This window comes from Elephas maximus, chromosome 27 (assembly GCF_024166365.1).
Source record: "Elephas maximus indicus isolate mEleMax1 chromosome 27, mEleMax1 primary haplotype, whole genome shotgun sequence".
In the NCBI taxonomy this organism is placed as follows: Eukaryota; Metazoa; Chordata; class Mammalia; order Proboscidea; family Elephantidae; genus Elephas; species Elephas maximus.
The window spans coordinates 8896105-9040283 of NC_064845.1; the positions used below are offsets into that span (position 1 = coordinate 8896105).

General features: G+C 41.9%; 1 protein-coding gene across 3 annotated transcripts; it reads right to left on the bottom strand.

Moving 5' to 3' along the window:
- Positions 1-1144: 1144 nt before the first annotated feature.
- On the bottom strand, positions 1145-99425 carry TGFBR2 (transforming growth factor beta receptor 2). Of its 3 annotated transcripts, XM_049870674.1 has the most exons (8): positions 98960-99053; positions 82543-82617; positions 57986-58154; positions 52251-52441; positions 23420-24219; positions 21544-21685; positions 7188-7315; positions 1145-3886 (listed from the first exon to the last, which is right to left on the bottom strand). In XM_049870674.1, the coding sequence occupies exons 1-8, from the start codon at positions 99051-99053 to the stop codon at positions 3707-3709; spliced, it is 1779 nt and encodes a 592-aa protein (XP_049726631.1). In that variant the 3' UTR covers positions 1145-3706. The 3 variants fall into 3 exon arrangements, with proteins under 3 accessions (XP_049726631.1, XP_049726634.1, XP_049726632.1); XM_049870677.1 differs by lacking the exons at positions 82543-82617; positions 98960-99053 and adding an exon at positions 99342-99425; XM_049870675.1 differs by lacking the exon at positions 82543-82617 and having other exon boundaries at positions 1146-3886.
- Between the last annotated feature and the right edge of the window lie 44754 nt (positions 99426-144179).

Below are 144179 nucleotides of genomic sequence, written 5' to 3' on the forward strand. Positions count from 1 at the left end.
GTGGGGTGGGTTCTATTGGTATCTAGAGTAGAGGCCAGGGATGATGCTAAATGTCCTGCGATGCGCAGAGCAGCCTCCCACAAAATTATCTGACCCAAAGTGTCAATAGTGTTGATGTTGAGAATCCCTAATGCAGGCACTTAACTATTCAGAACTCAGTTAAGAACGCAGAAGAAGCCACAGAAGTCTGAGATTCCAAAAGAGTTAGCTCAAGGTTCAGGCAGAAAATATCATAATACACTTTGTCACAAGGAGCCATTTAAGCCATGTTCCGGAGTCAGTGTCCTAAGGCACGTTCATCTGCCAACGGAGATAAGGCGATTTAAAGCACCAAAGGGGATGGTGTGGCTGGGATGGAAAAGAATGGGGAAGAAGTATGACACATGCCATGAGTCAAAAAAACAGCCGATAGCCTTCTAGGGTGAGGAATAGAGAAAATACCAGATGCAGGTAGAAGGCGCAGTGCTGGTTCTGTGGTAGAATTCTTACCATTCATATGGGAGACCTGGGTTTGGTTCCTTGGACAATGTACTTCATGTACAGCCACCATCCCTCTGTTGGAGGTTTGTGTGTTGCTATGATGCTGAACAGGTTTGTGGTGCTTCTAGACTAAGATGGACTACAAAGACAGGCCTGGTGATCTATTTCTGAAAATCAGCCAGCGAAAGCCCTATGGATCACAACGATCCAACACGTAACTGATTAGGTGACGGATTAGGCAGCATTTTGTTCTGTTGTGCATGAGGTCAGAGGCCAACTTGACAATGGCTAACAACAACAACATAAGCTCTTAGCAACAGCCTTGGCTGCGCCAGTTCTTAGAAGAAGCAACCATGGTGATGGAGGCAGCTCCTGTAACCATGGAGAAAGGCTAAGATGGCGACCAGGAGAGGCCACGTGGTCCTGCAGAGAGATTCCATGCCAGGACATGGGAATAAAGAATTGTGCACTAATAACATCTGCTTCATCTCATATTATTTCACTTCAGGGATTGCTTTTCTCTGTTTGTGTTTAAAAGAGACCTGAGACCATCTGTTGAAGAAGAAATAAAATATGGAAAAGTTTGACCGGGTTTGTCTGGTGACCTTTTCTGCATGAACTTCAAAATAACCAAATGAGGCAAATGGGCTTAGCTACCATGAATAGAACAGGAGGCAGGAAGCTGACCTGAGTATTTTGGCTTTATTCAATCTAATAAACATTTTATTCATATAAAAGACAAACACTGTATAGAATGAAAATAAGTGCTTGAGACATTTGATATAAAAAGAGTATATAGCATTCACATTCCTATTTTAATACATGAAGTGTTTCGTAAAAGAATAAAACTTTCCCTTTATGTGTAGTAGTAAAAAAAAAGTATTTTTAGGAACTACAGAATGTTATTCCTTGGTCTTTTATCTTGAATAAGAAAACAACAACAACGTTAACAGAACAGACCACAGTATCATCTGACACTATATTCCAGTTTACGCTGATGACGACTCAAAGTGATAAAGCTCTTTTGGAATCTTGGAAGAGTCCCGTAATGGACCAGTATTCTAGAAATCCACCACTAGAGGTCTACGAGCAACAGCTATTGGGACGGCCTCAGCAAGCCCTAAAATGCACATGGATTTTCCAGGTGCAGCCAACCTGTGCCTTACCTCTCCCAGCCCACTCCCACTGACCAGGGTGCATCAAGTCACATCGGATGCCAAACTTCAGGGTGTCTTCTAAAAACCCCATGAAATGAGGCCTTCCAAAAATCCAAAGAGCTGTGCCGACTTGCTCGTTGCCAGCCCCTCTCTCATTCCTATTTGGCTGAAAATAAGTAGCTTCAAAAAACATTTTTACAAACGAGATTGGTACTTGTAACATTAACACCTGTTTATGGGTTAACAAGTTTCCTATGGAGTATTAAAGCTCATCTTTCTTCTTGTGCACGTGGACAGCGATTCCCTAACCGTAAATGGGACTCTTGTCTTCCACATTCACGCCCTCTATAGCAAATTCCACAAAGGTGGGGAGGGTTTGCATCATGGAGGAATGGAGAATCATGACAACAGCTTCCTGGGAGTAAAGAGTGATGGAAAAAACTCTTAACATATAAACAAAAGAGACTTGGGTTAACCAGGGCCACAAAGAGGAGATCCCCTTTAGTCCAAATAAAAGGCCAACTTCAAGTCTTAAACTCAGGTCAGGTTAGCTGGAGAGAGTCACACATCATCTTATGCAGCCACAGACTGCTCGGATCAACGTTTCTTAGAAGGCACCTTGGTTAGGTCAGGTTTAATTCCCAGACTGGGATGAAGGTGGCCCTTGGCAAATGCTTACAGTGAGAAGTGAAGCTACTTTTTAAAGGTATACATACGTTCGCTTTATGAACAATCGGGACTGGAAAGAACTGGAAACCCTCTGCTTTCCTCACCCAGGATTCCAATTTTTTTTTTTTTTGCAAAAACTCCAAATATTTAAATAGTGGCTCAATTTTTTTTTTTTTTTTTAAGTGCTATGCTGGCCAAACAAAACATATGTTCAGAGTGCAGGAAACAGTCTTGAATGTGGCGGTATTACGTCAGTCAAATCCTTTCCACCTGGCTCAAATGTGCTTGAGTGTTCAGGAGACCAGGAAAGATGGAATCCCCTGGTGTTTGCATAGAAAGATAGAGGCTAAAAGCAAGTGTGCTGAAAAATTAAACGTGATGAACCCCAGGGAGGGAGGGAGGGAGGGAGGGAGGGGATTTGTTCCCTATTAAGGAAGAGTGAAGGGACGGGCTGGAGACTAGTGATACAGGTCCTGGGGGAAACAGAAAAAAGAACGACCTCGCATTAGTAGAAGGTGTGGCAAATAGAAGACAGCTTTCTAATTTCATGGGCTGGGAAATTTATTCTGATTTTTCTACAGCCTATGAAGGTAAAAAGTGGCTCTCAAAACGTTTCAACTGTAGAGACGGGGCCAAGTTTCAGAGCTAGGCTGAGGGGGCTGGCTAGACTGATTCACACACCAGATGTGAGGCTTGAAGCTCAAGGGAAAAGTCCATGAGAAACTGCCGCACACAGGAAGCCCAGGAACGCTGGTCCCCAAACAGTGCAACGGTCTCTCACTTCACGGCCAGAAGAGAACCCACTTGCGGGGAATTACAATTTTGCAAGAGCAAGTGCAACATGGCAATGGTGGGCTCTGAGACGAGGAGTCACTCTCCCCAATGCCAAGTCCCCCCTTGTATCATCAGAGAACCATCGCACGTGTGATTGTCAAGTGCTAATGCTGTCGTGGGTCACTTCCTCCTCTGCTCGGTTTTGGGAGCCCTCCAATAAAACCAACTTCCTGCGAATATTTGATCTTTTTTCCTTGTCTCCTTTCAGAGTATGGCTGTGTATATATAGTCATATAGATATATAATATATATATAAAACATAGCTATTCCGTATTTATGTACAGGCATTAATAAAGTGCAAATGTTATTGGCTATTGTAAAAATCAATCTCATTTCCTGAGGCAGTGCTAACACAGCTTATCCTATGACAACATCAAACGCACAGAACACTTCATGTCACCTGCTCCCTGCTGCAGCGGATTCGGCACATCCCCACAGCCTACGGGGACGGGGGTGACCCCCTTGGTTTTCCAGGAAGTATCAGTGCAGGGGCAGCTTCCTGCTACCTCTGATCTTTGGCGAAAGGGGTGGCCTCTTTGGACTTGATCCAGCCTGCCCTGGGAAAACTATTTGGTAGTGTTCAGCGAGCCATCTTCCGGAATCTTCTCCTCCGAGCAGCTCCTCCCCGAGAGTCTGTCCAGGTGCTCCAGCTCACTGAAGCGCTCCGCCACGCACTGGGCTGTGAGACGGGCCTCAGGGTCGTGGTCCCAGCACTCCGTCAGCGTCTCACACACCATCTGGATGCCCTGCGGTGGGGAAGAAGCCCAAAGGGCAGTGTGAGTTGGTGGGCTCCACGGAGGGCCAGGTGGCCTGCGGGACCTTGTGCCTGCAGCGCAGGCCAGGTGTGAAAGATCCTGTGCATTCAGAGTCTGACTGAGTGCCCACTGGATGGCGAGCTCTAGGCGGGCAGCAGCCCCTTCGATGTGCAGAGAGAGGCTGTGAAGGTGGCAGCTGCCCTGGAGACCTGCTCTACCTGTGTGTCCCAGCACCATTTGATCACAAACAAAACCCAAACCAAACCCACTGCTGTCAAGTCAATTCCGACTCCCAGCGACCCTACAGGACAGAGTAGAGCTGCCCCATAGGGTTTCCAAGGAGCAGCTGGTGGATTCGAACTGCTGACCTTCTGGTTAGCAGTCATAGCTCTTGATCACTGTGCCACCAGGGCTCCATTTGATCACAACAGGTCATAAAATGGAGAGTCAGTACAAGGACCTTTCACTTGGCCTGTTGGGTCCAGCAACATCCCTAATACCTGAAGATTCCTCCTGAGGTGTCCCCTAATACCATTTTCACAACTTTCTACTTTAACAGGGCTGAGTAACCCAGTCAGAGTGGTGTTCGGGCCTTAACCTGGTTTCATTTTGTAAAATCCACACATGCTCTGTGAAGTGATTCCGTAGAAGCTCCCCACAGCTTCCCAGGAAGGACCCCATTTTTCTCCAGCAACGTCAGGACGGGCTACATGAAACGGTTGCCTTTGTAGGTCGGATGTGCTTGCCTCTAGGCAGTTTCACAGGGTTCAGCCTGTCGTGGCCCAGACAGTTTGCCATCAGCTGCTAACCCAAAGGTCTGCGGTGCTTCAGGAGAATGGCCTGGTGATCTGCTTCCATAAAGATTAGGGCCCAGAGAGAAGGCAAAGGGCGGCAGGAGCTGGCTGAGCGGACACGGGAAATGCAGGGTGGGGAGGAGGAGTGTGCTGTCACATTACAGGGAGAGCAACTAGGGCCACATAACAATGTGTGTATAAGTTTTTGTATGAGAAACTGACTTGAATTGTAAATGTTCACTTAAAGCACAACAACAATAAAAGATTATGGCCAAGAAAACCCTATGGAGCAGTTCTACTGGAACACATAGGGTCACCATAAATGCTCCTTCAAAAGCCCAGCCAGGAAATGCAACTCCAGAAGGGGGCAAAGGTCTTCTTTGCTTTCTTAATTTTCATTTTGCATTTTAAGTATTTTTGTGAGCCATTTCCAATCTTTCTGGGGAAACGGGTGAAATAAAGCGTGGCCCAGGTGGGACAGATAAACCCCCACACTATCCCGGAGAACTAGTACTTCCCTACTTGCCTGCTAATACCAAGAAATTTCCCAGCACACCTTAGCCTCTCTCTCCCTCCCCACCCCCTGAGTTCATGATGTTGAATTCATTGTATAATTCACCTAATTGACGGTATTGATTGATGGCCCTGTTAAGAGCAGTGTGTTATTGTTGGTACACAAGTAATATTTATTTTATTCTGTCACTGTAATTACAGGCAGTAAATTAAATTAAATATTAAGCATTAACTTAAAATCAATAGGGCAACAAATCTCATTAGGAGAAAAAAATGTAGTATGTAAATTCTTTCCAGAATTTTATCATCATGAATAATGGCTTCATGACAAGAACTGTGCAGCAGAGAAGGCAACGGAGTCTGAAAGAAACAACACTGACGGCTTCTCATTTCAGAGTTAACGCCACACAGTCTGACCTTTTCGGAGTCAAAGGGTGTCTGCCTGACATCCTAGGGGGAACCCCCTGACCCCCACGGCTTTGTTCACTCCCTTCCCCTGATGCTATTCGGGTCCGCCGGCTGAGGTGGCTCTCAACCAGCGCTGGCAAAGATCTGGCTTCCTGCTCCATCTGTCTTCCCAGCTGCACCTGATCTGTCATTTCTGTTTCTTATCTGAAGTTGCCCTGCCCTTAGAAAAACCTATGACTTAGCCCCAGCCTTCACTGGATGAGGGTATTCATCCAAAAGAATCAATGAAAGGTTTTGTCAGAGAGAAAGGGGTACACTTACTCTCTCTCATTCTTCACTGATAGCTCTTTCCTGTGCGTGACAGGCATACAGGCAGTTCTCTCTGCCTCACGTCCTGGCTATAGTCTTCCTCCTTTTTCTCTGACCATTGCACTCTTCAAAATGCTCCGCAAACAAAGAATCTGGGTAGGGCTCCCTGTAAATCCCGAACCATTGCCCTGCTATGGACTGCCTTAGCTACCATTTCCTGAAAAGAAGAAGCCATTAAGGTGTTCCCCCACCACCCATCTGTCCCTTTGTCATACTGTGGTGGCTTGCAAGTTCCTATGTTGCTGGAAGCGAGGCCACCAGTATTTCAAATGCCGACAGGGCCACCCATGGTGGATAGGTTTCACCAGAACTCCAAGACAAGATAGACTAGGAAGAGTGGGCTTGTGATCTACTTCTGTAAATAAGCCAATGAAAAAAAACTATGGAGCATAAGAGAATATTGTTTGATACAGTGCTGAAAGATGAGGCCTTGGGTTGGAAGGCACTCAAAAATACACCGTGGCTGCAACAATGGACTCAAGCAACAATCGTGATGATGGCACGGAACCTGGCAACATTTCTTTCTGTTGTACGTGAGGTCACCATGAGTCGAGGAGCCGACTCAATAGCAACAAAGGACAACAAGCTGTTTTCAATGGACAGGTCTCCAGTTTGTTCGCTTGCATCTCCCTCTTCTCCTTTACTTTCCCTTATTCCAGAGCAGTGAGCCACCCTCTACTCCTCATGCATGTTCATGCAAGCTTCTCCCCCTCCATGTGCATGGCCTGCCCACGGCTCTACGTGACCTATACACCCTGCAGTCACTCTTCTGTCCAGCTGCCTAACAAACCCTGCTTATTTCCCGATCTGCTAAGTATTTCCTTCCGGAGCTGGAGATTCCCAGAATAAGGCATTTGGAATGCAGAAGGAAATAAAACATAAACTCCCTATGCAAAGTATGGGGCTGAGAGGGAGAGGTTGCAAACAAAACACATTAACCCAGAACCGAGGTGGCTTGGACAATGCAACAAATGCCTTTCAAAAGATTCTCCGTGAGTCCTATTTGAACACTGTACCTATGTGTTGGATGGAACTAAATAACAACAGGGTCATCCCCGTTTAATGACATTTTCTTTATAAGCAAAATGTAATAGGGTCACAAAAGGCACAGGAAGCAGCCCTCCGATGTAAGCCGATGTCCCAGAATCCTCCCTGACCCAAGAGGCTGTTTCAGGTGAATCTTTTCAGTCAAAACAGTCACTCCTTACCTGATGGTTGAGCCAGGAGCTGGGAATTTCTGGTCGTCCTCGATCTCGCAACACATTGTCCTTCATGCTTTCCACACAGGGATGCTCCCGCACCTTGGAACCAAAGGGAGGCTCGTAATCTTTCACTTCTGTTAAGAAAGAAGGCGAATATACGGCCATTGAGAATGGTGTGTGCCATTGGTGGGAAGGATCATGGCGAGATGGCAGGGGGGTACTATGAGAACTGGGAGTCAAAATAAATCTATGATCACTCTTAAGAGCAACTTTTAATAGCCGTCCACTAAAAAGAGAAGGAAGGAATGGTTACAGAAGGAGTCTGGGAAATATTCAATAAATGACGACTGAGTGCTTGCTGTGTGCTAGGTATTGTGCCAACAAGTGAGGACAATAAACAATTAGCATCGCATAGGATAGAATGAAAGATAGAAAACTCTCAAGTACCAAATCACGTATGAGGTGAGAAAGGGGAGAAGGGGTAGGGTCAATAGTTTTCTCCAAAGTAAGTAGGATCTCTGATCATTCTCTTTATAATAACCTTGTTCAATTGAGTAAAACTTTCAATAATCTGCCTTTCGCAGACTAAGAACTGAAGACACCTTCAAAGTAAAATGACATGGTGGAAACGGAGGGCTTATCCCTGTGTGTGTTTGTGTACGTTTTTCCCTTTCCTAGAACCTTATTTGCATAATCTATCTTCAGCCTTGCTCAAATACAAAGACTGCCAGGATAGTTTCTTTCTTTATAGTTTTAAATATAGGAAAATTTGAGATGAAGGCCTTCCACTGCCTTGAGACAAACTCCTTTTTTGTGTTCATTTTCACCTTTAAATGCCCTTGGTATTTAATCCAAGCTCTATGGTAGCATGATCTGAGTTTTGATTTGCATAATACATATGTCTTCTTTCTTCCATTTCCCTATCTTTCACCAGATTGCCAGTTCCTAAAGGCCCAAGGCAGAGGCTGAGTTTTATATCTTTAAATTCCTGTTCAGTGCCTAAAACCGTGCCTTATACGTAGTAGGCATTTAAGAAATACAAGTTGGGTTGAATTCAGGGGAAATCAGAGAACTGGGAATCAGAGCTGGTTCCCAGTAATGGTCCACTCTGACCTATGCTTTCTCTCATTAAATAAAGGAGCTGAATTCAATGATCTCCATTTTCTCTTCCTGGTTTATCTTGTAATCCCATCTGATCAAATAATATTACGCCCTCATTGTGACATGCCTCGAGGTATGTATAATATAAAATAATGGGAGAGGATATATATATGATATAATATAAAGTGCTCCTTAGAGAGAGCACCAGTCCACTGGCCCTCCATTGCCAACCTTTTGGCTGCGGTAGCAGATGGGGTTGATGTCCTGTTAAATCCCCGTTACTGAGCCAGGCACAGCTGCATGTGTTGAGAACTAAGGGCTCACACCTACACTCTTCTCTGGAGGACTGTCATTGGCTGATGGGAGTTGCCTATCCTGGAGATTCCTGGAACATGGCAGCCTCTAGCCAATGAGCAATGACCATGGAGCTTAATTCTCCAGCCCCTTGGCCTCTGGGGTACAATTCACACTCCAGAACTCCTTGTACCAGATTCTGCTTCTAGTGAACCTGGCCTGAGAGGTCAGCCAAAGAAGTGCTTTCTCCTTTCTCTCCAGGTCTATCTCTCAGCTAAATTGCAACATCTGACTGTGATTGCAAAGACACCCTGAGGAGGCCTTGATGTAGCCCCTTCTTGAGAAGCTGAAAGTACTAAACCATCAGCTAGCACAATGCTCAGAATGAGGGAGAAAAATGTTTAAAAAGTATGATCACGATCAGGGGAGGGAAATGCCAGGACTGGAATCAATCCTAGGTATCCATCTCATCGCTGATATTCCTTGAGGTCAAAGAAAAAAATCTCCGTAGTGGAGATTACAACCCAGACCCAATGTATTTCAGTGCAAGTCCTAATCTTCAAAGTCGCATAGAACACGGCATTTACTTTAATTTTATAATTTCCGTGTGGACCAAAGCGGTTTGCATGGGGAAGCAGGCGGGGTGGGGGAGGTGTTAAGGGATGTTTAGGAGAAGATACCAGTAGGCATCAGGAGTGGGATATTTTAAGATTAAAGAGAAAACATCGAAGGTTTATACAGAAAAAAAGACAAAGGCTATCATCCTTTACGAGAGCAAAGAGAACCCCAACTGGGTTACTTCCTGCTTTTACTAAAACCCTGGAAAGTTAGGAGATTCCCAATATTCTCATGGGATATGTGGCCTGCTTCTGACCTTGACTGGTGGGAGATTTCATATGGAAGGAAGGTCAAAGGTAGTCTGAAGGAAGCTGGCAAAGGGGCTGACTCCCTGAGCCACACAGGGAGAATCTATGAGGTCTTCTGCTCCTCCTAGGTTGAAAGTGCACGTGACTGGGATGGCCCTTTTTGGACCTAAACTTGCAAAATCCAATCACTAAACTTTCATGCCTTACTGTTAAAGCAGTTTTTCAGATTAGGGGTGGGGATGGAGATTGGAAGTATATGCATGTTTTTAAACTGACCTTTCCACAACTCCTGGGAAATGTCATGTACATATTGTATATACAAATTATTTACATAATATATATTTTCCAAAACAGCTACACTTTTGTATTTTTTTATTATAGATTTTTGCAATTTCCCCTTCTTTGCTCTTCTCCCTCATTTTGAATATCTTACTCCTACTCATATCCTTTTAAGTCATGCCTTGTATTGCATATAAAGGAGTCCCTGCGAGGTCCAAATGGTTAAGCGCTCAACTACCAACCAAAAGGTTAGAGGTTTGAATCTACCCAGAGGTGCCTTGGAAGATAGGCCCTGCGATCTGCTTCTGAAAGGTCCAAAACCGAAAACCAAACCCGTTGCCATCAAGTCGATTCTGATTGATGGTGACCCCCGTGGAGCAGTTCTCCTCTGCATGCACAGGGTTGCCATGAGTCAGAATCGGCTTGGATGGTAACTAGTTTTCTTGTTTTTAATGTATATAATAAAGGTGAGTTAATGCTTGGAAGTTTGTATCCATTAGCCTCTCAGTCACAGCTGAGTCTTGGCTTTGCTATTTGGTTGTAACAATGATAAAAGGTCAACTACAGGCAGCGTTGCTTTTTATCTTCTTACTGTTCTTGGCCGGTAAGGCAATTCCATCCTCTGGGCCTCCACTGGGACTTGGAGCATGACCATTTATAGACAATATACTGGTGCCATTCCCTCTGGAAGCCATTCCCTAATGGTTCCTCAGTTCTTCTAAGAGACCCTCAGAACATCACGGACATGTGTTTTGACTCGGCAGAAGAAGGTGTCACGTGCATCGGAGGAGCCTGAGCCTGGGAGAGGAGGTAAGAGGCCAAGAAGTACCCCGCGAGGAGGTGGGTATGGGTGGCTCTTCCCAGGACGAGATCTCAGGCACCTAAACCCAAACAGCCCCGTGGAGGTGCACAGAGTTGGTGACTGGCAAAAAGGTGGTGGCTGAGAGCTTTGCACACTTCAACTTTCTCCCCATGGTTGCAAGAGCCTAGAGGCTGAGATGTGTATAACACTTTGACAAAATTGCTCGGTCCAAACAGCATACCTTTATCCTATCTATTTATTTTTCACGGAGGCACTGAAATATTTTTATTTCAGGAAAGGCATGTACTTAAAAATATGAAATTTCCAAGTATATTTACATACAGAAAAGCAAATCACTCCCCCAACTCCAGACCTAAAAATAAAACCCACTACCATCAAGTCGATTCTGACTCATAGCGACCCTATAGGACAGAGCAGAACTGCCCCATAGAGTTTCCAAGGAGCGCCTGGTAGATTTGAACTGCTGACCTTTTGGTTAGCAGCAGTAGCACTTAACCACTAAGTCACCAGGGTTTCCAAACCCAGCCTTACTTTCACAAAAGTGGCTTAGGTGGGATGTAAGGTAATTTAAACTTTTATCACTTATAAACAAGTGCTTCTCAACCTGTTGTGGCATGTCCAGCGGCTATGGAAGTTTCTAAACACCTACTCTCACTTTCTGTGTATCAGCTCACAAATATGGAACAAAGAGTTTAAGGAACGGCATCTACCTGCAGACCACACACTTACAAGCAACGTTGCTCTATATGTTTTGCCAAGGAAGTGAATTGCCTTTTGACAGAGGAAAAGAATACAAGTTATTAAATGTATTTTCAGGGTGTCACATGAGTCAGACAGAGAATGTTGAAGGAGAGTCTTCAGCAAAGTGATCCAACACCCTCGTTTTATAGTCGAGAAAGCTGAGGCCCAGGGAGTGCACTGGATTCCCGAAAGAGCAGTCAAAACCGCTCATCGTGTCACACTCTTACTCTGAGGAAACTGTTTTGCCTTTTTAGACACTTTCAGGTCTTCCCTTCTCCACCAAGCATTTCTGTGAGCTTATTCTCCCCCACCCAAAGTTAGCACAACTGGGACAGTCCCCGGTGCAAACATGGCTGTCACGGGCCCCATGCAACCAGACGTATCCGTCCCTGCCCTGGCTAGACCCCCCCATACCTTAAGATCCAAGGAAGAGAGAGCCTGTGGGGGGGGGGGTGGATGTTATGGTTTGTAATTTCTCAACAAACTATTCCAAAAACCTCTCCTTTGTTACAAAGAGCAGTTACAATCATCTCTTCTTAAATGCTCTTATTTCCCAACATGAAACGCAAATATTCCTTCGTTCTGGAGTTTGGAAAAGTAGGTGGGAATAGTGGTGAAGGTGGGGAAGGAATAAGACTCCGTCAGACTCAGCCAAGGTTGCCAGGAAAGGTAAGGCAGTCTAGAGTTCTTCCTTTGAGCATCTGATCAAATGACAATTAGCCTCAGGCCCCCTTCTGTGAAATACAGAAAAAGGAAGTTAAGGGGTGAGTGGGATTAGTTAGTCTAGGCAGAGTCCAGAAAGAATGCTACACCTGGCTAACCTATAATAAGAACCTTTTTTAAAAAATGGGAATTGCTGCTTAGAAAAAAAGCAGAGTCAGACTATGTTTAAACCAAAAAAAAAAAACAAAAAACAAAAAAAACTGTGGCCGTCAAGTCGATTCAGACTCACAGCGACCCTATGTTTAAAAACTTAAAAAAAAAAAAAGTACTAAAAATATGCATCAGAAGTGGGGGAATGATTAGCTTTTTTCTTTTCCCCGCCAGCTCCATCATAATTAGATACGAATATTAGGAAAAGAGACTTCAATGTTTTGTGGCTCAGTTCCCACATCCTCGAAATGAGAAGATCCACGTCTGCCCGTCTTCGGCATTACTTAGATTAATACTGTACTAAAAAAAGACCCAGGGCCGTCAAGTCGATTCCGACTCACAGCGACCCTATAGGACGAGTAGAACTGCCCCATAGAGTTTCCAAGGAGCACCTGGCGGATTCGAACTGCCGACCCTTTTGTTAGCAGCCGTAGCACTTACTATACTACAGTTTACAAATTCCTCTGTATTTACCCTTTCCATGCCTGCTGGCCCGCCTCCAAGTGCTGCAGGCTGGGAGTGCTGGGAACGGACCCTCCCAGCCTGCCCCTCTCAGGGACTCTGGTAAAACACAGGGGAAGTCTCACTATTTGAAGAAGAACATGGCATTGAGGTTGGAGGCAGAATCGTTAGCAGCCTGTGTTATGCAGATGACACAACCTTGCTTGTTGAAAAGTGAAGAGGACTTGAATGAAGCGCTTACTTACTTATGCAGATCAAAGACTCCAGCCTTCAGTGTGGATTATGCCTCAACGTAAAGAAAACAGAAATCCTCACAACTGGACCAATAAGCAACATCATGATAAATGGAGAAACTATTGAAGTTGTCAAGAATTTCATTTTACTCGGGTCCACAATCAACACTCATGAAAGCAGCAGTCAAGAAATCAAACGACACGCTGCACTAGGCAAATCTGCTGCAAAAGACCTCTTTCAAGTGTTAAAAAGGTGCGCCTGACCCAAGCCATGGTATTTTCAATCACTTCATGTGCACAGGAAAGCTGGACAATGAAAAAGGAAGACCAAGGAGGAATTGATGCCTTTGTTAGTGTAGTGAAGAATTTTGAATATACCATGGACTGCCAGAAGAACAAACAAATGTGTCTTGGAAGTACAGCCAGAATGCTCATTTGAAGTGAGGATGGTGACATTGTGTCTTACATACTTTGGACATGTTATCAGGAGGGATCAGTCCCTGGAGGAGGACATCATGTTTGGTAGAGTGGAGGGTCAACCAAAAGAGGAAGGCCTTCAAGGAGATGGACTGACACAGTGGCTGCAACAACGGGCTCAAGCATAGCAAGGATTGTGAAGATGACGCAGGACTGGGCAGTGTTTCATCCTGTTGTACGCAGGGTCTCCATGAGTTGAAACGGACTCGACAGCACCAAACAACAACACCACCACCAACTTGCCCCCAGAAGCAGCCCTCAACCAAAGACTGATGGGAGTTGGAAGATAAACTCCCCAGTTTCCCTGAGAGTCAGGTGGTGTGACGCTGAGGTGCGTGCTCTGTAAGAGGTGTTTGTAGATGCTGCACCCAGAGTTCCCCAGCAGGATTATACCCCTGTTGCCCACACTGGTAACTTGTTTGATAACACACGATTTATTGGCTTACTTCCATTTCCTGTTTGGAAACCCTGGTGGCGTAGTGGTGAAGTGCTATGGCTGCTAACCAACAGGTTGGCAGCTCGAATCCACCAGGTGCATCTTGGAAACTCCATGGGGCAGTTCTACTCTGTCCTATACGGTAGCTATGAGTTGGAATCAACTCGAAGGCAGTGGGTTTGGGTTTTTTTTGGGGGGGGTCCATTTCCTGCCTCACTTCCCCACTCTCTTAGTGGCATTTCCTGGGATCTCTTCCCAAATAAACTACTTACACTCAAATTCTTGTTCCAGGGTCTGGGGCACCCAACCTAAGGCACGTGGCCACACAGCAGTTAATTAAACCAAGCCTCTGTCTTGCCCTCCCAGACTGCTTCCCAACCAGGGCATACTGAGGCCGAACACCTCAGTATTTCCTTGACTGCCTCAAACAACATCTTTTCGCAGAAACGTCTTGATTTCACTGCTTGAGAACAACTGTCTCTTCCTCTCAACTCCCCTCCCCCTCCCTGCACTACAGTCTTTTCAGCGAAGGAAGCCAAGCCACAGACAGCTTCAGGGCCCTTGCAGCTTCTTTTAATGTCTCTCAGGAGGCTCTTCAGAGAAATGACGCTTGCCTCTCTCTTCCCAGTGTGCCACACTCAGAGAACAAGTCTCTGGGACAGTGAACGCTCTTGCTCTGGAAGGCGGCATCTGGTACACAGCTGCTGTTTTGATTATAGCTCCAACTTAACAGCGCAGCAACGTTGTTGACAGTTTTCCCCAAAGCAGTACCCCTGAGTTTTTAAATCAGCCTTCCAAATTAGACTCCCCTGAAATCTAGGAAAACATAGCGCTTCGTTCCTGGTTTCTCCTCAGGCCTCTCTTTCCCACCCCTACATTTTTTGTTTGTTTGTTTCTCTCCTTCTTTTCTTTCTGGTTCAGTTGCACTTTCTGTCCATCTCCCAAGAATGCAGCAACCTGACAACACACTAAGGAGCCATTCTTGAGGTTCTCTTACTCCTCCTGCTAAGTACTTGCCCAGCTGGCTGCTCGGTGTCAGCCTCTATTCAAAGGCCTGAATGGCTAGGGATTTGGATGCCGGTTTGCTTGTAGGCCAGTGTTGGCTGGGGATGACGCAAATATTGTGCCTGCTATGTTCGCTTGAAGGGGGCCCTGAAAGGGACCCCGCCTTCATCCGCCTCCCACACACACAGAAACACTTGCAGGAACAGCAAACAGACCGAATGCCTGGGGACAGAGATTTCTTTGTAAAAGAGAACCAGTCTCTGGGCCTGTCCTTGCTGAATGGTCATTTCACTATTTTCCCCTTTTTTATAAAACAGTAACACACCAATCGTGTCCTTCTAGTTTGTTCCCTCTTCAAACCACTCTGAAAAGCCTGTTTTCTTGGCTCTTCAGATGATCGAAGGGTCTGAAATAACATTCTCTTGTCATTATCTATCCCCTAGCCCTGTTTTGGAGTCCCTGGGTGGTACAAACGGTTACCATGATTGGCTGCTAAGCAAAAGGTTAGAGGTTCAAGTCCACCCAGAGGCACCTTGCATGAAAGACCTGGTGATGTAGTCCTGAAAATTCAACCATTGAAAACTCCACAGAGCACAGTTCTACTCTGACACTCATGGGGTCACTGCCACACGACAGGTACTCAATAAATATTTGTTGAGTGAAGGACTGACTGAATGAATTTATGTATCTTTGGTGAAATAAGAAAGTTATTTCAGACTTTAAGGCACTGATGCTGTGACTGAGTCCGTTAGCAGGGATTCACCCAGAGGAGACAGGGAAGTCAATAAAGGAAGATGTTTCAAAGTGAGGCCATCACTGAATGGTGCTCAAGTGTGTGTGACCATCTTAGCAGATACTTTTAGAATGGCTTTGATTTGGGTCAACACCCAGGATGCACACAGTAGAGCTTACTACCCCATCCATAATAATAATGGTAGTCCTAGCTGCTATTTATTAAACATGTTCTCCATTGGTCAGCCAACACTGGACAAGGATGGTTAGGAGCCATGGGCTATGGAGTCAGACTATGGCTTTTATTCCTGGCTCTACAACTTTCCCATTAACCTAAGCCTCAGTTTTCTTATCTGTAAAATGAAGCTAATAACAATACATACTTCAAAGAGTTCTCAGTAGATTAAATGAGGTTATCCACGAAGCAAGTGCTCAGGCAGTGGCAGCTACTATTATTCCTCGGAACTTCCTTCATCTGGATTAAACCCACTTCCACCAAACAGCCTTTCTCTTTTTGACTACTCTGATTATTGGAGCCCTGGTGGCACAGTGGTTAAGAGCTATGGCTGCTAACTAAAAGGTTGGCAGTTTGAATCCACCAGCCGCTCCTTAGAGGCCCTAAGGGGCAGTTCTACTCTGTCCTATAGGGTCGCTATGATCAGAATCGACTCAGTGAAAACAGACTTGGCTCTTTGGTTTATAAAGTAGAATGAGAGCACCATGTAAAGACAAGCCTAGATGTGCAAGCAGGGGTTGGCCTTACCATCCATTCAAAGCGTCTGGGCTTAGCCACAAATAAGGAATAAAGTCACTTACAGGCAGGGAAACTGGAATTTCACATTTTCCCGGGAGACTGCCTTCTAATGCTTAGTATCCTACTTCATTCAGCTAGATGTTCTGTTCCTCCCAATAAATTGGATGGAAAATGAGTTGACTGTTGTAAAATAAAATATTGATCTATCATTCATCATGAAAAGACAAGCATATTCCAGATTCCCTGTTTTGAAACGAGACCATCATTAAGAGTAATTAGATATGTTGTATTTTAAGTCAGAAAAAACCTTAAGGAAAGTCCCTTTACATTCCACTCTTTCTTTAAAAAACAACAAAAACAAAAAACATTGCCGTCGAGTCGATTCCAACTAATACCAACCCTATAGGACAAAGTAGAACTGCTCCATGGGGTTTCTAAGGAGCAGCTGGTGGATTTGAACTGTCAACCTTTTGGTTAGCAGCCAAGCTCTTAACCACTACGCCACCAGGGCCCCAAAATGTTTTCCAAATTCACGTCTAACATCAACTGGAGGGAATTACTACCTATGTTATTTGCAAGGTAAGAAATGTATCTGCATGTATAAATTTTTTGAAAAATAAAAGTCTGCTTTGTCAACAGACAACAAGCTTCTTGAGGGGAAGGCTGTGTCTTTCCATCTGTGTATCCACAACAGTAAGCATAATGATGACAAAAAAAAAAAACAAAAAAAACACATGCTTCGAGGGGCCACGTTAACCTCCAGGCTTTATGTAGCTCCCAAGGGGTTCTTTAAAAATGAAAAGTCTCTGAAATTAAGACTAGGCTAAAAATTTCTTTCTTAAGGTTTCTATGATTTACCGAAAAGAAGGAAATCTAATACTTTTAGTAAAGAGTGTCTGCTGTGAACATGGCGCTCTTTTAAGAACTATCTATATGGGCTCAAATTGGCGACAGCAACTCAAAAGTTTAGATAGGAGTCTTAGGGGGGCAGTGAGTTTATGTTAATGGGGGAGGAACAACTCAGAAAAGGAGGGTGAGGATGGTTGAGCAACTTGAATGTAACTGATGTCACTGAATTGTACAGGCAGAAACTGACGAACTGGTGTATGTTCTGCTTGTGTATATGCTCAAAAGCAAAAAATAATAAATTATTACCAAAAAAAAAAAAGAAGAAGAGGCCAAAGGTTAAAGCAGAGGCTTACTATATGAGTTCACACAATCAAGCAAAGGACTTTCTGTTAGAACCAAACTGAGGACAGATACATAACATTGGTGTTTGCAGCCAGAACGGAGATGGGAGAAACAGGACAGTGGGCTTAAGATCAATCAAAATGAGAATCAGGATGGCCTCTTTCCTGTTCCCCAAATGCTTTCATTTCTCATCCTAAAGGTTATGAAAGGTTTTTTGAGTCTAGCTGAACAAACGAGATCCTGTTCCTTCCTTGGGAAAACTTGTTTATACTGCTTCTGTTTTTAGACCTCGTAAAAGTTGGTGAACTCAGTTCTTCCCCCTTAGCTCAAATTCTTCCATACTCAGCAAATATCAACAGGAAACGGCTTTAGTCATTGATAACAATGGAAGCAGAGAGCTCGCATAGGGCTTAATAAGCTGCAGTGACAGGAAAAGACAGAGACACAATCTCTAGCTCATGTTTATAGAATAACGAGTTTGAAAGGACAGGAAAAGATTCTGGAATCTAGGTAAATTTATTCCGACAATGACAACAGCCATCGTCTCTGACACAGCTCATACTGGTCTACGGATTCATTTTGGAACTGTCAAAGCTTTCATGCAGAAAAATATTCTCAGTGGCTGAAACTTGGTTAAACAAATTTCACTGTGCAAGGAAAATTCAAGTTACTTTCAGAACTTCTGAGGGGGAAGAAATCTCATGCAGGAAACAGAAAATACCAGTGTCAGCCAGAACAGAAGTGCCATCCCCATCCAGGGCCCCACGAAGTAGGCGATGGTTCAGCAAGGTACACAGTGGGAGGGAGTGACCTGGGCTCACCCCAGAGAGTTGGCTAAACATGCTCTGTGTCATGGACTGAATTATGTCCCCCCAAAATATGCGTATCATTTGGGCTGAGCCATGATTCCCAGCATTATGTGATTTTCCTATATGTTAAATCCTGCCTCTATGATGTTAACGAGGGAGGACGGGCAGCAGTTGTGTTAGTGAGGCAGGACTCAGTCTATATTGGATTGTGTCTTGAGGCAATATCTTGAGATAAAAAAGAAAGAAGCGAGCAGAGAGACGGGGGACCTCATACCATCAAGAAAGCAGTGCCAGCAGCAGAGCACGTCCTTTGGACCCGGGGTCCCTGTGCAGAGGAGCTCCTAGTCTGGGGGAAGGCTGATGGGAAGGCAGATGGGGAGGGAAAGCCTTCCCCTGGAGCTGATATCTTGAATTTGGACTTTTAGCCTACTTCACTGTGAGAAAATAAACTTCTCCTTGTTAATGCCATCCACTTGTGGTATTTCTGTTACAGCAGCACTAGGTGACACTCTCTGAAAGAAATGAAGCATCAGAGCCAGTAACAGTGCCAACCAAATCCTTCCTGGGCAACCTTTGGGGTCGTTTGGCCCAGTGACCATAAGTAACCAGTTGCTGTGCTGACTCGTGGTGACCCCATGTGCTCCACAGAGTTTTCAATGGCTGATTTTTCAGAAACAGATCGCCAGGTCTTTCTTCCAAGGTGCCTCTGGGTAGACTCGAACCTTCAACTTTTCAGTTAGCCGCTGAGCGTGTTAACCATTTATACCACACAGGGACTTGCCAGCAACCACAGCTATAGACTCCTGGATATTTATTTTATTTTAAAGGTTCTAATCCAATACTAACTCTATGGGGCAGTTCTACTCTGTCCTATAGGGTTGCTATGAGTTCAAATAGACTCATTAGAGAAAGGTTTCGTTTTTTTTTGGTTTAATCCAGTACTATCATTTTGTTTATTGATTTGCCCCAGTGACCACAGCTGGGCAATTTGAGCAACAAAATAAATAATGATAGTATTGAATTAAAAACCCTCATTGTCGTCAAGTTGATTCCGACTCATGGTGGCCCTACAGGATAAAGAACTGCCCCATAGAGTTTCCAAGAAGCGGCTGGTGGATTTGAACTGCCAGCCTTTTGGTTAGCAGCTGGAGCTCTTAACCACTGTGCCACCAGGGCTCCAGTATGGGATTAGAACGCTTAACATAAATATCCAGGAATCCATGCTGACATAAATACATAATTAAAGGAATAAATTATGAGGATGGTGGGAAAGAAGGGGCAGCTTCCTATTAATTGGCAGAATACCAATTAGTAAATGTAGAAGGAATAAGAAAAATAGAAAATCACCATTAGGTAAACATTACAGTAATAATTGTTGCAGTCAAGAAATAATGATGGAGCCCAAAATTAGTGGGTGAAATTATGATAAGAAACACATCTAGTATCATTACTGTGCAGGTGTTTAGCACCTTTAGAAAGAGGTCAGAGTACCTTCCCAGAAGATATGTATTAATTACAAAGGGAAAACTAGTATCTCCACAGTGTTACAACCTGGCAGATACCACCTTTAACCAAGTGATCAAATTTAAAATCACCAATAATAAGGCACATCGACTTCGAGTGACCCTGATATGAGGCACTGGGAGGAGCGCAACATCAGTTCTGTACTCTTCTGGCCCAAAATGGAAATTTCAATCTGATCATGAGAAAACAGCAGAGACAAAGTGAGGGACGATCTACAAAATAACTGGTCTAAACTCTTCCAAAAGTCAAAGACTCGCTAAGGAACTGTCACAAATTAAAGGCGACTAAGGGAACATGAAGGGAGCCCTGGTGGCACAGTGGTTAAGCACTCGGCTGCTAACCTAAAGGTCAGTGGTTCAAACTCACCAGACACTCCTCGGGAGAAAGATGTGGCAGTTCTACTCTGTCCTATAGTGTCGCTATGAATAGGAACTGACTCGAGGGCAACAGGTTTGATAAGGAAGCGTAAACATCAAATGCAATGTGGAAACTTGAATTGGATTCTGTTACAGAAAAGGACATTACTGAGGACTTGGAAATTCAAATAAGTATATAGGTTAGTTAAGAGTATTATACCAATGTTAATCTCCTGCTTTTGATGGTTGTACTATGGTTAGGTGAGATGTTAAGATTAGGGGAAGCTAGGTGAAGGGTATGCAGGAACTCCCTCTACTATTCTTGTGACAATTCTGTAAATCTAAAGTTATTGCAAAACAAAAAGTTAAAATAAAATTGGGGTTAGCTTGACTTGACTCAGCATCCAGCCAGGACCAGGTTGGGATGTATACACTTCCAGGGTAATAACGAAGACTCTGACAGAAAATTCTAAGAAGAGTCAGAGAAGAATAAAATACTGTTGACCTCAGCCGTTGGGAAAATCAAGGGACAATACTCCCTAAAACAACGACATTTCCCTCTTCACTTCTGCCCATCCTTCTCTATATCTTCACAGTCGCTAGCAAGAATAACTTCTAACAATGGAAAGGAGATAATGTGCTCCTTGTAGAGAAGACATCAACGAGGCAATCTGGAGAAGCCATGTTCTATTCTGTAGTGTATTTAGAGAGAGCTGATCCCAAATAAAAAAAGGAAAGTAGGGGGCTTCACTTGGGGGAAAAAAAAAAAAAGCCAGAAAGACCACCTTGGGTTTGCAGAGGAAAAGCAGGAGAGAAGTAGGTCTCTGAATCAGTCCCAGAGGCTTAACCAGTGAAATGATGGCGTTCCTCAATAAACTCTCTTCACTCAGTTTTTCAAAACCTAAACAAATGTACCCAAACCATTCTGCTCGTTTTGCCCCCCAATAGAAAACCATGTCCATAAGAGTAACTTTTTTCTCATTTCTAATTGTAAGTCTGAAAAGCCATAAAATACAAAAAAGAAACAAAGATCAAACACTTATTTGAATAATATTCTCCATTTGACAAATAGAAATCATTCTAAATAGCATTAGTGTTAATCTCTGGCCAGATATTTAAATATCTGTGGAGGGATGTGTCCTAAAAAAAAAAAAAAAAAAGTAATTACACTTCAAGAATGGAGATACAAAGCTCTGTGTTCCAAGCATGGGTTTCAGATTAAAAACCTAGGCTTTTTAGCATAATTACAAATAGTTTTGGAATGTCTGTCTACAAGCAGATCTCACCTAGCTTTTCATTGTGGAGTTAACTGTTTTGGGACGCCCTGGAACTAGGCTTGAAGAAAGAACATGATATTATTTTGATGGGGCGTCCATGACTGCATGATGATGGTGGTCCATACGTACCTCCCACCGCATTACAGCGAGATGTCATTTCCCAGAGGACCAGAGCCATCGAGTAGACATCGGTCTGCTTGAAGGACTCAACATTCTCCAAATTCATCCTGGATTCAAGGACTTCCGGGGCCATGTATCTTGCAGTTCCCACCTAAAGCAAAAACAGACACTGAGGCCCATCGCTTAATTCCAACTGAAGTTGTACTTTCAAAATACGGCTGATGTGTGTACCCTGTATATGTAGATGATCTTAAAAAAGTCACAGTGCTGCTGTAAATAATGAGACCTACACAGAAGGGGTACACCTACAGCATATGGGGTTATCTTTAAAAATAGGTATTCTTTCCCTGAAAGCCCTTGAAGGGCTATAAACAAAAAAATGTCCAAATCAGGAAATGGTAAGCTCCAGAGCTGGCTTATCTAGCCCCATGATATATGTCATCACATTCTTCAATAACATCCTGACAGATAACCTGGAAGACAATATCGGTGACATTTTAGATCTTTATGTTTGCTTTTGAAAAATAAATATTGTTTCATTCTTGAAACTCCAAGAAGATTTATGGTAAAAATAACAACAATAAGGACCACCATTTTTGATCACTTAAGGACCACGTCTTAATGTTCTTTGTTTGCCTCACAGCACATTCCAGCATGCTGAGGATGTCGTATGATTTCATGAGCTCTCTAGTGAATTATATGAACGTATTTCCACCGTAAGAGGCCAATTTTGGATCACTCTGTAATTTTAGTGGGCCTGCTGTATAGCATTACCTTGCCTATTAGCCCTGTGCTAATCTCTATGACTGCTCATATACAAACCTGGGATCCATTGTTTCTAGGGAATTGACCACTTAAATGTTTCATATTGCAACATCAAACATGTACAGCTTGATATTGCAACACACACAGCTTGACTAAATAGCAATGAAGCCCCACCTTCCCTGAGGAAAGCCAAGTTAGTCGATTTTACCATTCCAGAGAACATTTCTTATTGACATGTATCAGATCTTTTTCCTTCTCAACAAGTCATTCGATGACTCATGGCTCTGGCACATTAATCTGTCCGTATTTCAATGTGTTTACCTCAACACTGCATGTGTTGCCATGGACACAGAGGGATTGCTGCACAGTGACTGAGTGCTTCCAGAGCATGTCCTCCCCCCTGCTTAGAGAAAATGATGGCACTCTGCTGACTCCACTCTACTCTGCAGCCAAGCTTTCAATGTGCAAAAACTCAGGGCCTCGTCATTCATAAAGGCATATATGAATTTTGGAAATTTCTAATCACTTTTCAATAGCTCCTTAGCCAAAAAAGGTTTGCATCATAATTCATGAAAGTGCTTCAAGAATGGAATTGTTCATTCACTCATTCTATCATTCACTCAACAAAGACTTATTGGCCACTTTTGCTGATCAACACGTTGTGCAACATGGCTAATCAAATGGATTTAGGCTTAGACTTCAAGGAGATTACCTTCTAGAAGGGTAAAAAGGAATTTATATAAGTATCAACAGTGCAGAGTAGAAAGAGCCAAGTATACCATAAGAGAGGAAAATCATAGAAATAATATACTGACTGTGTTTGAACACAAAGAAAAATCATTTGCCAATGAGAAAGAAATGAGGGTTGACTCAGGGACAAACATATTTTCTCCGGGTGGGAAAGGACTTGAAGAAATGGGGGGAATGCTGTCCATTAGCAAAGGTACCCTGGTGGAAGAATGGGGACATGCCCGGGGTAGATTCTGTATTTTGGCTAGACTCCCTAGACAACTGTCGAGGGTGCAGGGCTGCCTGAGATGACAGGCACGAAATACAGATGAAAAGGTATGGTAGGGCCAGCAACAAGGTAAGGAGGATCCAGGCACCTGTTCTAACTTACCTGCCCACTGTTGGCCAGGTCATCCACAGATAGAGTGGGGTCCAAGTGCAGGGAAAGCCCGAAGTCACACAGACAGCAGGTCAGGTCGTTCTTCACGAGGATATTGGAGCTCTTGAGGTCCCTGTGCACAATGGGCATTTTGGGCCTCCCGCAAGGGGTATGATCACTGTGCAGGTGAGCAATGCCTCGAGCAAGGGAGCTGCCCAGCTTGCGCAGGTCCTCCCAGCTGATGACATGCCTCGTGAGGTACTCCTGTAGGTTGCCCTTGGCATGGAAGGCGGTGATCAGCCAATACTGCTTCCCCAGCTCTGTCTTCCGCTCTTCAGCCGTCAAGAACTGGAGTATGTTCTCATGCTTCAGGTTGATGTCTGAGAAGATGTCCTTCTCTGTCTTCCAGGAGGCATACTCCTCATAGGGGAAGATCTTGACTGCCACGGTCTCGAACTGCTCTGAGGTGTTCTGTTTCAGCTTGGCTTTGTAGACCTCAGCGAAGCGGCCCTTTCCCACCAGGGTATCCAGCTCAATGGGCAGCAGCTCCGTGTTGTGGTTGATATTGTTGGCGCAGGTAGAGCTGATGTCTGAACGGTCATCTTCCAGAATAATGGCACAGTGCTCACTGAACTCCATGAGCTTCCTTGGCTTGCTGGTCTCCCAGGATGGACTCAGCTTCTGCTGTCGGTGAACGCGGTAGCAGTAGAAGGTGATGATCACAGCTATGGCGATTCCCAGTGGCGGCAGGAGGCTGACGCCTGTCACTTGGATGATGACTAACAACAAGTCAGGGCTGCTGGTGTTATATTCTGATGTGGAAACAAAACAAAGGAGAGAGGAGTTGGGTTCTGTATGTATATTTTGTATAGAAATGGGTCCACACCTCTGGCATCTATAGCATTTAGCATCTGCATAGTTTTTGTAGACGATATATTGTGAATTTTTATTCCAGGGATGCTAATGTGTACTAGTCTGGTGCTCCTGTCTCTGGCTATCCATTCAATGTCTTATACTCTTCCCTCAAACGTCACCTTAAATGCCACTCCCTAAGGGAAGCGTTGGAAACCCTGGTGGCATAGTGGCTAAGTGCTATAGCTGCTAACCAAGAGGTCGGCAGTTTGAATCCACCAGGCGCTCCTTGGAAACTCTATGGGGCAGTTCTGCTCTGTCCTATAGGGTCGCTATGAGTCAGAGTCAACTCGACGGCAGTGGGTTTGGTTTTTTTTTTTTGGTTAAGGGAAGTGTAGGTAGAATTAGAAAAATGTCTTATTTTATATATTCTTATAGCACCCTATACTTTTTCTATGTAACAATTTAGCACAATTCCAATTAAATAACTATGATTCCACTTGCGGGTTTTCATATCTGTTTCTCCCTACTCTTCTTACTCCCAACAGACTGAGGCCTCCATGCTGGCAGGGACAGCATCTTTCTTCTTCACTATTCTAAACAGCACATGGCACACAGGAAGTCCTCAGTAAATGTGTTGAATAAATGGGTAAAGCATTTGCTGAGTGTTAACTAAGCTCAAAGCATTGTGGGAGCTTTGGGAATACAGCAAGAATGATATGGCTCCCGCCTTTTCAGAACAGTAGCTTATGAAAGTGCAGAGACTGCCATGGTTTTGCCATAGGCTGTTCTTTTCCTGGAGCCCTGGTAGCCCAGTGGTTAAAAGCTCGGTTGCTAACCAAAAGGTTAGCAGTTCATATCCACCATTAACTCCTTGGAAACCCTATGGGACATTGTACTCTGTTCACAGGGTTCCTAAGAGTCGAAATAGACTTGATAGCAAAGGGTTTGGCTCTTTTCTCGAATCCAACTTTCTCTGTTCTGATCAACATCCAGGCTTCCTTTAGACATCAGCTCTGGGCCTGCTGGTGGTGGGGAAAGAAGTCTGTGGGAAGAGTCTCTTTAGAAGTCAGTTTCCCTTATAAAAAAGAAAAAAAAAATTTTTTTTTTTTCTTTTCAATGTGAATGCAACTTACAGTTTCTTAGAATAGAAATATTTAGTTGCAACAATGGAAACACTTCTGCAAAGCTGAGTAAAGCGTTAAACAAGGAAATGCAGCTCAGTTCCTGACCCCTGTGGGTAGATGAAGAGAGTCCTTAGCACTAGAAACCAAACTACATTATCTTGTACACCAAGCTTTGATTCATGTGGTTGCCTTGGTTGGCAGCGATTAAGTAGTTTTCTTCTTGGGAAAAAGGACGTGGATGGAAATGTTTAGTGGGCAGGAGACAAGTGAAAGGTAGTTATAGCCCAGCGAGAGCCACATGCTACGCTACCTCCATTAGGCAAGAATGCCGGAATTCCATTGTTTTGTATGCCCTTCACCCTTCCTCAAAGGTACCCATTAACAAGCAGGCTTTATGGTCAAATGCTAGATCTGTTCATTAAACACATCATTATTGAGTGTCTACTATGGGCATGACACCGTCCTCAAAGAGGTTCTAATCCAGTAGAGGTGTTAAGGCATGTACGGAAATGCCTAGCAGTATAGGGCAGTCTGGGATGGGAGCTAACTGGGTGCAATCTATGCGTTGGTGGAGTGGGGAAAGCTTAGAGGAACGTGAAACACGCAGTGGCAAGGATTGCCTTTGAGGTGGTCTCTGAAGGAAGAGAAAAAGCCAGTGAGTGGAAGGAATGTCATGAATGAAGATGCAGAAGTAAGAAAGTACGATCTATCTGTAGAAGGGCAGTTCTCCCAAATGGACTGCTCTGCACAGTAGGATGGAAAAGAAAGAGATTGAGTAAGTAGCATAGAACCAGACTGAATGTCACAGAAGGGATATGCAGTTATCCAGTTGGCAGCTGGCACCTACTGTAGATCTTTTAGCAGGAAAAGGATGAGAATACAGACCAGGTGGAATGGGGATACCATAATCCCTGAAAGGGAATCACTTACTTCAATCGTATGTGATACCATAACTTAAGGAACATAATGAGAAAGGAAGCTAGTACCATGTCGACTGGGAGTGTTTAGGCTTAACGATTCACTACCTGTTCTTAAAGTAAGTTCTAAGAAGGAAACAGCAGCTCCCATTGACTATATATTCTAGATGAAAACTTTAGGTCTTAGTCTACATGATGCCACTAAAAACCGTAAAAGTAAAGCCAACACATCAGAATTTCAGCAACCAACAGGAAAACATCACCATTTAGGGGAAGCTAGAGCAATGCATCAAAAAGAATTTTAAAAAGGGATAAAATTTGGTGCCTGGCTCATGAAAACCCAAATTCTTACACAAGCTGGGAGACGTGACTGGGGATAAAGAAGAGGTGGGACTAGGGGTGGAAGTGGAGGTGAAACAACGCAATCACAGAAAGGATTGGAACTGAAAAAGGAAAGAAAAAAAAGCTTTTACAGAGAAGTATGGACTATTTCTGTAGTTCAGCAAAGTGTGAACCTGGAGAGTAAAATTAAGAGGACCGATGAAATGATATTCAGGTACGACCTCAGATCATAGGGCCCTCTCTGAAACTTCCTCTCTGTTACCTGAAGTATTTCAATCAGTATGTTTGCTTGAAGTTCCCACTGGTTTCAATCCACCATGTCCCTAACTCCATGAGCTGTGTTATAATCATAGATCTCTTTGGTTATCTGATTGTTTCTCTCAAGAGAAGGTAAGCTCTGTGCAGGTAAAGGCCAGGCCCCTTTTGATAGACCCAGCACCTGGGACAGGATGGAGCACTTTATGACACTCAAGACCTGTTGGATGTAGAAGCTGAATGAATGACTGACTTTTGTGGGAGAATATTCCTCCCATTTTTATGTTCTATAGCAGGGACTCAAAAAGTATGACCCAAGCTTCCATGGCTTGCTTTTGTATAGCCCTGAGAGGTAGGAATGGTTTTCACATTAAAAAAAAAAAATTGTTAAAGAAAAAAAAAAGGAGAACATGCAACAGGGATCATATCTGGCCCCCAGAGTTTAAAATATTTCCTCTCTGCCCCTTTATAGAAAGTTTGATGACTTCTGTTCCATAGGTATTATTTTAAAAATCTGTAATAGATTGGCAACATTTTGAAAGACTTCATTTTGGTTCAATGTGAATTTCCTTTTCACACATGGATGCAACATGATTATAACACTTACAATATTAACTGCATAATTACTTAGCTGTGTCTCCAATTCATCAAAGAGCGCAAACACCCAATAAACTTCCTTTATCACTGATAATTTTATTTTATAATTCCTGGTTATATATTAAAAAGCCTCCCGTGCTAATTTCTACTCCTTTTCAAAAACCAAAAACCAAACCCGCTGCTGTCCAGTCAATTCCGACTCATACTGACCCTATAGGACAGACTAGAACTGCCCCATAGAGTTTCCAAGGAGTGCCTTGGATTCAAACTGCCGACCTTTTGGTTAGCAGCCATAGCTCTTAACCACTATGCCACCAGGGTTTCCATTCCAGGATAAGGGAAATACAAAAAGAGAAATACCCTGAAGTTTATGTTTATGCATGGATAGAAGAAGACTCTAGAAATCCCCGGTTAAATGTCAGAAACCAAAGTTTTACTTTCCCCTCAAATTTCCTGTGATTTCTCTTTGATAACCTACATGTAAAAATTTTGAGGGGAAATTATTGAATAGCATCAGTCAATCTTGAAACTTCAAAGAGGTGATGAAAAAAACTAACAATAGCAAGCTGGCTGAAAGGAAGCTTTGGGATGTGGCTTTATCTAAACACAAGTCACCCACACCCTCCCACAGTATTAACCCTTGGGCTGCCACTCAAAAACCCAACAGTTACAGGTGCAAGCTGGGGTAGCTCCCAGCATCTCCTCTACTCAGACACCAGGACGACATGTTGCTTTTCATCAACCTCCAACTGTATGGAAACTCATAGACCAAACACTTAGTATGGACCTGGCTGTATGCTAAGTATTTTATGTAATATTTATATTTAATTGACATAAAAATACTATGAGGTAGGTACTGCTATTATTATAAACCCCATTTTATAGATAAGGAGGCTAAAGATCAGATGGTTTAAGTAACTTCCCAAGATCAAAACCTTAAACCAAAGCCAAACCAAACCCATTGCCGTGGAGTCGATTCTGACTCATATCGACCCCAGGCAATAGCAAAACTGATATTCAGTGCAAGCACTGTCTGACTGGAGAGACCCAGCTCTTACCCCTAGGCCAAAATGTGCCTAAAGTTCACATTCGTGAGAGCCAATTGAAGATGACTTTATACAATTTCTCAGTTTGATAAAGTGGTTTCTCCCTGGGGGGTAATGATTTTACAACCATCCTTGTAGAAATATTGGTATTTCTTGGATACTGAGTCAAAGGCTACCAAGGGTATGACACACGGTCTCAGGAGCCATATTGAAGAGACTCTCACTGGCCAAGATATGAAAATTTGAGCTTTAGTAAAGTTAAAAAAAAAAAAAAGCCATGAATGGAATTCAATATTTATGAAAAAAATTCAGTTTCATAATAGTAATAAATAAATAAACAAATTTATCCACTTCTCGGCATAACAGGATGTCAATTCATTATATTGAAAACTAGTATATAAGTGGAAATATCGAGCTTAGGCAAAAGGTAACTTATCTTGCCTTTTCCATAAAAACCATACTGCTGAGTAACCAAAGTATTAAAGGAAGTATCTCTTTATTCAATTAATCTAGCTAATAAATGAAAACAAATTGATAGAAATAGAGTAATGCTTTTTTACAACTCCTAATGAATTAAACAGAGCCCTGCTGGCAGAGTGGTTACGAGCTCGGCTGCTAACCAAAAGGTGGGCAGTTTGAATCCACCAGCCGCTCCTATGGGGCAGTTCTACTCTGTCCTATAGGGTTGCTATGAATGGACTTAACGGCAGTCATTTTTGTTTTGTGTTTTTTAAATGAATTAAATGGATACAGGCAATGGGCATCGATGTCGATAATATTACAAAGCAAGAGACAATCAGACACTATTACCTCCTGATGAAGGAACATAACCCTGGCTATAGATGTGCCAAAGGGATAGAACCTGAGTCTGCTGAAGCCTCTGAATCCAGCTGCCAACTTGCAGAAAGGACAGAGGACAGAGGACAGAACTGACCTGCACCATAAGCAAGCAGTCAGCAAAATCCAGACTACAGAACAATTCAGGCCAAAGGTTCTTTAACAGATGCACTGTAAGGACAACAAAGAAATGGGCTGGCACAGTAGATTAAAAGAGGCCAATAGTATATCAGTTGACTTACAGGTTTTTTTTTCTTTAATGGTATATCAAAGGAGCCCTGGCGGTGCAATGGTTAAGCACTCTGCTGCTAACTGAAGGGTCAGAGGTTTGAACCTACCAGCTGCTCCATGGTAAAAATGACTTGGCGATCGATTCCAACTCATAGTGACCCTATAGGGCAGAGTAGAACTGCCCCCATACAGTTTCCAAGGCTGTAAACCTTTATGGAAGCAGACTGCCACATTTTTCTTCCACAGAGTGGCTGGTGGGTTTGAACCACCAACTTTTTGGTTAGCAACAGAATGCTTTAACCACTGTGCCACCAGGGCTCCTCTGTAAAGACTATAGCCTAGGAAAACCTATGAGGAAGTTTTATTTTGTCATAGAGGGTCACTCTGAGTTGAAACTGACTCGACAGCACATAACAACAATAACATAGTACATCAATTTACAATATTAAGAAGACAGATAGGCAAGGCCTGGTGGTATAGTGGTTAAAACCTTGGCTGCTAACCAAAAGGTCAGTACTTCAAATCTACCAGCTGCTCACTGGAAACCCTACGGGGCAGTTCTACTCTGTCCTATAGGGTCGCTATGAGTCGGAACTGACTCGACGGCACCTAACGACAACAACCAAAGCTAAACTATGGTGTCTACAGATGCACACTTAGGTGATAAAACCATTTTAAAAACCTGAAGGAAGTGATAACTATAAAAGCTGGGAATAGTGGTCACTTTCGGAGGGAGGAATGGGGGCCGTGATGCGGTTGGGGAACATGCCAGTGCTCCTAGGGTGGCTGGCAAAGCTCTATTTTCTGCCCTGGACAGTGGTTACAAGCCCTTTATTTATGATTTTCTGTACCTGTTTTAGTTTGGAATAAAAAAAAATTTTTTTAAAGAAAAGAGAAAGATCAGAATAATAATTTAGGAGACCATGCCTTGCTCCTGGGCTAAGTATATCATTTCAGATACCCTTGGGGAAAAAGGAAAAGATGACAAGAAATGAATATTTTTTTTTTTTTCTGAGCACACGCTATATGCTAGAAACTTCAAACATTTAATCTCGTTTGATACTCCAAATTCCCCTTCCAAGTATTAATCCCATTTTTGAGGTTAAGAAATTCAGAGTTACGGGTGACCCACTCAAGAACAGCCAGCTGGCTAAGCAGCGGAGCCCGTGTTTTACCAGGTCTGAGGGGTTCCAAAGCCTGTGTCCTAGGCATTCTACCAAGCTGTCTCCCTAGCAATGAAGCCAGAGGTTTATTTAATAATTCTGAAGTTTTCCTGTGTTTCACACAGAGAGACCAGGCTTAGTCGTACATAACGAGCCATTTGCAAAGGTTAGTGTTTTTATAAATATTGTTTTAAAGACAAATGTCAAATTCTTTTTTTTTTTTTTGTCTCCCAAACATAAATGTTAGTATGCCATGAAAAAAATTCAAACTGGCAGAAAAACTCCAGGGGAAAGCCCATGGCATAACTTTGTTTGGTGTGACTGAAAAGTAAACAAGTTGTTTTATAACACACACACACCACACATACACAAAATACTAAAATCATTGTTGTTCCCAGCAGCTTTCAGATCCTTTGCTATTCCCCAATCCAACACTGGTTTCAAAAAAGAACTTAAAACTAGATTTCTGTAATTCACAACTCTAAATGAAGGTAATACTGTGAAAAACACAGTAAAGTACAGCCCACATACTAAAAAGTATGTAAGTTGACTGCGTACAGCGTCTTGATAAAAACTGTATCAGCACAGATGCATTTGATCTTGGGCTCCTGCCTTAATAATTGAAGTAGCTTGGCAATGCCTCCACTCAATAAAGCAGTTTTGTGTAAAAAATTTACCAAGGCATTAATTTACCTGGACAACAGAAATGGGTAGAATTGATCGTTTTCCTCCTACCTTGGTGTATTAGTATACTAACAAACATCACATAACAGCTAGATAGATTCTTGTGAAGCTGACAGCAACACTCTAACCACAAAGATTTTCTCACGCAACATGTTCATCTAAGGTAACAGGATATATATGCAACTGGTCAAGATCCAAAGAAGGAGCCTGTGCTAAAGGGAGATATGCTGGGGGCAGGGGGAGAACTTCCTGATTTAAGTCAATATGTTAATTACAATATTGAAAATAGCATTCATTTATTGAGCACCTACTAAATGCCAAGCAATGCATTTTACACAAGGTTATTTTGAATCCTTGCAGCCACACTACCGGCTATGTATTATTTTTCCCATTTCACAGAAATGGAAACTGGGAAAAAATAAACATAAAGCTAGCAGGGGTCAAAGCAGACAGCCTTATGTGGAAGTGAGTGGTGGGCAGAGAGTCACTGAAGAGGGCTGCTTATGGTAGCTAGCAGGAGCTCAAGGCAACATAGGGCTCAACAGGAAAATTCAGAGAAAGGAAAAGATTATAGAGCCAAAGAAAGCAGAGAGAAGGAGACAGTAGAGATAAAGCAGAAATGAGTGAGATAGAATACAAAGATACATGAGGGAGAGTTGGTACTCTACAAAGACTAACAACACACAGGCTTTTAGTGAGACTGTTAATGGGGCAAAAAGAAAAGGCCCAGAGGAGACACAATTACAGTGGTGGCAAAGACTTAAAAGATAAGAAAAATCTCATGAAATTTTTTGGTAATAAAGTTGAAAACGGAGACAACTGTGGACAAAATTCTAAAATCATATTAACTTACCAAAATCAATCCAAGAAGAACCATGAAACCTAAATAATCTTACAAGTATTAAGGAAGTTGAACGAGTAGCTTAAAATAAGGGGCCTGGTCTGTTCAAAGTCAAGGTCACGGAAAAAAATAAAACAACAAGAACAACATTAAACAACATACACACTAAAGAGGCAAAACAACCAAATACAATTTGTGGTCCTTGACTGGATCTGGAATTTATGCAACAACAACATCAACAATAAACACCTGGCTTTGAATATGGACAGACAGATAGAAAGAATGAACAAGAATGTGGTGAAGTGTTAACACATCATGAGTCAAGACAATGGATGTACAGGCGCTCATTGCATTCTTTCAGCTTTTCCAAAGGTTTAATATTTTTTCAAGGAATTTTTTTTTTGGAGGACTATTTGAAGGAATTTCATATATACTCTTCCAGACAACAGGACAAGTGTACTATGTCCCAATTCATTCTTTGAAGATAGGGCAAGCAAAACCAGACAAGAAGTTTGCGAAAAATCTCATCTGTGTACAATGATTCAAAAAACAAATCTAAATAAAATCGTAGCAAGGCAAATCCAGCAGAGGATTAAAAAATAAAAAAGAAAGCAAGACCAGATTACCAGGAAAATATGGTTTAGCAAAAACAACAACAGCAAAACTGCCAATGTCATTCCCCACATTAGTTTAAAGAAGAAAAACTGTATAATCAATCCAACAGACACAGAAAATCTACATGATAAAACTAAACATCCCAATAAGAAATATACATTAGTAATCTTCAGCAAACATTATTCCAATGGGGGAATGTTCAATGCAGTCCTCTGAAAAACAAGAAAAGGATGCCTTTGCCAACTGTAACTATTTCTATTCAATATGAATTAGATAGGGGTCCTAACCAGCACAGAAAGACAAAGTGAAGAGATCTGCCTTACAAGATAAGAAGTTTTATAAATCTATGGTAATTAAGACAATGTGGTATTGGTACAAGGATAAACACATTAGAACTGGAATCCCTACCTCACATTATACACTCAATGAATTACTTCCAGATGAATTAAGGATTTAAATATGAAAGGTGAAAACTTTAAAATCTCTAGAAGAAAGTCTAGCAGAGTATCATTTTGACTCTTTTTTAGGGAGGCTCATAAAGAAGATAAGAAAGGTATTAACCATAACAGAAGAAATAGATAAATTTGATTACAAAACTTAAGAATTTGTCAAAGACACAAGAAAGTGAAAACACAAGCTACAAAACAGGAGGTGATATTTACCATATATACAACAGACAGGAGTAAGTACCTAAATACATAAAGAACTTTAACAGATCAATAAGAAAAAAGCAAATAACCCAAAAGATAAACTGGGCAAAAACACAGTTCAAAACAGAATCCACGCAACGTGAAAGAGAGATGAAAAAGATGCTCGGTCTCACTAGTAATCGGGAAAATACAAATCAAGACCACAAGGAAATAATATCTTACACCCACATATACGTTACATACATGCTTTTGTATATTTGGAACATACACTACACATATTCTTTAGCATATTTCTAACATAATATTAAAAACAGAAAATAAAGGAAAAGTTAGCCCATGCATTAAGTTACATTTTTACCAAGGTCAGGTATATGCACACTGGGAGAAAAAAATAACAAAAGGAATTGTACAGTCAGTTTAAGCCTAATTTCACTTATAAAAAATTAAAGTATGTCCCATCCTTTAAAGTTTTAAACAATAGCCATAGAAGAAACGTACATTCAACTCGAAGTGTTTGAAACTGATTCTCTTTTATGTACTCAAACTCACTGTATTCCCTAAAGGGTCTTATTGGTTATTGGTTCTTCCTTTGCCTTAACAAGGTGATAAACAGAATCTACTTCTGTCTCATCTTGCCTGCTTCTTGGACACTTGTTCTCAATGATTCCTGGACTCCAGGTGTCACTGTGCTAGCTCAGCCATTGTATCAACAGATTCACTCACATAAGGCATATTTTCTGATGATATAATTTATATTTAAGGGATGACTTAGATATTGGGATGAAAGAGAGGTTCTCGATACTCGAAGTACTTTTGTTTTCAGTCAGCAACTACTATTTCCAAAAAGACTAACACAATGAGCGTTGTGTTAAAACAACTGACTTTGAGAGTTTTTAACCTCATTTTCCTAGACATGCTGGAATCATTTCTCTTTGCCGTGCTGGGTTTGATGACTGAGATTTTTTTTTTAATTGTACTTTAGATGAAGGTTTACAGAACAAACTAGCTTCTCATTAAACAGCTAGTACACATATTGTTTTATGACATTGGTTACCAACCCCAGGACATGTCAACACTCTCCCTTCTCAACCTTGGGTTCCCTATTACCAGCTGTCCTGTCCCCTCCTGCCTTCTAGTCCTTGCCCCAGGGCTGGTGTGCCCCTTTAGTCTCGTTTTGTTTTATGGGCCTGCCCAGCCATTGGCTGAAGGGTGAACCTCAGGAGCGACTTCACTACTGAGCTGAAAGGGTGTCCATGGGCCATGCTCTCAGGGTTTCTCCAGTCTCTGTCACGATGCCTGAGATCTAACGTCACTTTATCTCCCTTCAGTGATGTAACAGGGCATTCTGCTAAGGCAACCACAGTCACAATTCTGAAGTCCCTCCTGGTTTTGAAAGAAGACTTCTCTTTAGCATTCTGAGACAGTATTACTCAAAGCGATATGCTGTCACTCATGTGACTTCACCTCCAAACCACTCTATCTCCAGTCATGACAGTGAGCTGAGATCCAATTTTATGATTGCCTCAATGCACACACTTTCAAATGTCTTTTCCTGAAAAACTGAAAAAAAATGAAATAAAATAAAAAGCTCTAGACTTAAACCAGTAGTATTTTGCCAGACAATAGAAAGCTCAAGGAATAATCAAAATAGACCCTGAAATGTAAAATTTTACAGATGTCATTCTGTATATTTAGGGGCAATACAACTTTTTTTTTTTTTTTTGATAACTTGGGGCTCTGATTTTAGGAATGGCTTTGCTATTTCCTGACCACGTGATTTTGGGTTTCAGTTTCTTCATCTGTATAATGAAGACAACCCAGAACCAACCCTATTGGGCTGTTGTAAGGATTATAAAAATAATGTTAGACAAGCTATCAAGTATTGCACCTAGAAGACAGAAAATGTTCAATACATTTAAGTTATTATCTCATGATAAATGAAGTATCTTAACAAAAGATATTTTCATTAATAACATTTCACAAATTTCCAGACATATCCTTGACCTTGTAAAGAATCATTAAAATAAGTAAATGACCTAACCGTATGTACTCAAGCTGTTTTGTTTTTGCCTCTTTTTGCAGTGTGTCACATGATAATGCTGTTTTCTCTTTTTATCTCAGGGTAATACCTTTGGGGGTTCATCCAGCCTCAATGGCTCCAGAAAGTTTGTATTCCTTTGAGAATCTGAAATTCTGTTCCTCATTTTTCCCCCTTTCAATCAGGATTCTTTGATTACAACATTTCATAGTGGTAGCTGGGCACCATTCAGTTCTTCTGGTCTCATGGCAAAGGAGGAAGTTGTTCATGGAGGCAACCAGACAGGCAGGTAATACTGTTTTTAAAGAAACCATTTTCCCCCTTGACTACTTGAGCTGCAGGATTCTCTTTCTTGCAAAAGTGAAACAATACAACCTTATCAGATGTTAAGTTTAAGACAACATATATTGAAGGGTTTGAAGTGAAAAGCAATACGTTAGGAGGCTATGTTGTTGTTGTTAGGTGCCGTCGAGTCAGTTCTGACTCATGGCAACCCTAGGCATGATAGAACGAAACACTGCCCAGCTCTGCACCATCCTTGCAATCATTGTTATACTTGAGCTCATTGTTGCAGCCACTGTGTCAATCCATCTCGTTGAGGGTCTTCCTCTTTTCCACTGAGCCTGTACTTTGCCAAGCATGATGTCCTTCTCCAGGGACTAATCCCTCCTAATAACATGGCCAAAGGATGTAAGACGCAGTCTCACCATCCTTACTTCTAAGGAGGCTGTGGAGGCATTCAATCTGGCTGTGCTGACTAAAGGAGGTGTGTGCTTTTTTGGTTGTCTGGTTTAGTTTTGTTCATTGTTTTTCCAGAGACATAACTCAATTCAGCCATATATCGAGGAAAGTTGGAACCAGTTATTTAAAAAAAAGATTAAAAAAAGAAAAGGTACTCTTGTCTTCTAAACATTCGCTGGATATATTCCAAGTGTTGATTCAACAGGCAAAGAAAGAGTTACTGAGTGCCAGCACCGTGCCAGGCACAGTCAGACACAGTGGGATCCTTAGAGAGGAAGTCAAAGACTTCATTCGGAACAAAACAAACTGCCTCAAGAAGCCCTGGTGACATAACGGTTAGGTGGTCTGCTGCTAACCAAAAGGTTGGCAGTTCAAACCCACCCAGTGGCTCTGTGGGAGAAAGATCTAGCAATCAGTTCCCATAAAGCTTACAGCCTAGAAAAACCTTACAGGGCAGTTCTACTCTGTCACATGGGGTCACTGTAAGTCAGAATCAACTCAAAGGCACCTAACAACAGGAACAACAACAAAACAAATGGTCTCTTTATTCTATTGCCTTCCATATCCTTAACCAGCCTTCCTTCTATTCTCCCCCCACATCATACACAAAAAAGTCCCATCATAATGCATTTTATGTATTTATAAAATCTGCTTTTTCTCTGGGGATTTGAGAGTTATTGCTGATACTTTCTGCATCTTCAAAAATGTCAGTGGCATGATGAACAAAGGATGTCCTGGCACCTTGCTATTCATCCTTCAAAGCCTGTTCCCAGATCAGCATTACCGGCATCACCTGGGAACTGACGGGAAACACAGACCCTCAGCCCCGACCTAAACTTGTGGGATCAGAACCTGCATTTTTAGAAGTTCCCCAGGTGATTCTTTCACACATTAAAGTTTGAGAAGCACTGCTTTGGCAAAAACTAGAATATGTTCTTGGTACCCTGCCAAAGACAGGCTTCACTCTAACAAAGACAATTCTTGGTGGAATTGTTTGCAAAGCCCAACACAATTGTGTTTAGCACTAGCGAATGAGAAACTGGTCCATGAGAATTTTCCAGTCAATTAACTAGGAGAGGAGTGTAGAAGGAGATAGAATTCCCCATCCATCATCTCAATAGAAAGCAAACAATTAAGTGCCAGCAAACAATAACAAATCATTTTAATAAAATAACAGAGGGACAGTGAGCCAACCGGGCATGCAGGATTGAATTTGTCTTCCAGCATACTGGCGATATAGTTTGACATTCTGGGCAGATGCAAGAATTTTTTTTTCCCCCAAAATGATGCAAGAAATGTCTTCACTCTAATCCATGTAATTGTTTTATTCTAGTTGCACATATTCAAAGCTAAGCTATTCCCCCACCTCTTCCATCACATTCCACAATCCCCTTTGCATTATTTCCTTCTCGCTTCTCGTCCCAAAAGAAGGGCCGTACATATAATCGAATCTGGTGCGGCAACCTCTTAGGGAATATTCCTGTGATAAAACCTCTGGCTGAAAGTTTACAATGCAGGGATGTCACTCTATAAATCAGTCCATTCCATAATCTAATTCCAATCCGTCTATGAGGATATTATATATTAAAAAAAAAAAAAATCCTCACAACTGGACCAATGAGCAACATCATGATAAACAGAGAAAAGATTGAAGCTGTTAAGGATTTCATTTTACTTGGATCCACAATCAACAGCTGTGGAAGCAGCAGTCAAGAAATCAAAAGATGCATTGCATTGGGTAAATCTGCTGCAAAGGACCTCTTTAATGTGCTGAAGAGCAAAGATGTCACCTTGAAGACTAAGGTGCGCCTGACCCAAGCCATGGTATTTTCAACAACATCATACGCATGTAAAAGCTGGACAATGAATAAGGAAGACCGAAGAAGAATTGACGCCTTTGAATTGTGGTGTTGGCGAAGAATATTGAATATACCATGGACTGCCAAAAGAACGAACAAATCTGTCTTAGAAGAAGTACAACTAGAATGCTCCTTAGAAGCAAGGATGGCAAGACTGCGTCTTACATATTTTGGAGATGTTGTAAGGAGGGATCAGCCCCTGGAGAAGGACATCATGCTTGGCAGAGTACAGGGTCAGCAGAAAAGAAGAAGACCCTCAACGAGGTGGATTGACACAGTGGTTGCAACAATGAGCTCAAGCATAGCAACGATTGTAAGGATGGTTCAGGACCGGCCAGTGTTTCGTTCTGTTGTGCATATATATATATATTCTTTGTACTAAGTCAAATGGTCTCTCTGTCATTTCCACTTTTTGGCCCTCAAGCTACTCTCTAGGGCAAAAGACACGAAAATGATTTCTTCTTGTATAGGGTAGAAGATCTCCAACTCTTGTTAGACCCTTCACCTGTCCTCCTAAATCATTTCTTTTCCAGGATGAACATCTCTAGTTCCTTCAATCACCCTTCAAAAGACGTATTTATCAGACCCTAAAACCTGATATATTTATCAAAACCTAAAATCTACCTGCTCAGCATATAGCAGGAACCAAAAAAAAAATGCCAGGTCCTCTTTCCTAAGTAGAAATTGATCTGCTTTCTGAAACCACTCTTGCTATTCCACAGGCTTCAGTACTTGGAGAGCAGCCTGTGTGGCCACAATGTTGGCACGATTCTCACCTTCTCTTCCTACGAGTGCAGGTTAAGACCATTGCTTGTTTGTTGTGTTGTAGTTCTGCTTTGACTCTCTCGGATCACACTGGTTTCAGCATGACCTTAACTCTAAACGCCTAGGTCCTAATCACGTAAACAGGTGCCAAGCCAGCTTTGTGATAAGCTGTTCCTCTGCCATCCATCTTTGCACCTACATGCCTGACTTCATATTTATCCATTAAGTTTCATATTGCTGGCCATTTCAGGCAATTAAAACCCTCTTTCTGCTTTTAATGTGTGAGGCATCCTTCACGTTCCTCTTTGGGACATAGATTATTGCTGCTTCTGTTACTGTGACTTTAGAAGGAAGGCAACCAACAGATGCCAAGAGCCTCCATGGACAGAGCCTCAGGCCTGATACGCAGTCTTTGGAGCAGAGTTTTATTGTTTTCTACTCTGGTATGGTGCTCAGACCACTAACCATTGGTTTTGTTAGGATCCCCCATCTACCCTGATCCTTCTTCTCTTCATCTGGCTGCCTGTCTAGATTATATTTTCTACTCTGTCTAAACAAAAAAACCAAACCCACTGCTGTCTAATTGATTACACTTCATAGCTACCCTACAGGATAGGGTAGAACTGCCCCATGGGGTTTCCAAGGCCGTAATCTTTATGGAAGCAGACTGCCATATCTTTCTCCCGAGGGTTCGAACCATCAACCCTTCTGTTAGCAGCTGAGTGTTTAACCATTGTGCTACCAGGGCTCCTTCTACTCTATCTAGGGACACTTTATGTTCTCAAGAGAGTGGAAAGCATAAACACATTTCTTGAGTTATTGCAGTGTCTTCTCCAACAGGGAGACTGCTTTGGAAAAGCACATTAATTAGTCACGCTATCAATACATATCAGGTCACTGAAACACATCCTCATGTCTCTTCTGACTTTCACCGTGAACCACAGTCTTCTGAAGTTCCATGCCAGCTGGTATCTCCACCTCCTTCAAGTACGCACTGCCGGCCTCATGCTCCCTCCCTCCCTCCCTTGTCTTTGCTAAGGCAGCGCCATTCCTTAGGTCTGCACCTAAACCGTGCCACCCAGCTCTTCATTCACACTTTAAGGTTTAAAATATATTTTCCTTTAATGTGTAATTTCATCAGTCCTAAAACCTAAGACGCCTATTCCCAACGAAGGCCTCGGGTTTCATTCAGAAGTAATTGCTTGTAAATTGTAGAAAGCACACGAATGCCTCATATTAAAAAAAAAAAAAAAGATCCCCTTATTCCCCAGGGCTAGGGTAATACGGTGCTTTTCTTCTCTAACCCCAGAAGGCTGAATTACAGCTACTTCCTGTGGTTGTTGCTATTCTCTAGTTGTCACCGTCCCTTCTCAGGTTATACCAGAGACCCGATGAAAGATATAAAAATATTTGGCAGAACAAACAGTCTTGAATCAAGTGGTTCCCAGCATCGGTTGCATATTGGCATATCTTGAAGATTTAAAAAAAAAAAAAAAATCCTGATAACCAGGCTCCAGACCAATTAAATTGGAAACTGCAGGGATAAGACCCAGTTATGAGTTATTTTTAAAGCTCCTCAGGTATTTTCAATGTGCAGCCATGGTTGAGAACCAGCACTTCAGCCTGATGAAAGAAATAGGTACAGTATGTTGAACAGGACAGGGCCTGGTGAACAAAAGGAATTTTAACGACTAAAATTAGGATCAATTGTTTCTTGACATCAAAAAATAAAAACGCCTGTTGCCATTGAGTCGATTCGACTCATGGCGACCCTATATATGATATTATTGGCATTAGAACCAGCTATATCGTAATGAGACAACATGAGGTATGCCAAAATGAGAATAATAATAAAGAAAAAATGAAGGGTTTCTTTAAAGTTAATGTTAGTTTTTTTTTTTTTTTTAAATAGGGAGAAATAGCTGCTGGCAAAGTTGAAACTTTACACTATGAGCAACAGGCTGGAGTAATTTGAGGATCAGAGAAGTTTTCCAAAACCAAGCCAGCCAGATGTTCAGCTGGTGGTAAACACAGATTCCAGAGCTTGGGATGGTCAGAAATGAAAGTCATTTCATGGTGGTCAGCTAGGTCCCTGTGTGTCTTTCCACTAGAGGGACCTAGGATACTTGCAAAGTAGCAAAAAGAGTCTCTGTTGACCCTTTTCACCATCACCTACCCATGCGGGTATATGGAAGAGACTGGAGTGCGCAGGAGGAAGAAGGCAGTTCATGGATCCACCTGGGGCTCCCTAAAAGCCATCCTCAGTGGTCGCCTTGTTCTGTTGGCAACGCACACCCAGTGGGTAGAATCTGAGACAGTCTGTGTCCATACGGGATTCAACTCTGCCATGATTCACAAGAGAATGTGGTCCCAGGGTATAAACATATGCAACCAGCAACATCTGGCCTCAGTGCGTCTTTGTTTACTTTGCTGCTTAGAGGGAAAAAAAAATCTACAAAAGAGGGTTGCTTTGCTTTAAACACCTCACATACATTCTAAGCTTCGCTTGACTGAGTCACAGTGCCCTCTGGCACGCACAATCTTTATTATTTCCTTGGCCAGACACGGGCCGGATGCATGGATTGAAAGTATGCTTTCTCACCTAAACTGCTCACAGCTAAAGGCTGCTTTGGCTCTGAGTCATCACCTCAAATAACCGATCTCTTTTCCCAGGAATGAGACCAATGACTTCCATCCATAATTGTCTTCCTCTTCTAACAGCCCTGCTCAACCCTAGTTCCACACTTTCTGCCCCCTGCATTTAGACCAGAAAGTCAATCTGGTTTGTTTCTCTAAAAATGCACAGCTGGCAAGATGGCTATTTTGAGGATCAAGTGCCCAGGGCAAAGGCAGCACACCCAGGATGCCCTGGGGCTGCCAGAGCCCCATGTATTCTTCTTCAGTGAGAAATGCTAGCACTGTTCCCCAGGAAACCAGCTACCTGATGTTGGAGCAACAAACACAAAAGGAGATTCGAGAGAAAGGTGGCCAAATTTCTAAGTCTGGCCTGACTCAGAAACTAACACATGTCAACGAAGTGTGTAAGGCATGCGGTCAATACCCAGAGTGGGTCTGCTGGATGGCGGGCAGCAATGTCATGGAGGTCACTGTAGGTTCTGGGGGGAACTGCTGGCTGAGATGCTCTACTAGCAAGCTAAACACAGACAGGAAACCGAGTGTCTGATACTGTAAAAAAATAATTTGTCTTCCTGCCAGAGCTAGGCATGCAAACTAAAGAGGCTGTTTTCATTTAAAAGATAGTCCACAACAATGAAACAAGAAGGAATGAAACTTTGCGGCTAGGAGTCCTCTTCTCCCTTCTCTCTTCTCAGCTTAGAGAGTGCCTGTCACCATGCTACCTGCGTAAGCCTGCACACAGCTTGCGGCTCAGCCAGGAACACAGCGCCGGGTACAGCCCGCATCTGATGGCTGGCTTCCCTATTTAACCACCTATGTTGAACTTTGAGTCAGAAGTGGTTTCTAGAGTCGAGGTTTCTAAGCTACATGGCAATTAGATATAACAGATGCATTTACTTATTAGTTCTTGCTCCATCCCTCCCTTTCCACCCCAAAAAAGATCTGATGCAAACCTACAGATAACCCACTGCCATCGAGTCGATTCTGACTCATAGCAACCCTATAGGACAGAGTAGAACTGCCCCCATAGAGTTTCCAAGGAGTGCCTGGTTGATTTGAACTGCCGACCTCTTGGTTAGCAGCCGTAGCACTTAACCACTATGCCACCAGGGTTTCCAACCTATAGATACATAGAGTGAATAAGATAAAAACAGGAGCTGGAATCAAAATAAATGGAATGTGAATGTGGGAAAACAAGGCAAACCAGGGGTAGTATTAGTACCCAAAATGTATGCCTGTATATTTGTTCGAAGTATGACTCAGATTTGACTCTAAGCTTTTGTAACATATAATGTCGAATGGAAGAAACATAAAAAACACTAAAAACTCTATCAGGGGTCAGCATGAGGAATTGGAATACAGCCATGTTTCACCACTTACCTAGTGTCCATTGCTGTTTGGGTGCTACCATACAAGGCTGAGTAAGAAAAAAAAAACAAAAAACAAAACCAAAAACCAAACCTGTTGCCATTGAGTCAATTTTGACTCTTAGCAACCCTATAGGACAGAGTAGAACTGCCCCACAGTGTTTCCAAGGGTCAGCTAGTGGATCCCAACTGCCGACCTTTTGGTTAGCAGCTGTAGCTCTTAACCACTGCATCACCAGGGCTCCACAGAGTTGAGTAGTTAGCTGCAACAAGGACCACATGGCCTGCAAAGCCAAAAATATTTTTTATCAGGTCATTTCTCAAAAATGGATCCCTGGTGGCACAGGGGTTAAGAGCTACAGCTGCTAAGCAAAAGGTGAGCAGCTCAAATCCACCAGCTGCTTTTTGGAAACCCTATGGGGCAATTCTACTATAGGGTTGCTACGACTCAGAATCGACTCAGTGGCCATGGTTTGTTTGTTTTTTTATCAAAAATGTTTGCTGAGCCCTGCTCTGTATGCTTTTCAGGTCCACAAGGTCAGGAACAAAGAGAGCTTCACAAGGAGAACAATCCTTTTAAGAACAAGAGCTGTGAGAAATTTCTCCAGGCTTCCTGATGAAGATAACGATACAATGCACTGAACAACATCCTCAACAATGTTCTTTATGGTGAACATATCACTTTGATTCCCAGGGCTGTTGCTTATGATGGATAGTATCTCATCATAATTGGGTTGTAGGAATCTGCTGAAAGGAGGAGGATGCAGCAGGATGCTGGAACAAAGCTCCTAGTCATCTGGCTACATTCAAGACAGGCATTTGAATCTAGGAGGATGATAACAACTATTTACAGCCAAAATTTATCCAATACTTGTGCCATGCCAGGTACTGTTCTAAGTTCTCTACATGAATAAACTCATTTATCCTGATAGAATCCTATTTCAAACAGCACTATCTCCATCCCCATTTTTCAAAGGGGAAAAATGAGGTGAAGTAGTTCATCCAAGTACAAACAGCTTATGCATGGCTGAGTTCGGATTTGAACCCCGGTCACATCACTGAGGAGACCATGTTCTGAACCCCTACCATATGTTGTGTCTCAAAAGATGAATATCTTGTGGCCATCAGTACAAATATCATTCCTCTCATACACATTTCAGATAGGCCAGGAACAATGTAAGCCTGAGGTTGTACTTCTTGCCAAGGACATGCTGAGTGGTAAGTCTGGGCTGAAATTTAGGGCACGGTCATGTGGTCACAGGACTGGCCCCCTCTTATGTAATGGGAGTGTTTCCTGTAGGTGTGGACTGATAAGACACCCTCCCCCACGTCCCATACTCCTAAACACGGAAGGGAGAGGGTGTTCTGGAGAAAGACCCAAGATTCTCCCCTTCTCCTGTGACCAAAAGGTGGGGTACCAACTGTGGGATCTTGGGAAACTCATGCCACTCTCTCAGCCCAATTTCTCTGTCTGTAAAATGAAAAGTTTGGATGAGCTAATTTCATGGGTTTCATTCTTGGCATAAAGATTTTATGACTCTCTGAAGTAAGAAACATCTGAAAATGGTTAGCATAGCTAGTGCATCCACAGTAGAGTCTCAATACAGGGCAGCAATCATCATTGCTATGGTTCTAGAAGGTCCCACAGTCTGCTCATCCATTAAGGAAGAATATGGGCCCCTGGCCTTGCAACCAAATGTTTCAAAGTCTGAGACTTGAGTACAACGCTATTTCTCTTTCCTGCATGGCCATGATGCCTCTCAATTTCAAGAATAAGCAGTTCAGTCTAAGTAAGGAGGCAAGGTGGGATGGCCAGGCATCTTGTCGTCTGTGAGCCAACCTCTCTTGCTCTCTCATGGGTCATCTTCTTGCTTTCCACACACTCAACTCAGCAGATAACCATAACAAACAATTGAGGAGCAAACTGATTCAGGACAAGTCTTCTTTAATGCCATACCACTACTCCTCCAGGGCTTCCTGGGGCTACCAAACAGCTCCTTATAGATTCAGTTCAGAACAACTTTAAAATGCATTTTGAAAACATTCCAAAATGTCTTTGTGCTTTGGGAAATGTTAGCGGACAATCCCTCAGAAAATTTCCAAAACATTATGGTGGAAAACAAAGATGTTTACTGAAAACATGCCCGATCTTCTCTACATCCTGATCCACACTAGGACTAACTTTGGGGAATACATTAAAAATGCTGAAAAATACCCACATTTCACCGAGAAGTTCTAGTATATGAATGAACAAAAGAAGTATATCGAACTAAATAAATATATCAAACTATGAGTTGGACTTGCTGTTCAGTCAATTCCGACTTAGAGCAACCCATAGGAGAGAGCAGAACTGGCCCCTAGGGTTTCCAAGGCTGTAAATCTTTCAGAAGCAGACTGCCATATCTTACTCCTGCGGAGTGGCTGATGGGTTTGAACCACTGACCTTTCATCAGCAGCCAAGCACTTAACCACTGCGCCACCAGGGCTCCTTTAAATAAGTATCTCATTTTATGACCAGGCTTAAGACCCAATTTATTCGATTAGCTCAGCCAGTCAGTAGCATGAAGTTAACAAGGCCCACATCTCTGGTTCTATCCCAGCCTGGGCTAGTTTACACCGGTGTTTCTCACACTTCAATGTGCAAACAAATCACTGTGGACTGTGTTACTGCTCTGTGAACACTCTGAGCAGGAAGGGCCTCATTCACAAGGGGCATATTCCTGGGCATAGAGCATTCTCTTTACTCATACACAAAAAAATTCACTTCCATTGAGTCAATTCCGACTCATAGAGACCCTACCGGACAGAGTAGATCTACCCCACAGGGTTTCCAAAGAGCAGCTGGTGGATTCAAACTGTCGACCTTTTGGTTAGCAGCCATGCTCTTAACCCCTGAGCTACCAGCACTTCTCTTTACCCAAGGGGAGAATAAATAAGAAAGGAGACAGGTACTTCGTGCCAGCTGCTGTGCTGGGGTCTCCCAAGCATTATGTCTTTTAATACCAACAACGACCCTAAGTGAGAGGTACCACTGTCATCATTAGTTGGTCAACAGTGGCTGGGCCATTCAAAGAGGCGGCCACCTGACCACAAACAAGCCTTCCTCTGGAAAAAAGAGCGGAAACGAATCCCTTTGGCCAGAACAGAGCTGCGATTATCCTAATTACTGATCTGAAAGGCACTTTCGAGTCGTGCTAGTTTTATTTAGCTGCCTCCTGCTGTGATTCTGAGTCAAAACAGGAACAACGTGCCTAATTTGTAATATTATCCAATGATATCAGGGATGTGGTTAGCTTTGATTAGCAACCCTAGACACAGCATGCTCCCCTTTCCGCTGTGAAGGCATGTGGAGAAAAAGAGACGCTGGGTGAGGCAGAGATTAAAGCAAAACAACCCTCTCCAAACACCTTGTGATTCTGAGAGGCGTGTGAATACTCTGTTCAGATGCCATGGTCAAAACTGAGCTACCCTCACTGACAGCTCTGACAAGGATCACAGCAGATCAGGAGAAAAACATAGACTAAAATGCAAATTCACAAAAAAAAGACCAGACTTACTGGTCTGACAGAGACTGGAGGAACCCCAGAGACTATGGCCCCCAGACACCCTGCTAACTCAGAACTGAAGCCACTCCCAAAGCCCACCTTTCAGCCAAAGATTAGACAGGCCTATAAAACAAACAATAACACATGTGAGGAACACCCTTCTTAGTTCAATCAAGTATGAGAGACCAAATGGGTAACACCCATCCAAAAGCAAAGACAAGAAGGCAGGAAAGGACAAGAAAACTGGATAAAATGGACATGGAGAACCTGGGGTGGAAAGCAAAAGAGAAAGAGTGGCGACATTGCAGGAATTGCAACTAATGTCACAAAACAATTTGTGTATAAATTTTTTGAATAAAAAAATAATAACAACAAACCATTGCCATTGAGTCAATTCCGACTCATAGCAACCTGATAATACTTGACTAGAACTCCTCAAAACTTTCAAGCTCATGGAAAATATGGAAAACACGGAGAGACTGAGAAAATGTCACAGAGCAAGGGAACCTAAGAATGCACGATGAGTAAATGCAATGTGGTATCATTGACTGCATCCTGGGACACAGAAAGAACAGTACTGGAAACGTGGGCAAAATCCATGTCAATTCTGGGATTTAGTTAACAGCAACGTACCAACATTGGTTTCCTAGTTTGGGCAAATGTACCGCAGTAATGTAAAATGCTAATGTTAATGTAGACTGAAGCTGGGCAAGGGTTATATGGGAACTGTCTGCAAATTTTCTTTGCAAATTTTCCATAAATTTTAAAGTATTCTAAAATAAAAAGTTTATTAAAAAAAAAAAATTGAACTATCCTCAATTCTAGAAGAGACCCAAGGGCTAAATAAAGGCTTTCTGCCTTCATTGCTGTTGTTAGCTATTGTTGAGTTGGTTCTGACTCATTGTGACCCCATGTGTGCAGAGTAGAACTACTCCACATGGTTTACTAGGCTGTGACCTTTGGGTAGCAGATCATCAGGCCTGTCTTCCAAGGTGCCTCTGGGTGGGTTTGAACCGGCAACCTTTTGGCCAGCAGTCAAATGCTTAACCATTTGTGCCACCCAAGGACTCCCCTGCCAGCCTTCAGACAAGCGAAAGTTCCAAATCTTCTACAAAAGGCCCTAATAATACTAAAAACTAATTTTTTTTTTTTAAACTAATAGTGACTTCTTATTCTGTGCCAAGCACTCTTGTATGCACTTTACATGTATCAACGTATCTAATCATCACAACCCCTACTTTTTATGTCCATTTCACAGATTAGGAAACTGGAGCAAATAGGTGTCAGGTCAAAGTGGCAAAGCTAATAAGTGGTAGATTCAACTTAAAGTCCAGGAAACCCAGCTCTACCACCCCCCTTAATCATTACACTGGATTTTTTCTATCTTGCCTAAAGCAAGAGACATCCCCCGCATGTCGGTGCTCTGCAATGAAAATGAAGTATATTTACTGCACTTGGAAACCATTTATGGAATGAACAAAACTGTGAGTGGTTGAGTTTGATTCTTAGAGGTTCAGTCAGAGATCATTAACCACATATTATATTTGCAGTATTCTGCCCTGAAGGTGACAATGGGTATGACATTTGCAAGTAAACAGGACAGTTGTTAATTCTGGATTCTCTCCCCTCCTGTCTCATGCTCCTTTCAGTCCTGAAGCCTGACAGGTCTTCTCTGATGGACAGCTGTCACCAGACCATCAGTAATGGCCAGTACAAATTCCCTCCTTCTAATGGACTCAATGTTTTGGTGAATACAGGGGTGGCACGTGAACTTTTTAAACGTGTACATATATCTTCTACTTAGAAAGACAGAGAGAGAAAGATGGATAGATAGAGAATAAGAGAGGAAGAAGGAAATAAAAAGAGAGGAAGGAAGGGAGAGAGGGAGGGAAGAAGAAAAGATGGAAGACTCTCACAGGTTTTAGTGCCATACATGTCATCGTTGTTGTTGTTGCTGTTGTTAGGGGTCATTAAGTCTATATGGACTCACAGTGACCCCATGTGACAGAACTGAGCTTTCCCATAGGGTTTCCACAGTGCTTCCGAGGCTGTAATCTTTACAGAAGCAGACTGCCAGGTCTCTCTCCTACAGCCCATTATAAAGCCTTGCCCAGCCATCCACTAGCTGTTTCATCCTGGAAATATCATTGAAATTCTCTAAGCTTGGTTTTCTCATGCATAAAATGAGGATACTGACAGGGCCTCCCTCGGGGTGTGGCTGTAAGGACGAAATGAGGCCATGCCATGGAAAGCAAGGGCTTAGCACCCTGCATAGCAATAGCACCTTCTCTCTGACTATTAGCTGTCATCCATATCAGCACTGAAAATAAAGATCTACATCAATAAAGAAGAGAAATCTTGAGGCTTAACTTCTTTCTCCTCACCTATTTAGGAAAAGCGGACGATGTAAGTAATTCTTATCCATGTGTGTTTGCAGATCAGGTATCTGGCAAGGAGAACAGAGTACTGTAATGATCATAAAATGGCGTAAAGCACTCCAGAGCTTCTGCATTTGCCATTTTGGCTGACTTGAGGTGAAAAAATAAAAATTGCTTTAAGATTTTTCATTTCTCTGGTATAAAAGAGGTGGCAATAAGAGGAGAAATGGATCCCCCAAAATGTTGTTTCTAATATCTACACTGTTTCAGGTGGGGGTGAAAGATGTTTAAAAAGCAAAGCCAACACCTTTCACCCTCTGCACCCCGCCTGGAACATTTTAGAAGACTCTACAAAGCATTCAGACATCTGAGTCATCAACTGTACAAGGTTTCCTAAGTTGTACAATGAGAAATTGCCTTTAAGCGGATTATCTTACCTTTCAAGGAACAAAAAATTAGTCTGATGATGAATAAGAAGGAAAATATGAATGGAGACCTATAATTATCACCTAAGTCAAAATACACTGAAAACTAAAGGCATTAATATCTTAAGGGTATACAGTCATATATATAATCCAACTTGCAGTTCATTAGTCAACTTTTGTCATTTCAGATGAAATAAACTATTCCATGTGGACAAACCAGTATGCCAAGTACAGACAAGTTTCAGAGATGGCAGTAAACATGCCTGGGCATTCTACCATTAGAGATTAATTCCTTTGGCTTAGCCTAGGCCTTCTTTGAAGATATCAGGTGTTACCATGCCATCAAGTCGATTCTGACTCATAGCAACCCTATAGGTTAGAGTAGAACTGCCCCGTAGAGTTTCCAAGGAGCGGCTGGTGGATTGGAACTGCTGACCTTTTGGTTAGCAGCCTGAGCTCTTAACCACTGTGCTACCAGGGGTCCTACTATGCATCAGTGTGATTTGATCTATTTATGTCTTCTCTCCTAACTGAAATCCTATGAAGAAATTGAGAGAAATGGAGTAATTATAGGATGGGAAAACAGGGAGGGTGATTTGGGAAGTGGTGTACCAACAAAATGTGCATACCAGTTGTAAGTGTACCGAGAAGCTGGCATAGGTGGAGAGTTGGGCATGAAAGGAGGGAAACTGAAGTGGGGGTGGGTGAAGGGCACAGAGAAAGAGAGGCGGGTCTGTAGCGCTGCCGAGCACCAGGCACAGAACGTGTGGGAACACATCGCTTCCACAGCGGGGCATATGCAGTAGCAGGGATAACATGTAGACCCAGCACTTGTGTTTCAAAAGGATGTTTTATTGAATCAGACCCATTTGGGGGCCAAGAAATTGAGGACTAAAATAATCTTTTCCCACTCTGAATTTACATTCATAGAACCAAGACAGGATTATTTTCCCTGTCTTACTGGCAAAACTAAAAGACTGATAATCAGTGTTAGAGAAGGTAACATGAAAATCTACACACTTGGACATCATTTTTTGGGGGGACAGCAATTTAATAGTTATCCAAATTCCAAATGTGCATAACTTCTGATTCAGAAATTTCACGTCTAGGAGCCCATCTTGCAGAAATATTAGCACGAATGTACAAGATACATGTGCAAAGATATTCAATTTGGCATTAAGTGGAGGACTGGAGACATCTAAATAATTTATCAATAGGAAGATGGTTAAATCAATCATGGAAGATACACAAGTATTATGGAATTCTAGAAAACAATGAAAAGGTATGCAGTGTATCTATATATGCTGACTTGCTTAGAAGGTGTGAAAGTGATTGATTTAAAAAAATTGCAAAATAATGTTTACCGTATGATCAAATGTTTGCACTAAAAGATGGATGGATGAGAGGAGGGAGGGAGGGAAGGAAAGGGGGAGAGGAGGAGAGGAGGGGGGGAGACAGAAAAACTATGAATTAATGAGAGACACATGTACATTCAACAAACCATCAGTATTGGTTATCTACAGGGTTGGGAGTGAGGAGAGGTGGGAAAAGTACTTTTATTTTAAAATTTGTACACACTTGGATTATGTGAATTTTTATAACGATAACTACTTTATGATTCAAAATCATTGTAATTTTTTTTTAAATTGAGAGTAGAGTGTGTATCTGCCTTTTAAGCCAAGTATGATGGTTAAAGTTGTGTGTCAACTTGGCTGGGCCATGACCCTCAGTCGTTTGGCAGTTATGATATAATCTGGCAGCTTTTTAATGATGTAATCACCTCCTTAGTCGCTTGGCAGTTACGACATAATCTGGCAGCTTTTTAATGATGTAATCACCTCCATAATAAGATCTGAAATAATGTGATCACCTCCATCCATGATGAGCAGCCAATCAGTTGAAAGGGGGTTTCCTTGGGGGTGTGGCCTGCATCCACTATAGGTGAACTTTCTGTCAAGGCTTATGGGCTTTTGGTTGCTCCACATCCTGCAGCTGGCTCCTGCTCATCTGACCTCCGGTTTTGGGGACTTGAGCTGGCAGCTTACCTGCCATCTTACCTGATCTTGGCACTCGTCAGCCTCCACAGCCTATGAGCCAGAGGCCTGCTATCTGACCTTCCGATCTTGGATTCGGGTGCACCTCGGCTACCTGAGCCAGGAGAAGCCTCTAGCCTGACCCACAAACTTGGGACTTTCCAGCCTCTAGGCTATGTGAGCCATTTCCTTTATATAAATCTCTATATATGTACATATTTATACACTGCACTGGCCTTGCTTCTCTAGAGAAGCCAGCCTAAGACACCAAATGAATGCTGAACTTCAAAGATGATGGTGAGTTTCTAAGTTAGTCTTTCCCCGGCTTGATGGGTAAACCTTGGCTCATCACTTTCCCTCTGCACTTCAGTTCTTCTCTCAAACGGGGCTGTGATCAGCCTTCTAGGAATATATGTAAGAAATCAATTGAGTTCACTCAAAGAGGACTCTTCTCCTGGATCAAAGAGCTCCCTTTAAGTCTCTAGATTAGTGGTTCTCAAACATTAGCTGCATCAGAATATCCTGGGGGTCTTGTTAAAACACAGAGGAATGGGAGCTAGCTCAGAATTTCTGATTCAGGAGATCTGGGGTGGGGCCTGAAAATCTGCATTTCTAACAAGTTCCCAGGGGGTCACGATGGTTCTGGTCCAGGGACTTTGAGAACCACTGCTCTAGGGGACAAAACCATTTGCAAAAGAGAAATAATAACGTGGGCCCCAATGAGCCAGATTTAATAAGGACCAGAACCAACTGTGGTTACTTCCTGTTACCACCAGGTGAATACGTTCCCAAGCCACAGAACCTAAGCTCTCTTCAGAATCAGCTAAAGGAGGATGCAGTCATAAGACTGCAGACACCGAGAAAGACAGGCCTGGGATCCCGGGAGAAGAAAACTCACCTTCAGAGAAGATGATGTGGTCATTGCACTCCTCAGCGCTACAGGAGCACATAAAGAAGGTCTCGCCAGGTGTTTTTTTCTCCTTCATAATACACTTTGAAGAAGTAGCATCATCCAGGACAAACCCATGATAGGCGATGGTGGGGTCATGGCAAACTGTCTCTAGTGTTATGTTCTCATCATTCTTTCTCCTAGGGTGCAAAGGGTCATGGGGGAGGGGAAGAGAGAGAGAGAGAGAAAATGAATGAATACAATTTCAATCTGGACCATATTGAGTGTAAGTTGTTTGCAACAATGGCAGCTGGTTCCAGTGGTCTCACATGAGCAGGCTGCTCTGTGGTCTCTTGTGCTTCTTTGACTCGTTTCTGTTTTTCCTTTGCTTATGCTCAGAACTCACTTATGATTATAAATGGGAGGGCTTTCCTTGGGGACTGTCCTTCTGGAGAATTGCACGTATTAAGTCTTAATTCATTAAAGGAAGGGGGCATGGGAGAACAGAAGACTCCCAGGTACTCAGGGTTACTTTAAGCCTTCTGTCCTGAATGTACTGTAGGGCTGAGATGGCATCCCCAGTTTATCTGGCAGAATCTGGCTCATATCTGGCTAAACTCTTCTCAAAGAGCACGCGTGGGAAAGCAATCACAGTCCCTCTGCTTTTGTTTGCCGGGCCCCTGGGCATTGTGTGAGGGCATATGCCATGTCAGCAGCTGGCTGTCTGAAAAAAAGGGAAGAATCCTTCCAAATAAAGAATTAGGTTCCCGAATTCTCGATGGGAACAATTGAGGAAAAAAAATATTAAAACACATGGGAAGGCATTGCAGGGTGTTCAGTGAAATACTTGACACTGACTAGCCCTTCGCATCCTATATTTGGAGCCTAACCCAGCTAAGGGCTCAGAGAATCTTTCAAGTGGCACTTTACTTGGGTCCTGGGAAATGCTCGAATGGATCTAATAGTAATCACATTTTAAAAATGACATGATTAATGCCCAATAATATAATTGAAAAAGCCCAAATAAAAATCTGGCATCCTGGGAGAGGTGTATTACTTCTCTGCATACTTCCCTCTGCTTTCCTCATAAACATGCCATCCTGGATAACTCTCCCCAACAAAGGTGGCCTGATATCCTCCCTCTCATCTCTGTCCTTTGCAGATGCAACGTACCTGTTGTCTTGAATGGTATGCTCTATACTTAGAGGTGGAGCCTAGGGAAGGGCTAATTCAGCCTTAAATGATGTGATAGGTTCCATCAGCTTTAATAGTTGAAACTTCTTACAGGAAGGATTCTGAGGGCATGCATATAAATGCACACGGGAGTCAACACACACCAGCCTGCACCTTCGATTCCCCACACAAACCCACTGCTCACAGCAAGGAAAAGCAAAGACAAACTTGGGTCATACTCAGGTGAGAAAGAGAAACAACTTCAACTAGTCCCAGGTTCTTAGTGCCTAATTGCATTACTTCTATGCATACATCAGAGGACACTAAAGGCCAATATGTAAAACAAGGGGATAAGAAGAGTGGGGTGGGTGTGGGGTGAGGATGGAACAGCCCAACAGGAATGGAGGCGGTGTTTATGACATCCATGTAGCCCAGAAGCTTGTGTGTCCCTTTGTGAAAGAGCTCAAGGTCAAGGGCTGAAATGGATACTCCACCCAGCTCAGGTGGTGAAAACCCTTGCTGAGGAGCCTGCTGTTAAAGGAAGAGTGGCAGGCTAGCAGACTCCTTACTGTAGGGCAGGTACTAGGGAACTAAAAACTAGTTGACATCATCATACAACAAAGGAGGTATAGTTTTAAATCTACCCTTTTTTTTTTTTTTAAATTGTGCTTTAGATGAAGGTTTACAGAGTAAATTAGTTTCTCGTTAAACAATTAATACACATATTGTTTTGTGACATTGGTTGCCGACCCCGCGATGCGTCAACATGCTCCCCTTCTCGACTTTGGGTACTCCATTTCCATTCATCCAGCTTTCCTATCCCCTCCTGCCTTCTTGTCCTTGTCCCTGGGTCGGTGTGCCCTTTTAGTCTCGTACACATGGTTGAACTATGTGAATTACTGTTTGTTTTTTGGGCCTGTCTAATCTTTGGCTGAAGGGTGTACCTCAGGAGTGACTTCAGTACTGAGTTAAAAGGGTGTCCGGGGGCCATACTCCAGAGGCTTCTCTAGTCTCTGTCAGATCAGTATGTCTGGTCTTCTTTTGTGAGTTTGAATTTTGTTCTAAATTTTTTCCAGCTCTGTCTGGGACCCTTTATCGTGATCCCTGTTGGAGCAGTCAGTAGTGGTAGCTGGGCACCATCTAGTTATGCTGGACTCAGTCTGATGGAGGCTGTGGTCATTGTGGTCCCTTAGTCCTTTGAACTAATCTTTCCCTTCTGTCTTTGGTTTTCTTCATTCTCTCTTGCTCCAGACAGGGTATGACCAGTGGAGTATCATAGATGGCCACCCACAAGCTTTTTAAGACCCCAGATGCTGCTCACCAAAGTAGGATGTAGAACATTTTCTTTATAAACTATGTGATGCCAATTGAGCTTGATATCCCCTGAGACCATGGTCCCCAGCCCTCAGCCCAGTAATTCGGTCCCTCAGGGAGTTTGGATGTGTCTATGAAGCTTCTGTGACTTTGCCTTGGTCAGGTTGTTCTCCAGTATTATATACCGTCTTACCCTTCACCAAAGTTATCACTTATCTATTGTCTAGTTAGTGTTAAATCTATCCATTTTAACCTCAAAGCTATAGGGCCGTCTTTGCAAAAGCTGTGGTCACGGTGCATGAATGCTCTCCTTCCCATGGTATTGTGCATGTGTGCATTGGGGGATGGTTGTTTTTTGTTTTAAGTAATAAAATGAAGTAATGCTGAATCCTCTATGCTCCCAGGGAAAAAATATGGTGCTTCCTCCATGTGAAGAAGCTTCTAGAGGCCAAGGAATGAGACGTGCTGACAAGACACTCAATAATTCCTGGAACTCCGTGACTTCCTTAATTAACTGCTTTCTCCACTCACTCCTTTAATAGAGCCCCCTGCCAGGCAGAGATAGCTTTGCAAAACATCTCTGGATACAATTGAGCACAGAAAGGGAAAACACAATGAAATAAATACAGACTTCTTTTTTCGTCCTGCAACATTTATTATGAGCCATTGCAGAGGTCATTAATAACCACTGGAGAAAGAACCAGAGTAATGAAACTAATTTTGGTTCCAAAATATTTCCATCCTTGGAAAGAAGATAAGCTTTTCCATGGAATGGGTACAATATAGGTATTAGTTAAATGAATAAATGAATGAATCAGTGAATGAACAAAAACAAACACTAAAGCTGTAAAGGCATGGGAATTATTACCATGGTAGAGCCTTCCAATTTCTACATTTGGCTATTTTTTAAATAGCCTCCTTTCTTAGTTTGGGTTCTTAGTTGGAGGTTCTATGATTTCTATGAAATCATAGAAGGGTTTGAAGGAAGCAGCATTGTGCAGAGGGAGAAGTGGAACCACAGTGCAGGTTGCAAAAGAGGGCTCAGCTGATCTTACAGAAGCACTGAAGCTGGGATGGCCCTTCAGAGTCGTCCCAAATGGTGGCAAAATGGTCAGGTGTTTGTACTCCTGCATCAACCCGTCATGGGATAGTGGCCACTGCTGAGGAGTGGGCAAACTTGAATGAAGCAGCTCCCTTCATTAGAAGTGAATTCCCTGTAGGGACTCAGGGGTGGGTCCCCAGAAGTCAACATTCTAAGAGCTTGGGGGAGTGAGTACCTTGGAAAGGGAATCTTCCAAGGTTCACCGCAGCATCCACTATACCTTGCCTTCTCATTATCTACACTCCAACCTCAAAGGAATATATGCCTTTGCCAAAAGAAGTCAAAATAACATCCTTTATAGGTAGAACATACGAAAGACAGGGAGGTTTCTTCTCTCCCACCCACTCACATTTTTCTGAGACTAGCAGAGACTCCATTCACATTTAATAATTTGGACTTGTATTATGGGTCAGGGAAATATATCTTAATTAAAAGAACTTCTTCTCTGCAGCAGAAGCAAGCTCTCAGACCACGCTGGGGTATTTAAGTGAAGAGGATCATTAGATAACAGAACCATAAGAAGAAGCACCGAGGTCACCTTGTCTTGCATCTCAATCTTTCCGGCACTGTATTTGACAGAAGGTCATCCAGTCTCTACTGAACTTTACTTGACTTTTCCAGAGAAGAAGGTCTACCCCACTATTGGGCAACTATGATAGTGAAAATGTTCAGACATACTGAACACAAGCCTATCATCTTGTAAATTTTATGGATTCTCCTTCTGCCTTTTGGAGTCATGTAGCGCAAGTTTATCATATTTTCCACCTGAAGCCTTTCAAGTATCTCTTAACACAACTCATGTCCTCTCTTTACTAGGATGACCACGTCTAATTGCCTCAGCCATTCCTCAGATGCCATGTTTTCTAAACCTCTAATCACACTGGTCTCTTTCCTCTGAACACACTCTGTGTCAAAATCCTTTCTGCAAAAGCATCGCCCAGATCTGGACATAAATGAAGTTTGCAGGGACAGCAAGCTGACGTGACAGGTTTTTGCTGTTAACTTTCCTTTTAGTTTTTAAGAAACCAGCTCATCCCCTGGTATGTTGGGAAATCTGCAAGGTTCTCAGATCTAGCATCAAGGCTAACTATATGTGGTCTGAAGAAAGTCCCGAAAGACTCATTCCCCCAAAAGGTAGAGAGATATTTAGGTTTATATTCTTGTTTGTTAAGTCGCCTAGAGACATACAGATTACTAAAAAAAAAAAAAAGTTGATACATTAAAAATATCAGAATAAGCCTGTAAAATGTTATATCCCATTAACCTGCCAAAAGAGATGAACTTATATATTTTTACAAAATTGGGACTTCTAATGAGCTCTATTTTTCTTTCATCTTTTGCTCTGGTACCCAAGCCCTAGCTATAAATTAATCAAATGATTCATGAGTATCTATTGTGTATGTATAAAGAACTATATTAGATATGTGTGTATGTGTGTTTAAGGGGGTAGACAGTAAGAGAGAGACAGAGGAGAATCTAATCCAAGAGAAAGACCCAGTAGATAGGGTGTAGTCCAGTTGTATATATGGGTCATACAACCAGGGCTTCTGGCTAAGAAATGGCTTGTTTTACTGGTTCACCAAGTAGCTTCCTTTGGTTCCCACGCTTCTCTTTTCCAACAGCCCACCTTTTATTTCTCCTTCCACACGACAGAACTAAGATTGTCTCTGAAGAAAAAAGCTCCCTGGTGCTTCGCCAAGGGAGAAGGATGTGGCAGTCTGCTTCCATAAAGATTTAAAGCCTAGGAAATCCTATGGGGCAGCTCCACTCTGTCACATAGGGTCACTATAAGTCAGAATTGACCCAAAAGCAATGGGTTTGGTCTTTTTTACGGCTGGTGTCACTATGGGGTGCTGGCGAGGTGTTGATTAAATGCTTAGTAAGTTGAAAGGAAGAGTTCCCAGATTTATTATAAATATTATAAGATCATTTTATATACTGTCACACACACACACACCCAGAAATACGTGTGTGTATATATGTGTGAGTAGACCTGGAAAGCTACATTTAATAACTGAAAGAGAAGTGGTCTAAGGGAGAAGGAAACAGGATAGGTGTCTCCGCTGGGTGAATGTAGGTGCACTGACTTTGTATTATGAGCATGCATTACTTATAAAAAAGGGGATAAGAAAGATCTCTTAAAAGGTGACCTTACCATACAGCCACACAGACTTCGTGTGGTTTCTCACAGATGGACGTGATGCTACAGTTGCTCATACAAGATTTTTGGTTGTCACAGGTGGAAAATCTCACGTCACAAAATTTACACAGTTGCCGCAGCTTGAGTGCACCATTGTCGTCCGTGACCATCATGTCATCATTAACTGGGGTGAAGAGAAAACACATTCAATAATTATTCAACTGCCAGGCAGCCTGCCAATGAATTCCCGAAGATGGCATGCAATTTCAAATAAACTCGATGTCATGAGAATGAACACGGAGAAAGACAAAATATTTCCTTCATATCAGCATAGAATTTCTCTCATATATGCAATTTGTAATGAAACCCATTGTATGGTGGCGTGTATTTGTGGGGAGGGGAGGCTGAGTAACTTCTTGCATTTATCAGTGATTATCGTAGGACCCTTTTTCTACAAAAATCAAGGAATGTAGGTTGGCTCACTGCATAGTACTGGGTGCTGGGAGCACAATGAAAAGTATCCTTAAGGAAATTATAGTTTCTCAGGGTGACTAGACAAGGAAACAGACCAGGCAGAGTAACCCGAAATACAGAGACGCACAGGGAGTGTGGGAACCAGACACCAGCCATGGCTCGGATGGGCAGGTGGAGGTCACAACCCAGCAGAGTTGTGAAGTACAAACTGAGTCTTCCATCTGAAAGGAAAAGCCATGGATGAGGCAGGACTCTACCATTATTTTCCTGACCTGCACCCAAAGGAGCTAGAAGGGCCTTCTTGGCATGGGACTGGCTCTACTGACTTCTTTCCACTGCCAGGAGGAAAATCAGTTGATTAACCAACACTTACTGAGTGCCTCCAAGACATAATATCAAGCATTGCCAAGGCACTAGAATTATGAAGGTGAATAAAATCTAAGTCCTACCTCAAGGATCTGCTTCCTGCTACCTCTCTGACCTCATCCCTTTCTACTCTCCCCCTTACTCCATACTCATTACCTTTTGGGACACATGGGCCTCTCCTGGGAGAAGCCAAGTTCCTTCCTTCTTTACGCCTTTCACTCCCTATTTCCTGTGTCTGGCTTCTCCTCGCCTTCCTGGTCTCTGGTTAAATATCACCTCTTCGTGCTTAAACAATCCGCAAGTAACTACCGCACAACTCCGCGCAAACCATCTCAATCGCTTGCTTGCTTATAACCTGTCCACCAAAATGTGAGCTCTATGACCACAGCTCCATGAGACTTTATCAGCCTTGTTTACACAGTGTATCTCCAGTCCCCAGAAGAAAGTCTGTCACATTAGAAGGTATCCAAAAATATCAATTGAATGAATGAGTGAATAAATTCTAGAATAAATACAAGGAGTTCATATTTGATTCTTTATACCAGTGGGAACGAATACAGAACTTCTTCACTCAAATTAACGGCGAGAGTGTGATTACAAATGTGATCATTTGTATTCTTTCAAAAAGAATATTGAAGACAGACTATTCTTTGCAACACATGTATTGCAAGCTGAGGGGCAATTAAAAAGTGTTACGGATTGAATTGTGTCCCCCCAAAAGTTATGCTGAAATACTAACCCCTGTACCTAAACCTATGAATGTGGCCTTGTTCGGGGACAGAGTCCTTTTTTGACGATATTATCAGTTAAGTCATACTGGAATAGGGTGGGTCCTACTCCTAATCCCTTCTGAGTGGTGTCTTCTAAAAGGGGAAAACAGACACAGAGAGTCACACATGGGGGAAGACACCGTGTGAGGATCTAAATACAAGCTAAAGAATGCCAAGAAATGCCTGGTGCCACCATGAAGGTGGAAGACACAGGGATATATCTTTCCAATAGAAGGAGGGCACAGACCTGTTCACTTCCTGAATTCAGACTTCTAGTCTCCATAATTGTGAGAAAATGATTCCTCTTCTTCAAGCCACCCACCTTGTGGTATGTTGTTATGGTAAAAACCAAAAGAAACCAAACCTGTTGCCATCGAGTTGATTCTGACTCACGGCGACCCTATAGGACAGAGTAGAACTGCCCCATAGGGTTTCCAAGGAGTACCTGGTAGATTCGAACTGCTGACCTTTTAGTCAGCAGCCAAACTCTTAACCACTGCACCACTAAGAAACTAAAAAAGGTATAACATATCATTCCCCATTCTTTTCTTCAATGAAATCCATTGCCATTGGCAATGATGATAATTTAAGTTATGAGTTTGGAGAGTCAAATAAAGCAAGATAAGGAGATAAGGCTACAATAAATGTCAATTAAATGGCTGCATTAGACTAAGAAAGATTGGGAGCCCTGGTGGCACCATGGTTAAGAGCTACAGCTGCTAACCAAAATGTTGGCAGTTCGAATCCACCGGCTGCTCCTTCGAAACCCTGTGGGGCAGTTCTACTCTGTCCTCTATGGTTGCTAAGAGCCGGAATCAACTTCAAGACCACATGTGGCACTAGACCAGTCATTGGCCATTAGGATGTTGGGAATGTGCCTTTCCAAGGGATAACCACTGGAAGTGCATGAAAAGAACCTCCTCATCCTCTCCCTGTGTTTGAGTGTGCTCCTTCCTAACCCCAGGGGAACAGTTTCAATGCCCTTACCCTGTCACCCCCTGTCCTGTGAAGTTTAGATTTCTGTCATCAATACTCTGTTCTGCCATGCCACTTCTTTGTTACTTGGGCATAGCACCTGTTTTCTGGGTCTCTAAAAATATAAGTATGTCTAAACTTAAGATTTGCTTTCTTGTGGCAGCAGCAAATATAGAAGAGAAAAAAAAAAAAAAAAACCCATTCATCCCTCTCAGACCTCAAGTTCATTTCAGGAAGTGTATTTTTAGGTAACAAACTATTTTGAAATCCTCAATGTCTCCCAGGCCAAGCCTCTCTGCTTAGCTAAAAATACAGGCAGAAATGTTCTCTGAACCTTGTGTTAAATTTGGGCCTAACACAACAATGAAAATATTTTTTTTCTATGATGGTTAGATTTGGATCCATTTGCAAAACAACTAATTTAACCCTTTAGGCTTCCCTACAAGGCATTTGTCAAAGTAGAATGAAATCAGACCATATTTTTTCTTGTTTATTTTTTTATTTTATATGTAGTAGGGTTTAGGCAAACATTTATTTGCTGGTTAGGCAGCATTGTTTGATTTTTAAGTATAAAATCAAACCTCCTTGACTTGGAATCCAGCCTTCCAGCATTAGAGGATTTTAACACAGGTCACTGGTTCTCAGCTTTGGCAGCACGGTGAAGATTCCCTGGGAAACTTTAATAGTGAAGCCTGGATCCCAGCTCCTGATATGCTGATTGTTCTGGAGGGTGCCCTGGGCAGGAGGAGATGTCCCCCAAACCAAAAAACCCACTGCTGTCGAGTCCTACTCATAGCAACCCTATAGGACAGAGGAGAACTGCCCTGTAGAATTTCCAAGGAGTGCCTGGCGGATTTGAACTGCCGAGGACCTCTTTGTTAACAGCCGTAGCACTTAACCACTACGCCACCAGGGTTTCCAGATGTCCCCCAGGTAATTCTAATTCGCAGCCACTGCTAACCACCCTGGCGTAGAACCAGCTGAGAAAACACAACAACACAAAACAAAACAACAACAAAAACCTCACAGACACGTACAAACACAAAATGTCCGACAGCGGAGGTGCAGAACCTCAACATAGCTGGAAGAATTTCCCTTGTGAAAAACGTGCTCCTGAAGAGATGTGACTAGCCGTTTAACACCTCAGATAGGAAGACGCCCTTTTCCAGACTGGCCAATTCTTTCCTAGCAGAAGCCAAGATGTGTGAGAGCAGCCACGGAGGCAGGAGTAACAAGACAGAAAGAAAAGCCGATGACAGTGGGGCTGGAAGCAGCAGTGGCAGCCACTGGTGTTGACAAGTATAAGTGCTTTAGGTCTGATGCCTGCAAAAGAGGAAGAACCAACAGTGAAGAGACAAAAGGAATGCAATTAAAAGGGGGGTGGGGGTGGGGGTATCAAGCAGCACAACTCTAGGGGGCGTCACTTCCACTGCAGTTGGCACAAACGATGCTCTGAGGATGTACAGATGCACCATGCGTGCTGGCTTACGAGAGGCCCTGAAGAAGCAAACCTCTGTACTGAACTTTGAGAAAAAGGGCAAACAGCCAGCTGTACCCCATACTTTAGTAATTGGAGGCATCAGGGATTTGTACAAAGACATTTATTGAGCACTACTGGTGGCGTAGTGGTGAAGAGTTTGGCTACTAACCAAAAGGTTGGCAGTTCGGATCCACCAGGTGCTCCTTGGAAACCCTGTGGGGCAGTTCTACTCTGTCCTATAGGGTTGCTATGAGTAGGAATCCCTCAATGGCAACGGAGGGTTTTTTGCTGTGTGCTAGAGGAGGTGCCTAAGTTATTGCATATAATGTCATCAGTCACTGGGGAGGGAGGTCTAATTTTTCTCTTTGCTACGGCAAAAGCTACCACCGCTGAAGCCAGCAGGCTTATGTAGCTTGACCAGCATGTTCTAAATCTGAGAACCTTTATACAGGGTATACTCACTATAACCCACCCCCTGTCAGCTGCTCCCCATTAGCTGACTCGAAGCCTCCCCACCTGAACACTTCCCGTTGGCCAGGGAAGGCATGTGCACTCCCAGCCCTTGCTTTGAGCCTGTGTTCTCATTCTACTACCCGACATGGGCCCCGTTCTCTTCCCACTAGATGAACCGTGCATATGATTATTGGTGGGATTTGCTGGGACAGGGAGTTAAGGTTAAGAGGGCAAGGTGACTCTTGACTTTTTGGGGGCTCATCCTTTACTAATTTTAATAAAAGCTTTATGAACTCACTTCTGAAAAGAACATACATAAAAACTTTCACTCGTAGCTTCTGAGGGTTCACCCAAAAAAAAACAAAAACAAACACAAACTCAGTGCCATTGAGTCGATTGTGACTCATAGCGACCCTATAGGACAGAATAGAACTGCGCCATAGAGTTTCCAAGGAGCACCTGGTGGATTCAAACTGCCAGCCCTTTGGTTAGCAGCTGTAGCACTTAAACACTACACCACCAGGGTTTCCACTGAGGGTTCACAGACGTCCCAAAAGCCGATAACCCTCAGTTGAATAATCCCAGGCCCAGGCCAGAGTCCTCCAGAGCCACTGATAACATGCTTAGCAGTAGTACAGTGCTAATCACAGTGGGGTGAAGGACCAGTGGGGGCAGGCAGAATGAGAGTCATTCGCTGTATGTGCAATCACATGGCACCAGGCATAATCCCGTGTATCAGTTCCTGGTGTTTAATACATAAGATTTGTGAGGTCAAAGGAATGGAAAGGAAATAAATACACACATGTGAACAGCTGGAAACAAAGACACTGTTCTCAGCAGCAACACAACAAACTCCACCTAATTATAACCCTATAGCAAACCCTAACCCAACTTCAAAATTACTTCCAATTCAGGTTATTAGATTACTTTCCTAAGTCTCTTTAATTAAAACGTTCTCAAAATAAAGAGGTATATTTTAATCCCTGTAGACCCTCTGTGAGCAGCTGACCATCCTTAAGGAATCTTCTACCCATCGCAGGCAAATTACCCATCCATGATGTTCTTCTGAAAGGGGTTCCATTGAGAATGCCTCTCACCTAGAAAGTCATTCACTCAAGGACATTGACACGGCAGCTGCTTGCAGCATATGACAGTGTCACATGGCCCATCATATTTCACTTCTCTTCAAACAAACCCATGAGTAATATCAAGACCTTCAGTCTCGGTCATACCACCTTCCTCATTTTATTTCACATTTTCCCCAAACTCACCGTCTGGAGACAGAGGTTCCAGACCTTGAGAATATGAATTAAGTGTTTAATTGTGTCTATTTCTGGAATAGTACTGCTGCCTTGGTTTGAGGGTCAGAGATGAGCACTGTAAGACGCTTTAAACTTTTTCCAGATAAATATTAGGAAATTTGGATATGAATTCTTAGTCCGTATCTTTGGAGTGGTGTCTACTATTAGCTGAACTGTTAAAGTCTTAAGATTTCACAAATAATCCTAAACACTTTACTAGAAATTAATTCATGTATCTTTGAGTTCATGTTCATGTGTAATCTACTGTTGTTTTCTGGCGTGTGTTTTGGGGGCAGTTAAGATTTATTCCACAAGCACCTGGGGATATCCTGCTTCCTGTTATATATTTCATAGCAGGACACTAAAACTGAATCAAGCCAAGTGTACCATCTCAAAGAATAATCTGTAGCAACTGATGATTAGAGCAACCAATGCCTTAGAGCAGTGCTTCTCAAATGTTAATATGCATACAAATCCCTTAGGAATGTTGTCAACTGACAGGTCTGGGATAGGAACTCAGGTTCCAGGCCCAGGTGATACCAGTACTGCTGGTCTACCATACTGTGAGTAGGCAGGCTTTAGAGAACCCAGTTTTGACTTGCCATTATTTCCTTTTCTCCACTCATTTTGGATCTAGCAAAATTTAATACCCGTTCTTCACCTTTTTACAGACATTTCTCATCTCATTGTTCCATCTGCATTTCTCTTGAGCCGGTACTCTTACACAACCACAGGCCCAGAGGCACTGATCACCATATGGGTCCGGAATTGAAAGACTTGTTCTTTGAAAGAAGGCTTTAATTGCAGTTGGCATTTCAGAGCCAGACACTGAGACAACCATCTGGCAGACAGCCACCATGGTCTGCGATGCTGGCAGAAAACACCCCATGGCCCTGGAGACCAGGTGGGACAAGTCTATTGGCCTGTCAGACACAGCCATGGCGGGGATACCCAGTAAGGAAGGTACCCACCGCCTTACATTAAGCAAGGTATGCATGGGTTTACTTGTATTTACTTACTCATCTGTAGAGAACAATCTCCCATGGGTTTCACCACATCTTTGACGTGGTAAGAAAACAGGTGAAATTGTTCACTACAGATGAGTAAAGAAACACAAGTAAACCCGTGCGCACCTTGCTTATTGAGTAATCTGTCCCTGCCTCTGAGCCAAATGAAGCAAGTCAAGCAACCTAGAAGAGTCTCTGCATGGTATTCCCAAGTGACTGCCTTCCTCATCAAATACTTTGGCCAACTACAAACAAACAAGAAACGCCCCATGGTTGTCAAAGAACACTGATATTTTAGGAATAGTTCATTTCTCTGAACATCTATCACATATTAAGAACTTCTGATACGGAATGTTGTTTTAGTTTTAAAACTGTGTTTGGACTGCATTTCCCTAAGTAATTGTTAATATCTTGAGAGCAGGATGGTACTCAGTGATAATTGTCTTATAATTCCTGCCTTGCACATAGTAAGTACTCAACAAATGCCAGAAGAATTTTAAATCATTATCAATGCCTGTTGGAAATGAATGGTGTTATCTCAGTTTTCTACAATCTTGTCCAAAAAAAAAAAAAATGCTGATTTAAATACCAGTCCCCATTCATGTCACTAGAAAATAAAGACTAAAACCAAAGCATGTCAACCCATTGCTAATGAAAGAAATGTAAATTAAAAGTGCACACCGTTTTTCCCAACTATCTCATATTGGAAAAAAATCAAGTCTGATTATATCATATCGGAAAAAAATCAAGTCTGATTAACATAGTGGCTTGGGCAAGGTGTGGGAAATAGCTATTCTAACAATGCTGGGCGGCATACACTGGTATACTGTATTTCACACAAATAATGTGTGCATTATGCATTTTTTGCCAACATTGCAAACCCCTCGCATGTTATTTTCCTAAGTACCCCCCATGGGTGTTATATGTGTGGGTGCATTGTTTGTGAAAATACAGTAAGTTCTCTGGTATATATATCAATTATATCTATAAAACCTACAAACACAAATAGCCTTTCATCTAGCACGTTCAACTCTAACGATTTATGATGTTCACCAATAAATTCACTGCATCATTATTTGTAAGGGCAAAGGATGGCAACCAGTCTAAATGTTCATCAAGAGAGGGCTATTAAATAAATTAGGGCACATCTGAAAAAAGGTGTACAATGAAACAATTAAAAAAAATGAGAAGCAGCTCCATTGTGGATATGTTTATAAGGGTTGAAGCCCAAGCTATAGGATTCAATGACTGAAACAAGGTGTAGAGCTGGTAACTGGGCTGCATATCCTCTGCTGCCCCTCCACCTTTGGTCACTGCCTCTCTGACTCAGTAGGCTGAACTTTATGGACTACAAAACTGGCTCCCTTATCCTTAAGCTTCTGTTAGTTTTGGCCAATGGCGAACCCAACAGTATACAAGAGGGGCAGAAGAGAGTGTTTGGGCTATGTGTTACCCTGACTGCCTCCCTGTGGAGTTTTCTCCAGCTGGCTAAGTCTTCAACTGAAGGTCACAACCTCTATGCAGTCGTAGATGCTATTCTTCCCTCTCCTTGCCTCTTTGGCCTAGGAAGTCAAGTCAGCTATCACTAGTCCTGCGAAACTGCCCCGTCCCCTGTGGTTTCCTTATACCCTGCCATACGCTTTGTAAATAGTCCTTTTATAATGCCCTCCTCAAATCATCCTAATTTGAGTAAGCCATTTGTTTGCTGCTGGAACCCTGACTGATACACCATTCTCTCTCTCTCTCTTTGTGTGTGTGTGTGTGTGTGTGTGTGTGCGTGTGTACACATACTTATAAATGCTGCAGACACTCTCTGGGAGAAGATGCAAGAATGTGGGAATGTCATTTGACACAATAAAAGGAAAATGAATGCCCAAGAAACAGAGGTGGGAAAGCAACTTTTTTTTTTTTTTTTTGGTCATTGTATAGTTTTCTATCATAATTTTTTAAAAAAATATTTTAATTTAAAATAGACAAATGAAAGCAAGTCTGGTTCTCCCACGGCAGATGTGGCTGTTGTTGTGTGCTGTTAAGACGATTCTGATGCATAGCAACCCTACACGACACAGTAGAACTGCCCCATAGGGTTTCCAAGGCTTTATGGGAGCAGATTGCCAGGTCTTTTTTCCTACGGAGCCACTGGTGGGTTCGAACCACTGACCTTTCAGTTAACAGCCAGGGCTTTTCTTCAAGTCACATGGTCTCTGAGGCCAGGACCAGTCCTAAAGAAACTATTCTTAGCTAACAGGGAGAGCATGGTGTGGGCAAGAAAGAGACAAATGCCCTGAAAGCAACACTTTTCCTATTGTTCTAATAATACTTTTTAAAATCCTTTCTAGGATGACATAATACTCAAAAAACTCTCTTAAATGGCTGGGAAGTCATTCTAATCAAAAACGTAGTAAGAAATGATATATATTATTCCACAGTGAAATTGCCTCCCATTTATTTGGATTTATATTCCCCACACAGTAAGAGATTTAAAACAAACATCAGGTTGGCCCCTGCCTTGTGTGGCTTACCATTTAGTTTGAGCGGTAAAACGAACAAATGTGACCTAACGTGCATCAGTTACTTGCCTTTAAATGCAAGCATGAGGTCAGAAATGCAGAGAGAACTGATAAGGAGTATCTAGCTTCATGGAAGAGTCAGGCCTTGAAGGGCAGGTAGTTTGGAGAGGCAGAGGAAGGAAGGAAATCACTCTGGGTTGAACACATAGCTTGGACCAGGAGGGATTAGACAGAATGGAAGAACACAGAATTGAGGGGTCAGAGCTCTGAAGAGTGAGAAGCATTCAACAAACATATGCATCCTCCATTCTGCAGATGGAAGGACTAAGGCACATGTTGTTTTAGGTTGTGCACCGTTAATAGGATTGGCTTGGCCAAAACCAGACGATAAGAGGCAAGTGGAGTTGAGGAGGCATGGGCCAAATCCCATCAGGTGCATGACAGCCAAGGATAGAATGCCATGCTTTGTCCACCTAAACTTTACTATGGAAATATTTTCTTCTAAAAATGATCTGAATAAAAGTGGTGCCTAGTTTTAGAAGCTTGAAAGTGAAGAGCTGGCAAATAAGCCACCACAACTGGGCAGCTGTAGACCACCTTAACGTAACTCCAGGCTAAACTCACTATTATGTCAGTAACTACGAATGAACTAAAGAAGGAGGTGTATGTGTTTACTTGCGTGTTTTCTCTCTCTGTTTTTACTTGTTCAACTGAGGAAATTCATCTTTGAGAGTTTGGCTTCAGTAGCCTTTTGACTCATGAGTTTGCTTTAATAGTTGACTGTGCATTGCTTCAAACAAACTGGCTAAACAAAAATTTGTCCCCACCAAATAGGTCAATTAAGGATTAAAAATAGTTTTGTTTTCAAGGGATTAATCCAATGGGGTACTTTAAGTTGAAAGCTTGACTGTGTCTTTAAACTATTTTTTTTTTTTTTAATTTTATGTACAAGGAAATTTTTAAGAAGCCATCTACAGAATAAAACAGGCTGCAGTGAAATGGAAAAGTAATTGGCTTTCTCGAGTGATGAACATAAAATAACGGAGCTGGAGTTCCAATTACATCCTGCCCTATTTAACACTCCCGGCCTCAATACATCCAAATAACGCCCAACTACACACACTGTTTTCTTGCATCCCTGGATTTCTTGGACGACTGAGGAATGAAGGACAATTTGAGTTTTCCAAAAATTTGTTGCGTTTGCCATTTTTTGGAGGGATGAGGGAATACATGTGCCAGAATCAGGTCATATATTAGGGGACAAAAACCAAACATTGAAAAGGATTCTTGCAGATGGAAATATCGATATTGTTGCCAAAGGCAGTATTTTAGAATACTAGTACTTCTGTTATGTTCCAAAAGCTGAAATGCCTTTGGCTCTTTTCAGTTACCTTCCCTCAGCTTCAATTAGGGATTGTGTGGATAAAAGCCGCTACTTCTGGAAGCTGGGGCGAGGCAAGCAGCTGCAGAGAACACCACCATCAAAGCTTGGCAATTTTGGCTTCTCACTGATTTTGACAGTGCATTTTATCTGGCAAACCCTGACTTCAGAAAACAGAGACGAGTCAAGAATCAGAGCATGTGGGAGCTGGGGCTGAGGAAAAGAGTCGAAAAACGTAGCTACATGAATGCAAATAAGGTAGAGTAGCAAGCGAAGGAGTATCATGTGACACCATTTCATGAACTTTGGAAATAATGACTTTCTTCTACTGGGAAGTCCTTTAAAGGTGGTGGTTTACAGAAAGTCATGGCAAACTGAGCACACAATTCGGTCTCAGTTGATAGGACCGGATGGAGTGATGTAGCAAGAAGGAAAATAACCCAGAAATTAATGAAAATTAAAGACGATTAACTGACTCTCTTGGTGACGGTCACATGGGGATCGGTGAATGACACAGGCAAGACAAGGAGCCAATGATTTGGGGAGTTTTACGACATTCCAATTACTGTAAAATAACTTGTGACTCACCAGAAAAGTTAATATACGTACACAAATACATATTATTCATCTGCTCACATTAAACCCTTGTGGAAAGGGTGAAGAGTATAAGACATGGTTCATTTCCTCAAGATGCTTATGATCTTGAGGGGAATGTGAGGAACGAAAGAATGTGTACGCTGTTGACATTTACCCAAAGGGCTTTGGAAATGGAATACGTCTAAATGAAGACATACTCTTCCATTCGGTTACTCCTTTAGGATTTAAACAATCCTTTATCTCAAAATGCTGAGACATCTTAATGCAAAATGCAAAGCAATAAAAATAACCCCTTGCGTCTTAAACGCTAGCGAGTGGCCATCTAAGATGCATCAACTGGTTTTCAACCCACCTAGAGCAAAGGAGAATGAAGAACACCAAAGACACAAGGTAATTATGAGCCCAGGAAGCAGAAAGGGCTACATAAAGCAGAGACTACATTAGCCTGAGACCAGAAGAACTAGACGGTGCCCGGCTATAACCAATGACTGTCCTGACAGGGAACACGAAAGAACCCCTGAAGGAGCAGGAGAGCAGTGGGACGCAGACCCCAAATTCTCGTTAAAAGACCAGACGTAATGGTCTGACTGAGACTAGAATGACCCCAGACGTCATGGTCCCCAGACCTTTTGTTAGCCCAAGACAGGAACCATTCCCAAAGCCAACTCTTCAGACAGGGATTGGACTGGACTATGGGATGGACAATGATGCTGGTGAAGAATGAGCTTTTTGGATCAAGTAGACACATGAGACTATGTTGTTGTCTCCCGTCTGGAGGGGAGATGAGAGGGTAGGGGGGTCAGAAGCTGGCTGAATGGGCACCAAAAGAGAGAGTGGAGGGAAGGAGTGTGCTGTCTCACTAGCGGGAGAGCAATTAGGAGTATATAGCAAGGTGTATATAAATTTTTGTATGAGAGTCTGACTTGATTTGTAAACTTACACTTAAAGCACAATAAAAATTAAAAAAAGAAAAAAAAGCCCTGCTTCAAAAAAAAAAATACGGCAATTAGAGATTTTTTAAAACGTAGTAACCATAGATAACCAGAAAACTAGACATCTGAGCTATGTCATCTGCTTTGACTAGGCCTGAAATCTGATTTCAATATCAGTTTCCCGTGAGATCAGGCTTTTCCCGGGTGAGTTTCTCAGTGAAGGCTTTCCCTCCTCCCTTTGGAAGTACGTTGCAGTGTCCTGGTCCAGGCATAGCGTCTAAAAGGTTTTGCAGTTACACTTTCACGAAATATGTGAAAATACTGGTCAAGGCAGATGCTTCCCATATCCACCCTGCCGGGAACACTACTGTACTCAGGGCAGGAATCGGTTTAAGGGTTGATGAAGCTCAAGATGCTTGGTTTCTGACAATGAAATGACCTAGGTGTAGACTGGGCTGGGGGAGGTAAAACAGCGATTACTACAGGTATAGCCTACGGATGCGTTAGGTTTGGTCTAAACATGTTTCTTTTTGAGATGTGAACTAAGTTTTAAAGTTAGGAGATTTCACATAAAAAGCTGGATTTCCAACTTCGCTAAGAACAAGAGTGGGCCTGCGTTGGCCCACAGCCACAGTTCGCTGGAGATGGGTACGCGCCCCCTTCACGCGGCACACAGGCCCTCCGGTTGGCCTCCTCTCTGCTGCTCTCTCGTCTCCTATCTCCCTGGCTCCAGGGGACATCACAATTTTTACTCTGAATAATTATTTAACACTTCCATCCAATTCTTTCTTCCAGTATTAGAGAATATAAAAATCACGCATTTAGTTCTCTAATGTGGATATTTTCTAGTATGGGTTGAATTCTGTAATGTGGATATGCACGTTTCGATTCAAGAAAAAGAGCCATCTAATTTCAAAATCAGATTTGTGTGGGATAATAAGAATTACATAATGATTATATAACTATCATTATTATTATTATCACCATTTATTGAATGCAGACCAATATCTAGTCCAGCACTCAGTTGGGTGATTATTTCATTTACTCAACACAACAAGCATGTAATTCATCCTCATTGTTTTATACTAGGGGAAACCGAGGGTCAAAGAGGTGAACACTTATCTAAGGTCAACAAGAGATAGACAATGAGAGAGAAAGCCACAGATCACATGTAAGCCCCTCTTCCTTCCATTGAAAAGTTTAGGATGAGCGTTTCACGCTCATTCCAATGGAAGGCAAAGCCATTAGGCATGGCTTGTAGGAATTGAGGGGAGTGTCTCAGGGACAAGGGAAGGAGTAAGTTCTTAGAAAAAGCTTTGGTTCTCTGTAATTACTTCACTTCCTAAATTATTCACTATCCTAAATATATATAAAAAAAATACATATACATATATATGTAACAAGGGCAGCTTGGTGAAGTCCAAGTTTTAGCATCAAAGACCAAGTTCATGGTGTCTGATTTCAGGCTCTGCCACATATAAGTTGTATGACTATGTGCAAGCCACATAACTTGTTGGAACCTCTGTTTCCTGATCTATGAAACGGTGCCTTTTAGAGTTAAAATGGGGAGTAAAGATACTTGCAATATACGTGAAAATCTCTAGGCAACACAAAGTGCCAGGCAAGCATTCTCTTGTTAGAAAAGTAACATTCCATTCCATGGTCTTGCTCACCAATGAAAATTACAGCAAAGCCATGACAAGATAATTCAGTTCGGTAAACCTATGCCTACTCGCCAGTGGAATGCAGCAGCTTGATGACATCTAAAAAAAACCTTTCAGGAAATTTGAGTGAATAGATACATTGAAATATAATAACTTTTAGTTACTACAGTGCTCCAAAGCTTTCAAAGAGATATAATGGAATCACTCATTGTTACAATAAAGTTCCCAAGAGTGCATAAGATCCTTAAACAACGCTTCCAGAACCAAAGGACAACCCCATCTTAGGATCTTGTTCATAACCAGCTTACCCAACCAAAACCAAACCTTCTGCTGTTGAGTTTTTTCCGACTCATAGGGACCCTAGTTTCCAAGGAGTACCTGGTGGATTCGAACTCCTGACCTTTTGGTTAGTGGCCATAGCACTTAACCACTACGCCGCCAGGGTTTCTGTAACCAGCTTAGGTCTGGCAAATAAACATTAACTTGAGGATCAAATCCTCTGCTGAGTCTTCAAAACATTATCAGGCGAGAGCTGATCCACTTTGGCTTTGAGACGCTCCGTTATTAGCATGTTGGCAACACGCTAATAAAATTAGTGAGTTTGACGTGCTGAGATGGGGAGGCAATGAAGGGCCTTATGATGGTGGAATTCTAAAATGCTGGAATAAAGTTATGCTTGGCTTTCTTTCTCAAGGAAACAAGCCCAATGCATTCCAATTCATAGCTGAATGAGAGAACTGGAGAATATGAGCAATAATTTTATTAGATTTAAAAAAAGATCTAATTAACAAGAATCGCTATGTGCCATCCAGACATATGGAAAACGAAGTTCCTCAATCTCCCCTCTTTGAGGTCATTTCCTCATATAGACATTAATTATATAATCTATTTTTAGGCAAAGAATGCACACCTTCTACCTTTGTTTGCCAACCGCTCGCTGCGCTCCCCCCCCCCCCGCCCCAGGTATTTTGGTAAGTGCGCTATGCTAATATTTTTACAGCCACATGTAAAAAAAATTGGCTTAAGGGCGCTTATGAAAACACCTCACGTGGGGAGAGTGCGTTTGGCAAACAAACAGAAGACGTGTGTTATTTTCTTAAAAATACGATGATTCTGCTGTAACCGAAATCCACTGCCGTTGACTTGACTCCGACTCATAGCAATCCCACAGGGCTTCCAAGGCTGTAAATCTCCACCGAAGCAGACCGCCACGTCTTTCTCCCACGGCAGCGCTGATGGTTTAGAACCACCGACCTTTCAGCGAGCAGTCGATTGCTTTAACCACAATACTGCTATATTATTTCTAAAATCAGAAACTAGTTGCTGCGTTGATTCCAACTCATGGTGCACTCCGCCTCACCCTCCCGTGTGTGTCAGAGCAGAACTATGCTCCGCAGGGTTTCCATGACTGCGACTTTGCAGAAGTAGGTCAGCAGAGCCTTCTTCCTGGGCATCTCTGGGTGGATTCACTAGTAGTCAAGCCCTGAACCATCTGCACCACCCAGGGGCCCTACACGATTTCTACTGGAGGAGAATTCATTGTGTTGGAAGTGGGAGCAGATTGCAGTAGAAAAGGCTCTGGACGGACTGTGCCACCTGGGTGCCCATGGCCAATGACTCAATCACCCTGCCTGTCTTCTGAATGACCAAATGGGGTGAACACAGTGATCTTTATGGTTCCTTTCATTTTGAAAAATATTCACAATTCAATGCCTAAAAGGTCGATAAAGCTGAAGAATTCACATATGTCCTAGCTCAGACCTGGCAGCCCTGTTTAAACGAAATGAGAAGACTCTTCAGTTCATAAGGAAAATGGCTTCAGGGCCATGATGCGCAGGAGTGACTTCACGTTTCGTTTGTTTTCCCCCGCTAACAGAGACACCCATCTTTATAACTTTATAGTATGCTGTTTAAATGCACACCCTCCCCACAACACTCCTAGACAAACCTGACTGCTGCGGCTGACCAGTCCAGCAAGAGCAAAACTACAGAGAGTCATTTGTGTATCATGAGGTCAGAAGGAAGGAAAATTGTGGCAGGTGACAAAGGACCACTTTCCGTACTGTTCTTGTAGGCATTTCCTCTAATTTTATGGGGGACGTGGAGGAAATTCTGATTTGGAGCAGAGACAGTCACTGTAACAGTTAAAACAACAAGCTTCAGTGTTCGAAATGTCGGTGTTTACTCCGAAGACATTCTCTAAGCTCAGCTTGAGTGATTAGTAATAATAAAAACAGGGATGATGGTATAAAAACATCCTATTGCTTGATCAATGCCTTGATTATGTCTGACGAATGGTTCTGCAAGATTGGTATTATCGTTAGCATTTTACAGAAGAGGAAACTGTTTAAGTAACTTGCTGAGGTGGCAGAGACAGCAAACTTGTAAACTACAGGAAAGCAGGGCCTGTAATCCGTCATGTTCCCTGATGGGTAGCTCCAACCTAGGGTCTGCTACATAACAGGGGTGCAAAAACATGGGTGGAACGAATTAAAAAATAAAATTTAAAGTCAGGCGGTTTCCACCATGCCATCTATTCAAGGCTAATTTTTGACCCCAAAATGCAAATTAAGAAAAAGAAATATGGCCAGTTTTCAGGAAATGAAAGTGGAAACCACACCCAGCAGAGTTTCATAATAAACTATGATTATATTAAAACTGTGATCCACTTCTAAAAAAAAAAAAACTTGGAGAGATTTTTAATTCATTGGTAACAGCCAAGGTACTCTTGACTGGTTGGTGTCAGCACTGAACAGGCACGTTCAGATTCCCTTTGGTTTCTAAGATAACACCAAACACTTTGAAACCTCCCCACTTCGTATTTTTCAAGCAGAGGAAGTGAAATAAAAAAGGAACAAGTTTCGAGCATTGTTAAGGCTTCAAGAAAAGACAACAAAGGGCAGGAAATTTGAAACAAAATCTGAGAATCTGCCCTTAAACTGGGCAGTGTTGCTTGTTTTCTCCACTGTGGCTGAATGAGAAAGTGTAAGGTTGGTCTTTGCCTTTCCCGGGTGTTACTCATCGCTTTCATGACCTTAGTGGTATTTGTAGTTAACAGCATAAAGGGCTTCAGTGAGGGTATGTGGCCTAGATCTATATGACGATACCCTACAAAGAGTGGAAAATCAGCTCCCCCCTAGGCTGTAACAATCTCACTAAGATTGATAAGGAGCAAGAAAAGAATTTACGACGTGGTGCCATTTGATTCCTAAAGGGCTATGGAGTCAAGATAGATTCCAGTAGCCATTTTAATAATGGAAATGAGAACTGCACACAAAGCCCTCAAAGTGCAGTCTCCTAACATTTAATGCAGTACTGGAACACAGTGGGTCCCTTCCAGTGGTGTCACCAAAGGGGTGTGGGGGCTGTGGATCACACTGGGTGACCCTGTCAGAGGGGTAACACCAAAATACCCATTAAAAAAAAAAACTTTGTTGTCAAGTCACTTCTGACTCATAGTGACCCATGTAGGATGGAGTAGAACTGCCCCATAGTGTTTCCAAGGAGTGGCTGATGGATTTGAACTGCTGCCCTTTTGGTCAGCAATCAAAACTCTTAACCACTGCACCACCAGGGCTCTGCACCTAAATGACTGTCTATAAAGTTTTTGTGCAGTGTTTCAGCAGAAATTTATTATTTTCTTATAAACATATCCCTCTAGTTAGTTATAACAACAAAAACCATTTTTTGTAAGCAGAGCTTACATGTATCCATACACCTACGGGCTAAAACTCTATGTTAATATCCTTTTGAACCTTCTAATTCGCTCTGGTCCAAGCTGTCATTATTACCCAATTACAATGACACTTCAAAACACAAGGTTTTATCTGCACTTACTACAAGCACACGCTGTTGTTTTCATTGCTGCTGGTGTTTTTATACTGGCTGATTTTGTCCTTCTGATGTTTTAGCTACAATATTGCGGTAATTGTCATGGAGGTATGACACCATGTGTTACCGCACTGGGTGACACCAATCCTAGCGACGCCACTGGCTCCTTCTATCTATAGGGAAAGGCCGTATTTGCATATTGAAATAACATTTAGTACCAAGGATATGTTGTTGTTGTCGTTAGGTGTCTTCCAGCAGATTTCAACTCACAATGGCCCTATGTGACTGAGCAGAACTGCCCCATAGGGCTTTTTTATGGTAATCTTGCAGATCGCCAGGTCTTTCTCTCTGGATATGCTTGGTGGGTTCGAACCGTAAACCTTTAGCTTAGTAGTCGAGGACTTAACCATTGCACCACCAGGGTTCCTTGCCAAGGACAAGGTTGAATTAAGTAACAAACTTGGAAACATTTCGACATACCTATGACTAGGAAGTCAAATTACAATGTTTTTTACTTCTTAAGAAGACATTATTTGCAAGCTTTAGTATGCACCTAACTTTGGTGTCTTCCATTTGTTCCCCACAGGAATAATTTATTCATTAAACTCTGAAATGAGTGACAACTAAAAAACCAAACCAAACCCATTACTGTCGAGTCGACTCCAACTCACAGCGACCCTATAGGACGGCACAGAACTGCCCCATTGGATTTCCAAGGAGCACCTGGTAGATTCAAACTGCCGACCTTTTGGTTAGTAGCCAAGCTCTTAACCACTGTGCCAAGAGATGTGTAAAATGCTGCATGGCCCCAGAGGCGCTTGAGAAATACAAATTCACTGCATTTCACAGCGTTGTCCATCTTAGGGCGCTAGGGCATTTTGAGCTTGCCGTTCCCTCCCCTTGCTTGTTCATCCCCTGACTTCGGCTTGTCTCTGCTCAAATACCACCTTATCAAAGAGGCCACTCTTGACCAGCCTATCTAAAATTACACAAGCACCCCACCATCACTCTCTGCCCCTTGGCTGCACTTACCATCCCCTGACATGTTAGTATAGTTCTGTTTGTTAATTCATGCACACAGGCCTTGTTCACCACTGTGTTCCCAGACCCTTGAACACTGCCTTGGATGTGGCATTTGGTTTTCAATAAACACTTGTTGTTGTTGATCGCGTTCCATTTCCCTACCTCCTCCAAAGCCAGGTTTCACATCCCATCCCCGGGGTTCCAAGAGCAACCTGTGGCTCTTCTGATAAATTCTCCTTACTTGTAAAACATCAGTGCAGATCTGGAGTTGGTTGACAAGGAATAAGGATGTGCTCACAGGGGAAAGAGGACAATTTTTCCGAGTCAGTGAAAAATTTTTAAAAAGAAAATTAAAAAAACTCAAATTTGGTTACTCAAAAGTAGCAGTAAAAGGAAGTCAGTTCACAAGTTACCAAGAGTTTCCTTCCTAAACAGAGCTGTTCATGGAAGCGGGAGGCCACAGATCAGACAAGAGAAGACATCGCTTTCAAAACAAATTGGACTGATCTCAAGGGCATGATTTAGAACTGCATGGTGCAATACTGCAGCCACAAGCTACATATGACTTTTTAAATCTACATTTAAATTAATTAAACTCAAATAAAATCACATATTCAGTTCCAAGTCATACTCGCCATATTTCAAGTGCTTAATAGCACTTATATCTACACTGTACAACATGGCAGCTACTAGCCACACGTGGGTATTGAGCACTTGAAATGTGGCAGGTGCAATTAAGAAACTGAACTTCAATTTTTATTTTATTTCAATTAATTTAAACTTCAAAATAGCTGCCTGTGGCTATTCGCTGCCATATTGGACAACACAGTTATAGATGATCCCTAAAATTCCCATTCTCCTCAAGGTCTTTGAAGAGACACATTCAAATAATTTCTTAGCACCTATAATCACAGTGGAACACATCAAATTATTTGTACCTCCCCATTCTTGTACTTTGGAATTAAAGGCTGTGTCTGTCCTAGATATACGATCTCTAATGTTTACGGACATTTCTTTTTCACAATACGCTCTATTTATAATATTTTGTTGTAGGAGGATCCAGTCAGGCCTCTTTTATGGATGATGTTTTTAGCTTTAATCTGAAAATGGCTGTACAAGTAGTATTTATTGCCTTGTGTAAGAACAGTGTGCTTAAAGTCTACGGCCATGGGATGGTAGAGATTCTAAACCTTCCAACTCCACGTGGAAATACTGGGTAAAGGGAAGTTACAGGGGCTGGTAGCAGTCTCAGAGGAGAAAATTTGCCCTGAAGGAATGCTTTTAATTGGGTTTAGCTTCCATCACAAGAATCCAGCAGAAGTGGCTTTCCTGAAGGTACTGGGATTTCCCCCTGTGAATAAATTCTCCCATTGGTCACCCCTCTGCTATGTTCTTCTAGAAATTCTCTCTTATTTTGCGTGCTGTGACTTAAACCCTCCATAAAACCCTGAAGAAACGGCCAATATTTTTTCTAAAGTGCTAATTTCCTTGCTTTAGGCTTATGTAGGCTTTGCCTGGAAACTAATCTGTACCCCTCAGCTCTGCATTACGTTTCAGTCATTGAAACGGGACTTAATGAGAATTACTTGATACCGTAGGAGTCAGATGAGCCTTACTTTTTGTTTTTCTTTTAAACACACTTTTATCTTAGGCGCAAGGATTTGCATTTTGAGAGTCTGTGCCAGCTGAGTTGAGCCCTCACGGGTTTCAGCGTGTTGCAAGCCTAGTTCAGTCCATTTCTCTCACTTCTGGGACCTTCTGCTGCTGCCACTCATGGCTTAAGAGTTTATTATGGAACTCTAGCCCTTGTCCCTATCTGTCTTATGTCCCTACCTCTGCAGTGATACTACAGACAACAAATCATTTAATACAAGACACCTTCTTAAAGAAGTTGGGATGGAACTTTTATTATAAACGGTAGTCGGGCCAGTAGGCAAGCCCCTTCCCAGTGGGATTTCTGATCTAGCTCTGCCGTGCTTCTCTTTCCAGCTCCCTTGTAGCCTTCTTTTTCAGATCTCCATGGAAGCTGAGGAACCAGAGTGGTTTTTGGTGTTCTTTAGCTCAGCATCGTGCAAAAGAACTTGCTGTCATAATGACACCAGGGTGCACGACAATGCATGAGGAGTGGTCCGAGGCAGCTCCCATGTCAGTCATGGCTTGGCTGAGCTCCAGAACTGCTTCGACATGGTCAGCGGACACACTCCCCTGGCAGGCATCATTCCAACTTCCCCTGTTTATTGAGGCAAGTGGAGAAGTATTAGCCTGGGGCTAACAAGTGGACAATGGTGCCTCTGTAGACTCTTACCCAGCCTTTCAGACCCATTTTTTTTTTTTCCTTCCTTTGGATAGTCTTCCTTACTACCTAAACCCAACTCACAGTGCTCTGACTCTTTTGGTCTTGAATTTAAACCACCTTTATTGTGACAGAACCTTTTCGAGGAACCCGTGTTTACTCTGATTCTGCAGGTAAGTTTCCAGAAGTAAAGGGATTTTGATTCTCTCATAACTATACTCCAAAACCTTGCTTTAAGGGCTAAGGTGCACCTGTCCCAAGCCATGGTGTTTTCAATTGCCTCATATGCATGCTACAGCTGGACCATGTATAAGGAAGAAGGAAGAAGAATTGAAGTCTTTGAATTATGGTGTTGGTGAAGAATACTGAATATACCATGGCCTGCCAGAAGAATGGACAAATCTATCCTGGAAGAAGTACAGCCAGAATGCTTCTTAGACACAAGGACAGCAAGACTTCATCTCACACACTTTGGACATGTTATCAGGAGAGACTAGTCCCTGGAGAAGGACATCATGCTTGGTAAAACAGAGGGTCAGCGGAAAAGAGGAAGACCTTCAATGAGATGGATTGATACAGTGGCTGCAACCATGGGCTCAAACATAGCAATGATTGTGAGGATGGTGCAGGACTGGGCAGTGTTTTGTTCTGTTGTACATAGGGTCACTGTGAGACAGAATCAACTTGATGGCACCTAACAACAACAACAACAAAACATTGTTTATATTTGTTACAAAGGATTTCAAGTCAGTAGATGGAAGCTTTTGAATCTAGCAACTGGTACTTCTTTGCTGCAGGACATCAGATAAGTACCTTGACCTTTCTGGGCTGCAGCTTCCTCATTTGTAGCCTATGTGGGTTGGAAACCCTGGTGGCGCAGTGGTTGAAAGCCACGGCTGCTAACCAAAAGGTTGGCAGTTTGAATCTACCAGGCGCTCCTTGGAAACCCTATGGGGCAGTTCTACTCTGTCCTATAAGGTCGCTATGAGTCGGAATCAACTCGATGGCAACAGGCTTGGTTTTTGTTTTTGTTTTGGTGGGTTAAGTTAGATCAGCGTTTCTCAACCTGGGTTCCACATTACAACCATACGGAGAGGTTTTGAAAGAATGTTGGTGCCAGGCCTTTACCCCAGGGCAAATGAATCAGAACCTCTAGAGGTTTTGCTCAGCCATGGGTATTGTTTGATTTCAATGTGCAGCCAGGTTTGAGGAAGTAAATACAGTTCAGGGAAGGACATATTCTATATGAAGTGGAGAACTCAACAAGAACAAATATAAGGGCTATAGATGGGGCCATGGCAGTACTGGATAGAAGTGGGCAGGCCTACATGCAAACCTTCTTGACTCTGGGCTGCCTGCTAGGAAAACTGCAAATGTATTATAACAGAACCTTATTATAAATGGATACAGGTAGAGTCAAGGCCAACCCCCAAATTTTTCTTACGTGACTCAAACTGTCATGTTTCAGGGTGACGTAGGGTTCACAAACAGAATTGCCTCCAAGACCTTTAGTTGCCATTGTATAAATTCTTCCTTGAAGATCATATTTAGATTAATTTTTAAGTACAAATTTGACAAATTCAAATATTTTTAAAGGGTGGAAATCCTTTGCCAATCACCAAGGAGACAATAAGCTTAAAGGCAGATCTGTTTGAAAGATCTGAGGAGCAATTTTCCTGAGAAAGCTGAATTTCTAAAGTGCTTTGACCCCATAGGGCAACATGAATGGTAAGTTCAAGGAGACCAATGTGAGAAAGCCTATCTCCCTTTAGATAATCTAGAAAAAGAGTTGATACAGTAAACAGTTACTTAAATGGGAGCTAGCAGCTGCGGGTAAGATTTTCCTTCAGAAAATCACAAAGCTAAATAAAAACAACACAAACAAGACAAGCTTTAACGCAACATATTCCTGCAATTTACACTCTTCCTACTCCTACTCCTATTCCTACTGAGCACCATCTATGTACCAGGTCTGAAGAAGAACCATTTCTGAATTTAAGTCTTAGTATGATTACATTTGCCTTAACAGGAAAAATGTAAAAACTACAAACATTTTAAAGGATTATATAAAAGACATTATTTCAGAAGATTCACTCTCAAATCCCTTCTAAAAATGAAGTACATAAAAAGGTAGAATTAAAATCTATTATCCTTTGAAGAAAATCTCTCAAATTATACTACAAATTCATGAACCCGGTTATTGTTGTTGTTTTTATGGTGGTAAATACCTATGTAACAAATTGCTAGCCTTTTTAATATTCTTCACGTGTACTATTCAGGGACAGTTATATTTACCATGTTGTTCAACCATGAGTATTATCTGTTTTCAAATTTTCCCATAACCTTTAACGGAAGGTCAGTGCCCTCTTAGCAGTCAGTTCCCCCTTTCTCTTCCCTCCCTTCTGCCCTGCTAACCACTAATAAACTTTGGTCTCTATACACTTGCTGATCTTAGATAGAATGAAGCCTGTCTTTGCCGGAAAAATCTCTACTGAGGAGAATGGTTCAGAATGATTCTCATTTCTGAGCCTACTGGAAAAATTATCCCAACAAATACTGGTGGGAAGAAGAGAATGAAGTCCATATTACAGTGTGGGAGCTGATTTAATGTGTTTTCCTTAACCAAAATTAGGTAAAACTACATTGTGACTCAACTTCCCCTTATACGCTGTAGAGCTAATAGCACTTGTACAGAGCAAGCCGCAGGAATGCAGAAGTATATATAATAAAGTAGCTTGGGGTGCTGGCAAAAACTGTCTGCAATATCTGCTGTTCCTAACAGAGGTCATTCTCTGAGATGGGATAATTATACCCATCTCAGAGGGTTGTTCTAAATACTAAGTATGGCATACAACCGAAGCTGTTTTGCAAATAACAAAGCACTCTACAAATCTAAGTAACTATTAAAATGATTACTATAACTGGGCACGCTCAATACGTTTTCTTCAAAGTTACCCGACTAGACTTTTTGTTTGTTTTCGTCAGCACCCTTCCCCCAGCAAAGAAGCACCCCTCCTACGCAAAGATGCCCGTATCCCCAATTATCTCAAGCACCTTGAGGCTCTGTAAAGAGCAAAACCACAGGACTGTAGCAACTGGAGTAACCTTTTACAAATGGCAACATTTGTCTACTGACAATTGTGACATACCCTCAGAAGGCAGACCACATGGCGTTTAAAAAGAGAAGCCGTCCCCACCAGAAGTGGGGAAAAAAGAAAAGTGACTCATTGCACAGTATGAACTGTGCAAGACTGGTGGACAAAACCCTCTAAGAAGTGTGTCTTGAAAGAGGTAGTTCTCCAGTCCTAAGTAGGGCTTCTAGCGGGAGCTTTTCGAAGCCAAGAACAAGGCTCCCAGTGTCAACCCTTCCATTGCCTCTTGTACACGTTGTCTACAAAAATGTGAAATCTGATGGAACCCTGGTTTTTATCTTAGATTGACTTGGACATTATGCAGCAAGATGGTACAATGATTAAATGGTAAGATGATAAAAGGATAAATTCATGATACGTTACAAGGTCTCTGTGGATGAGTGGTCCTATTACAGCTTGGGTAGATGGTTTCATCTTTCTGGGCCTCCATTTCCACATCTGTAAAACGGGATAATCATACCCATTTCAGAGGGTTGTTCAAAATACTACATATGCCATACAACTGAAACCGTTTTGCGAATAACAAAGCACTCTACAAATCTAAGTAATTATTAAAATGATTACTGTAACTGGGCATGCTCAATACGTTTTCTTCAGTTACCAGACTAGATTTTTTTTTTTCCCACTAGTGTCCTTTCCCCATAAGTTTCAATCCAGTAAAATGATTCAAATCACTACACCTTTCTGCTTTCCTGGCCTTCAATTTTTTTGTCTCCCTGAACAAGTAGGCAAAGGAGTATTTTCAAGACTTTTTTTTTTGTTTTTTGCTTTTAATATTCAATTATTTTAACAATGAAACAAAATAACAGGTATTTTAACTACAAAAACCATTTTATATATTTCAAGGAGGAATGTACCAAGGGTAGAGGTCCCTGGGTGGCTCAGTGATTAAGAGCTCAGCTGCTAACCTAAAAGTCAGCAGTTCGAATCTACCAGCCACTCCCTGGAAACCCTATGGAATAGTTCTACCCTGTCCCATAGGGTTGCCATGAGTTGGAATCAACTTGATGGTAATGGGTTTGGTTTATGAACGTAAAGGTTGGCGGCTCAAACTTGCCCAGCAGCCCTGCAGGAGAAAGGACTTCTATAAAGATTACAGCCAAGAAAACCCTATGGAGCAGTTCTATTCTGTGACACATGGGGTTGCCATGAGTTGGAAGCGACTCGATGACAATAGGTTTAGGGGTTTTTTTTGTGTGTGTGGCGGGGGGAGGGAGTTCTGTACCAAAGAGGGTTTGAAATATTCACTAAAAGCAGGATTTTCTACCGCAGCCCTGTTGACCACTTGTAAAGTGTATACAAGTCCACAAGTGAAGTTTAAGGGGCTGCTTTCAACCAAACCCGATCATCAATTACCTACGCTAATGCTGCCCTTTCCTTACAATGTCAGGATACTGGAAATGAGACCGCACAGAGAGCCAAGTTAGCCTAAGTGGCCATCTCATCTAACGTGGGAAGAACATTTAAGAGAAACGACAGTCAGTCAATCAGATTCTCTCAAGATTTTCAGGAGCTCACTCCAGAGACTCCATTGAACATAAAGTTAGTGACCCTATAGGACAGAGTAGAACGCCCCATAGAGTTTCAAGGAGCGCCTGGTGGATTCGAACTTCCGACCCTTTGGTTAGCAGAGGTAGCACTTAACCACTACGCCACCAGGGTTTCCATATATTGTATTAGAGGTCAAGTGTTATCTTTGGCTTCTTTTCCCAGAACTTCTTCAATATATATATTTAAATAAAGATATTGAGAAGAACAAAATTGTTTTGGCTAGCCTAACATGCATAAAACAGATTTCTAATATTTAGTCAAATTTCTTTTAGATAAAAGAAGCTAGCCTTTGAGGAGTAGCAATACTATGGAGTAGGAAAAGTTAAAATTAATTGTAGCTGCAACAGTTATTCAGGAACTAATACTGGACTGCTAAGAGCCTGTATTCCCTCCATGCTCTGAAGATACCACAGGTATCGCATGAACAAAACGGGTAGCATACAATACTCTGAGTTTGTGAAAATGCTTTGCGAAGTGTTGACTAAATGTCAGTGACTATATAATTCTCAAAAACATCCCTGTGAACATCATTATACACATCTTAAAAGATAACTGTTTTCAGTAGTTTTGAAAGACAACCAAAAGCACACCCAATCAAGAGCAATCTATTTCAACCACTTCCAAGTAGTGCTACAGAATATTAAGACAGAATTTTTTTAAATTTCATCTCCCTTTTGCCCACAGGTAGACAGGTAGGGCATTCCTCGTCCATGTCTACATCATGCTATGAAGTCAGTGGTAGCTCCAGAATTTCCATCCAGGGGCTTCATGAGCGTCGATTTGGTTGGAAGGGAAGCAGGAGACTTGTCTGGAAGCTGCGTGTGCACAGAAGAACACTACTGCTGGTGTGGAGACTGCATGTTTACACAGCATGGCTCCACAGGAAGCTGATGGAGACTAGGGTGAAGGAGAGGGCTGAAGACCCTCCTTGGAGATACATTCTATGAGGTTCCCATCTAAGGAAAGCTTCATATTTCAATCTCCTTCACATGTGCCATTTTAACAGGGTTCTCCAAAGAATGAAACCCAGAGTCACCTCTGTAATATGGGATACAGGGAGCAAGGTGCTTTCAGGAACTTTCCATTGCACCAAGACTCTGCCAGCCTCCCCTGCTCCAACCATCCCAATGGCATGAGATAACAGGCGAGTCATAAAAATGAAAGGTGGAAAGTGGCAAAAAACTGTCCTGAGTAAAACTGACTTCATGAATTTTTCTGGCCTCTAAAGTCATAATGTGTTGGGGCCCTCTACAAAAGAGTAACATACGAGAGGATAAATGAATCAAAGACTGTCTGTGATGGGTGGAAAAAAACAACAGCCCTTAACTCCCACAGACAGCAAAAAAAAAAAAAACAGCTCCCCCAGATTCAGAGAAATTAAGTCTGCAGACAGAGCAAACCTCCACTGTAAAGAGCAACTTACACAGAGCAGATCAGTCAAGGTCTCCCAGAGCCCACAGTTCTCTCAGACAACAGTACATCTAGTTATGAATAACAAAGCCATCGACACATAAACTGGGCGGTAAGAAGTCTAGCAAAAAAAAAAAAAGTTGCCACCCCTATCTTAGATGTACAAGCAGTTTCCCTGGCCTTTAAATGCAATGAATTGCAAACAGCAACAATCTTTTTTTTTTTTTTATTAATTGTGCTTTAGATGAAGATTTACAGAGCAAATTAGTTTCTCATTAAACAATTAATACACATGTCATTTTGTGACATTGGTTGCCAACCCCGCAATGTGTCAACACTCTCTCCTTGACCTTGGGTTCCCTATTTCCATTCGTCCAGCTCTCCTGTCCCCTCCTGCCTTCTTGTTCTTGTCCCTGGGCTGGTGTGCCCATTTAGTATTGCATACATGGTTGAGCTATGTGTATTACTGCTTGTTTTATGGGCCTGTCTAATCACTGGCTGAAGAGTGAACCTCAGGAGTTACTTCAGTACTGAGTTAAGAGGGTGTCAGGGGCCATACTCTAGGGGTTTCTCTAGTCTCTGTCAGACCAGTAAGTCTGGTCTTTTTTTTGTGAGTTTGAATTTTGTTCTACATTTTTCTCCAACTGTGTCCGGGGCCCTCTATTGTGATCCCTGTCAGCATAGTTAGTGGTGGTAGCTGGGCACCATCTAGTTGTGCTGGACACAAACAGCAACAATCTTGTAGCGAGAATGTGTGCTAAACCCTGAGGAAGAATCAGAAAGAAGTTTCTCCCTCAAAGAATTTTCATTCTAATGAGGGAGTCCTTGGGTGGTACCAACTGTTAACATACTCAGATGCTAAATGAAAGTTTGGAGGATAGGGTCCACCCAGAGGTGCCTCAGGAGAAAGCCTGCGGATCTCCTCCCAGAAAACTAGCCATTGAAAACTCTACAGAGCACAGTTCTACTCTAAAACATGCAGGCACCATGAGTCAGAGCTGACTCCAGTTAACTGTTTTCAAGGGAATTAAAACACACACATTTCGCCTCAGATGGCTTTGTGAACAAGGCCATATGAGTGAAAAAGCAAAGCCTGCTGAAGAAGCTGTGTGGAAGAAAAGAGGGAGTTTGACTAGGATGGCAATGGAAGACACAACAGAAAAAGTGGCATTCAGACCAGGCTTTAGTTCAAAGGTATTTTAGGGCACGGGTAGAGAATGGGCAAACTGTGGGGAGGGGAACGGTCACAAGTTAGGCAATTTGAAAACAAAAACGATGTGTGAGGAAGCTGGTTTGAGTGAAGCCAGCTCATGAGGCAGGCATCACGTGGACTCATTAAGCAGGTCTGGTCTTTTATCTGTGTGCAAGGACCTGTCTTAGAAGCCATGTCACAGCTCCTGAACTCAGGGAGGAAGCGAGGACCATGTAATCACCAGGGATCCATGGAGGCCTTTGCAGGGAGCCCAGTCACCTATGCAAAATGATGTCTGCAGGGTAGGTACGCTGTACGCATACTGAAGAGATCAGGGACCAAGGCAGCCCACAGGCGGAAACCAACTCCGAGAGTCTTACAGATGTCAGAAAATAAGAGGTCAAACTTGCATTGTGGTAGCAAAGTCCAGAGCAAAAATGAAACCAAATGGCTGTGCATTTCGTGTAAATAGGTTCCTGTCATAAATAAATATCTAGTTAGGAGGATCTCAGTGTTAAGATTTAAAAGTCTTTCTGATGAATAAGGTAAGATTTGGTGCAACAGGAAGTAGCTTGAGCTAGAAGCGGCAATGGAAAGTTTTTCTTTCTTTCAGTTCTCTCTCTCGTGCTTTTTTGCCAAGTGAAGTTCAGGCATCAAAAGAAAAAGAACAAAATCAGAAAATAAAATTGTCTGGAACAATCAGAAAGTAGTTGTGAGAACTAATTATTGTAGCCACCATGTTAACTAAGGACATTAATAACTGCCTCCTATCAAGTCAATTCTGACTCATTGCGACCCCATAGGACAGAGTAGAACTCCCCCACAGGGTTTCCAAGGAGCGGCTGGTGGACTCAAACCGCCAATCTTTTGGTTAATAGCCACAGCACTTAACCACTATGCCACCAGGGTTTCCAACAATGAACCACAGGGACCCATAATTCTAGAAGACAAAACATTGAGATGCACGCCACTGAATTGGAAATGTGAGGGTTATCGTACTGGTGAATGTTGGGGTGTGTATTTTCACTACCACAATAATAATAATAATAAATACAAAGCCTCACCAAAAAATAATTGAGGTACAAAAAATTGCCACATGGTGAGTAATATCCAGAAGCCACTCCACGAAAAAGCTCACAGTGGCGTTAACAGAATAAAAACATAGTTTAAATTAAATGTTGAGAGATTCAAGAAATACTTAGTGAATCCTCAATGACTGTCAGTAAGTTTCTCAAGACAGAAGAGGAGAATTTAAAAAAATGCTGAAGAGCAAAGTCTCTTCCCGAAATCCTATGTCGCGAATTCATCAATTTACTGAGTACACACTTGGGATAGAGTCCACATACTTGAAGAAACGCCAGGGTATGACAGCTCCAGGATTAAGGCCTCCGTGTGTCAAGGTGGTCTGTGGTTAAGTGTCTAATGAGGTAAACATGATGAATGTTGTTAGTTCAGGAAAGAAACGGATCCTTGGCTTTCTACAGTTCATGGTTAAGGAACAGGCAGCAGAGGAAAAAACCATTTGAAGGATGGTTTGGAGAAGCAGGTTGGTTTGAAAATGGTGACTCATTGAACTGACTCGCTGCCTTGGGGTTAATTATATCCAGTTAAAACAGGCCTTGAATGCACTATTAGTTAACTGTTAGAAACTATTCCTTCAATCTTTTCTTCCTCATTGACAGAAACAGGTCTGACCTCATCCACCCAAAATCATTGCAGATAAATTGACTCTGCTGTAGGAAATGCTTTAACGCTATTAGATCTGTGCTTCCCAAACTTCAGGCTGTACACGAATCGCCTGGGGATCTTGTTAAAACGCAGATTCTGAGGTCACCGATATTGAGGAGGTTGGAGATTCCACATTGCTAATAAATTCTCTGTCACACTATTGCCGCTGAGCCCCATACCACCCTCTGAATAGCAAGGTGTTACATCACTCTTTGTTGCTGTTATCACGATGATGTTTTGGGATGATAGTTATTAGGGGATGATAGAAAACCACTGCTTTCAGAGTCAGAATTCTTGAGCTCACGATTTGAGGACTAAGAACAGCTGGGCCACAAGCTGGAAGTGATGAAGAACAGGAGATAGCAACAAGGGAAAAGATAGCCCGTTGCCATTAGAATAGACAAATAGGCAGTAGGAGAGGTAATAAAAATTATATGATTAATTATTATAAAAATTGGAGCCCTGGTGGTGCAGTGGTTAAAAGTTATAGCTGCTAACCAAAAGGCTGGCAGTTCAAATCCATCCTAGGGGGCAGTTCTGCTCTGTCTTAGAGCGTCACTATGAGTCAAAGTCGGCTCGACGGCAATGGTATTGGTTTTTGGTTTGGATCATAGAAATTCTACAAATAAAAGAAAGAATGCCAGGGTGGATTAAGATTGTTAGATATTTATAACACTATATCTTCAGGGATTCCAGAATAATGAATGAAAAACATGTTACTATGTTTCTTTTCATCTACTTGCAGGGCAGTGATACCACATAGTATTTTTTTTTCACTCATAGAACAGGTTTTAAAGAACAAAACATAAACGTGATATGTAGTAACGAGATAAGTCACTCAAAGGAGTGGTTAGAAGATTCTTACTCAGTGCTAGCTGGTGTCTGCAGGGTGTTCGGAAACACAGTTATGGGACTCAGCAGCTACTCCCCTGCCTAAAACAGCAACAGTCTGAAAACTGCCAATCTGGAGCAAATTCTGTCTTTTCTGAGAATATTTTAAGAAAAGTGGTGGAGAACTCTTTGGAAGACAACAGAACACTAATTATATCTAGACACATTTCCCTTCTTTCCGCCCCCCCACCCCGCCCAATGACACAGAAACTTCTTTAGGGTTTTATTTCTTCTCCTAGACAGAGCAATGCAAATGTGGCACCATTTTTATAATTTTCTACCTTAGAAAAAAGCCTCACAGACATCTTTACCAGTTCACTGGAAAGGGAGAACACAAACGCCATAATTAGCCAGAGAAAAGACACTGCCACCAAAACCAAGTAAGCTTTTTCTTGATCAGGGAGTGACTTCTCGCGGAAGTAAACATGCCATTTAGTCAGGCTGCACGCTCAGACACCTGTAGCAGGAAATTTTCAAAATAACTATGGTTTCTTTTTCTTCATTTTAATGGTAGTCACCTTCAATGAATTCCATGTGGGGTTCGTGGTATTTGTCAGTTCTGACAAATTTTCTAGTCTGATTAATTAAGGACTATGTTAATTTTTTTTTATGTAAATGGTTTCTATGTCCATTTCGATGACTTCCTCAACTAACATAAAATTTATCAGATCTGAAAAGCTCATCTTGTCCAGTTCTTGTCACTCTTTGTGGAAGGAAAATGAGACCCAGCGGGACCAAGAGCCATAGCCAGGCCACACAGAGGCCTGGATTCCCGGTACAATGTGCTGTAGTTTTTCCCAGCTGCCTCTTAGGGAGAGTCTTTCCTAATCTCAACCTAAGGGTCACGTCTGGGTTACCCTTCATTCAAGATCAAGGTTCTGTGATAATTATGCATTTACCACTTCTTTTCAACTTGGCGTGTGGTCCCTAAACTAGGAAAATGATGAAGGGTTTGGCCAAACTTAAAAAAAAAAAAATGCTTTGATGCCGTAACGCAGATTTTAGTTTCTGTTTGTATTCAGGGGGGACACTTTATCTATCTTGTTTATTTCCTAAGCCAGCAAGCAAATTCTACCATTATATGCAGACTCAGATCTTACGGAAGCTGTAGCCTACAAATTTCAGGGGCGCTGTCTAAGAAAAGGAACACAAAATTAAGAATAGAAATTTAAGGACGAAAGTAAATGTTTATTTCGAATTTAAAATGGCATCGTAACAAGTAACAAATTTTAAAAACCTGCAAATACCACAGAGATAAAATTTAAAAGAAAGCAAATGTTCTTATCAATTATCTGACTATCTCTGAATATTTTTTCCTACATTTTTGACCACGTAATCTTTAATTACCTTTTCCGATAACGTTTTACATATTCTCTATAGAAGGAATAGAGAAATAATCCAGTCTTTCTTTTCACACCTTTAGTTGATCAGAACTTATAATTGATTGCTGAATAATTTGGGAAACTTTAACTTCATAACATGTTATAGGTAAGGTCACACAAATTTTTTAGATGGCCTCCAAATTTGAGAAGTCTCTATGAAGTTTCTTTAGCATGTGACTCGTGAGGTTCAGGGCATTTCAGATTTTCTTAAATATTTTTTGACGTGCTGACACTGGTTCACCACATTGGTAGGACTTCTGTTAGGGCCACAGGAAGGGCTTATGCCAGGGAGAGGTCTTCACGATCCACTTCAGGGTCAGTCTTCCTTGGTATTCTATCACCTTTCCCCTACTTATTTGATGCATCCTTGAACGCCCCTACGCCTTCCAAATAAAGTGCCTATTTTACCCAGAATACTTAGACTCCTTGATGGCATAACTACTCCATGATTCAGCCAATACTATATCATTTGATGTACATTCTTAATTTTCCCAGTGAGGCCACAAGACGAGCATGGTGTCTGACTACCTGGTGTATAGACCAAACTATTTTTTTTAGCTATGGAAGTTAAATGAGTCAATATGTGAAAAATGTTAAAGCACAAGGAAAAATGTTGAGTATTATTGTTTCTCTTAACACCAAGACTCTCCCACTGCCCATAATCTAATGGAGAAGTGGTTTCTGTTAACCGAGGCAGCACAGCCTCAGTACAGTATCACAACTAGGCCTCCAGGCCCCTAAGACAGCCCGTCTTGGTTCAAAGTGCTCAGCTGATCCAGGCAGGTCATAAGATCTCAACTACCAGTATTGAGAAATCCATCCATATGTAGGCAGCCCTGGTAGAGCAGTGGTTAAGCACTTGGCTGCTAGCCAAAAGATTTGTGGTTTGAACCCACCAGCCGCTCCATGGGGGACAGATGTGGCAGTCCGCTTCCATAAATATTTACAGCCTTGGAAACCCTATGGGGCAGTTCTACTCTGTCCTATAGGGTCACTATGAGTCAGAATTGACTCGCCAGCAGTGGGTTTGGTTTTGTCCACATGTGGTCTCTGGGCTAAAGGTTTCTAAGATGGGCATACCATTTGTAGGGGGCAGATGGCAGATTCCGTTTGCCTGTGGAGAAAAGTTGTGCAGAGTTTCAGGATGACAGAGTCATTCCCAAAGCAGCAGAGTGAGTTACCTCCTTCAGTCCATGAATCTCTGTAAATGGTTTACAACTTTAACCCATAAACAGCTGCTCTGGCATCTGCTGAAAATGTACACTGGACCCCACAATTTCCTTCGAAGGTATTCATGCTTTTTCTGCCAAATCTCAGGTTCTCTAAAATGCCTAGTTTTGACAATTCTATACCTTTTACAGTGTCAGGAGGGCTTTCTACTTCCTTAAACTCTCTTAATTTCCTTAAGAGGCTTGAGAAGGCCCCGTATCACTCAAGTAAAATATTTACAATAGCAGAAGGAAACATCCAGATAAGCTTTGCTTTGCCCTAGTGTTCCCCGTCCTCGGAGGAAATCCAATTAAGGCATTAAGATTTTTTTTAATTTAGGACAAGTCAAATGAATAGAAAACACAAACCACAAAAATCTGAACTTTCCAAGGAAATACAACACTATGATTATATATTCTTAGGTTTATAAAATGCCTTTTCATTAATGAGCAATGCCCTCTACTCCAGAGAAAATATAACACAACTGGCAAAAATTTAATTTCTACCCAACACTTCTACAAAGCAATGTTGCTGAGGCCAGACGGACCCCTACCATTGGCAGGGCCAGGGCAAGAGTACTTATGGTAGGCCCACCTGCCATAAGTCAAAATATTTGAAATTATAAAACAAGCTAACAAACTGCTAGATAAAAATATGTCCTCCTACCTTGACTGACAAATATACCTTCATAACATCTTAGGAGCTCAGGTATAACTTGAGAATTCTTAGACTATTCAAAGGTCCTCCCCAGAGCTGGGTGGTATGGGGAGACACTGTTTCTGACAGTCAAAAATCTGCCTTCCTCTTTCTACTCCCTGAATCCTGCATCAAGATAGACATTGCAGTAAGTGTATGGACACCCAAGTTCTATTTCTAACACACACACCCACACACCCACACAGAGCTATCCCTTGGCCACCCTTCAGGGAGAGGCTGGACTCACCAGTGGCAACAAGGGCCTGAGGAAGATAAGCCTAAGGGTTCGTATAGTCCACAAAAGCTGGTTCAGGACCACCTGGGCAGGGAATTTTAGGTTCCCAGATACCCAGAATACAGTATAAAAAGGGGAGGGATGTATGGACTCAAAGACCCAGGAGTCTCCTTACCCCACGGCAAGGGCTTGACCAGAGAAGAATAAGAGCATTACCCTCTAAAGCCAAGGGCAGAAGCCCCTGCCCACATACTAGTCCTGTATTTTAGCTGTAGAACTGAAAAAATACTGGGGGAAAAAATATCCCATGAGAAAAAACAATAATAAAGCAAAAAACTGCATGTCTTGAGAGCAGACAGCCTTCCATAGATTTGAATCTCACCAGTGATATCTTGCCCTGCAGCTAAATTCATCATGATGATCTATAGCTCCAACCCCGTAAACAGAACACAGATGCTAGAGAACCTTCAAGAGCCTAAAGGTCTACAAGCAGAAGGCCATAAGCTGACTACACCCAAGGAGACAGTTGTTCCATGTTGAATGCCAAGATCTTAGAGGCTGATTACAACAAGCAAAAGGCAGAAGCAATTCTGATGGAATGGGTGAAGAGGGAATCTTAACCACCTATAAGTATTCACACTAGTTGGACTTCAAAAGTCAAGTTGTCCCCTTGTCCTGCGTTATGTTAAGTAAGATCCATTTTTCCTGCCCCCGCCAGCTGTTGTTTGAGGCCTGTCCACAGTTACAGTCTTACTTGAGTGGAATTTGGGATTGACAATACACATCTTTGAGAATGGTGCATGTCCAACTGCTCTCAATGGTCAAATCATGGGTCACCTGCAAGGTTCTACCACCAAAACGCTATTATCAGACTAGGACCAATAGAGTTCCCTTGTGGACAAAAAAAAAAAAAAAAAAAAGCCCTACCTTATCTTGATTTTCTGTAGAGGCAGATGACACAAACAAAGTAAATCAATGAAGTCAGGAGCACTGAACTGCGGATATTAGATGATAAGATCCTTCTGTCTCGAACATCACGCCCATACCTCTCTTACCAACCTCCTTTCCAACACGCATGTACACACGTTCATTACTCCATGAAAACCAGCCTAGAAAGACTGGCCACAAGACAAGCTTAGAACACACGCACACACTGACAGAGGTGAGCCTCAAGGGACCTCGACCGGACCTCTCTTTCCCATTTCTAAAATAAAACTAATACAACTTATCTTGCAGGATTTCGTTTGAAGATTGAATTAGATAAGCAATGTCAAGTGGTTGGTTCGGAGCAGTCTCAATAAATGCTAGCTCTCCATCTCTTTCGTTACCCTCCTCCTCCCTGAGGTAAGCCAACTGACCTGCTCAGCATTCCAAACTCTTCCGACAGCCCAGGCAAAGGAGTATCGTAATCACTATCTTGCCCCAGTCAGAGGCAACGAGTGCCTGGGGAACAAAACATTACAAGGAGAGGAGGGACTGCAAAACAAGTGGTGAGCATTCTTGCTGTGAAGACATCTCTGCTAACACGTTTCTACTGAAAATCCTAAGTGAAATCTGCTGAAGTTGCGTGTGAGGCCCTAGAGGGCAAAAGCTGGCAAGGTGGTATGGTTATGCGTCTACGTGGAAACTGGCTAAGTAACACCACGCTGTGGCCAGGCAGTCTGTTTCCTCTGGGCCCTATTTTAAACCATTTTGGTACCTCGCATCAGCCCTAAAAAAGATCCAGGCTGCTCTTAGCAGACAGTGGCTGCTTTGGGACCACACTTCCTTTAGGTCAATTCTGCTTCACTGCCCACAGACCAAAACATAAAGCTCTGATTTAAAAAAAAAAAAAAAAAAGTATAAACTAAATTTGGAGTTTAGCACTTCATTTTTTTAAGGAAAGTCTCTTTTCAACAACCTTGCAGAGGGAAAAAAAAAATCTGCATTTCCTGGGTAATTTCTTTGGTGAAACTTTTTAAAAATTATACAATGGCTTGGAATGTCCTACCATAATTCAACATTTATAGCTAAACGGGTAGGATAAAAACTTCTAGGAGTTCTCCATCTCATTTGTCCTAAGTTCGAAGATCTTTCTCCATATCTCATCAGAATAAAAGAACCAATTCCACACTATAAAAATAGTCCAGTTGCCTATTTAGATGAGAGCCTAACCTATTCTCCCTGAAAGTAAAGGATCTACCATTAAGATCCAACTCCCCAGAAACAGTGGCTTCTTGGTCGCGAAAATGCTAGACCTTGGTTGCACTACCCCCAGTAGGACGAAGTGGAGGCGCAGGTCAGCATTTCCTGGGTGTTAAATGATGCTCCAGGCAGGGCATGAGACCATGGGGATAAATGAACAAGACACACCCTTCTCCTTTAATTGATCAGGTGGGTAGGCCTAAAGGTCTAATGGTCAAGGAAGTCACATAAAGACATAATGTCAGCTTACTATTGTTAAGAACTAAGAGGCCGGGATTCAGGAGGCGACACTTAGCTCAATCTGGGGCATTCCAAGCAGGTTTTCTTAAGAAGATGACACTTGGGTTAAATATTAAAAGATGAAGGAAAATTAGCCAGGTGCAAGGGTTCCAGACAGAGGCAACAGCTTAAGCAAAGGCACAGCTGACAAAGCCCCTCACAGCATGCATGTGGGTGGTGATAGGAATGGACTGGAGATGTCACCAACAAGAGGGGAAAGTGTGGGGCTTGGTGTGATGTCAAGCTGCAGAGTCAGATGGAAACCAGGTCACCAAGGGCTTTGTTGGACCAGATTAAGGAGCTAATAATAATAATAGAAGCTGACATTTTTTGAGCACTTACTATGCTGCAGGTACCATATTAAGCACTTTAAAACATTATTTCATTCAACCCTCCCCAGAACTCCATGAAGCCGGTTCCGTGATTCCTACTTTATAGATGAGGGCAGTGAGAAAGAGTAAAAGAGCTTGCAATGGGCGACACGGCCAGTAAATGGGACAAGGATTTGGAAACCAGGATGGTTCGATTCCAAAGCTTGTACCCTATACTCTTCTACTTCCAGCGTATCTGCAAAGAGAAGGTTGAACAGACATACTGGGTTCATCTCGTGGGCTACAGAATGTAGAGTGGAATTAAAGGTGGCCCAACTGGGGACCTGTAACAAGGCAGAGATAGAAAAGTGAGAAGCAGTCAATGGAAAGAAACGTCCAGAGGGACTGAGAAGGAAAATTCAACAGGCACACCCTCGTAGTACATTCAGAGAAATATGGGCTTTTGAAGATGGGGGTCTAGAAAATAAAACACCAGTATTCAATAATGCTTCCAAGTACCAAAGAAACCAAACCCACTGCCTTTGAGCTGATTCTGACTCATAGTGACCTTAGAGGACAGAGTAGAACTGCCCCCATAGGGTTTCCAAGGCTGTAATCTCTACGGAAGCAGACTGCCACATCTTTTTCCCACAGTGCAGCTGGTGGGTTCAAACCGCCAACCTCTTGGTTAGCAGCTGAGGGCTTTAACCACTACGCCACCAGGACTTCCAGGTACACAGGGTTAAAATGTGTGTCCTTCTCTTTGCCTATAATACTGTCCTTGATGTTAAACTCCATGAAGGCAAAGACCATGTCAGTCTAATTCATTTAGGACAGTGAGCACAAGAAGACAATAAATGTCCCTGGGAAGGAAGAATGAGTAATGGCCACTTTTTACAATGGCACCAATCAAGTATATTCTTAATTGGGAAAATCAGGTTAAAAAATGAACCTAAAGAAGATTTTTACAAGTCACGTTGGTAACAGGGGACAGTAAATAGTCACCTCAAGTGGAAAGCATTTAGCAGTTCCGTTGGCTACACCGGCAATCCTGAGTCCTTGTCTCCACGGGACGCTACCTCAAAAAGTCAGCACTAAATTTGAGATGTGATTCGCATTTTGTATAAACCATAACTGGTTAAAAATAAGATGTTATTAAAGGAAGTGGCCTGGAGGGGAAACTGTGCTTTATAAAAACAAAAGTAAATACAGCAAAGACCAAATTCTGGGCCTAGTGATTTCCAGTCTGTAACCCTCACAAAACAAGCATGTCGTTCAAGTGGCTTCAGGGACCAGAAAGGAGTTTCTCCCTATGATACTTTCACCCACATTTAGTCCTCAACAGGAATCTTCCTTCAGGCATCTGAAAAGTAAAAATCATATTTTTCAGATCTGAAGAGTTTTCAGACAGGTAAGGTTTTCCCCCCAAAAAGGAATTTCTCAATTTTAAGCACTGAGGAAGAGTGAATCTACTAAGTCAACAACAAAGACCAAAAAAGTACAAATAGATTTCCTAGTGAAACTTGTCCTTATCCTGAAACCCTGTGCCCACTTACCAAGCCACACAACAGAAGATGGATGTTTTTTCAGGTGGCCGAATTGGAAGCTATAAACAATGTCATTTCATTGTATCTTATCTTACACTGAGGTATTCTGAAAAATGTTTCCACACTACCAGTTATGGTAGGAAAATTCTGAGACTATTTACTTACGTGAAATATTAAAATGTAAGTGGAATTTGGTTTCTCATCTTCACTACTGTTACCTTCAACCATCTTCAAAAATTTGGCTCAAATGAGTACAAAATCAATCCTTAGTTCAATTTCAATTCCATAAAATTAGAAAAACTGTGGGTTTTGTAAAACTATTTACAAACCCAAAGTAAAAAAAGAAAAACAAAAAACACTGGGCTTTCACAGCTAACTGTTTAAAAGTGTGTGTATAGAACTGGGTTTTTATAGATTAAATGAAGCTGACTCATGAACTACTGAGTCTGGAAATTGCAAATCATAAATCTTATCCTTGTAAACAAAGCCCATCCCAGACAGACTAACAAAATCAGGGACCGATAATTTCCTTCTTTCATAATCTAAAACCAAAGTTTTAGTGATTTTTAACGTACAAAGAAAAGTAAGGGTACCATTTTTAATATTTATTACCAAAATATAGCTCAGATCTTAAGACTCTGTTGTAAAATCAGAGACTTTTGAGCATTCTGGTACTCTAATATAGGAGAACATTAGAGCTCAAATATGCGTGAGGATTTTTTGCTTACAACAGCGTTTCTTCCTCCTTCCATTAAAAATTCCTATCCCATGCCACCTTCCATATAAGCCATATTTTAAAAAGTTCCCAATCTACTTCGAATTCTCTTTACGTGAAATTTACCACCTAGAAAACCAAAACACCGAACCCATCGCGGGTGAGTCAATTGCATCTCATGGCTACACTATAGGGCAGAGTAAACCTGTTCCATAGGGTTTCCAGGGAGTGGCTGGCGAAATCCGAACTGCCGAGCTTTTGGTAAGCAACCACAGCACACTGTAGATCTTAGCCACTGCGCCACCAGGGCCATGTAGACTGTAGTGCATATCTCTGTCACACAAACCTAAAGGTACGTCAGTCTGTGCCCTCTGGCAAATAAAATGTGTCGCAATGTGATGTGGGCTGTCAGCATCCTCTACATTTCACCCAGCAACTACACAGGGCATCTCCAAGTCATCAAGACAAAAAAAGATGTTAAAGAGAAAGGGAACATAAGCCATGGCAGTTTACAGATGAGGAAACTGAGGCCCAGAAAGGTGAGATGACTTGCCCCAAAACTCAGTTAACCAGACCACAGCTACAGACCCTCAGTTTTGTGGCTATAGGTGCAAAACATTGTAACCTTTGAGGTCTCGGGGATTCTGCTCACAATTCCTGCATTATTTTTCAAAAGCTCTGGAGATGAAGATTGATCAGGTGGGCAGCTGTGTTAACCATATCCCACCAAACGATAACTGCAGAGAGCCATCAACTCCCTGAAGGCGGCATCCCCGGGACCTGGCACCCCGCAGGGAATCAATAAATAATCCCATGCCTTCCACCTGACCTCCCCACCCCCCACCCCATCCAGGCCAAGTGGATGCCCTGTGACTTTCCTTTGGAAATCGCTTCTTTTTTGAAACTTTTTTGCAATGTCCCCGGCCTCAGAAGCCCGCCTGGGGGGATGTGTGGCGACTTCCAGGATCTTAGGGGGAAGTAACGGGCCACTTAAGGGGGGGTGTCTCGGCAAGAAGGGGGTGGGCGCGCGGCCTCGCCAGGTGAGCATCGCTGCGGTGGCCCCAGGTGAGCGAGCTGCCCGGCCTGCCTGGGTGACTGCGCACCGGGCCGCTGCTCCCCAGCCGCCCGCAGATAACCAACTTCTCAAACTTCCCTTTCCGGGGGTGGGGGCTCGGCTCGAACGCAGCCAACACAACGCCTTTCCTGCTCGCACAAAGGGGCCCAAACATGCCCCGCGTCCCCCTCCACTTTAACTTTCCTTCTCTTTTGAAAGGAAAACTCTCCCGTCCCTGCGGCTCGGGGAGTCCGGCTGCTTGGACACCGCGAGGGGAAACGTCCCCCGTTTCCGCCCAGCGCCGGCTTCCCGGGGCCGACTGTCAAACGCAGGGAAGGGGCGGAGAGCCCAGGAGACCCCCGGCGCCGCGCCAAGCCCCGGCCGGGGGCCACTCACCCGGCTTCTGAACGTGCGGCGGGATCGTGCTGGCGATGCGCGTCCACAGGACGATGTGCAGCGGCCACAGGCCCCCGAGCAGCCCCCGACCCATGGCAGACACCGCTGCTCCGCATAGACCGAGCCCCGAGCGCGGCGGCCGGCGCCTCCCGAGCCCCGACTGCGCCTCCGCGCCGCGCCCTCTCGCGACCCCGCGCCGGGCCGGCCGGGCAGATGTGCGGGCCAGATGTGGCGCCCGCGAGCGAGCTAGGAGGGGGCCTGGAGGCCGGCGAGGCGCGGGGAGGCCCCCGGTGGCCGAGGGGAGCTGCGCAGGAGGCCCGCTCCTGCCCCGGGCATGTGCGCGCGCGGGGGTGTCGTCTGTCCGTGCGCGCGAGTGACTCACTCAACTTCACCCGGCGCTGCGGGGGAAACAGGAAACTCCTCACCAACAGCTGGGCAGGACCTCTCGCCGCCGGGGAGCCTTCTCTCTCTCCTGCCTTCCAGCCCTCGTGTTCTCGTGTGGCTGTCAATCATCTCCCCTGGACCAGCCCCTCTGAGAACTTTGGTAAACTTTCAACTGCCCCTCTCCGCCCTCCTCCACCGCCCCGGAGTGCTCCTCAACAGGCGTTTGCTCAGGAGTGACTAAGTGCAAGCGTTTCAGAAAGCAGCTGAACACTCTCCACGTTTTGCATTGCATCCCCACCAAGACCCCCCACCCCCTATTCTAACCTTCTTTGGATTGTTTCTTGCGGCTTTACCGTTGTGATTTTCCAAGTCGCGACCCCTGCGCGTCTCCTGAAGTGTATTTTGTGAGCTGTGGCAATTTTTTTTTTAATACAATCGTGAGGGTAAGCATTGCTTCATTAAACTTTTGTTTCAGTTATGTACATATGCATGTGTGTGCGTGCACGGTGACATTGTAAAGTGTTTTTCCTACTGTAAGTCAAGGTCCAGCAGTTCTTCTCAGTCTTTAATGTGCGTAGGGATCACCTGGGAATCTTGTTAAAATGAAGATTTTGACTCTGTTGGACTGGGACAGGGCCCACGATTCTGTATTTCTCCTGGTTGGTGCCTCCAATTTTGAGTATCAAGGCTCTATAATGGCTCTTTTCTGGATAATTGCAAATGATCAACAATGGCAGAATGAAAACGGGAGATACCTTATCTTCAGAATGTGTCAAATACAACAGAAAATGTAAAAATAAAGTGGCCCGGGAGTCAGCTAAACATCTAGGTTTGCGTTTCATTAATGCCCTCTTATCTGCAAAAAGAGCAATAGAGGGAGCAGGGCAAGTTCCCCTTCTTGCTGGTTGAGCAGGTTGCCCAAGACGACCCTGGTTTATGTCTGGTTTTGCAGTTTAATTGTTAATAGAACTCCCTTTCTCTTTCAGACGTGTCCTGGTTGGATAATGAATTGAATAGTTTGATCCTGGTCTGGTCACCATTGCCCCACATAGCACATAAGCTGCCTCCGGCATTTTAGGAAGATGCCACTTCCCAGCTGTCATCTTTAGGATGTAGGAAGGACAGTGGCATCAGGATGGCTGGACATCTTCTCACCCACCAACAGCCTTGCCAAAGCTGGAGGTACTTTATCAAATGAGTGAAGGTTGAGCTGAAAATTCACTTCTGCTTCCCATGCGGCCACTCATCTCAGGCCACCACCATCCCTTGCTGGGACTTGAGCAGGAGCCTTCTAACCATTTCCCTTAAGGCCATGCTGGGCCCTTCCACTTAGCTCCTCAAACCAGAGCTAGGTCAGTTTTTCAGAATGCCAACCTGATTATTCCAACTATGTGAGGGAAATATTTCAATGGCTTCCCACTGCTCTTAAGATAAAAAGATAGAAACCAAATTCCTTAACATGCCTTTAAGCCCCAAACTCTTCTGTAACTTTTCATTCCACTCTTCCCCTCCTTGCATGCTAAGAATCTTCTCTAAAGTCCTTGAACATGCCTCGTATCCCTTCCACACCAGGCCTTCCCCAGTGTGGACTTCCCTAACTCCATCCTTCCCTTCTTCTTTTCCCAGTCAACTCCTGGTAATCCTTGGGTGAGTCAGAACTTCTTTAATGGGCAAGCTTTCTCTGACCTCCCTAAGTAGATCTTTTAATGTAAGTTCTCTGAGCACTATGTATCTTCCTTTTTTTAGCACTTCCCACAGCTATAATTTTACAATTATTTATGTCATTCTTTAATTTCAATTCCCTCCCCAACTCAACTCCAAATTTCTTGAGGGCAGGAATCATGTCTTTCCCTTCACTCACTATTGTATGCCCAGAACCTACCACAATAATAGGCATTTGAGAAGTATTTGTTGAATGTATGAGATAACAAAGATTAAGAAGAACATTCTACTTAATCATCCTAGTTCCTTCCTAACCCCAAAGAAGGCTTTCTATCACCTAATTATTTGACCTGGAAACAGGCTAGATTTTAGCTGGAGGGTGATATCACCACTACTTCCTTTTCTTAAGAACAGAGAAGTGCATGGATTTCTTTCTTTTTTTCTTCTTTTTCTAAATTTGCCCCAGTTCCTGTGAACAGCATCCCTGTACTTTCTTATTCCTCAATCACACTGAGGCACATAAATATCCAGTCCATTCCAAAGGCATTCTTTTCTATAGTTATCACAAAGACGATGTGTTACATTGTCGGAGGCCAGGTTTGAGGTGCTTGATTCCTTGGTGGAATGTTTAACTGATAGCCTTTGGAGCCCTGGTGGCACAGTGGTTAAGAGCTACATCAAGCTACAGCTGCTAACTAAAGGGTTGGCAGTTCAAATCCACCAGCTGCTCCTTGGAAGCCCTATGGGGCAGTTCTACTCTGTCCCATAGGGTCATTACGAGTTTGACTTGACAGCAATGGATTTTTTTCAAATTATATCACTAATGTTGATTTACTTTTGTTTGCCTTTACCATTTCTGGGTTAATTTTCAGCTTTCTGTGAAATTGAGGAAAGTATGAATTCATCACTGCCAATGCAAACTAAACCAAAAACCTGTTGCCATCAGGTTGAACCCAACTCACAGAGTAGAACTGCCCCATAGGGTTTCCAAGGAGCGGCTGGTGTATCTGAACTGCCAACCTTTTGGTTAGCAGCCAAACTCTTTAACCACTGCTCCATCAGTCTTTTAGAAACCATCACAATGAAATGAAAGACATGTTGTTGTTGTTGTTGTTGTTACTTGCCCTCCAGTCAATTCCAACTCATGGTGACCCCAAGTGTGCAGAGCAGAACTGCTTCATAGGTTTTTCAAGGCTATGATCTTTTGGAACTAGGTCACCAGGCCTGTCTTCCAAGGCACCCCAGGTGGGTTTGAACCACCAGCCTTAAGGCTAGTAATCTAGTGCTTAAACATTTGTGCCACCTAGGGACTCAGAGACTTGTAAACCAATGGATATTATGGTTTGACAATTGTAAAAACTTGTCTATTTGCACTTCCTTTAGAGACACTCATTGAAGGGGATACCCTCAGACCGAGGCACTGTTTTTACACATAGTTGTGTATTTGGCTTACCATCATTTTTGTATATCTGCACAGGCAGTTCATACACATATGAAAAATGTGGGCCATTTGCAGATAGAAAAGGAAAATAGCAAAATAAAAGATGCCTCAGAGCTTAAAAAACAAGGAGGGTAATTTTTAAGCCCTGGCCAAGTTGAAAAACAATAAAACCCGACTTGAAGCCAAGTCAAACAGCTTGACAGTATTCCTCTTCCAATTTTGCAAACTCTGCACACACACGAGTTATTGAACTGAATCAAAGTGTGGTTAATTTCAAACCCTACATTTCCCGGTTGTGATGAGGCAAGAACTTTTTGACATGCAGCTGTGGAGGTTACTGGCAGCTAAAGGGAACAACAGGGAGATTTCTCTCTAGGCAAATCAGTCTGCATTCTCAGCTCTTATCTCTTGGCCAATTTTTCTTCTGTTTAGAAGCGAATCAGTAAACACTATGAAGACAGTGAATTTGTGAGGGCCACCTACCCTTTTAGGACCATCCATATTGCTAGCTCTCCCAAGAAACATTTTGTGATTCCCCCAGCCTTACAGGATCTCTACTCTCTCAGGAAGCATTTCTTTTTTCTTTTTTTTTATAGTTGTCTCTTTCTGAGTTGGAGTGCATTGTGGCTGTTTATTTGTTGGAATGGCACCCTACCAATTGTAAAGTCTTCGAAAGCACAGATAATTCTTTCTTCAGGGCTGAACTCTACTCCCTGCAAATACTAAGTGCTCAGTGTGTGTTTCTAGTCTTCAGTAGAGGGAACATGGGATGGAAAAGGTTTGTTTCCCTCATGCATTCCCTTGAGTGTAGTTCTTTACAGATATTAACAGAATCCGTAATCATGCCGCGTTTAAAGAAAGCATTCTTCGTAGCATTCTCACTTTTCAGCATCATTTCTTTGCCCTTCGTATTTACAGATGTTTTAAGAGGAAGTTCGTGCTGGTGTTTAAATGCCACAACAAGCATCATCAGCCTCATTTTATCATCAGCCACTAGGACGATGCAGATATTTATTTCCCCAGTTCACAGTCTTCGAAGTTTATTCCTTGAAGCTGCTTAAAAAAAAAAAAAAACCTTCCAAAAATTACAAAAGTAATATATGTTAATTGTAGGCAGAAAAAATCAGAAATACAGATTAGAAAAAAGACAAAAACTAAAAAGAATTCTCTACATCATCACCCAAAGATAACTACTATTAACAGATTGGATGTTATAGATATATAAATCAGCAATGGAAAGACAAGGAAAAGTGCAAGCTTGGAGCCAAGAGTTCAGAATGTCTAGTTTATAAATTTGAAGGAAATTTTGATTGAACTATTGGCCCCGGCTCTGCACCCTGCCCTGAATCCATGCTCTTTGCCTTGTGTCTGTGTCCCACTAGAGACAAAAGATACTTCTTCACGCTCGACCTTGGGCTTGGCTATGTCACTTGCTTTGGTCAATGGGACATCAATAGACAATGAAGCAAGCAGAGGCTTGGCATGAGTGGGCATGGTTGGGCTCAGGGCTTGCACTCTTCTACCATCATCGCAAGAAGAATGGTCCCTGGGGAGCCTGTAGTCCAAGAAGATGAGAGATGTGGAACAGACCTGGACCACCTCTCTCTCGGTCTCCCCACTAGGCTGGGATCTCCTTCAGGCAGGCATTGTAACTTTTACACCTTTAGCTTTCTATGTCTGATTCCCGTCTGGCTCGGTAAGTACTGGTGAATGAGAAGATGAACCCAAAAGTAAATTCTATATTCAAGGGTTAAACTTTGAAGATTGTGAATTTGGGAAATAAAAATCTACATTGTCTTGATGGCTGATGATAAAATGAGGCTGATGATGCTTGTCGTGGCATTTAAACACCAGGGCAAAAAAAAAAAAGTACAAACTTCCTCCTAAAACCTTGTAAATATGAAGTGCAAAGAAACGATTCCTATAAGTGAAAATGGTGCAAGCAAATGGGGATAAATTTCACCTCCAGAGAGAGAACTTAGAGGCAGCGGAGCCGACATGGTGCTATAGGCAGAAAAACAGACAGAATTTATGTCGTTGGCCATCATATTAATCAATTTAGTCCTGGCTAAACTTTCATTTCTAGTTCTTAATTTTTCAAAAAAGGAAAATCATAATATTTTTTATTTTTTTTATCGTTGCTAAACTTGACACTTGCCTCCTAGGAAATGCTAATCAACTTCACTCTCATTTTGACATTATTTTCTAAGCTCCTTAGTCATTCTGTTTGCTCGATAAGTAGTTACTAACCAAACGACGGCACACAGCCTTGAAATTTAGACACTTAATCAAACATAAGTTATTGCTTTATTTTATGATACTGTTTCAATTGTTCATTTCCACAAAAGTACACAATCATTTAGCAATGCAAGTTCATTGACTTAAAAGATGTCTCAAGGTGGATTTATTTAACTCGGTGTCAGAATAATGATGATAGAAATTATCTCAAGAGCTCTGTTTAATTTACACTTCAGATCTATGGCATTACACGTCTGAGAGCATTTAATATGGGTGTGTGTAAACTGGATTTAAGGAACGCATGAGATTTGTTGGTAAAAACTTTCTACTCTAATCAAAGATAAATATTTCAGGCTGGTGGTGGCATTTGCAAAGCTCTTATTAAAAGGCTGTACCCTGAAGGCACTGCTGCTGTTACTTCAACTATCTTTATCTTCAATTAACTCCAGAGGGTTTGTTAATTGGTATAATGGATGTCAGAAATAAGTTTTCATTCTTGAAGTGATTGGTGTTCAGGAGAAGTGGATTGGCTTAAAAAGACTGTACAGGCACTCCTGTACTGGCATGAAAAGGATAGACGAATCTATAGCCTTTGGAATAGAATTCTAGGCCTAAGGATTCTATCCAGCCTTGTGTTCAGCCGTTTTGGGAGCATTCTGACACTTCTGACATTTGCTCTGATTTCATATTACATGAATCCTGCTCCTAGAAAATTGTACATTTTCCTGGGGTGACCACTTCCTGTGAAATGCTCTCAGAGGACCAAGAGCAACGACTTCAGTCTGCTTACAGAAGAGACCAACAACCATGTGCTGATTTGCTGATAAATGTTTGTCTGGGTGGCAGACTTACTTTCATGGTTAAACATTACCTGGTAGCAAGAATGTGGGGAGACTTGAGCCTACACCCGTTCCCAACTCTTCCCATTGACTAAATATAACCAAATACTTGTCAATGACACATTGACTTTGGTCAGGTCAGAACAGCTGTATAAAGGCAAAGACTTTAGATGAACAGCTCAGAACAATTCCGAAGGATATTTGGTAACAAAACACTTATGCTTTAGTGTATCAGGGGTGAAGAATGCACAGTGTGATATGTATTCTTGCATAATCATTTCGCAAGTCTCAAGAGATTATTAATTATTAACCCACCAAATCACTGGAAAAGCCTGTGCCACTTGGGCCTTCAGGCATTTCAAAGGGTTGCCTCCTTCCTGAAGTTGACAATAGACTCACTGGTTTTTGTTTAGAATTGCTATGGCAAATGCTTATCTCCCAGCCATAATAAAATTAAACCATATGCTCCATGTAGTCATTCCTCACCTAAAGGTTATCAGAGTGCTACCAGTACTTTAGGACCATAGAGCAAGTAGTTCAAAGAGCCTGCCTTTGAAATTTATGGCTGTCATTTTGCCTCTATGCCCCAAACCAGCTCCTGAAAGACGATTAAAACACTGGGCGATTTTCACAACACTTAATGTTTTATTTAACAGATTTTATAGACAGCTTTTATTTTATGCTCTACTTTTTTCATTTCAGCCCTCTGCTTCATTAAAACATATTTATTTTATGGTGAACGCTCATGTTCACTGGGACGTTTTCCTCTGAGGAGAGAAAACTAGAGCATGGTTTTACCATAGAACTTTTATAGGTTTTCAAATTGTGTCCTTTGGGTAAACACCTTTTACAGAAAAATAGTAATTGTCTACATAGAGTTCTACTTCTGGGTGAGGTGTACCTTCTCTAGCAAGATCTAAAATTAACATGAAATATTAGTAACATTTTCCAGTTCGCAGAGTCTCCACATACATTATCTTATTTTCCCTCAAGAAAACCACATGAGATCACCAGAGAAGATATTATTTGCTTCATTTTACAAATCGAGAAACTAAGATTCCAAGACACGGGTGACTTGCCCGAGGCTGCACAAGGCAGAACACAAATCAGTTACCCGATCACACATTATTCTTTCTTCTATTCCCCATGGCCTTCTGAACCTCTATCTTCTGCCGTTCTATACATCTCTAAGTTGGACATTCGCTTCTACCTCTAGCTCAAGGGGACAGCAATATGCTTTAATTCTCCAAAGTCTAAGCACTGTAGGTTGCTTCCTATTCAGTAGGGGCCCAGGAGCCTTCTCGTGCCAGATTGCCAGGGGTCCTGCTACAGCTCATCCAGCACGTGATCACACATTTAGTACGCAGCATCTCCACAAAAGGAGCCCTGATGGCACAGTGCTTAAGTATTTGGCTGCTAACCAAAAGGGTAGCAGTTCAAACTCACCAGCTGCTCCTTCTATAAAAGATTTACAGACTTGGAAACCCCTTGGAGCAGTTCTATCTGTCCTATAGGGTCACTATGAGTTGGAATCGACTCCATAGGAATGGGATTGGCTTTTTTTTTTTAATCCCCCCCACACAGGAGATCCCAGTGGAGCTGCCTGCCCAAGACAGTCATGCCTCGTGTGGGTAGGGAGTAGGAAGAGGGAAGAGGGTGGGAGGGGATGGAATTCAGTGGAGGGGCTATTCTAGTCTAGCCACTACTCTTGATCCCAGTGGGGGGACTATTCTAGTCTAGCTACTACTCTTGTGTACTCCCATGATGCCCCCATGGCAGTATTCTCCTCAGTGTATGGTCTCAAAGTCTCTTGATCCTGAGATCAGCTCTTGAATGGCTTTTCAGATTGAGACTCTCTGCTACCTCTCCATAAACATGGCCTCTCTATTCCCTACTTCCAGGCCTACAACATGCTTTTCACCAAAACGGGAGATCCTAACCTGGGATTCAGAAAATTTACCCAAATGATGTGTAAAATTTTGTATTTACATAGATGTGTTTTCAAAAGAGAGGATCCTAGGTCTCATCAGATTCTTGAATGGATCTGTGGCCAACAAGAGAAGTTTACTAATAATTTTTATAGTGAGCAGTAGGTTCAGGCAGAGCCCTGGTGGTGTAGTGGTTAAGAGCTCAGGTGGCTAACCAAATGGCAGGCAGTTTGAATCTACCAGCTGCTCCTTAGAAACCCTATGCAGCAGTTCTACTCTGTCCTATAGGGTCACTATGAGTCGGAATCGACTCGACGGCAAGGGGTTTGGTTTTTGATTTTTGGTAGGTTTAGGAACCAAACCCAGGCAGCCTGGCTCTTGAGTCCTTATTTTTAACCGCTTTGCTGGCATTCCACCTTCTGTCTAGACGATCCTGAGCAAATTTAACCAACATTTCTGAGCCTATTTATTTCAAGTGTAAAATCAAGATGATAATACCCTTTCACTTCCGAGAAGATGGACTAGGCATAGTTTTCCCTATTCCTCCTGATAAGCGCTAATAAAAACCCTGGAAATTATATATTTTTTTAAAAAAAGACAACTTTGAAAGGTGAAGAGAAGAAGGCAGACTGGCTAGGGAGCTCAGAGCTCAAGGAAGAACGCAATGGTTAATTCCCTAGTTTTTTTTTTGAATCATATATTTGAGACATGGATCTGAAAAAACTGGCAACCTGGAAACACCAATGGGTTCAGGGGGAAAAAAAAGAAGAAGAAGAAGAAGCCTCCTCTCTGTAGTCAAAAGACCAGGAAAAATGCAGCCTAGCCAGACAGAAAAATTTAAGACAATGGCTTCTTGTTCAGACAAATACCACAACTAGGAAATAAATAAAATAAAAAAGTAAAAACTGATACTTGATCTTCAAAACAAAAAAAGCAATTACAAACATCCTTGAAACAAATGGAAAACTAGGAAGTTTCAACATAATAATAGGAAATATAAACAGACCTGTGGCCCCAGCTGCTCTGGTGCCAGAAAAGATTGAATGGGAAGCCTTGACTTCTACCCTTATGAGTCTGTAATGAAGCCCTAACACTCCCACTGGGGTGATGTCAGAAAACACCAAGGAGGGAAGCAGGACTTTCATCCTTGCTGACTGGTAATGAGTTGCCCATCCTGACCTCCACTCCTGCAATACCAATGTAGACTGTGAGGGGAAGCTGGACTTCTACCCCCATCCAGCAGGGATAAGGTGCCTCTATCTCTCCCTGTGGGGTTGGTAACAGAGGAGGCTTAGTGGACAGCCAGGACTTTGACCATTGCCCAGGAATAATGAGGCCACCCACATTATGGTACCAGTGAGGGTCACATGAGAAGCCAGCACTCCCATTCCTGGCCAGCAATAATGAGGAGCCCCCTCCCCCCCTTCTGGGTGTCAACTGAGGCCAAGTGGGGAACTTGTACTTCTCCTCCACCTGGCAATATGAAGTCTGTCCTCCACCTTCCCTTTAAAGAAAAGTCTCATAGAAAGTCGGCTAAAAGAAGGTTTAAATAAGATCCAGAGTCAGAGATTTATAACACAAAACAAAAATGTCTAGCTTTCAGTAGAATATGACTGATTATGCCAAGAACCAAGAAGATCTGAAATTGAATGAAAAAAGATCATTAGTACAGGTCCACACCAAGATGACAGAAATGTTAGAATCATAAGCCAAAGATTTTAAAGGAGACATAATAAAAACGCTTCAAAGAGCAATTATAGTACAGCCATGGTGGAAAACAGTTCCTCGAAAAATGAAAAATAGAACTATCATATGACCCAGGAGTTCCACTCCTAGGCATATACCCAAAAGACTTGAAAGCAGGGACTCAAACAGAGACTTGTATACCAATGTTCACTGCAGCACTATTCACAACAGCCAAAAGGTGGAAACAACTTAAATGCCCATCAACAGATGAATGGATAAACAAAATGTTTAAAGCAATGGAATACTAAAAAACAATGGAATACTACTCATTCTTGATACATGCTATAACATGGATGGAGCCGGAAGACATTACCCTGAGTGAAATAAGTCAATCACAAAACAACAAACATTATATAATCTCACTTATATAAAAAGACAAGAAAGGACAGGTGCATAGAGACCAAAGTTTATTAGTGGTTACCAGGAGAGGGAGGGAGGTGGGAAAGGGTGGTTAACGGTGATAGAAAAATCATATAGATTAAGGGTAGAATTGCACAGGCAATTATTATAATTGCTGTGAAGAAGTCGTATTACTGTAAAAAGTTGAATTGGCAGAAGTTTTGTAATAGAAATATTTACAACAGTGACAAAAAAAAAAGAGTAGCTGCTGAGGCTGCTATATGTAACCAAATGCATCATGGGATTTGGTTCCTTGATTTGGAGTTTTAGGGTCATGGTTTAACGGGGCATCCCAGTTAATTGGCCTAATAATGCATCTAGTGCTTCTGTTCTGCCTTCTAGTTTGTTGCATAATGTCTGGGGTCTTAAAAGCTTGCAAGTGGCCATCAAAGGCACAGCAACTGGTGTCTATTTGCCTGGGGCAAAAGAGGAAGAAGGAGAGTCAGGAACAGGAGGAGAATATGGAAGGTGTGGCTCATTGCCTTCATGAACAACCACCACCTTTGCCATGAGACTAGAAGAACTGGATGGTGCCCAGCTACCATTACTGAACATTTTGATCAAGGATTCTGTAGAGGAATTCTGATTAAAAGGCAGGACAGAATTTCAAATTCTGATGAATTCCAGATTTTCTGGAGCCATGAGGACTGAATGAAGTCCTAAAACTATTGCCCTGAGATAATTTTTAAACTTTAAACCAAAAATAGTCTCTGAAGTCTTCTTAAAACTGAACAACAGCTTAACTAGTAGAAAAAGTCTGCCTTGAACATTGTGCTGCTTTAAGAATTATCTGTGCAGGATCAAATTGGCAACAGCAACTTGAAAGATTAGATAGGAAGCTTAGGGGGCAGGGAGCTTATGTTAATGGAGGGGAACAACTCAGAAAAGCAGCTTGAGAATGGTTGCAGAAGTCAAAGAATATAATAAATGTCACTGAATTGTACATGTAGAAACTGTTGAATTGGTGTATGTTTTGCTGTATATATTCTCAATAATGACTACAAAATAAAAAAGTAAAAACTAATATTTGATCCTCAACAAAAAGAACAGCTACAAATATCCTTGAAATAAATGAGAAGTTAGAAAGTTTCAGCATGGTAATAGAAAATATAAAGAAAAAAAAGGAAATTTAGAACTGAAAAAATACAATAACCAGAATAAAAAGCTCAGCCAATGAGCAGAACAGCAGAATGGAGAGGACAGAGGAAAGAATCAGTGAACTGGAAAAGAACCGTAGAAATTCCCAATTTGAAGAATACAGGGAAAATGGACTGAAATATAATGAACAGAGTCTCAGGGACCTGTGAGATTATAACTAAAGATCTAATATGCATGAGAAGGAGAGGAGAAAGCAGGTGTGGCTGAAAAAGCACTTGAAGAAAAAATGGCTGAAAACTTCCTAAATTTGGCAAGGGACATAAACTCATAGATGCAAGAATATGAACAAACCTTAAACACGACAAAGCCAAAGAAATCCATGTGAAAGGGAAAAGAAAAAAATACCTATAAGGAAAAAACAGTTAGAAAGACAGCAGATTTTTCATTGAATACCATGAAAGAAAGAAGGAAGTGACATATTTTTTCAAGTCCTGAAAGAAAAGAACTTCCTATCCAGAATCATACATGCGGTGAAAATATCCTTCTGGAAAGGACAGCTAAGAGAATTCTTCTTCTACAGACTTTCCCTTAGCAATTGGTTAAAGAATATTCTCTAAACAGAAAAGAAATGATAAAAGAGGGAATACTGGAAATCAGGAAGGGATAAAAAACAATGAAAAGAGTAAAAATATAGTTAAATACAATACATTTTCTCTCTCCTCCTAAGTTTTTAAAATTGTTTCATGGTGTAACATTGATGTGACTCAAAATATATGTAGAGGAAATATTTAAGACAATTACAAACATGAAAGAGGTTAAAGAGATGTAAAGAAAGGTAATATTTCTCTACTTACTTGAACTGATAAAATGACACCACTATTAGACTGTGATACTTTGTGTATGCAATATACAGCAACTAAAAAAGCTATACAAAGAGATACATTAAAAAACACTATAGATAAATCAAAACAGAAACCTAAAATATATTCAAGTAACCCACAGGAAGGCAGGAAAAAGTAAGTAGAGAAATAAAAAACAAAAAGAGTAAACATAAAACAATAAATAAAATGGTAGACTTTAACTTATCAACAATTACATTAAAAGAAAATGGATTAAATATGTATTTTGGACATGTTATCAGGAAGGACCAGTCCCTGGAGAAGGACATCATACCTGGCAAGGTGGAGGGTCAGCAAAAATGAAGGAGACCCTTGATGAGATGGATTGACACAGTGGCTGCAACAATGGACTCAAACATAGCAACAATTTTGAGGATGGCACAGAACTGGGCAGTGTTTTGTTCTGTTGTACATGGGATCGCTATGAGTCAGAACTGACTCAATGTCACCTAACAACAACAGACTTAAACTGTAACATATCAATAATTACACTAAATGTAAACGGGTTAAATGTGCTTATTAAAAGACAAAAACAGGAAGAGTGGATTAAAAATCACGACCCAACTATATCCATAAATATAAAAACAAAAAACAAAAAACCCAAACCCCTTTGCTGTCGAGTTGATTCCAACTCATAGTGACATGATAGGACAGAGTAGAACTGCCCCATAGAGTTTCCAAGGAGCAACTTCTGGATTTGAGCTGCTGACTTTTTGGTTAGCAGCCATAGCTCCTAAGCACTGCACCGCCAGGGCTCCATAAACATCCAGTACCAAAGAAATGAAGATGTATGTTCACACAAAATTTTATATACACATGATTATAGTAGCTTTATTCATAATAGCCCCAAACTGGAAAAATACAGATGTCTTTCAACAGGTGAATAGTTAAACTATGGTACATATATACTATGAAGTACTACTCAGCAATGAAAAGTAATGAACCATGGATGTGTGCAATAGCCCAGAGAACTATACTGAATAAAAAAAAGATGATTTTGAAAGATTATATGCTATATGATTCCATTTATATAAATTCTTGAAATGACAGAATTAAGAAAGTGAGAACAGATTAGTGATTGTCGGGGGCTGAGGAGTGGCCAAGGCAGTAGAGAAGTGGGTTTGGCTGTAAAATGACAACATGTAGAATCCTGTAGTGATGGAAATATCATGTCTCTCGACTTCCTTAGTATCAATATCTTAGTTTGATATTGCAGTATAGTTTTTCAACACTGCCACTAAGGAAAACCTGAGTAAAGCATACATAGGATTGCTCCATAAAATTTCTAATGATTGCATGTGAATTTACAGTCATCCCAAAAGAAAAAAAAAAATAAAAACAATCATGCTGAATTGTTACTATTTCTACAAAAATTAAACGTGAGAATGTCAAGTTTGAGGTAAAGATTAAATTTACCCAAAGAATTTGTCCTTTGTCTTTGGTTCCTGGGAGGCCACTTCTAAACCCCAGGAAGATTCTGAGTGATTGAAGTGTCTTTGTCATCCAAGGAGGGTCCCCAGACCACACCTGATAGTTTATGCTAAGAAGATGACTCAAGATGAGGGCTGATGATGCTAGAAAGAACCATCACATGTTATCAGCTTGACCTCTGGGAGAGGAGAGAGCCGTAGATTGCATTCAATCATATGGTGAATGATTCAATCATGCCTACATAATGAAATCCCAATAACTCTGGACACGGAAGTATAGGTGAGCTTCTCTGATAGACAACACATCAACGCATAGGAGGGCGATGTGTCCTGACTACACAGGGAGAAGAAATGGAAGCTTCCTGTTTAGGACTCTCCCAGATTTCATTTTATGCAGCTCTTCTTTTGACTGGTTCTAATTCGTAACCTTTTGTAAAAAAAATAATAAACTGTAATGATAAATATAACACTTTGCTGAGTTCTGTAAGCCATTCTAGTGAACCTGAGGGGGTAGTGGGAACTCCTAAATTCTTAGCTAGTCAGGAGTGCAGATGTCCTGGTGACCCCAAGCTTTTGGCTGATGTCCTGAAGGGGTATACCTGTACCCATCGCCACTGAGTCGATTCTGACTCATAGTGATGGTACAGAACAGAGTAGAACTGCCCCATAGGATTTTCAAGGAGTACCTGATGGATTTGAACTGTCAACCTTTCAGTTAACAGACATAGCTCTTAACCACTACATCACCAGGGCTTCCTGAAGGGGTATAGGGAACCAATATATTTGTAGCCAATTGGTAAGAATTGAGAGTGGCTCTAGAAGCCGCCAAACCAACGGCTGATGTGGGAGCACCTGAATTCGTAGTAATTTGGTGAGAAGTATGAATGTCCCTGGGAAACCTCACACTTGCAGCTGATGTCTGAACTGAGGGCAGTTTCGTAGAGGACTGTGCCCTTAACCTTTGAAGTTTGGGCTAACTCTGGGTAATTAGTGTCAGAAGTGATTTTTATCTATGAAAACCCTTTATAACCTATCACTAATAAATGTCAAGTTTTCAAAAAAACAGTATTTATTATAAAAATAACACAAATGTTAACCTTTCCTTTGCGCATATTTGAATCTGATATTTCACCAGTCTATTGTACTAAATGCATTTTCAAGGACTTCACTGTCAGGTTTTCTGTACATGGAATGAGAAATAGTTTATGAGTTTCAAGTCTTGATTCTAATTCTAATGGGAGATAGATAACTTCACTCCTGAGTTAACACACACAATATGGCTTTTGTATTTGAAGGTACTGTTGCCAACCGTGTAATTAACTATCAATGACTGGATTCCAAAATTGGCCTCAAAGGCAATGGCTGGAGATGATTTATCAAATATAGCATAGCAATGTTGGGAGGATTATATAAAAGAGTGGTTGAAAAAGGTTGAGCTTAGTACCAAACACAGAGAAGCTGCACAACAAATATCTGTTTAATGAATGAAGGTCACATTACTAATTAAACGATAGTAGTTTGCATGACTATTGAATCTCTACTCGGGTGTTTCAAATACACCTCGAACTCATCACATTCATCCCTGAACTTAGTGTTTCTGCCTCTGCCATCAAACTGACACTTCTCTTGCTTTTCTGTCTGAGCAAATGACACCAACATCCACAGATGTCAGCCACATCAGGCCCAAAAGTCAAAAGTCTTTCTAGACTCCTCTTTCATATCCCATATCCAACTGGAAACCAAGTCCTTAGCATCTACTTGATTGTTCACCATCTTCTCCACTTTAACCTCTGGCTGCCTTCTGTCCTTGTCATTTCTTATCTAGGACATTTCGAATTTCTTTTGTCTTCAACACCCAGTTAAAGTGACATATCTTGTGGGAAGCATCCCTGATCACAGTGGTCTTTTGGGGATAATAACAACAATAATTGCCATTTATTGAGCTCTTGCATCTACTACGCACTATGCTATTTCCATACACTAACTGGGAGGTTGGTGTAATAGGTATTTTAGCTGTATTCTCAAATCCGTCTGACCAACATCTCCTTCTCTCCCCTTCACTACTTTTCCTTCCTGGATATACTTCCAGATTTTGCTCAAGTGCTATTGTTCTCCACAGTCAAGTATTCTGAAAAATAGTCACTTCCCTGTGCCATTAAAGAGGATGAATCTTGATCGTTGTTATTCTTAGGTGTCCTGGAGTCAGTTCTGACTCATGGTGACCCTATGTACAACAGAACGAAACACTGCCTGGTCCTGCACCATCCTCACAATTATTATTATTTTTTTTAATAATTTTTATTGTGCTTTAAGTGAAGGTTTACAAATCAAGTCAGTCTGTCACATACAAGCTTATATACACCTTACTCCATACTCCCACTTACTCTCCCCCAATGAGTCAGCCCTTCCAGTCTCTCCTTTCGTGACAATTTTGCCAGTTTCTAACCCTCTCTACCCTCCTATCTCCCCTCCAGACAGGAGATGCCAACACAGTCTCAAGTGTCCACCTGATACAAGTAGCTCACTCTTCATCAGCATCTCTCTCCTACCCACTGTCCAGTCCCTTCCATGTCTGATGAGTTGTCTTTGGGAATGGTTCCTGTCCTGGGCCAACAGAAGGTTTGGGGACCATGACCTCTGGGATTCCTCTAGTCTCAGTCAGACCATTAAGTCTGGTCTTTTTATGAGAATCTGGGGTCTGCATCCCACTAATCTGCTCCCTCAGGGGTTCTCTGTTGTGCTCCCTGTCAGCGCAGTCATCGGTTGTGGCCAGGCACCATCTAGTTCTTCTGGTCTCGGGATGATGTAAGTCTCTGGTTCATGTGGCCCTTTCTGTCTCTTCGGCTCATAGTTATCGTGTGACCTTGGTGTTCTTCATTCTCCTTTGATCCAGGCCTCACAATTATTGTTACACTTGAGCCCCTTGTTGCAGCCACTGTGTCAATCCATCTCGTTGAGGGTCTTCCTGTTTTCCGCTGACCCTCTACTTTACCAAGCATGATGTCCTTCTCCAGGGACTGAGCCCTCCTGATAACGTGTCCAAAGTATGTGAGACGTAGTCTCACCATCCTTGCTTCTAGGGAGCATTTTGGTAGTACTTCATTTTTTTTTTTTTCTTCCAAGACAGATTTGTTCGTTCTTCTGGCAGTCCGTGGTATATTCAGTGTTCTTCATCAACACCATAATTCAAAGGCATCAATTCTCCTTCAGTCTTCCTTATTCACTGTTCAGCTTTCACACATATATAAGGTGATTGAAAATACCATGGTTTGGGTGAGGTGCACCTTAGTTCTTAAAGTGACATCTTTGTTTTTTAACACCATAAAGAGATCTTTTGCAGCAGATTTTCCCAGCGCAGCACAACATTTGATTTCCTGACCGCTGCTCTCATGGGTGTTGATTGTGGATCCAAGTAAAATAAAATCCTTGACAACTTCAATATTTTCTCCATTTATCATGATGTTGCTTATTGGTTCAGTTGTGAGGATTTTTGTTTTCTTTATGTTGAAGTACAATCCATACTGAAGGCTGTGGTCTTTGATCTTCATCAGTAAGTGCTTCAAGTCCCCATTGCTTTTTGCAAGCAAGGTTGTATGAACTGCGTATCACAGGTTGTTAATGAGTCTTCCTCCAACCCTAATACCCTGTTCTTCTTCATATAGTTCATCATCTCAGATTATTTGCTCAGCATACTGATTGAATAAGTATGGTGAAAAGATACAACCCTGATGCATACCTTTCCTTGTTTTAAACCATGCAGTATCCACTTGTCCTGCTTGATTGGCTGCCTCTTGATCTATGTACAGGTTCCTCATGAGCACACTTAAGTGCTCTGGAATTCCCATTCTTCGCAATGTTATCCATAATCTGTTATGATACACACAGTCGAATGCCTTTACATCCAATAAAACATGGGTTAACCTCTTTCTGGTATTCTCTGCTTTCAGCCAGGGTCCATCTGACATCAGCAATAATATCCCTCATTTCACATCCTCTTCTGAATCTGGCTTGAACTTCTTTCAGTTCCGTGTTGATGTACTGCTGCAACCTCGAGTCTTGATTAGTTGGGACCAAACCATGCCATTGTATTATCTTTGCAAATTAGACATAAGACATAGGCATGTGATCACAGTGTGACCAAACAAGAGGAAGTCTGCTTGGGATGGGGTTGGGGTAGATGGAAGAGGAATGACTTTTGACAAAGAGTTTTGCTGCTCTTAAAAAGAGCATGAATTTCCTTTTTCTTATTCTTAAACCTGTGGACATGGCTATGTGAGACAGTTGGATACCCTGTAGCAATCATTAGTCATGAAGGGATAATCCTGAATGCTAAAGCCAGCATAATGCAGGAAAGTTGGGACCTTAATTATGCCATCAACTTTGATCTTTTCTAATGTGAAGCAATTTATGTTTTTATTGTTAAGATAATTTCCTTTTGATTTTTTTGTTATTTGTAGCTGAACTCACCGTGAGTGATAAAGCGTGTGATATTTTTTTTTATTATTATTCCCATTTCACCATTGGGGAAACAGTGTCTAAAACTTCACAACTACTGTATAGTAGAACTTGGAACATAGTAATTCCAAGACTATGTTTACATTGTTAACAGCACTTATCACACAATATTGCATTTACTGACTACTTAACTATCTCCTCCCCTAGACTGTAATTTCTTTACCGATAAGGACTAGGTCAGGGTTGTGTCCTTTCACCATACTTATTCAATCTGTGTGCTAGCAAATAATCTGAGAAGATGCACTATATGAAGAAGAAACTGCCATTGGAAGATTGGAGGAAGGCTCTTTAACAACCTGTGATATGCAGATGACAAAACCTTGCTTGCTGAAAGGGAAGAGGACTTGAAGCACTTACTGATGAAGATCGAAGACTACAGCTTTCAGTATGGATTGTACTTCGACATAAAGAGAACAAAAATTGTCACAACTGGACCAATAAGCAACATCATGATAAATGGAGAAAATATTGAAGTTATCAAGGATTTTATTTTACTTGGATTCACAATCAACACCCGTGGAAGCAGCAGTCAAGAAATCAAACAACATAATTCATTGGGCAAATCTGCTGTAGACGACCTCTTTAAAACATTAAAAACCAAAGATATGACGTTGAGGACTAAGGTGTTCCTGACCCAAGCCATGGTATTTTCAATCACTTCATATGCTCGCAAAAGCTGGACAATGAATAAGGAAGACCAAAGAAGAACTGATGCCCTTGAATTATGGTGTTGGCAAGGAATATTGAATACACCATTGATTGCCAGAAGAGTGAACAAATCTGTCTTGGAAGGAGTGCAACCAGAATACTCCTTAGAAGCAAGGATGGCGAAACTTCATCTCACATGCTTTGGACATGTTATCAGGAGGGACCAGTCCCTGAAGAGGGACATCCTGCAAAGCAGAGGGTCAGTGAAAAAGTGGAAGACCCTCAATGAGATGAATCGGCACAGTGGCTGCAACAATGGGTTCAAGCATAGCAATGACTGTGAGGATGGCGCAGGACCAGGAAGGTGCATAGTGTCACAAAGAGTTGGAGCTGGCTCGATGGCAGCTAACAACAACCACAAGCCTAAAGCGTGCCCTAATTCTGAACTTTCCAACCTGGTGAGCCAATGCATTTCCTTATAATATAAGTCAATGTGAGTTGGATTAAGAATCCTTACTGATATAATCTTAATTACATTTTTTGTCTAAATTTTATTTATTTTGTTGTTGAAATTATGCACAGCAAAACATATACAAATTCAACAATTTCTACTTGTACATTTTAGTGACAATGATTACATTCTTTGAATTGTGCAACCATTCTCAGCCTTCTGTTCTGCATTAGTCTCCTCCATTAACATAAACTTACTGACCCCTAAGGTTCCTATTTAACTTTTTGAGTTGCTCTTGTCAATCTGATCCCATACAGATAGTTCCTAAAAGAGTATAATGCTCAAGGCAAACCTTTTTTCACTAGTTAAGCTAAACTATTTTTCAGTTTTAAGAAGACTTCTGGGGATATTTTTGGTTTACGTTTTAAAGATTATCTCAGTGAAATAGTTTCAGGGATGCATACACTGTACAAGGTTCCCCGAAGTCTAGAGTCCATGAGAATTTGAAATTATGTTCTGCATTTTTCCCTTTTTGATCAGGATTCTTCTATGGAATCTTTGATCAAAATGTTCAGTAATTGTAGCTGGGCACCATCCAGTTCTTCTGGTCTCAGAGCAAAGGAGGCAGTTGTTCATGGAGGTGACTAGTCACACATTCTATTTCCTCCTCCTCTTGCTGACTCTCTTTCTTCCTCTGTTGTTCCAGGTGAATAGAGGCTGATTGTTCTGCCTTAGATGTCTGCACAGTGCAAATAGTGTAAATATACACCCCAGTCTGTATCATTCAGTTGTAATAATAACATTTATTATTTATGCTCATTTTTAGTTATATTTCTTAAATATTATTATGTTATATCTAATCTTGCATTGCTTGGTTAGAAATTCTTTTAAGATCTTTTGGAAACAGGTGTGAATGTTAAGTTAAAAAAGAAAAGGGAAATTTTGTTTACGTACAACTCTACTCTGGGTATCAGTCAATGGATATAAACACAAATCCTTCATATTAAAGAGAAATGATACTGGCGTTACATAGCAGCCAAAGCTAGGACTCTGAAATTGTGATACTCCTGTCCATTGCAGAAACTTACATCATATAACCCTTAGGCCTCAGTTTATCTGCCTTTTCAATGAAATATTTTGTGAAGTGGTCTATTCTTTTACTTCTACACATGAGGCAAGGAGTAGGGAAGATTTTTCTCAGAGTTAAAAAAAATTGTTCTTTGACCATTATGTTGAAAGGGAGTTCAGCAGCCATGAAGCTGCAATTGAAGTTAGTAGCTCAGGGCTATGAAACAAACGGGCTCTTCTCTTTATCTTGATGAAAGCTTGGTTCCATTCTTATGATTGCTTTACCACCGTCCACAATCAAAATTTAACCACAGGGCCCTAATGTGACTACTTGGTCTCGTTCACAAGCCATTGCTAAATTACTTTAATGCTTCCTATTTCCTTTCAACTGCCTTTCTCTCTGTTTGTTTCTTGTACTTGACTTTGCTCTTTTGATAACTAATGTTTGAGGAAGTCTTCAAAAGGAAGGACGGAGCAGAAGAAAGAGGAGGAGTGGTAGGAAATGAGGCCTGAGAGATAGCCAAGGCCTGACCATGAAGGAGTTTCGTTTAAACTTTTTTATCAAGAAAGCTCCAAGGACCCCCCGAATGACCACAAAATCCTCTTGGAGGCTGGGTTTGGCTATTCCCTTCATGGAGATTGGTGCAGTTCTAAAAGCATTTTCTTCTTCCTAAACTTTCCCTTATTTCCGTGTAGCCTTGTTTCCTTCCTTTTGATATTTGTGCCACTCCATCAATCCCAGGCACATTATTGTCTCTTAAAAACCTGGTATCACCAAAGTTTTTTGGTGGCACACCTTAATCAGTTTTAAAAAATGTGAAAATAAAATAATTTTCTCTCACGGAAAATAAACCTGGAGATTGACCCTCTAGGGAAAATATGGCAGCTTCATAGTGTCATAACCTTCTTCTATCTTTCTATGCTTTTATCCTCAAGGTGACAAGATGACTGCTGGAACTCCAGCTATCATATCTAGGCCCAAGAAGGACAAGGTCAAAGGGTTGTAGCCTAGCTCTGTGTATTTCCTTTATTTAAGGAGATTTTCCAGGCATTCCAGTCAATGAATTTTCCATCTATTTGTCCAGAATTTAGTCACTTGATCATTCATAGTTGTAAAGGAGGCTGGGGAATGTAATCTTTCTGTTGGGCATACTACCACTCCTAAAAAATGTTACAAAATAAGAAAGTGTTCTTGCTGTCATTTTACTTTGGAATCCAGTTTCGTTTGCTTGTTTTTAGTCAAAGTTGTCACAATTCTCTATTTTTTAACATCCTATTATCTTTTATACATCTTTCCCTTAATGCTGTTGTTGTGTGCTGTTGAGTCGATTCTGACTCATAGCAACACGGTATGACAGAGTAGAGCTGCCCTTAGGGTTTCCAAGGTTATAATCTTTACAGAAGCAGACTGCCACATCTTTCTCCCATGCAACTGCTGGTGGGTTCGAACCACGGACCTTTCGGTTAGCAGCCAAGTGCTTAACCACTGCGCCAGCAGGGTTCCTTCTTTCCCTTAGTAATTCACAAATGTTTCTAACATGTTCCAGTTTATGGAATTTACTGATTTTTTCTTATTCAGAGAGGCAAGAAGAAATACATTTTTGTGAACTTGTCTTTACTAAGTCACAAAAATGTATTTCTTCATGTATCTCTGTATAAAAAAGAAATCTAGTAGATACCGTAAGCTGAGATATGTCAGAAAGTTGTATTCATACTCAACTGTACAGCACCTTCCTACATGTATCATTTATCCTAATACTTGTTTTTTTCTCATTTCTCCAGCAATGTTTCCCATCTATTTTCCAATAAGTTTGCTAGCAAATGCCTTTTAGTTTGTTGCGACATTGAATCTTATTTCAGTCATTTTCACGACAGTAGAAAAAATAACTTTTAATTGTTGAGTGGCATTTTGTAAATTACTGGATTGAGTTCATCATGACTTAAACATCACTGGATATTGTGTAGCTTAACTTTCAGTTGTCTTACTAATTTTCATACTTATGATATATCTTCGTATTAATATTAGCAATCAAGTCAAGCTGCCACTCTTAAGAAATTTTTAGGAGATTGCTTGCTCCAGGCTGGACTCTGCTATTTGCATGGCACAGTCCTGTGCTTTAGCTGTCCAAATCAATGCTGTCTCAACCCGTTGCCATCGAGTCAGTTTCGACTCATAGCGACCGTAAAGGACAGAGAAGAATTGCCCCATAGAGCTTCCAAGGAGTACCTGGTGGATTTGAACTGCTGACTTTTTCTTTGGTTAGCAGCTGTACGTAGCTCTTAACTACCACGCCAACCGGGCCTTCCCAGTGCTGTCTAGCTGCCATTTAATGTCAGCCACAATTGTTACTTAAAATTTTCTGGTAGTCAGTCGCAATAAAAAATATAAAAAGGAACAAGTGATATTAATTTTACTAACACATTTTATTTAACACAATATACTTGAAATACAAAAATTTCAACACATAATCAATATAAAAAAATTAATGAGATGCTTTATATCCTTTTTCCCTACTAAATCCTGGATGTCTCTGAGTGGAGCAAATGGTTAAGTGCTCAACTACTAACTGACGGGATGGTGGTTGGAACTCATCCAGAGGTGTCTCTGGACACAGGTCTGGCAATCTGCTTTTGAAAAGTCACAGGCTCGAAAACCCTATGAAGCAGTTCTACTCTGCACCCACGGGTTGGAATTCTGACTCATATTGACCCTATAGGACAGCATAGAAATGCCCCATAGGGTTTCCAAGGCTGTAAATGTTTACGAAAGCAGACCGTCACATCTTTCTTCCCCAAAGAGGCTGGTGAGATGGAACCACCGACCTTTCAGTTAGCAGCCGAGCACTTAACCACTGCACCACCAGGGCTCCTTTTATATAGTGTTTGTTAATTTAGATCAGCCACATTTTAAGTGCTCAACAGCCATCGCTGACTAGTGGTTACCATATTGGATAGCTTAGGCCCAGATCTTACCATGACTACCTACATCCTGGAGACGGGGACATGGGTCTTGTGACTTCCTAAGCTCAGGGTTAATGCTCAGACTTCTATTTCCCAGATAGTCCCCTTAAGGATTAGGTTGTTTCTTCATTGTAATGTCAGATGGTGGCATCTGACTCAAACCCTCACCCCACCCCCATTTTTCTGAATTCTTTTATTGATATGAATCCAACTAACCTGGTTTAACTTCTTAGAGTACTTGAGGTACATACGCAAACAGATGTCATTAAGCATATATTCACCCTGTTGTTAGGTTCTGTGGAGTTGGTTCCGACTCATAGTTACCCTATGTCCAACAGAATGAAACACCGCCTTGTCCTGCGCCATCCTCACAATTGTTGCTATGTTTCAGCCCATTGTTGCAGCCACTGTGCCACTCCATCTCATTGGGGGTTTTCCTCTTTTTTGCTGACCCTCCACTTTACCAAGCAAGATGTCCTTCTTGAATAGCAGTAGAACATTGTCTGATACAGCACTGGAAGATGAGCCCCTCAGGTCAGAAGGCACTCAAAAGACCCCTGGGAAAGAACTGCCTCCTCAAAGCAGAGTTGACCTTAACGATGTGGATGGAGTAAAGCTTTCAGGACTATCATTTGCTGATGTGGCAGGACTCAGAATGAGAAAAACAGCTGCAAACACCCTTTAATAATATTCACCCTAGCCTCAATAATTCTTATCCTGGAAGCACCCTTTGTCTATTCCCGAGTCCATAATCCGCTTGCTCTGTGTTATACTAGCCATCAGGGCCTGTCCTTTCAAGTAACAGGTCATGCTGTGTACTTTTCCTGACCCAGATCTCCCAATCAAAGCCCATCAGCTCTGTCATTCCTTAGGAAGTAGCAGAAAAACCTTACTTGAACTGCCCTCAAACATAGGAATTGTATGGGTTCACACAACTGGAAGAGCAGAGATGGGGGGTGTTGTCCATCATGCTTTCAGTTACTGTCTGTCTTAATCATCTACTGCTGCTGTAACAGAAATACCACCAGTAGACGGTTTTAATAAAACGAAATTTATTCTCTCACAGTCTAGTAGGCTAGAAGTCCGAATTCAGAGTGCCAGCTCCAGGGGAAAACTTTCTGTCTGTGTGGGCTCTGGAGGAAAGTCCTTGTCATAAGTCTTCCGCTGGACTAGGAGCTTCTCAGCACAAGGACCCTGGGTCCAAAGGACATGCTCTGCTCCTGGCACTACTTTCTTGAGGTATAAGGTCACTCTGTCTCTCTGCTGGATTCTCTCTATGTCAAAAGAGATTGACTCAAAACACAACCTAATCTTGTAGATTGAGCCCTGCCTCATTAACATAACTGCATCTAATTCTGCCTGATTAACATCATAGAGGTTGGATCCACAACACATAGGGAAATCACATCAGATGACAAAGTGGTGGACAGCCGCACACTACCAGGAATCATAAACTAGCCAGGCTGACACATATTTTGGGGGGGCACAATTCAATCCATAACACTGTCTTAGGTTGGGTTCCCAAGAAGGAAAACTGGAGACAAGGATTTAGGTCTCCATTTTTTATAAAGGAAGGACTCTCAGGAGAAAGAGAATGAGGAAAACAGGATGGGGGGGAAGGAACAAAGCAGGGATGGGCTCTCAGCTGTAGTGGGCTTCAGTCTGATCCCACAGAAAGCTCTTGAGTGTGAATTGCACCACAGAGTTGTCCCTCCTTGAGGTTAGATGGTGGTTTTTTGCATTCCCTATGCCCCTCCGTCATTGGCTGCAGGTTATTCCAGGGTTGGAAGGGATGCATAATTTCTGGGATGGAAAAGGAATTTCTTTGCCCACATGGCAATTCTCAGGAGAAAAGGATAGCTGTTTGCAGTTTTCAGTTAACACTCAAAACAGTGCCATGAGTCAGTGTGGTCAGGGACATCAGGGCAGGGTGCCCACTGTATCTACTACGGCTACATCTTTCTTTGACTCTGTCGGTTTTTTCTTGAGGATTTCTTCTCTCATGGTTACATGATGGCTGCCAGAGGCCCCTGGTGGCTAATGTAGATCCTAGGGGGCGGAGGTTAGAATTGCCAGAACTCTCTCAAATTTGTTAGGGAAACCTTCCCAGAAGCCGCCAACAAACTTCTCCTTGTTGCTTATTGGCCAAGATTTGGTCACAGAAGCATTCCTGAACTAGCAGGAGGGTTGCCATTACAGTTAGCCCAATTGGGTTCACTCCTTGAACTGAGGTCAGTTCCCTAAACAATGGAGCATCAGCCTCAAAGTACCTAGCTCTCCATGAGAGACAGCCTGAGAGACTAACTTGCATCAAAATGTAAGTAGCTGTTAATCGTTTCTTGGGAGGTCATCTGTCAGGCATTACTCTCCCTTATGACACAAAAACGGGAGGATTCAGCCCAAAAATATTTTCGCAGAACAAATTGTCACATAGTACAGATGTGAGTCATTGGAACTTCGTTTTTCTAAGTTGTAAAAGGAAAACAGATAAACAGAATGGACAACTTATGTAATGAATCTATGTGAGCCAATTTTGTAATTGGTGAGCTGGAATTGTAAATGGTTACCAGATCTCTGTAATATAAGGAGCTCTGCTAGAAGGCCTGGGTTTTGGTCCCAGGCCAGGTGGCGCAATGGTTAAGAGCTACAGTGAGCTATGGCTGCTAACTGAAAGGTTGCAATTTGAATCCATCAGGGGCTCCTTGGAAACCCTGTGGGGCAGCTCTGCTCTGTCCTATAGGGTTGCTATGAGTTGAAATTGACTCGACGACAGTGGGTTTTATAGCACTTACGAACTGTGATCCTGAGAAACTTAACTGCTCTAAATTTCACTGTATTTCCAAATTAAGGAAAATATTTCTCCTGCTTAGATAGGAGTCTTGTGATAGTATGAATTAATGGATATGAAAGTACCTTATGAAGGATATCAGGAGCCCTGGTGGCACAGTGGTTAAGCGCTCAGCTGCTAACTAAAAGACCGTCAGTTAGAATCCACCAGCTACTCCACAGGACAAAGATGAGGCAATCGGCTTCCATAAAGATCACCTATGGGGCTGTTCTAATCCGTCCTACGGGGTCACCATGAGTCAGAATCAACTTGATGACAATGAGTTGATGAAGGGTATACTTACATATTTTAATATTTGTGTATTACAGTATTATTACAACTAGGAATTGATTTGGGGAGTTCTGGTCTGTAACATTTCTGGAGCTCCAATAATATCTCAAGTGTTCAGCCTTATGTTTGAAATGTTGTATCTTTTAAATACAGTGACCATGTGTCCTCCCAATGAGTTTGAGAGGGTTTGAGACCCATTGATCAGCACTACAGGCCATTCAGCTTCCACCTCATTTGCTGGGACAGTTACTGGAATCCTGAGTCACCACGTGAGAAGTCTGGCCACCCTGAGGCTGCTAAGATGGAGAGACCTTGTAGAGAAATCACATGGAGAGACCCCGAGACTACACTTAGACAGGTGCCAATGACACTCAGCCATTTGAGTCATCCCAGTCCTGGCGACAGAGGTGTTAAGTGAAAAAGTACCCGGTTAATTCCAGCATCCAGGTGTTCAAGTCATTGCCACTCGTGGGAGTTTTCCCAGCTGAGGTGAAGCACAGACAAGCCATCCTAGCCATGCCCTGTCTGAATTCTTGACCAGCGAAATTCATGAGGATAGTGACATGGTCATTGTTACACCATTAAGTTCCGGAGTGGTTTGTTATAAGGTAACAAATATTCCTAATGGTTTCTCAGTCAATCTCCACAATGGCCTGCATAATCTCAATTTTGATAGATGGAAACTGAGAGTCACAGAATTTAAGTAATTTGCTTATACCATTGACAACGGTATAATGATAAATGATAACAATAAATGATAATGGCATAATGATAAAAGTACAGCCAGAATGCTCCTTAGAAGCAAGGATGGCAAGACTACGTCTCACATACTTTGGACATGTTATCAGGAGGGATCCGTCCCTGGAGAAGGATGTCGTGCTTGGTAAAGTAGAGGGACAGCGAAAAAGAGGAAGACCCTCAACAAGATGGACTGACATAGCGGCTGCAACAATGAGCTCACGCACAACAATGACTGTGAGGACGATGCAGGACCGGGCGGTGTTTCGTTCTGTTGTACACAGGGTCACTTTGAGTCAGAACTGACTTGACTGCACCTAACAACAACAACAAAATTGATAACGGTAGATCTGGGATCAGATCTCAACCAGGCTGACCTCTGTGGGGGATGTGCGCGGCCAGCCTGCTGAGTACACAGGAAGAGGGGCAGAAGAGATTTGTATTTTTACTCTGATGTGTGTTTGTCTCCAAGCTGACTGCAGGACAATCACCAGAGGAGCCGAACCCCTCACGTTTGTAATTATCTGCCTCAGACATCTTAATTAAATGCATTGGAGCCTGCACCATACAATCAAAACGCTAAGCACTTTTCTCTCTCTGGAAAAAAAAAAAAAGTAAACTAAAATTCCTGCCCCCTGTTCAGAGTCCAGTTATTGATTTCTGCTCTTGTTTTTAACCTATTTTCTCTCTAAAGAGCTCAAGTTTTCCAACAAGACAAGAATAAATAAAGGCAAGTTGGTGCCACCAGGGTAAAAGAGGGAGGGGCATTAGAATGTCCTGATAAGGGACTGGGCTGATGGTTCAATAAGAGAGGGGTTAAGAGACCTTAAATTAACACTTGTTTGAACTTGAAAAATCTCTTCTTGAAACCCCAGTAGAAGGCCTTTTCACTTTCATGGTAAACTTTGCTCACATAATAAGAAAAAGAAAATTTAGGAGAGAAAACAAGAAAGCAAAGGGAAAGAAACAGGTCTAGAGAGCTCAAGCGGCGTTTCCGAAGTTCCAGGTAACCACTGCAGGCAGAGCCCAGGGAGTAATTCTCGACGCAGTTCTCCTGTGCCCATATTGCATTGTCCATATTTATTTTCATTACAAGCAACTGCTAAGATTGATGTTTGTTTTGCATAAAATAGAGTCGCCTTGTTTCTGACACTGTATTTAGAATGTAAGTGGCCAATAGGTCACTTGAGAGAGAGAAAAGTGGAGAAAGAAGAAATGCAGTTTGTTTTAAAGATGAACAAAAATCAATGTCACTTTAGCAGTTATAATTTATTGAGCACATGGATAATCAATGTTGTTGTTGTGTGCTATGGAGTTGATTCCGACTCACAGTGACCCTAAAGACAGAGTAGAGCTGCCTCGTAGGGTTTCCTAGGCTGTGGTGCAATGGTTAAAGCAATGGTCTGCTAACTAAAAGGTCGGCGGTTTGAAACCCCCAGTGGCTCTGCGGGAGAAAGATGTGGCAGTCAGCTTCAGCGGAGATTTGTGGCCTTGGAAACCCTACAGGGTCATTATGAGTCGGAATCGACTCAAGGGCAATGGGTTTGGTTTTGGGTTTGGGGAATCTTGACAAGAGCAGATCACCAGTCCCACCTAGCAACTGGTGGGTTAGAATTGCTGACCACTGGGTTAACAGCCCAGCGCTTAAGCATTGCGCCACCAGGGCTCCCTAATTCATGTGAGATTCCTATTAGGTTATTTACATGCGTTATTTTATTTAATCTTCACGATAGTTCTCTGAGGTCACTTTTCTTATCTCCATATTTATATGAAACACAGAAGTGGAAAGAATTTCAGTTACCTTGGAGGTGGCAAGGCTCTAGCAAAATTAAACACTAGTTCATTTTACTTTAAAGTCAAAGTTTTTTCCAGTGTGCCAGTGTTTCCCATGGTATATTTTTAGACAAGATGATTTTAGATAGTATTAGGGTTGGCGTGGTATATTTCAATGTTTGTGTGTTTATTTTAGTGTGTATTACAAAAATAATGTAACTGGCGTATCGAATCCAAGATTTCATGGTATTATTTCTTGTAACAGGAATAAGGTATATATTTAAATTGTTAAAAAGTGGGTAAAGAAAAATATTTGCTAAATAGTCAGATAAATAATAATGTAAAAATGGTTTAGGAAAAATATGAAGTGGCACAACGATTGAGATCTGTGAAACCATGTACTGTGCTAGGATGCCTTCATATGACTGGTTATTTAAGCGTTACCTTCAGATTTGCTGATACTTTACACAAGTTAGGTCTGTTTTTAAAGAGACATCAAGGACATTCTGGTTAGAGTATTCTCTTTCAAACGTATTCCAATGTCTCTAATTTAGTAGGATTTATATGTATTTACAAAGTGTTGCTCAGAAGAGGACTGGTCATTCTTTCATTCAGTGGAGCTGATTGGGTACCCGGAATATAGTTCAAGCAGTACAATTAATGAACATTCCGTCTTCTTGGAGCTCATATCCATTGGAGGAGACAGTCACATAAACATTTATTCATGACAGAGTTGTGGACAAAAAGCCATGGGACCAACCGAAGGAAGACTGACTTCATGCCTCTCCAAAGATGGAGGTGCTAAGAAAACTACACAGGGCAGAGAATTCTACTGCTCTCAAGATGGCACTAAATTCAGTCCACGTGTGAAGCTGTTGAAAACCCGCTGCTTATGTCTGATAAACCATGGGAATCTAGCTTGTGGTAAAGATGGAACATGTCTTACTGACTGTACCCAAGGAAGACTAAAGGCCCTACCCACAGAGATTCATAAAAATTGCATTTTATAAGAAATTCCAGAAAACGCAACTCCCTGTATCTTTGTGTCTTCAAGGTTGATTCTAGAAGCTTTAAATTTCTTCACAGTTGAAGAATTTTAAACACGATACTAAGCGGTCACACAGATGATAGGATGACAGTCATTGATGTCGTGTTTCTGGTCTTTTCCATCACTGTGCTATCATTGTTTACTCCGAAGCTGCTCTTCAAACACAGGAATGTGTGTTTCTAACCCCCGGGGTCAGAAACGGGAATTTAGTCTGAAGCCAGCTCAAAGGATTTTGAACTCTTTCAAAAAAAAAAAACTCACCCTCAAATTGAGTTCACATAGCTCGGTCTCTGTGTTCAGGGTCACACTGTCTAACTGGGGATCCTCTGAGTTAATTTTCATGTAGAATACAATATGTATTACAGGAGACATAATAAAATATGCTTATTTGGTACTTGTCTATGTATTATTAAAATTCAACTATAACCACAGCAAAATATTTTTTTAGGAGAAGAATAACACTAAGTCACTGACATTAATCAGATTTACTAGTACACATTGTGAATAAAAAGTAGATTTTATGATTGTTTTAGCCTTTTCTGCAGAGAACACATCTGTCTTTTGGCTGCACATGTGGCTGACCACGCTCACCGTCCACCCTCGGTAGGCCAATGCTCTTGGAAAATCTTAGATTTAAAGAAAAACAAAAAAAACGTTGTCTAGTCAATTCTGACTCATAGTGACCCTACAAGATAGAGTAGAACTGCCTCGCAGAGTTTCGAAGGAGCACCTGGTGGATTTGAGCTGCTGGCCTTTTGGTTAGCAGCCATAGCACTTAACCACTGCGCCACCAGGGTCCCCATGAGATGGTGGGACTAAATCTTATCTAGTCAGGCCCTGGGAATTTAGCCTTGCCATTACAGTAAGATTAATAATGTCGCAAAGAATAGTAGCAATAAACCTATAATTCTCTTATGAGACTCAAGTTTATCGGGAGAAACCTGAAGCGTATCCAGGTAAGGAATTTTGCCCAAACATCCTGCCCGCTGGAATTCTCACTTGCATCTAGAATGGAGTCCTGATGCCGTGGTGGTTAAGAGCTGCGGCGCGCTACAGCTGCTAACTAAAAAGTCGACAGTTCAAATCCACCAGCCACTCCTTGAAACCCTTATGGGGGCTGTTCTACTCGGTCCTATAGAGTCACTATGAGTCAGAATTGACTCGACGGCAAAAGGTTTGGTTTTTTTTTTTTTTTTTGCTTGTATCCGGAATGACACCGTATCATCTCAATATAGAAGAGCTTGACTCTGCTGGTTCTGCTCACCTTTATCTCACTGAGTAATGGGCTGGATCAACTGTTGACTCACTTGCCACTTCAGTCAAGGCCTTCATTTCTCAGAGCCTTGTCTTATCCTCTGGAAAAGAGCAGATGCTGGATTACATCAGGACACATACACTCAGGTGTCTGCAGAGGCCAGGCAGATAGAGAATAACTGAGTGAAGAGGGCAGAGTGTGAGCAAGACAGCGTAGCGGGCACTGAAAACTTGAGGCCCAAATTCTGTCTAAAATGGGGCAGTATCTACTCCGTTTTTGCCAATCACTGCCACAGACCATGCAGGCTCAGTGTTGTCAATTTTTTTTTTTTCCAGAAAGGTCAATTACCATGATTTTTTTATGTTGAGTCTCATGTTTGTTAAACGTTGGTGACCAATTAAAAAAAATTAAGACCTGTATGAACCAAGCACAGGTGTGCAGGCCAGATTATGGACTCTGAATTTTGGGAACTCTCTTATCCTTGAGTTTCTTTATGATTCCATCTGGCTGGAAAAGAGGAGAATTGACTGCCTTCTCTGGTAGGACTGCAAAAAAAAAAAAAAAAAAATTTCTGGTCCGATGCCAAGCTTGAAGCTTGGCCTTTCATAAACCAATGTTGGTGTGGGCCGACTCTGTTTACTCCATCTAGATCTCATCCATCAGGCATGGGGAAAGAGCGCTTTATCTTTAATCAATGGTCTCCATTCTATATCATGACTTTGAAGTCCACTGGGATTAGGTTGACTCTATTAAGATACAAATGGAAACTCCCAACTGGACAGATAAAAAGGAAGTATAGAATATCTGAATGCTAATGAGACTTCTTTATTTTTATGGTGAGAGAGAAGGTCACATCCTTTTAGGAAGAATGAGTGAAGGCAAGAACTATCTTTACTGTTTGCTTATTGTATACACTTTTTTTCTATGTGTGTGTGTGGGGTGTGTTAACATGTCTAGCTTAATTGGTTGGAGCCGTTATTAGAGACATTTTTGCTTTTTTTTCCTTGCAACTTATTGCAGCTCACAGTTTCAGTTCTTCTTCCCTTATTAACTTCGTGTTTTCCAAAACTGCACGTAATGTTATTTTAAGGGAACTCCACAAAAGGCTTTTAAAGAGAAATAAGAAATGAAAAGTAATTGAAGTTAAGAAGGAAATGGAAGCTGGGGACCAGGAAAAGGCAAAGGCAGGGGGAAATACAGCCTGAACAGACAGGAGCTATGGAAAATAACACCTATGGCAATGAGCTTGAAATTGCTGAATGATCTCTCGCAGCTGGCAATGGACACGTGATGGCCAATAGAAACTGCTCCTTGGCATCCCTCCTCGAGCGGCACCCAGGGCACGTGCCCTGCCGGCCATACCTTAGTTACACCTCTGTTAAACAGAATTGTTATTCATTTTAGTCATTAATCAAAACGATTGCGCTTGATTATCCTGTTGAGTCCTGTTGGACCTGCCTCTGCTACAGAAAGCCCTGTTCCTATTCTTTCATTCCATGCTCACCTGGTAATGGGAAAAGACACTTATTCAAATATAATACCATTTCCAGAGAAATTACACAGACAAATTGAAAGCCAATGTATGAGAGTTCTCTCAACCCCAATCTTTCATGTCATGAAGGACATTTGCCAAGCACCACGTGTTCATCTGCATTGTTTGTCATGAATAATTAAAGTAGAAAAGAGAGGCTACTCAATTATAAATCACAACTCTGCAGAACAGGATTAAAAACAATCTTAAAAACAGGCTTTTTAGTGTGTGAGCCTAAGACTTAGCATCGAAAATCAACACCTCATGGAGACTAAACCAAGAGCGTGTAATTAATCTACTTTTTATCCTCTACTACCGTGATAAATTAAAAGACACTACGATTTTCTGAGCATCTTTCTGTTTTTTTTTTTTTTCTGTTTAATTTCTAGGAACACTGGCATTCATGGAAAGGGTAATCATTAGGGCAAAAGAACGTCTCTGGATGCTTTGCAATCACGGGAACAATGGCAACGGTCTCCATGCTTTAAATTTAATCTGTCCAGCACTGCTGTGATCTAATAAAACAGTACCTGAGTTTCAACCAGTTACAAACTATTCTTGTATTTGTCTGGGCTTGCCTGTTTTTGCTCAGCTTGTGAAAAAAGAAAAGCCTGCATCAGGCATTTAAAACAATTATTCTACACTATTGCTTATTTTTTTTTTTTTTTTTGCTTTATTGATGAAAGGAACAAAGCCTTCTTGGCATGGCCAAGAAGCAATTTATATGGAAGCTTGGTGGTGTCATGGTTAAGTGTTATGGCTGCTAAGCAAAAGGTCGGCAGTTCAAATCCACCAGACGCTCCTTGGAAAATTTATGGGGCAGTTCTTCTCTGTCCTGTAGGGTTGCTATGATTATGGCAATGGGTTTTTTTTTTTTTTTTTTAATGAATATTTCAGCCTTTCCTTTGCATATACAGACACAAGGCAAGAGAAGGCAGGAAGGTAATTTCAGAATCTGAGAATTTCAAGGCCAAATGTCAAACACAAGGATTTAAGGAAGAAAAAAAAAAAGTCACTAAGGACAGCCAGGGATGATCTTCCTTTTCTTAATCTTTGCTCACATCTCTACTTGTTATCTTTTTAGGGCAGTACTGGTTATAAGAAAACCTAGGTGGCATAGTGGCCAAGAGCTACAGCTGCTAACCAAAAGGCTGGCCGTTCAAATCCACCAGGTGCTCCTTGGAAACTCTATGCGGCAGTTCTACTTTGTCCTGTAGGGTCACTATGAGTTGAAAATGACTTGACAGCAACAGTTTTTTTTTTATTGGTTATAAGGAATCTTGGTGGGTTTCCAACTCTAGATGTTTGTCTAAAATATGGATACCTGGGCCCTACCCCAACTCTGTGAATCAGAATATCTAATTTATGGGTCTGGAATAGGATCTAGGGAACTAAATATTAGACAGCACGTCTAGGGGATTCTGACGCCGGTCACATACTGGGAAACGCTGCACCGCAGCTGCAACGAATTACCTGCATTTCTCAGACGTTTTTATATATTATACTCCCTAGCAGCTAAGTGCTCTTTTCAACTCAATATAGAAAAAGAACAAAAACAGAGCTGCTCTGACATAGGCAGGTGGCCATCCTAACACCCTGCACATTTGGCCTGCCTTTCAGCCTCGAGAAGTAACCCAGGAAGCATTCGTGTGTGGATTGTTGACACCTAGTACGTAGCGCTCCCCCAACATTGATTAAACAAAAACTCTTGCTTTAATTCTCGGGAAGAACTAAAAAGTTAACGTGACTATTCTTGTATTTTGTTAAGGTTTTGGGGAACCTGTTTCTAATCAAGGCTAATACTTAACTGGCAAGCCCCAGAGCAGTCTAATCAGCTGTTCAAGGCTAACCCCTGATTTGATTGGTTATTACATAGGCCATACCCGTTGTTAAATGTTTTATAACCCTAGTGTTGGAGCTCTGGTGGAACAGTGGTTAAGAGTTATGGCTGCTAACCAAAAGGTTGGCGGTTCGAATATATCAGCAGCTCCTTGGAAACCCTGTGGAGCCATTCTACTCTGTCCTGTAGAGTCGCTACGAGTTGGAATAGACTCAACAGCAATGGGTTTGGCTTGCTTTTGGTGTTTCTGATTAGATTCTTGTGGCAGACAGCAACATTTGGTTGTCTAACAACCATTGCCAATCCTATGTTTGCTTGCTTGCCTTCCAGTAAAACAGATGAATTAACCAATGTTGGCTTTCCCAGCTTCCCTTGCAGGCAAAAATGGACATGTCATGCAGTTCTGAGCAAAAAGATATGAGAGGAAGGCTTCAGAGGTACATCTAAGGAGGATTTTTCTTCCGTGGTGAAAGCTGAAGGGTATCCAAGGAGAGCTTTCCTGCCATCCTGGCTCTTCTCCTGATTCCTACCTTTAAAAGCAGTCACGTGAAGAAATGATGCCGTAAGTGGCGGCAGCCATTTTACAGTTCCAGGGCAAAGGCCAAGAGAATGACAGAGACACCAGTCCCGTATCCTGTCCTGGTGGAGCGGATGAATTAATCTGGGAAGAGTTTACCTCCAGACTTCTTGCTAAATAAAAACCAAGGTCCTTCAAACTCTCATGGAATCCAGACTTTCTGGAGCCACTGAGGCTGGATGAACTCCAGAACTATTTCCCTGAGATAATCTTTAAACTTTAAACCAAAAACATCCCCTGAAGTCTTCTTAAAACCGAAGAATAGTTTAACCTAATTAGTAAAGATTGTCTGCCTTGAGCACTGTGCTCTTTTAAGGTCTATCTATACAGGATCAAATTGTCAACAGTAATTTCAAAGATTAGACAGGAAACTTAGGGGGCAGTCCTCCCTTTTGTGGTTGTCCTCCATTTTGTGATTGTAATTTTATGTTGAGAGGATTAGGGTGGGATTGTAATACCACCCTTACTCAGGTCACCTCCCTGATCCAAGGTAAAGGGAGTTTCCTTGTGGTGTGGCCTGCACCACCTTTTATTACTCAAGAAATAAAAGGAAAGGGAAGCAAGCAGAGAGTGGGGACCTCATACCACCAAGAAAGCAGCACCAGGAGCAAAGAGCATCCTTTGGACCCAGGGTCCCTGCACCTGACAAGCTCCTCAACCATGGGAACATCGAGGACAGGGACCTTCTTCCAGAGCTGACAGAGACAAGAAGCCTTCCCCTGGAGCTGATGCCGTGAATTTGGACTTTCAGCCTACTTTACTGTGAGGAAATACATTTCCCTTTGTTAAAGCCATCCACTCATGGTATTTCTGTTATGGCAGCACTAGATGACTAAGACAAGGAGGGTGAGAACGGTTGTACAATTTAAAGAACGAAAAGAATGTCACTGAATTGTACATGTAGAAATTGTTGAATTGGTGTGTGTTCTGCTGTGTATATTTTCAACATCAGGGATAAAATAAATTAAAAATTAATATCCTCGGTTTAGTATTTTTGTTACTTATACTTAAGAACATTCTAACTGATGTTGTCTATGACAAATCTTTCTCTTCTTCTCTGTCACAGCTTTTTTAAAAAAATAATTTTTATTGTGCTTTAAGTGAAAGTTTACAAATCAAGTCAGTCTCTCACACAAAAACCCATATACACCTTGCTACATACTCCCAATTACTCTTCCCCTAATGAGGCAGCCTGCTCTCTCCCGCCACTCTCTCTTTTCGTGTCCTTTTCGCCAGTTTCTAACGCCCTCCACCCTCTCATCTTCCCTCCAGACAGGAGATGCCAACACAGTCTCAAGTGTCCACCTGATCCAAGAAGCTCACTCCTCGCCAGCATCCCTCTCCAACCCATTGTCCAGTCCATTCCATGTCTGAAGAGTTGGCTTCAGGAATGGTTCCTTTCCTGGGGCAACAGAAGGTCTGAGGGCCATGACCACCGGGATCCTTCTAGTCTCAGTCAGACCATTAAGTCTGGTCTTATGAGAATTTGGGGTCTGCATTCCACTGCTCTCCTGCTCCCTCAGGGTTTCTCTGTTGTGTTTCCTGTCAGGGCAGTCATTGGTTGTAGCCGGGCACCATGTAGTTCTTCTGGTCTCGGGATGATGTAGTCACTGGTTCATGTGGCCCTTTCTGTCACTTGGGCTCGTAATCACCTTGTGTCCTTGGTGTTCTTCATTCTCCTTTGATCCAGGTGGGTTGAGACCAATTGATGCATCTTAGGTGGCTGCTTGCTACCGTTTAAGACCCCAGATGCCACTCTTCAAAGTGGGATGCAGAATGTTTTGTTAATAGATTTTATTATGCCAATTGACTAAGATGTCCCCTGAAACCATAGTCCCCAGACCTCTGCCCCTGCTACGCTGGCCTTCGAAGCATTGAATTTATTCAGGAAACTTCTTTGCTTTTGGTTTAGTCCAATTGTGCTGACCTCCCCTTTACTGTGTGTTGTCTTTCCCTTCACCTAAAGTAGTTCTTATCTACTATCTAATTAGTGAATACCCCTCTCCGACCCCCCTCCCTCCCCCCCTTGTAACCACAAAAGAATGTTTTCTTCTCAAACTATTTCTCAAGTTCTTATAATAGTGGTCTTATACAATATTTGTCCTTTTGCAACTACTAACTAATTTCACTCAGCATAATGCCTTCCAGGTTCCTCCGTGTTATGAAATGTTTCACCAATTCCTCACTGTTCTTTATCAATGCGTGGTATTCCATTTTATGAATATACCATAATTTATTTTCCCATTCATCTGTTGATGGGCACCTTGGTTGCTTCCATCTTTTTGCTATTGTAAACAGTGCTGCAATAAACATGAGTGTGCATATATCTATGCACGTAAAAGCTCTTATTTCTCTAGGATATATTCCAAGGAGTGGGATTGATGGATCGTATGACAGTTCTATTTCTAGCTTTTTAAGGAAGCGCCAAATCGATTTCCAAAGTGGTTGTACCATTGGACATTCCCACCAGCAGTGTAGAAGTGTTCCAATCTCTCCACAGCCTCTCCAACATTTATTAGTTTGTGTTTCTTGGATTAATGCCAGCCTTGTTGGAGTGAGATGAAATCTCATTGTAGTTTTGATTTGCATTTCTCTAACGGCTAATGATCGTGAACATTTCCTCATATATCTGTTAGCTACCTGAATGTCTTCTTTAGTGAAGTGTCTATTCATAACTTTTGCCCATTTTTTAATTGGGTTGTCTTTTTGCAGTTGAGGTTTTGCAGTATCATGTAGATTTTAGAGATCAGGTGCTGATCAGAAATGTCATAGCTAAAAACGTTTTCCCAGTCTGTAGGTAGTCTTTTTACTCTTTTGGTGAAGTCTTTGGCTGAGCATAAGTGTTTGATTTTTAGGAGCTCCCAGTTACCTAGTTTTTCTTCTACATTCTTTATAATGTTTTTTATGCTGTTTATGCCATGTATTAGGGCTCCTAACGTTGTCCCTATTTTTTCTTCTATGATCTTTATTGTTTTAGATTTTATATTTAGGTCTTTGATCCACTTTGAGTTAGTTTTTGTGCATGGAGTGAGGTATGGGTCTTGTTTCATTTTTTTTGCAGATGGATATCCAGGTATGCCAGCACCATTTGTTAAAAAGACTGTCTTCTCCCCATTTAGCTGTTTTGGCCTTTGTCAAATATCAACTGCTCATATGTGGGTGGATTTATGTCTGGATTCTCAATTCTGTTCCTTTGGTCCATGTATCTGTTGTTGTAACAGTACCAGGCTACTTTGACTACTGTGGCGGTATAATAGGTTCTAAAATCAGGTAAAGTAAGGCCTCCTACTTTGTTCTTTTTCAGTAATGCCTTATTTATCCGGGGCCTCTTTCCCTTCCATATGAAATTGGTGATTTGTTTCTCCATCTTATTAAAGAACGTCATTGGGATTTGGATCAGAATTGCATTAAATGTATAGATCGCTTTTGGTAGCATAGACGTTTTTATAATGTTAAGTCTTCCTATCCATGAGCAAGGTATGTTCTTCCACTTATGTAAGTCTCTTTTGGTTTCTTGCAGAAGTGTACTGTAGTTTTCTTTGTATAAGTCTTTCACATCTCTGGTAAGATTTATTCCTAAGTATTTTATCTTCTTGGGGGCTACTGTAAATGGCATTGATTTGGTGATTTCCTTTTCGATGTTCTTTTTGTTGGTATAGAGGAATCCAACTGATTTTTGTATGTTTATCTTGTATCCCGATACTCTGCTGAACTCTTCTATTAGTTTCAGTAGTTTTCTGGAGGATTCCTTAGGGTTTTCTGTGTATAAGATCATGTCATCTGCAAATAGAGATACTTTGACTTCTTCCTTGCCAATCTGGATGCCCTTTATTTCTTTATCTAGCCTAATTGCTCTGGCTAGGACTTCCAGCACAATGTTGAAGAAGAGTGGTGATAAAGGGCATCCTTGTCTGGTTCCTGATCTCAGTGAGAATGTTTTCAGGGTCTCTCCATTTAGGGTGATGTTGGCTGTTGGCTTTGTATAAATGTCCTTTATTATGTTGAGAAATTTTTCTTCTATTCCTATTTTGCTGAAGGTTTTTATCATGAATGAGTGTTGAACTTTGTCAAATGCCTTTTCTGCATCAATTGATAAAATCATGTGATTCTTGTCTTATTTATGTGGTGGATTACATTAATTGTTTTTCTAATGTCGAACCATCCCTGCATACCTGGTATGAATCCCACCTGGTCATGGTGAATTATTTTTTTGATATGTTGTTGAATTCTATTGGCTAGAATTTTGTTGAGGATTTTTGCATCTATATTCATGAGGGATATAGGTCTATAATTTTCTTTTCTTGTGGTGTCTTTACCTGGTTTTGGTATCAGGGATATGGTGGCTTCATAGAATGAATTTGGTAGTATTCCATCCTTTTCTATGCACTGAAATACCTTTAGTAGTAGTGGTGTTAACTCTTCTCTGAAAGTTTGGTAGAGGTGGGTTTGTTCTGCAGTGAAGCTGTCCGGACCAGGGCTTTTTTTTGTTGGGAGTTTTTTGATTACCTTTTCAATCTCTTCTTTTGTTATGGGTCTATTTAGTTGTTCTACCTCTGTTTGTGTTAGTTTAGGTAGGTAGTGTGTTTCTAGGAATTCATCCATTTCTTCTAGGTTTTCAAATTTGTTTGAGTATAGTTTTTCATAGTAATCTGATACGATTCTTTTAGTTTCAGTTGGGTCTGTTGTAATATCGCCCATTTCATTTCTTATTCGGGTTATTTGCTTCCTCTCCTGTTTTTCTTTTGTCAGTTTGGCCAGTGGTTTATCAATTTTATTGAGTTTTCCAAAAAACCAGCTTTTGGTCTTGTTAATTCTTTCAATTGTTTTTCTGTTTTGTATTTCATTTATTTCAGCTGTAATTTTTATTATTTGTTTTCTTCCGGTGGCTGTGGGTTTCTTTTGTTGCTCTCTTTCTATTTGTTCAAGTTGTAGGGATAGTTCTTTGATTTTGGCCCTTTCTTCTTTTTGGATGTGTGCATTTATTGATATAAATTGGCCTCTGAGCACCGCTTTTGCTGTGTCCCAAAGGTTCTGATAGGAAGTGTTTTCATTCTCATTGGATTCTATGAATTTCTTTATTCCATCCTTAATGTCTTCTATAATCCAGTCTTTTTTGAGCAGGGTATTGTTCAATTTCCAAGTGTTTGATTTCTTTTCCCTGCTTTTCCTGTTATTGATTTCCACTTTTATGGCCTTATGGTCAGAGAAGATGCTTTGTAATATTCCAATGTTTTGGATTCTGCTAAGGCTTGCTTTATGACCTAATATGTGGTCTATTCTAGAGAATGTTCCATATGCACTAGAAAAGAAAGTATAGTTGGTTGCTGTTGGGTGGAGTGTTCTGTGTATGTCTATGAGGTCAAGTTGGTTGCTTGTGGCATTTAGGTCTTCTGTGTCTTTATTGAGCTTCTTTCTGGATGTTCTGTCCTTCACCGAAAGTGGTGTGTTGAAGCCTCCTACTCTTATTGTAGAGCTGTCTATCTCACTTTACAATGCTGATAGAGTTTGTTTTATGTATTTTGCAGCCCTGTCATTGGGTGCATAAATATTTAATATGGTTATATTTTCTTGGTGTATTGCTCCGTTGATCATTATATCGTGTCCTTCCTTATCCTTTCTGGTGGATTTGACTTTAAAGTCTATTTTGTCGGAAATTAATATTGCCACTCCTGGTCTTTTTTGATTGTTGTTTGCTTATTTGTTTTTCAATCCTTTTTGAGTTTTAGTTTGTGTCTCTAAGTATAAGGTGTGTCTCTTGTAGGCAGCATATAGACGGATCTTGTTTTTTAATCCATTCTGCCACTCTCTGTCTCTTTATTGGTGCATTTAGTCCATTTACATTCAGGGTAGTTATGGATAGGTATGAATTTAGTGCTATCATTTTAATGTCTTTTTTGTGTGTTGACAGCTTCTTTTTCCCACTTGATTTTATGTGCTGAGTAGATTTTCTTTATATATCGTCCTCTCTTCATATTTGTTGTTGTTGATTTTGTTTCTTCTGAGTCTGTTTATTTTTCCCTGGTATTTTATTTTGATGAGTAGGATAGTTTGTCTCCTTTGTGGTTACCTTATTATTTACCCCTATTTTTCTAAATTTATAACTTTTTTTCTTTGTATTGCCGTATCTTCCTCTCCATATGGAAGGTTTATGACTACATTTCTTAGTCCCTGTTTATTATTTTAGTGTTGTCTTCTTTTATATAATAACATCGCCGTTACCCTGTGTTGGGCTTTTTTTTTTTTTTTAATCTTGCTTTTTTTTTTTTTTGCGGGGGGTGGGATTTCCCTGTCTGGGTTGACTTCTGGTTGCTCTGCCCGGTGTTCTTGTCTTGGATCGATACCTGATATTATTGATTTTCTAACCAAAAACTCCCTTTAGTATTTCTTGTAGTTTTGGTTTGGTTTTTACGAATTCCCTCTACTTGTGTTTATCTGGAAATGTCTTAATTTCCCCTTCACATTTAAGAAACAGTTTTGATGGCTATATGATTCTTGGCAGGCAATTTTTTTCCTTCAATTTTTTAAATATGTCATACCATTGCCTTCTTGCCTGCACAGTTTCTGCCGAGTAGTCTGAGCTTATTCTTATTGGCTCTCCCTTGTAGGTGACTTTTCTTTTATCCCTTGCTGCTCTTATAATTGTCTCCTTATCTTTGGTTTTGGCAAGCTTGATTATAATATGTCTTGGTGGCTTTCTTTTAAGATCTAACTTATGTGGAGTTCGATGAGCATCTTGGATAGATATCTTCTCATCTTTCACAATATCAGGGAAGTTTTCTGCCAACAAATCCTCAAAAATTTTCTCTGTATTTTCTGTTATCCCTCCCTGTTCTGTTACTCCAATCACTTGCAGGTTATTTCTCTTGATAGAGTCCCACATGATTCTTAAGGTTTCTTCATTTTTTTAAATTCTTTTATCTGATTTTTCTTCAAATGTATTAGTGCCAAGTGATTTATCTTCGAGTTCAGAAATTCTATCTTCTACTTGCTCAATTCTGCTCCTCTGACTTTCTATTGAGTTATCTAATTCTGTAATTTTATTGTTAATCTTCTGAATTTCTGATTGCTGTCTGTCTATAGATTTTTCCAGCTTATTAAACTTTTCATTATGTTCCTGAATAATCTATCTGAGTTCTTCAGTTGCTTTATCTGTGTGTTCCTTGGCTTGTTCTGCGTATTGCCTCATTTCCTTCCTGATGTCTTGACGGGTTCTGTATATTAAACTTTTGTGTTCTGCATCTGGTAATTCCAGGAATGTACTTTCATCTAAAAGATCCCTGGATTCTTTGTTTTGAATGTCTGTTTAGATGATCATGGCCTGTTTCTTTATGTGACTTGATATTGACTATTGTCTCCGAGCCAACTATAAGTTATTGTATTAGTTTATGCTTGCTTACTGTGTCGTAGCTGCTTGCTTTGGTTTGTTTTGGTATACCCCTATGGGTTGCTCGAGTGAGCTAGCTTGATTATTTTTGCCTTTGGAGCTCTGGTGTCCCGTCCCCAGCTGGCTAGAGCTGTTATCAGGTATATCAGTCTAGGAGTCCATTCAGTTTTCTTGTACAAAGTCAGCTCAGGTTTCCAGGTAGCTGATATCAAGTGTGTGGTATAGGCTCTGTCCTACAGTCTTAGAGGGGCAGGGGTGATTGGCGTATATACCCGTATCTGATTGCAGCAGAGGGTCACGCTCTGAACAAGGCAGGGGGATGAGAACCGACCCCCAAGTGGCTCTGAGGAAAAAGCGTCTCCCTGTTCCCTAGAGCGTGCTGGTGGGTGGGATCTGCAGAAGGACCATGGGCACCCAAAGATTTTGTTGTAAACACTGGGAGGTACCAGTTATCCCTGGTCCCCTGTCACGGGTGACTGGGTGACCCAAGAGGAGCCACCAGTCCTTAGGTCCCTGTTGTGGGACCTTGTTTAATAGGCAAAGCAATGTGAAACATCAAACACCCACCGCTCCACTGCACAGCTGAAATGGTTGGAGTTTGCCAACAAGGGCCTATTCTCCCGAAATAGACCCACAAAGGTCCATGCAGAAGGGAAAGGTGCTCAAGGTCCACGGACAGTTTATGCCTGGACAGGAGCCACTTCTGTCCTGTGCTCCCCCAGTTAAGGGAGCCAGCAAATTATCTTTTCCCCCCATTTGGAATTTTTTTCCCTTCCCCAAGGCCGGGAGGATGGCTCCAGGTGCTCATCAGGGTCTATCTCAGGCCCAGGGATTCAGCCGCTGAAGCCGGGTTGGGGGTGGGGGGGGGGGAGCGATAAAATATATGCAAGTACTTAGCTTTTGCCGAGAGCGCCCTTCTGCTCAGGTTCCGGAGGTGTGAGTGGGCTGTGTGGCTGCTGCTTCTCCCTGAGGAAACTGTGGCCGAACGCTAGGACAACCCTGCCGCCGTTGCCACCGTCGCTCTGGGAATGGTGCCTGAGGGCTTCCTGCGATTCAGGTCTGGCAACTCCTCTCCACTTCTGAATGGTCTCTTCCTCCCCCTGCCCCTCGGTTTGTTGTCTAAGCTTGCCTTTGATGCTCAGGGCTCCCACCTTGTCACAAATATACTCATTTCACTTTTTTGGGGGGTCTTTGTTGTAAAGAGGGCTCGACGGAAGCGTCTGTGTATTCCGCCATCTTGGCTCCACCTCTCGCCCAGAATCCTGTCACAGCTTTCTTAGTGGAATATTTTCCCAATAACGTTTTTAGTAAATTATTTTAATTGGGTGACCCATGGGGTAATTTGTACAGAAACACACACACACACACACACGCATATACACACATGCTTTTCTATTTCAGATTCAAGATGAGTCAGAGGTAAATTCCACGGCTTGCACAAATATTGAACACTATCTTGTTAGTCATCATTTTATTGATTGATTGATATATACCTTGTCTTATTCTAAAATGGGCTTAGGAAAACTTACAAGGTTTCACAAATTACATAAAAGCTTAATAAGAATTATAGCAGAATCAAACAGGGAAACAAGGGTTTGGACGTAAGGTAGAGCTGGGGGAGAGGAAAATAGAAAAAGGCATTCACTGAGATCCTATATAGTAGGGTCATATATTTGTTTTTAAAACCAAGTAGTAGTTATTCAAAACAAGACAATTGTCCAGAACAATTGCAACTATTCCTGAACCAACTGTCAGGAAGGATTTTTTTTTTTCCTAAGGGATCCTTATAAATAAAGTATTGTGTAGCATAATTAGGCTGTTTCATATGGCATCCCTCAACATTTGCCCGTGACAATGTGGTCCTTCACAGCCATGTTTAATCTACCACGGCAGGTATATATATCCTCCTGGTCCAACCCAAGACATGAACCACTACATGATTACATGTGAACATATTCTTTCTTCAGTCACACAAGTGCTGTAGGACAAAGCTATTCAGTATAAGTATGCACATAGCTTAAACATTTTTAGGGAAAAAAATGCATTTGGGGACTTTCGACTGCAGAATATATTGAACTATGGATCATTGAATGTTTTCTTAGTATCAATAAAACCTATTATGTACTATGAAACATATGGAGGTTTTTATTTTTTTTATTTTTTTATTTTGAGATTGGCTATCTCTACGTTCTCTCTTGTGTATTGGACCACAAGAGAATTCAAGTCCTCAGAACTTGGCAATTCTGTGC

What these genes read in the sequence shown, in the direction of transcription:
- TGFBR2 (XM_049870674.1), bottom strand. Translation starts at nt 99,053, where the DNA reads ATGGGTCGGGGGCTGCTCGGGGGCCTGTGGCCGCTGCACATCGTCCTG. An exon ending in CACTCATCCACAGAGACCTT is followed by an intron (nt 58,155 to 82,542) that starts GTAACGTATCAT and finishes TCTTCACCCCAG; the next exon opens with TTAATGATGACATGATGGTC. An exon ending in ACCTGGCCAACAGTGGGCAG is followed by an intron (nt 21,686 to 23,419) that starts GTAAGTTAGAAC and finishes TTTTTGCTTTAG; the next exon opens with GTGGGAACTGCAAGATACAT.